General features: G+C 41.9%; 1 protein-coding gene across 4 annotated transcripts; it reads right to left on the minus strand.

Annotated features, from left to right (window-relative positions):
* Nucleotides 1-15,609: 15,609 nt before the first annotated feature.
* On the minus strand, nucleotides 15,610-107,629 carry ADD3 (adducin 3). Of its 4 annotated transcripts, XM_063163227.1 has the most exons (17): nucleotides 107,550-107,629; nucleotides 74,465-74,510; nucleotides 55,622-55,779; nucleotides 39,966-40,186; nucleotides 28,881-29,019; nucleotides 27,326-27,477; nucleotides 27,131-27,211; nucleotides 25,945-26,094; nucleotides 24,957-25,100; nucleotides 24,770-24,868; nucleotides 23,559-23,741; nucleotides 23,063-23,320; nucleotides 21,878-21,997; nucleotides 20,512-20,601; nucleotides 19,692-19,812; nucleotides 18,702-18,797; nucleotides 15,610-17,988 (listed from the first exon to the last, which is right to left on the minus strand). In XM_063163227.1, the coding sequence occupies exons 4-17, from the start codon at nucleotides 40,155-40,157 to the stop codon at nucleotides 17,696-17,698; spliced, it is 2,118 nt and encodes a 705-aa protein (XP_063019297.1). In that variant the 5' UTR covers nucleotides 40,158-40,186; nucleotides 55,622-55,779; nucleotides 74,465-74,510; nucleotides 107,550-107,629; the 3' UTR covers nucleotides 15,610-17,695. The 4 variants fall into 4 exon arrangements, with proteins under 4 accessions (XP_063019297.1, XP_063019295.1, XP_063019298.1 ...); XM_063163225.1 differs by lacking the exon at nucleotides 55,622-55,779; XM_063163228.1 differs by lacking the exons at nucleotides 18,702-18,797; nucleotides 55,622-55,779.
* Nucleotides 107,630-116,870: the final 9,241 nt, after the last annotated feature.

The raw sequence follows: 116,870 nt of genomic DNA on the forward strand, positions 1-116,870 counted from the left end.
CTCCTGGCTCCCCTTGTGTCCGTGACAGCGGCACCGAAGCACGGCGCTGCGTTTGCAGCACAAAGCCCCGCTCCTGCCCGGCCGGTCGGGTTGGTCTGGCTCCTATGAAGAGCCCTGTGGGAGCGGCTGGGGAGCAGCATCGCCCCGGAGATGTGCTGGGGCGTGGGCACCTGCTCACACCGGGCTGCCGTGGGTCTCGCCGGGCTCACCGGCCTCGCAGGGACCGGAACGGGCCGGAGAGCGGAGTAGAGAGGTCGTGGTGGCGTTTAGGAAGGCTGTGTTAGTAATGCCAATGGTACCCGGAGCCCGCAGCATCACGGGGACCTGACTCACCTGAGAGGGGACACTGCAGCCACGCAATGAAACCCCCGCGGCGCCCAATTGCTGGGGGGCAGCGGGCTATTTTTGGGAAGCGTGGCTGCAGGATTTGGTCGGTCTCATGCCTTCCCACGGCACATGCCGGGGCCGGGCCAGCTGCCCGTGCAGGGCGGCTCAGCACAGCCCCTCCCGCGGGAAGACGGCACCTCCTCCGTGCCCGCAGCACCGCACGGCTGCTGCCACATCCACAGTGCCACGGCTCGTCCCATCGCTGCGCTCGGCAGCCCAGAGCGGGATGGCGTCGGGGGGAGGGCGCACAGCATCATCTGGGTTTAGCCGTGGCCTGAAGGGGAGGGCAGAAGGCAGAGCCTGGTGTGGCGGGAGTGGGGCGGGACAGAACGCAGTGCCAGGCTCGGGTGGGCTCAGCCCCCGCAGGGACTGGCCATCCCTAAGAGCAGGATTCCAGCTGGGAAAGCAGGGGCTGAGCAGAGGTGGGAGCCAGGCTGAGCCATAGGACACATCCAGGCAGGTGAAGGACTCAGAATGTACTTGGATTTTATTAATTCCACTGACTAGCTGAGATAAGACACGGTTCCTGCTTTACAAGCCTGCGTGGGCAAACACTCCCATTAAAACATCAGTCAGAAAGTCCCTGGCTTTCTAATTCTGCAGGGGTTGAGCTGATGGGTGGATTGCTCTAGTGAACCCCAGATGCAGCCATTGGACACATTCAGCTGTCCAGCCTGGCTGGGCACTGAGGGCTCCTCTCTGCTGGCTCGCCATCGGGCAGGAGGCTCTCCATGACCTCACCTTAAAGTACAAGAGGTCATTGCTGAAAGCACACCGAAGGCATCAGAGGCAGCCAGCATCAGATTGCTTAAAATCAGATGATTTAAAAATCACAGGTGCTCTCCCAGATGATGAGGATGTGTTTGGCCATCCAGAGTCCATACTGTAGATCTTGTTTGTGCCTAGCATCCTCTGTTACCTGCTGCATTTCTTGGTCCTCCTTGTGCACCTGCACAACACTTCTCTAGTGATTTTTGAATGCTTTGTATGAATTGGTCTGGATCAGCAGGTACCAGTTTTCCCAGCGACTTCCCAGGTTTGAAGCCAGAATAATCATAATTTTCATCCTTTCCCCTTCTAGCTTAGTTCCAGGACAATTTCTCTTTAAAGGCACTTCCACAGAGAAAAGTACAAGGTAATGATCCAAGGGCATGTATTCAAAGGGAACTGGCTTAAGAGGAATGGAGGCTTTAGGGCATACGGACAGTGGAAAGCACCCAGAATCAGAGAGGCAACACAGGAGTGATAAGGGAAGAAGTTTTGCAGCACTGCCAGCTCTGCACATCCAGCAGCCATGGTCCAGCACCCTCACCCACTGCAGCCTTCTAAATACAGCCATTTAAGGGCATGCTCTCTTTATTTCCCTTCTGTTGTACTTTGTTCAACCTTTGAGCTCACCCTGAAGTCTCACTGTCTATCTTTTCTCTGCAAGGCGATGGGGAAGCTGCTTCTCAGGCAGAAGTGGAAGATCTGAGTGCAGCCCCATGGGCCCATGGCTGTGGGAGTTGGGGTGAGCTGGGGAGCCACTGGCTCAGCCCCACAGCCCATCCCATCCCACCACTGCCTCCAGGCACAGGGCCAAGGCAGCTGCCACATCAAGGGACATCCCTGCACCTGTTATCAGCAGCCTGGTGTGGCAGACTGCCCTCAGTTCAGCGTGGCACAGCAAGGGCAGGGTGCAGAGGTTGGGTGCCCACAGGGATGTTGCCAAATTCACACCTGTAAAAGTGGGAAAAGTATCCACCCCATCATTTGGGGATTGGATTAGATAAGAGGTAAGGTTGCTGGAGTGCTTTATTTTGCAGTGCTGCATAACATAGCAAGGTGTGGGTTGAGGTACAAAGCTGTCTGGTAGTGTGAGGAGCCATGAGAAACCCCTGGGGTAGAGAGAGGGCATCCCTTCCCCTTTGCCATGGGAATCACCTCGTGTGTGTGGCTGGTGCCCATGTTGGGCTGAACAGAGGAAAACAGAGCCACTGCTCTGAGCACAAATGCTCAATCCCCTTTGGTGGGTGTGTTGTGACCTTGTTCTGCTGGTGTCACACATAGCAGCTGTTTCCCCACAGCACAGGTGTTATCCATCCAGTTTGTTCCAGTGGCAGCACCAGTGTAAATCAGCCCCTGGACAGACCTGGCAGGGTTCAGAGAGGGGTTTAAAGGGTGGGAGCCAAGACAACCCTGGATTTTGGTCTGCAAAAGCTCCTGGAAGCACCTGCTCTCTTTCCTTTCAGGCTAATCCAAATGTAATCCCTTTAAAATTTCACCTGCCTTTAAAAGTCTGCTGCAGTCCTTTTGGAAGGACTAACTAATTTTCCAGGTGATAGTTGTGCTGCCTGTCTGCCATGGGCAGGCATTTCTTGCTGCACAAGAGTGATACAAAGGTACTGAAAAATTGTTTGGAGGCTATTACGTGTCTTCTTTTCCTTTTTTAATGGACACAGTTGTTGTGGTGGGGATGGGCTAGAGCTGGTCTGGAGCAGCTGTATCCTGGAGGGAGAGGAGATCTCTTATGAAACCTGGGTGACTCCTAAACCTTGATTTTGCTGTCGGACCCAGGAAGTTTTTAGTGTTTACTGGCATCACTCCTTGTGGCCCCAACCCAGTGGTGAGTGCAGGTTACCACCCCTCTCCTTGCCCAAGCATGATTTAATTGGGGTGCAGAGATCTGCCTGCACAGAGATACACAGAGGTCAGTGAAATCTCATATCTCTTCTTTCACTAGTCAATAATTAATACATGGAGCTCTCCCCAGGAGCACTGGCTCCAGGCTGTCCTGCAGGCCCTGGCTGCCACCTGCTATTGCTGCCTGCTGTCCCTTGTCCCAGGGCGTGACATGGGACTGTGATTTACAGCAGGGCCACATATCCTTCTGTGGGGCTGCTAGATGTTTGCATCCCTAAGGGCTCCATGTCCTTAGGGGTGCTGTCAGAGCCTCTCCCTTGGCCAGGCCCAGAGTGGGGGGCTGCATCCAGCCCTCTTACGAAGCCACCATTACAATGGCCTTTCACTCCCCCGCTGCTCCCTGAATGGAACAAGGATAACTCAGGGCTGCTCCAGGAGAAAGGCCCTTGTCAGGGTTTCAGGTGCCTGCTCCAGCAGCTGTCATGCAGGCTGGGTCCTCAGGCTTTTGAGCCCTCCTGATCCTCTGCTGGGGCTCAGGAAGCTCCGTGGTTTCTCTGGGTGTCTCTGCCTGCCCACGCTGCCACATCGCCTCTGCGATCTGTCCTTGGTGCTCTCTGTTGGTGTGTGCTGGAAATAACTGAGCTACAAATAGTGGTGATGGTCCTGCCTTGCCTAGCCATACTGCTTCTCTCAGGTCCATTTATGATGCTGTTATTTACAGTTTCATCCTGTCAGTACCTCTAAAGCTTCTACTTAATTTCCTTTGAAATCCCTTCTTACAATCCTGTAGGGATTGGTCCTCCTTGAAATCCTGTGTGGTGCCCCCTGATCTCAGCTTTCATCAGGCAAACCTATGATCTCTACTTTTACAATAAGCTTTTTATTTTACCCCCAGCCTTCTAATTGCCCTCCTCAGTCTCCATCTTTGTAATAAATAGTAGGTTTTCTGTCTCAGAGGCTGGGAGATGGCACGAGCTCTTCTCAGCTCCTACTAGTTCTCTGCTGTTCACACTTGGCCTTTCACTGTAGTTGCCGTGCAGTTCTGATATAAAAATAATAAAGGATTTTTCTTGCCCACCCTTAAGGGAAAGCACACATATGGTCTGAAATTGCCTTGTGCCAGCAGAAAAAAGGCACATCTCCTGGTGGGTGGATTAAATGCTGAATATTCCTGGTGGGTCTGGGTGGGTGGGCATGGATGGGACCTGCTAAGGCAGGTGGGAGGATGGATGTGGCAAAAGGTCCAAGAGTGTCTCCCCTGGTGAAAAGAGCCAAGTGGAGGGTCTAGTTCTCCATCTGCTCAGCTGAAAGCTTTACATCACTCCTAGGAGTGCACCAATTGATCCTTGAGTCTGGGCTGGCAGATCAAGAGAAGGTCATTTGACATCGCTCCAGGCAGGAGGATCTTGTAACATTCTCAGTGTGCAATTTTGCATGCTCCAGCTTTGAGTTTTTATGTTAGACTCAGTAATGTGACATCCAACACATTTCTGGGATTGTGCTTTCTGGGCTGGGGCTGAGGAGCCACTAGGACAAGCTCAGTAGAATTTGCTGTGGGAAGAGCAGAGAAAGAGGATCCCACACCTCCCAATAGAGGTTTGATCCTCTTCTCACTTTGGAATGCTTTGTGTCCCTCCACTCAGCCTTTTAACTGATGTCATAGCACACAGCCTCCTGTGTTTTGATGCATTAGCTCAGGATGGCCTTCCTGAGGTGGTGGCTGCTATGAAACCAGGCATCTCTGGGGTTGTGCACAGACTGCACCTGCTCAGTGCCTCGTTTTTCCCTTTCACCCCCTCAGGCCTCGTGTCTTGGCAAACTGGCTGCAGGAGGTAAAGTCCAGAGGAAAAGAAAGGCAGAGGCTTTGCAAGGGGAAGTGTCCTGGGAGGTTTCCAGCCATCCCCACCCCAAGGTGGAGGATGCAGAAATGATGCCCAGAGTTTTGGAGGGGCAGGGGATCAGTTTTGGCCTCCCCAGACTGTCCTTCAGCAATTCCTTATTTCTGCTTTGCCAAAGCTTTTGCAGCTTGGACTCACCAGACAGTTTCTACAAAGAGGACATCCTGATTTTCACAGTTTTCCTTGGTTTCCTGGGATTTCATTGCTAACCTGGGCTTTGTGGTACCTGGGTCTGATGTTAATGTGGGGAAATCCATCAGGGCACAGCTGCCACTTGACTCCAGCAACAGCAGCAACTAAATAATAGTGAAAAATTACATTCTTCCCTTGAAAGGAGAGGAGGAATGCTGGTCATCTCAAATAAAAGGCTGGATGAGGGTTTAACTTTAAAAATTTGTTAAACTTCAGAAAAAAATGTGGGCTAAAGAGGTCATGCTCAGACCTGGAGTTACTGCTCACCTGCAGGCAGAAAAAGGCTCAGTGCACAGGGACAGACTGCAGGAACCTGATGGGCAAAGGCTGCTGGGGTTGGTCTGGAGGCCAGGGGGCACAAGGATGCTGCTCTTGTCCCTAATGCCACTGCACAGTGGGCAGGGGAAGGCAGCCCCTGGCTGTGGAGCCACAGTGATGCCACCAGCTGGGCAAGGGGGCTTGGAGGGGACAATGCTTCCAGGAGGAGCTCGGCTTTGGGAGGAACCTTGGGAGCCTCCAGCGCCAGCAGCTCTGCTGGTTCCGTGCAATGCATTCAGAGACAGCTCGTGGCTCTGGCAGGGTAGCTGCTGTTGCCTAATGATTTCCTTCACTTCTTACAAGCATCTCCAATACAGCTCACTGCACCTCTGCAGGCCACTGGCAGGCAAGTTTTGACCCCAGAAGCTGATGCAGGAGGGTTTCCTGGTGCATACCAAGAACAGAAAAAGCACACCAGTGTTTAGATGCAATTTTTCTCATTTTTACTTGCTTGACACCTTAATATTCAAATACAAATAGACCAGCCCTGCTGCTACTCCCAGCACCTGGTGCCATAAGGGGAGGGCAAAACCAGAGGGGATAGGCTGGGTCATTTATCCAACTATTCTGAGCAGCCACGTCATATAATCCCCTTCACAAATTTCTCAGTCTCCCAGCAGCCCCCACCACTTAATACCCATTTGTTTGTGTGCCAACATTAGCTGAGATTTAAAAGATATTTCCTCTCCCCAGTATTTCCCTACAGCTTCCTCCTCATCTTCCTCTGCCCTCTGTCATTGTAACAAGGAGAAGGATTGTGCCTCCTCCCAGGCTGATCCTGCCTGGCATCCTCTGTCCCCACCCTGGCCGTGGCTGATCATTGTAGCAGCACCAGGGACAAGTCTCAGCATCCTGGCCCCTGGTTTGCTGCCCACAGCAATCCCACAGGATCCACTGGACTGAGATCCCCACATCTCATGGCAGGCATGTCACAGCAAAACCCTCTGCTGCTGGCCCTGACCCTTCTTTTGTGCAGGTTCCAGCTCTGCTGAGTGGGGGTGATGCCCCCAGCCCTTCGGCTCCCCTGCCTGGCCAGTGCATTACTCACTTTGCAATCCATTCCCTAATCCCCACCTGCTCTGATTCCACTGATGATGACTCTGACTGTGCTGTCAGACACCTGTCTGGAGAAGACATTTGATCTGTTGCACTGCCTGGCCTAGAAAAATCTCAGGTTGTAAAGACAATAACCAGCATGACCCGTTCATTGCACTTTTAACCCTGTGTCTGTTGTTACCCCCAGGACTCAGATTCTGTAGGATCCCCCAAAGAGCAAACAACTTGCAGAGTAAAACCACATAAAACGCCCCAAACCAATGTGCAGGGCAGGAAAGAGTGACTGTGGGTTCCTGATAGGGCCAACCTGGCAGATACCCTTGCTTAAATCAGCAGCTGACTGTGGGCAATGGCTTTGGCAGGAACTTGGTTGTTCTCTGTTACTGATGCGCTGCCCTGCCATGGGTATTCCCCTTCCTGGGAACCCCCTGTGCACCCTTTGTTTAGGGCTCACAAACCCTCTATAAACCTGGGACTGTTGGCTCTCAGACAGCTGGTAACAGCAAGCAGCACAGATTATCTGCTCTGCATTTCAGATGCCTGGGCTTGGTGGCAGATGACTTGGTCCACACAGCCAGCTTAAATCCTTGGCTCTCTCGAGACTCCAGTGATGATTTTCTCATTGCCTGCTCCCGGTGCCAGAGCACTTCACCATGAACATCACTTCAGTGATTCCTAAAGATGCTGTTTGCTTGTAGGTAGCCCTCTAAATCTACCCAGAAATTCCCTCAGCACCTGCAGGAAGTTGATTCCAGAGGTCCTGGTTCAAACCCACCCCTGTTTATTTGTATAACACTAAGAAAACACTCCAGGCCACAGCAAAATGGCTCCCTCCCCATGAGTGCTCACAGCATCTGGAGAGAAAAAATGATTCATTAGGGTGTCCAGGATTAGCAACAGGATTGGGGGTGTACAAAACACTTGGGGTGATTCAGCACTGGAGGCTGAGGGACAGAGATGTGAATGTGCTGTTGATCATGGCAGGAAGGGGACAGAAAATCTCACCTGGGGACAGCACAGGAGGCTGCAGGTGGGGTGGCACTGACAGAAGCTCAGTGTCAGGAGCTCGGGCACAAGGGCACTGAAGAAGATGCCATAGAAAACCAGGGTTGATTTGATGGGAAACTGAGCTGGAGCCCTAAATCCTAGAGGGATGTACAGGATGTGCCTGCAAGAACAGCCCACAGGGCTGCAAAGCAGCTGGAGGAATGCTCTGCAGGGCAAAAGCTGCAGGGCAAAAGTCCTGTGACCTCTGGTGACCTGACCCAGCGCCACACAGGATGGGCACCACCAGCCACTGGGCTGGAGTCAAACCAGAGAAAACTCACCGGATCCAGGCACAATCCCTGCCTAACCCTGCCCTGCACAGGTTTCACCCGGCCAGACACGGCAGAGGGTAGAGCAAAGGCACAAATAAAGACACAAATAGAGAGGTTGGTGTTTTCCACCCGTCTGTCCCAGCTGCCGTGCAGGTTGCAGCTGTTTCTCGCCAGTCACGCTGGCCGCAATACTCGTTGGGTTGGTATTTAATTGCCTCTCCCTAACGACGCATTAGGCAGGCTGTAATTTGCTGGCGCTGGCCAAACAATACAGATAAACCCGGTTTGCACACAAAGGCAGCGGAGTGGGGAAGCTCTGCCGGCTCCTTCTGCTCCCCTTTGGAGCTGCTGGCTCCAGACATGGGCGCGATGTGGACAGACAGACGTCTCGGCCTTGGGAGGAGGAAGGGGAATGTCAAACAGCTGGAGACACCCAGTGCAGTGCGGGCAGCCGGGGTGAAGTCATGAGCACCCACACCGTCAGCAGGGCTGGGCTGCCTGTGCCAGCACAGGGGCGGCCCACGTGCTGCTACAGCTCAGCACATCCCTTTGCCTGGCCTGTCTTTTTCTTCTTCCTGAATTTCAGGTGTCAAGATATTTTAAGACTTCTCTCTCTGCTCTTTTTTAACCTTAGCGGTTAAGACAGGGGAGATGGCAGCTTCACTTCTGCTTGGGAATGACCCTGCTGGATATTAAAACCCAACAGTTTTTTTTAACAAGGGCCATCATAACACCTCTGCTAGCCCTCAGTGTTTCTCAGCAGGTTGGTTTCAGCAGAAGTGGTCGAAAAGGAACAAAGAGGGAAAGCTTCATTCATTCCCATATCTCACCCTACAGCACCATGATGCTCAGAGCATCCCTGCTCTCTCCAGCTCTGCTTCTACCCCAGGCTCCAGTCAGTGGACTGGTTTCACTCAGATGCTGTGAATATTAGGAGAGAGTTAAAAATTAGCCTGCCCTTGCAATGCAAGTGCTGAAAAAGCAAAACACGCCCTTCCTTGTTCTGGCCCAGGCCACAGACCTGCTTTTATGACCACATGTAATAGAGCACGTATTACATGAGCAATCCCCAATATTGATACAGAGAGAAGGGCAGTTATATAGACCATGGGTGGATTTTAGTGTTCCTTAAATATTTACCCAAAAGATGCTGGTAACCAGAATTGCTGTTAAAGGGTTGCAAACTGCCAGCAAGAAGTGTGCTTTAAAATGCCTAGAAATTAGGTATCACCATTAAAATTAATTGGGGAATCACCTCAAATTAAACACTCCAGTATTTTTAGGCTAGTGGAGACGTGATGCTCTCTGGGCAGCAGTGAATCCTTTGGCTCACCCACTTCATGCTTGGATTTGAAGGAGCCTGACTGCTCTGCCTCACCCTGTAGAGGGAAGACTTGTTTGGGACTGCACCAGGCTCCCATGTCCCATCCCCAGACTGCTCAGCATCCTCCTCCCACTGCTAACATGCTGCACATGCAATAAAACCAGCTGCTTTGCCACCAAGTTGCACATTAACACCCACACCTACAAGATGGGGCAACTTATGGGAAGCTGGCAGATAACCCTGTCCCAGCACTCGGCATCCTGGCACCAGGCACAGGCACTGGTGTCTGCTCCAGCACAGGCTGGGAGGAAGCAAACCAACAACAAAAAAAGGAGCTGTTTGTTTGAAGGCCTCTGGAACAGGAGGAAATCGAGGCTGCGTCAAAATGGGAAAGCACAAAGACAGCAGGGAAACGGGGTTTATTTATAAACTCTGAGAGGATGGCTGTGAACAATAGGGTGGGTGGTTTTTATCCCACCAAGAGAGGGAAGAGGAGTCTGTGTCTGTCAGCCCCCAGCTGAGCAGGATGGGCTGGCTGGAGAGCCTGGCCAAGGGCTCAGCCTGGGGCTCAGGGGGTGCCCAGAGTGTGGCCCCACTGCCATTCCAGAGCTGCACCCTTGGCAGGCAGGGCAGGCATGGGATGTTTCCTGGCTTCCTCCAAGGCTCCACCACACCAAATTCTCTGTGTGGGCAATGGCAAAGGGCTGCACAGCACCCCAGTGCATGTTTCTCTGGGGGGTGGTTGGGAGCACCCATCAGTGGGGAGGTTGGGGGTAGGTCCTGCTCCTGTGCAGCAGTGCTCCTGAACATGTTTGGGAGCAGCTGACGTAACAGCAAACCTCACTCCTGCTCATCAGCTCTCTGGGAGCTGCTGGTGACTTACTGCACATCCTTGTTACCATCCTATTGCAAAGCTCCCATACCTTCTCAGTGACTTATCACATGCAGCTCCTCCCAGCACTGACTCCACCATCTTCACAGGACAGCCAACAAACTCCATCTCTCCCCTCACCCAGCCAACCCACTCTTTTGTAGCACTCATCCTTATTGGACACAGCTGTGGCCCATTAAGGGCAGGTCTGTTCCTAATCTTTGGTGATCAGCACAGCTGCAACTCCTCAGGTGTGAGATTACCTTCTGCACTATTTTCATACATCCTATCCCTCTACATATCCTCACTTCTGGTGACTTTTGTCTTGTCTGCCAGCACAGTAGAGGTGAGCCCTGGCTGGTGGCAAATCCCACCCTGGTGCTGTTTCCCAGGTGTTGGACTGGAGGCAGGAATGGGCAGAGGTTTGGTGCTGTTGGAGCAGCTCCTGTTCACCTGTTACCACCCAAGGGGCCTTTCACCTCTCTGCCTAAGGGACGTTTAGAGAAGCTCAGTTACACTCCCATTCTCCCTTGCCATGTTAAATGCTCTCTGGCAGCCACAGCTGAGTGAACTGGGGTGGCACAGGCACCAATGAGACTGGCAAGGTAGCTCAGAGACAGGAAATGGACACTGAACCAACAGGGGAGTAAAGGGATGAAGGGAGCCATCAGTAACTTGGCGCTGTCCCTGCTGCCCAAAGTGCAGCACAGGGCATCCAACAGCCCCTGGCTGGCAGGGAGGAGCATCCTTCCCATACTGGAGCTGGGCCATGGAAATAGCCATCCCAGCCCCTGGCCACACTAAGAGGTGCTGTCATTCCTTTATGACTGGAGGAATTGCATTGTCTAAATCCCAAAATCCTAAAATCAATTCATAACTGCATCTATCAAATTAAAGGCAGCTGCCAAAAGTGGCACTTGCACATGTGCTCTTGTTGCCCCAAGAGCCTGTCTGGCTTCATGCAGCACAAGCTATTTAATTCATGTCCTGGGCATGGGCTGACACTGGGGAATGCTTCCTGCTTGCCAGACCTCCTCTTCTTATGGGAATATGCCCATACTGGAACTGGAAAGGCAGAAACCAAGCCAAGTGGAGCAAGACATTCCAAAATATCTGTTTATAAGAAAACTACTCCAATGCCCAAATATTCTCCCATTAGATTGACAGTGGCAGAGCAAATTCTGCCCAATGTGCCTCTTCCAGGTCATTTGTGAAGTTAGCTCCATTAAATAAACCCAGGAAGAACCAGCTGCTCCAGCTGAAGGTGAATGATCACATGTAGGTGACATGCCAGCCAGGAGATCAGGACTTAAATGGATGTGGTTACTTATTAGTTGTAAACACTGTTGAATAAATCTAAATAAACTCTACTTACTTATACAGCATATTCCTAATGTTGGTTGGATGCTGCCAACTTTAAAATAAAACTGAAGTCAAGCAGGGTAAATGTTTTAATGCCTCTGTGGATATAATTAGCATGTGTAATATGTATATACAAATATACATAATATATGTAATTATAGGTATTGGTGTTTGAGAGAGCTGTCTAGCCAGATGGAAAGAGTAACTATTGAAAACACTGCACCTCTGCCTGCTAGAAAGGGGAGGATGCTTATACTCACTGGAATAAGAAATTGGTAGTTCCTGTTCGGGAAAGGGAGTTATTGTCCCACATTCCCATTCTGCTGAGTGCATTTAACAGCCAGCTTCTGTCTTGTCCATCCACTTAAAGAAGGATTGGGGCTAAAAGTGTCCAACATCCAAGGGCAAAGCACTGTGTATAAACTGCAGCTGCTGCAGTGTGTTCAGAGTTTTCTGTAGGTCCTTTTTGGCACCCAGCAAAGGTACAACTCAGGAGATGAGGTGGCTTTGGTCCCTTGGAGCACCTCTGAGGTGCTCAGCACCTGTCTGGGTACATGTCTGCCCCACATGGCCATTGTGCAGGGACCTGAAGTGTCCCTGAGCTTTAGTGCCGCTGTGCCAAACACCAGCTCAAGAGACAAGCCCAGGCAGGTCCCCACACTGCCATTAACACTCAGAGACCCTGCCCATGGCATGTTTATTAGGGATCAGTTAGCTGCTCTCAACAGCCTGGACACAGAAATTCAGCCATCTGCAGCAACCTCTCCTTTTCCACCCCAGTTAGGGCACGGAGGAGAGGGAAGGGCCTGAGCTGACAGGATTCCACTGAGAAATTCAGCCCCTGCAAGGTCCTCAAGCACAGCTCAAAATGCTCATGTTGGGGGCTGCATTTCCCCTGCAGTTCAGGGATTACTTGGCTGTCACTGCATGAAGCTGAGGGCTCAACAACTTGCTCCTCTGCAGCTCTCTCTGGCATGGCTAAGTGCTCAGCCTTTCTGTAAAAGCCAGGCCATTAAGTTAAGCAGCTCACTTGAGTGGATGTTTGAACTTTCTGTACCTTTGGGAGGAGAGGGATGAGAGCTGTGTCTGGGAGGTCAGAGAGCAGCCAGCAGCTGACATGCCAAAGGTCACAGCCAGCACCAGCTGGCAATGTCAGCCAGGGCTGGGAGCGGTCAGGACCATGCCCAGGAACACGTCACCACCCCAGAGAATTTCACTTGTTCCTTACAGAGTTCAACCACTCACCATCCTGATAACCCAGGGCACAAGTTTTGTTTTTACAAATAACATTTGCAAATTAAAAATTTGCAAAAGCTCCAGCAGAGTCCAGAGACACGCAGTTGTATCGAGTTACCACTGCAAATGTGAAAGGAAACGCACCTGGAATTCAGGATGTGGGAGCAGGTGAGACAGAAGGGTGCGGGGACCTTTGGCACCAGGGCTCTTCCACTGGGTCTCCTGTGACTTCTGCCCCACCCTCCAGAACCACTGAGAACTCTCTGGCCTGTGGGTAAGGTTGATAGAGAGAAAATGCTGAACAAATGGATATTATTCTGCTTAGTGGAGTGAGTTAACAAGTTCAAAAAAACTTCAACATTCTTAGCTGGTTGCAAAAGGATGGAGGGGAGAGGAGGAGCCTTGCCTCCCTGACAAAGCCTGCTCCATTGCTGGATTTTGAAATGAATCAATATAGAAAATGAGTCCGGCAGCCAGATGTCTGCTTTCATCTCTCTGCACTGGAACTGGAATAAAGCCACAAAATCTCCACCAAAAATACCTTCTTTGAAAGCGCTTTGTTGGCGGCTTTGCGACTGCGGGGAGGGAACAAAGGCAGCAAACGCGAGGGTCTGATGCCACCTAAAGGCCGCTTGAATTCCCACCTCCCAGAGGCTCTGCTTGACTTTGGAACTCTCAGCCACAATTTCAGAGTGTGAACTCTTGTTCAACCTCCAGTTCCCATCATCAGGCTTTGTTTAGTTTGCGTTTAAGTTGATCAAACTTGACTGAAGCTGTCCATGCTGTGTGCTGCTCCACGTGAAAACTGCATGTACTGCTGGCACATGTAAAAAGTACAGCTGTCATACCCCAACACTTCCAAAGGACAAGGCTGTACAAAAACACAAGTTTTTTTTCATATTCTAATCTGTCAATCTTTTCTCTTGGAAACTTAAATTATTTCTAGCTTTGCAATTGAGATTAGAAACTGTGGCGAAGGGCTGAGCAATGTTTATATTGAGGATGGGCTTTCTACTGTTCCCCCAGGAGTCTGTGCAAGTTTGGCCCAGCTGCAAGTCTCTGGCAGAGCAGTTCCTGCAGGCTGTGGGACAGGCAGCAAGCCAGAAGTGCCCACCCTCACTGGATGCTCCCTGGTGCTCCCAGTGTGCTGCTGTGCCCATGGCAATGCCCACGGCCAGGCTGGCCCCGCTCCAGCTGCCCACACACACACACAGAGCTAGGCAGCTCCTGGCCACGGCCTTCCAGAGCCCCGCACCTCTGGGAACACCCTGAGTCTTTGAAAGGACAAACACCAACCCACACAGCAGCCCCATGGGTGAGGGATGTGTTTCCCTGCCAGTGTGCAGAAAGGAAGGGAGAGAACATCGGTGCTCACGTCAGAGGTTTCCATCAGACCCACGTGCACAGCATGGGACACTGGGCCCTTTCTCACTGTCCTTGGATACACCACAGCACATTCTGTTTTGAGAAGTTTCCATGGGCTCAAATAGTGAAAACTCAACAGTTTTGCAAACTAGATATGCAGAAAATAGAAAATTCTCAACTACCTGCCCCAGAGATGACAGCAATTTCTGCCATGTGCTCAACAGTGTGTAATGGTCTCAACTGGCAAGGCAGGAAAATATGAGTCAAAATGGTCTATTAGAGCCCTAACCATGACATTATTCTGTCTCCTTGTGCCATCTAAAGCCTGACACAGCTCATTCTGCAGATTCTGCAAAATCTGCTTTGCTATGTAACACTTATCTCCAGAACAGCTGGAAGTCTGTAAAAGACAACAACAGGCCATCACCTGGATGTACAGCTTTATCAATCCTTTTTAATGTTCTTGCTTGGTAGCTTGCACGCAATTCCTCACAGTTAACACTGCTTCTCTCTATTGCTCTCTCTTGGGTTAAGCAGCCTAATGACAATAAATATTTCCTACCATATTAATGATCCATTTTGAAGCTTATCTGTCCAAGGGCACCTACATCCCAAAACTTAAGTTTTAATGTTTATTATGCCTGTTACAAACAGGCATCCTTTATTTCTACTTTATTTCCATGCTGTGGCTTGCAGAATCTCAGATCCTTCAAGTAACACTGTGAAGGAGTAAGATTTAAGTGAAAATGAAGGGTCTGATGTGGTTTGTAGACTCATGGGAATAAAAAGAACCTGAAGAAGTAAATTATGTATGCCCTCGGCCTTACAGTGGACACTCCTCTGGGTGGATACAGTGTTTACTTACACATTAGTGCAGCACTAAAAAGATTGTAGATGCTTCTGGAGACAAATTATAGTCAGAAAAATACTAAAATCTTGGTCAAGATTTATTTAAAATGCTAAACCAAAATTATTCTACGACATAGGGACCAAGTTCATCAAACTGTCACCAGACTCAGAGGACTGAATTTTGACTTTCTTGTAAACAGAAACAAAAGGCTGATTTGTGGAAGGACAAGGAAAATAAACATTGTGCAGTCCTTAAAGACATTTCATAGAGTTGATACAGCTACAAAAACAAAACACTGCAACTCCTGCAGCTTCACAGGCTCCGACATACACCATATGTTGGCAGGGCGTGACACAGATATCTTCAAATAACTTTGCATTAAGCTTTTTCTATAAGGAAACCTTTGTTTTACTAATAATTAAAAAGGGTAATTTCTTTGAGCTATTTCCTTGCTCTGTACTTACTCAGCACTAAAACCACCCCAGTCCCTCATGTCACCTGTGATGCCATGGTGCTGCAGAGCAGGAGGCAGCCCAGGATGGGCAAGCACTGACCCCCCTGGGCTCAGAACAACTGCCTGGCAGTGCCCTGCTTTTTACCAAGGGCCTGTCCTCTTTCCAGCACCTGTGACAGAGACAAAAGCTGTTCAACACAAGATCAGGTCATTTTCTTGCAGAGTTCTCAGGATAAGCACAAGCAAGAAATCCTCTCCAGAATAAATTTTTGAGAAGCAACGTGCAAAATCAAAGCATCTTCTCTAAAAGCAAGAGATGTAAGTGCATAAACAAAAGGCTGCTATATGAAATCCATCTATTTAAAATACTGTTTATTTGTGATTTAACATTAATTAGCATTACATCTATGAGCAATTTCAGATAACATTTATATATTTTCCACAGGACACAAGAGTTGGCTGGCTCATTCTTTATGCCAAAGCAAGTAAATAGAGGCATTAGCAAAAGGTGCAAATAGTTCACGGTTGCATTTTAAAAAATATTTATGCACATTGCATTCATTTAGATATATTTTTAAAAAAGTTATGAAAAGCGTAGTTCACAGGTTACTGTTTCTACATATGTTGTAATACAACACAAATAATGTAGAACATAAAAAAACAAAGTAAGCAACTGAAAGTTTCCACTATGATTAAAAACACTGATTCCAGTATTTAGTGACAGCTAGAAAATTGTTTCCAGGATCCATTCCAACATTGCATTATCACACTTACACGGTCAAAGCTAACCAGCCCCCAAACATGCTATAATCAACATTTTTGCATGCCAAACCACTCTCCAGCCATATTTAACAATTATATATTGTATAATATTTCAACCGGTAATTTGGGAATCACATGGATCTTAAAAGATGTACTTCCTATTGGATGACTGATTTACAGACATTTGACACAGCGAAGAAACCCCTATGTTAATCTCTATGTTTAGTTTGTATTTACAATACAGTAAAAGTACTAAAATGACAACACAAGTAAAAATGAGTAAGTGGCAGTACCACCCTTACCCATGGCACTAGGCGCTGATTTGCTCTGGGTTCATCCAAAGGACAACACAGATTCACGAGACCCTTTTACAACTTGAATGAAACTGAAGAAAAAAACCCAAAGTGTTGCACTCTGCATGAATCCATACAAATTATTTAAAACATCTAATATGGAAATGTCACTCTGCTGATTTAATAAAAATATCCCGCAATCCGTATCATATATTTAAAAAAAATAATCACCGAACTTTTACTTTCTTTGTCTCCTCCTATTTCCCTACTATTTCACTTTCCCTTTTAACATTTTTGTTTCCTTCATTTGGTTATGTTAAGAGATTATTTTTCTTCATTCATTAGCAATACCATGAGAGAGAAAAAGAACAACCCACAAATAATTTTTAAACATGAATCCAGTTCAATTTTATATGCTTTTATCCTTTGATTTTGAAGTCCCTGGATTCCTGAATTATATTTAAGTATACTCTAAACCAAGCATTCTTAAATACACTCTAACTATTAAATGCTTGGTTCACATGCTTATAATACCTTTATACTGAATGGTATACAAACATTTGAACATATAAAATCTTCTTTTTGTTTTGTCAGTTAAACTAAATTATCAATGTTAAGTGTATAAAATCCCCCTTCTTGAAAAATAAGGGTTTCCCCCGCCCCAACTGATAGAATAAAAAAGAAGTCTTCAAAAATTATATTTCACTAAAATGAAATATTTGGCAAAAAAGTTATTGAATAATGGAAATCTTTAGACATTTTGTATAATTCCAAATAAACTTTCTCTTACACAGTTTTTCCCCTGGTATTATGTGCCAGTGTATATTATTTCTATATGAGCTAATCTTAAAAAAGATGTAAAGGTGTGCTGTTAATATGTACCCACTCAAATAGGGGTACAGAAACATAAAATATATGGCCAAAAACCACAATACAAAAATGTATGATCTGGTTTCCAAATGAGACAGCAGTTTTAAAAAGTCATATGATCACTCAACAGCAACTTTAATAAAGACTTTAACTGTACTGAAAATTTTCAGGTCTGCAAAATACTCTGAGCAGAACTGGCTGCTGCATACTGTGATGGTATTTGACCTTGCTATGATGGTAATTGAGCACCTGCCAGTGTAGTTCTACATGAAACTAATCAATGTTTCCAACCCTCATAGCAATTTTGGACACAGCTAAGTGAGAGATGAATTAATTTGCAATTAACATGAAAGGTTTTCTTGTGTCTCTTTGTTTGGTTTCTTTAAAGCAAAACCTCTTCCAGTTTCTACTTGTTTAGGTTAAAAGTCCAGTTTACTGCACACCCCTAACACTACGCTGTTAATGGTCAACTTAAAGGTTTAAAATGTGCAATGTCTCCTCACCACAGAACTGCACTTATGCTTCCACCTTCTCCTTCTTTTTACTCTTTTTCAGGAAGGATGGGGTGCGGAATTTCTTCTTTTTCTTTGAAGGGGATTTGGAAGGTGACCCTTCAGGGGACAGAGCCTCTTCTATCTTTTCAGAGCCTTTAATGGTAATCTCCACACTCTCCACAGTACTCAACTGACTGACCCTCCTGGTGAGATCCTCTTCCACGTCATGTGCATCTTCCTTCCCATTCACCACCACAACTGGCATCTCCACAGATATTAGGTTGGCATTCTGGGTGTAGAAATCCTCATGATTTTCTGAAAGAGCAAATGATTTTGCAATTATTTATGTACACTTTCATGCAAAAAAACCCAGTGTTGAGACACAGCCTGAGAGTCTGGACTGTGATCCAAAGAATGAAACCCGAAGGGCTTAGATGTGGTTTTTTTCCCTTTTATCCACAATCTTAGTTGCTGTAAGCAGACAACACAGTCAAAATGACATTAAGGGAAAATGGGCTGAAAAATTTAACCTTATCTCTGCCAGGTGCATACACAGCTCAAGCTGTATAGAGTGTGTACAAATACAGTCTACACAGCATACACAGCCTAAAGCACAGTGAGAATTACATGTTACTGCAAGAGACTGATTTATGAAAACACAGCCAATCCATACAGAAGGCATTGGAGAACATGCCTTTTAAAATGCCTACTCAGACTTCTAGAAAAGTCTTAGGCAAAGTTTTTTTTACTAAAAAAATCATTTTTAGTAAAATCCAATATAATATCTGTTTGCTCCACCTGGTTAATATCTAAGTTTCAGCACGCCCTGAGTTGTCTTCTGTTTATGAGAATATTGTATTAGAAAAAATTGGGAAAAAATAGTTTTCTGGACAGAGTACCACCCAAACTTTGCAAAAGAGGGTTCCTTTTGACTCAGTTGACTTCATGCAAGTGTAAAAGTGCAGCAGAAGAGTCGAGGACTTGGGTTATTGGAGCCCTTGGCATCAAACAGAAATTGCATGGAATACCTTCTAATCTTTCTGGGACATTTTGCGGGGATTGAGTTTGTGACTGAATTTGTGACACAGATGAACCGTCATCTGAGAATAATTCCTGTTCAGCATCTGCAGGACAAGATGTGAGTTAGTAGCCAAGCAAAAGTGAAAATCAAGCAAGAGTGTCAGTGTTAATGCTACAAGATTTACAGGTCTGCTACAGCTTTGTGTTGCTCATGCTGACAACAACACAAAATTACAATAAACAGTTGAAACTCTAAAGAATTATGGATTTGTTTTATCTGATAAAAATTGGTATATATTAGTTCTTTATTAGAAAGCATTAAAAAAGGTGGCAGGACTGCATTCCAAGCCCCATGGTTTTATCTTGTCACAGTCTGCTGGTACAGTAAGCAATTACACTATGTCCTGAGTGTGACAAAGTTGTTTTATTACACAGTATTAGTGGAGAAGAATTCACAGTAAGTGCTATTGTTAAAAATTAAAATCAACTCTGAATTAGTAATTCTCTATGGAACAGTAGTATTGGAAGAAGATATGAAAAGTGAAAGTAGATGAGACTTGCACACTGAGAGAACAGAAGTAAAATTAGAGAAGCCAGGGCCAAACATCTCAGTAAACTTTTGCTCAGTTGGGCACAGACTTGGATACTTGATCTAACTTTGGTATCAGCTCTGAGGAGGAGCTGGATTAAGATGACCTTTGTGGACTCTTCCACCTTAAGTTATTCTATGATTCTGACACAAAAATTCATTATGGTTAATTGTGCTTTAGTCAACCCCATTTCTCTGCAAACCTTTAATGCTTTAATTTCAGCACCAACTAAAATAAAAGAACGAACCGCATTTAACAAAAGAATTCTACCACCTCAAGGAATGATTAGCCCTAAGCTAGTTGCCAGCAGTATATGCTAATAATTACCATGTACACATTTTTTACAGTAGATATTTTCAGGCTTATTATTAAAATGTAAACCCCAGCAACTCAAACCACACTGCTGACCTTCCAAGCCCTGCTGCTTGCGCTCAATGGTTTTCTTGTACTCTTCCAGTTCCTTTTCGGTGAGGTGGCTGAACGGGTTGGGCGGTGCTGGCGGCGCGTGCTCATCATCAAACTGCACTGGCTGGGAAGAGAAAGCCACAGAATTTAACAGTTAAAAAATATGAAGCAACAAGCAAAAGTTCAGGTATTTTTTTTTTGGCCAAAGTTTGATGACAAAGTTTTGGCAGGGAATACAGAATTAAAACACAGATGTACTAACTGTTGGGTAGCTGAAAACTCTAGAATTCCGATTCACCACAGTATTTTGGATAATCTTACTAGGAATATCTATAGTGTTTGGAATATATTCTATTCAAGAAAAGATTAATATGGCCAGGTAAGAAAGTGGAAACTCTCTCTCCCAATAAGAAGCCTGTTTCTAATGAAGGCTGCCTTTCACATTGTCACATTCCACCTTTTTAACTCAGCTACTTCTTGGACTCAATTGTTATCTTTAGCATCACTTCCACAGACTAATGAAGGCTATTTTTGGCCCCATGCATTCCAAAGTTCTTCCTCTCTCACTTAAATGAGCTTAGACAAGGATCCTACTTCATTAACATTAATGGTGGCAAACTTAACATGCACATCTTAATTTGAAAGTAACTTTTTAAACCTTTAAAATGAAACATGAATAAGATGTATCACACCTCAACAACTGGAATTAAAATAATCAGTTCTAACAAAACATTCAGAACAAAAATGGCCCAAGCTGACATTTGAAAGACAGGCAGCCAAATAACCTGAACAGCTGTAAATTAGTTAATTATGTTGTACTCACTGAACTTGGCTTTTTATCCACTACAATCCCTGCGAGCAGCTGAGACTGAGGTCCTGCTGTCTTTAGGTCATATCGGTTTTGCTCCCTTATCTATAGAGAGAAAACAAACCAGGTTAGAAGAAGATATTTCTCTTTCACAAACCCTATGCCAATCAGCTTTGCAAAGCCACTAACACAGGCAGCAGTGGATGGCTGGAGAGTCAAGCTGTGTGCTGCTGCACCTAAAAATGAAGAACTCTTCTTCCACCTCTGAATACACAGCATATGTTGTTTGGCTCTTTCAGTACTCACAAATATTTACCCCAGTCCCAGTTCTTGCACTTCATGCAAGCCAACATTTAGAAATAAGCTCCCAGGAACAGCCCCTGAGCTGTCCTCTCCCCCTCATAAAGGATGGATGTTCAGCTACTGGAGGAAACTCTGTGGTCACAAAGGTTGGTAAAGTTTTTCCTTCTGTGAATAGTTGATTGTTTTCCCTAAACTAACAGCCCTAGCTTCTAATTGTCAGAGCTTAAGAGATTGACAGATCAGATATGAATACCAATACAGATCTTATTAAGAAAATCCTACAGCAGAGAATTAGGAATAAACTCTCTGTGAGCCAGTGACATGCATGAATTTAAAAATCATTGCCTTGGACTTGTCTTATTAATCTCTGGATGATCAGAGGGTGCCTTTCCAGTTCTGAGGAAGGGAGTTGCTCCTTCTAACTCCACTTCAGTCCCCAAGGACACTGATACAGTGCTTTCCAAGAAAGAAAAAGATATGCAATCCAATGAAAAGTGTCCTGAATATCTGTTAATATAGTTATGCTGAGGGTGGAGTATTTGGTCAGTCTGATAATCAGTGTCTTTCATGCTGGAAGGGAAAGGCAGAGATATTTTTGTTTACAGAGAGATCCAACAATAATCTCTCATTTTCTTTTTTTTTTTACTGCCATTAGAAATTCCAGCTTAACAAGCACTAAGCAAATTAAAACAGAACAGAACAAGATTAGAGTCTGAGATTGAATCATGCTGCAGATGATGCACAGCAATTCTGCTGGTGTTGACACCTAATTATCTACTAAATAAAATGCTAAATAACAGGGACTACCAGTCCCAATCTATCATTTCCAGAATTAACACTCATCTTTCATCAGACTATTACACTCAAGATTTAAATATATAAATATTGCATATGTATCTACAGATTTTATGTATATCACACATTTAAATACATGTTTTTGGTGCCAAAAATCACATATCATGTAAGAACCTTCTTAATAAAATCAAAACATTTGAAAATGTTATTTTACAGCTCTGCTGAATCATTACTTGAACACATAATTTTATTTGGAAATGTTACAATTTTCAGTTCATTTTACCTTATTTCTCTTTTCCAACACTTCACTTGGGTTTGTGTTTAGAGGAACAAATTGGTTTGGATCTTCAATTTTGATTGGCGTTCCTCCACTAGTCTTAGAGGAGTCATCAGCTTTCATCCACTTAAAAAGGAAAAAAAAAAAAAAAAAGACAGAAGCTAAAATACCCAGTATGGTAGAAAGGAACAATTCTCTATGTTGTTTTTCTGTTAAAGAAGAGATATCAAGAAAGGACTTTCTGACTTTATTTTCAATTCCACATGACACCTAAAAAAATAACCCCAATTCCTTTACAGGTTTGTGTGTTTGCCCAAGAGGATTTAAGTTGCCTTGAACATGACTACTTTTTGTAAATACTAACATATATTCCTGAAAAATCCAGTGTTAGCTGTGTATTAATGATGCTGTATTTAGAAAGGATCACACTTTCTAGTAACTGACATGTAGATCCAGAGCAACCAGCAACCAGCTTCCATCTCTGCTGACCACACATTGACTACAGTTTTTTTCCCTTCTCAGGCAGGGTTCTGAGGGTTTTTTCCCCCAGCTCAAGTTTAGAAACCTGCCAGCCTGCCAGCAGGAGGAGCTGATGCTTTTACAGTTGTACTGGGAGTAGCTGAGGAGCATTAACACGCTCTGCAGTCCCACGAGGGCCACCTCTCTGCAGGCAGGAAAAGAAGTGTAAGCATCTTGCTGAGCTGCAGGAGGGGGAAAATCTTCATCATCATTGAAAGCCTGTAGCACGAACAGACCTTTCAACAGCTGTTTTCAGTAGGCTCACAAATAGAAAGAGGACAGCAAGAAATGAATTAGAGTTTGTGTATCCCTCATATGAAAGAAGAACAACCCACGGTTGACTTAAAGCCTACCTATATTTGGTGGATAACTAATAGCACAAGAAGAAGTGGTAGAAAAACTGTTTTCTACTTCAGGAATAAGAAGAGATGGTTAGAATTGTGAAAATAATTGTTAAATTTTATCATAAAGTGTTACTCTTGCAGTCAACCCCTCTCTCCATAAAGAGAGGAGACCCTTAGCACCAATGTCATTAAGGCTCTGAAAAGCCTATTTTAATATGCTCAATAAACTTATTTGCTAATCCTAGTCAAGATTTCATCATATAAACCATGCATAACTTACTTTCAAGTAGGGTAAAAACCAAAGAGACTGTCCAACACATCAACCTACCGTGATCTTAGTCCTGGGACTGGTTTCCCCATTCCAGGACTCCTCAGGCACATTCACTTTCAAGTATGTGTTTGGAGAGTTCAGCCATCTTGTCTTCTCTCTCTGTTGCCTCTGTGCAAGGAATTTCAGTGGGGAAAGTGGGACTGAATCATCTTCAAAGGAAAAGGCAGTCACAGTGGCTGGGATCTCAACATCACTCTTATGTCTGGGTTTTTCCCTGACTAATGGTTGCCTATAGGCATAGCCAGTTCTGTATCCCTGTGGAGGAGAAAAATAAGAAAAGAATGTTTAAAAAATTAAAGATTTTTATTATTAAGTAAAACACACTACATATTTGTAAGATGGTGGGACAAAACTGAAGCTCAAAGCATTATAAATCTTATTAAGACAGGATACTGCTGTCAGAAACAGTATGATTAAAAAATTATTTGCTTTACAAAAGCTAATCCTACACTCAAAACCTTACAGGACTACAGCACCAGCAACGTGCTCTCACCAGGTTGTCCAGCATCCTCATGAGTGCCTCAAATTCTTGCTCCCCAACTTTCCATTTTTGTTGTGAAGCCATATTAACTCCACCTCCTCCCATTGCTGCCACGGCGTGTGTGGAAGGCTTGAACTTCTGCAGATCCAGTAGTAGGAGATTGTCTATCCCACCTGCTCCAGCCAATGCATGAACCTGGACACATCAAGGAATGCATTTCATTTGTGAAAAAGCTTTTGTATTCTTTGCTTTTCTTGCAGCAAGAGGTTGCTTAAATACATGCTGTGGTTACCTCTCAGGCTATTTTTCTACTGTCCAAAAAATGCATTAAAATACATAGCAAGTGACTGCTACAGAAAGCGTTATATCAACTCCTATTAATTGCATTTCAAAAGGGGTAGACTGAAATACCCATGCTTTCAGAGTACACTAAAAACATCTTTCTGCATCACAAGATTAAAAATTTTTCATTTTTCTCACTGTTTCAAAATGAAAGAGTGTCTGAACTCAAAATGAATGGTAGGGCAAGGAAAGAGAGGAATGGGAGTCTGCCATTTGCACATCCAAATGCCTTTTAGGGAGGACAGGATCACTGGGGAATAAGAACAAAGTGATGAAGTTTCTGGGGACGAGCCTAAAACTTATGAAAGGTGAGAACACTTTCAGTGGTCTCTCTTCACATGTAATAGGTAATACCTGGATGCCTAACCAGGTAGCTAAAGTTAGACAGAATGGAAACACTGAATTTGTGATTCAAGTTATTTTTAAATATGCCACCCACTACCATTGCTCTAAAGACCTTCTTTTAATTTGGTTTCACAAGTCTGAGATCACAGAGAGAAGCTTCTTTTCTTGTAACAACATTCAGCCTCAGTAAAGGAGCTGGATCTTAAGTCACACTTCCCCATGCAGTGAGTACCAGCAAATCTATCATCTGACAGATTCCCTGCATGAGGCTCACTCTGCACAGCATGGAACAAAACCTTCTGTACCCTTTGGAGTGTAACACCACTGAGACTGTGTCAGTGTTCCTAGAGTGAGTATTTGTGCCATTCCCTCGGTGATTCCCTGATCACTCCAGTCTCTCTTTGACCAGGTATACAGGATTACTGGATTCCACAACTCCAAAACTGTGTGATGGAAGAGGAATTCCCATCTGGGGTACAATCTGTAACTCTGCAGCATAAGTGTTTGAAATGAAACACAGATAAATTCTCACTCACCTGCGTTTCACAGGCCAGTTGCACATTGAAAATATAGTGGAATGCTTCTTCCAGTGTCTCTCCTAGTGTTACCACACCATGGTTTCTCAAAACTAATACCTAGTAAATGAAGACACTAATGTTAAATGGTAGAAAGTGGAGCAGGACATGAAAATTGTTTAGGGAGAGCACAAATGAGGTTGAATACCTTGCAACTGGGTCCAAGAACTTTTTGAAGCTGAATTCTCTCTTCCTGTTCATCCAGAGATCCCTGGTAGTTGTAATAAGCAACATCACCCAGAATCAGAGCCTCTTGGGATATGGGAAGGATGCCACACTTCATAGAAGAAACCTGTTTCATGAAAATGAAATGCTGGTAACTAGGGAAAAATGGAACTCTTAAAACTCACATCTCAACCACCCAAGCCTTTGCAGGGTGTAATTTGTTAGAAAAGAGACAAATTCCATAGGGAGAGCTTAGAAACAATCCCTCCACCAGACTAATTTGCAATAGGATGACAGAGATGCTGTCACCCAGTCTAGGCACATATTTATTGGAGGAAATTTTTGTGAATTTTATTCATGCTTAATTCTCATCTTACTTAATGGTTTATCCTTCTTTCTCACATTTATTACTTCAAAAAGCTAGTATAAAAGAAATTATTCATTCCTTTATAATTTGTCTGTAGCCAAGGAATGTGTATATATGTATATACATATATACATTTCAAGATAAAATAGTAAGAATTTAGTTATTTCAAACCAATTCTTTCAGGCCTGCTTACATTTTTAGCATTATTATCCAGACAATTTAAAGTTTATGTTAACTATAACATTTAAATACTGAGGTAAATCCAAACTGAGTGTAACAACTAATCAAACCACTTAAAAATGGAGCTGCATAATGCAAATGAAGATGATTTATACAGCACATTATATTATCTAGGATGCTATAAATGAAGCCTGTGTAAACTATTTGCTTTACAACCTCCTCAACCTCAGTATAATAATCTCTGAGCATCAATTTATTCTGATGCCATTCCACTGTGGTGGCCTAGCCCTCTCTCATGCTTTTATGAGAGAGGGCTGGGCAGAGTTGATATTAAAACCAAAATGAAACTACTGTGAGGAGAAATATGCCCTAAGTTCATAAGGCAAAGGTGTTTTCTGTCATTCTGTGCCCAAGGAAGACTTACAGCAGCTGTGGCAGGGGTGTGGATGTGTATGACACATCTGACGTCGGGGCGGGTGGAGTAGATGGCCACGTGCGGACTGAAGCCCACACTGTCGATACTGAGAGCTGTGCTTCCCTGGTCCACGACATCTCCTAGGATGTTCACCTTGACCTGAAAAAGGCAAACAGACAAATGACACTCAGAAAGGTTGTGGCAACTTCAGTTATCTAGAAAATAGCCTTCCTTTCTTATTTAGCACCAAATTTCCCCCCACACACTGAAGGCTCAGAGCACAAAAAGTAGGAGAGCAGCCATGAATGTGTGTGTCAATAAACCACCCTGCTCTACTTGCCCTTGACAGCTGCTGGAAGCTCAGACATGGAAGAAGTAAGGATCAGACCCTGATACAACATATATTCTACTCCAGTCTAGCTGACCTTTCCTTGTTTCTGACTTTCAAAAATGCATTCCATTAACATTTCCTACATTTTAAATATGAAGATAACTCAGAGCCTGAGAAATTTCCAGTAAGAATATTCAGTGCACAAGGATTCATTGGAACATTAGAATAGTAATTCCTGGATCAACAAAAATCTACAGGGTCATGTGTCATGGTATTTTGGTTCTGTATTTGCTGTAATAGTATCAACTCATTTTGGTATATCCCTTTCACCTTGAGTCAGTCTCTTTACAGATATGCACTGACATGAAGAGCATATGGCAGGTTCTACACCAAAAGATGTGTGATTTAGCAGCTACCACTGCCTAAATACCAGCCTGTAACTTCACCCAGCTCATTTACTGGGCCTGGGGAAGATTATTTGACTTTATCAGCTCACTTCCAAAGGTAAGAGGTGATTCTGATAACACTACTCCTACAGAGTCATTTCACATGTGTTGCCACACTCCCAGGTTATAAAAGGCTACACTGAGGTGTAGCTGAGTTTCATCAGACAGGAACACAAAACTTTGCTGCTCCACATGGAAGCTGGAGACAAAGAAACAGAAAGTAAAACTAAACCCAAGAAGAAATACTGGCAACAAAGGCTGCTACTATCTATGCAGTTAATCAGCTTTTCATCTGGCGGGTAAATATTAAAAAACCCCAAACAACAGCATAATTACAGAAGTCCATTTAAGCAGCCACAGAAGTATTTTAGAAAACAGGATGAGCCTTGTTGGTTATTACAGCAGGTGAATCACATACCAAATTAGAAGCTGAAGCTTCAGAAAAAGACAGCCCTCTTGGAATAATTAGAATGTGGTCATGTTCTTTGCTTACTCTTACCTGCAAAGGAGACAGGAAATGGATTACTGATCTAATTTACATTATTCAGAGGGAAAAATAATTTGAATGAATAGGTGAGATTCTAATTAAGTTTTTTTTCTCTGAAATACTTACTGTGATATAGGTATTTGGCAAATGTGCCCACCCAAACAAGTCAGCCAATCTGTACAAACTGGCTAACTTGCAACGAGTGAGTTTTTCTCCCTTAACAAATGAGGAGGTGTCTACCCCAGGTAGGTCATTGATGGGTGTAATCATTCCATGGCCTGAAAAACAGACAAAAACAGATGATGGCCAGTTGGACAATTAAATGTATTTCCAGCTATGCCATGATCTTCCAGATGCAGTGTATTTAAATGGCTAGCAAAGCAGTACCAGCATTTATGAGACTGGATAAAGGTTTTCCTGAGCTGTCTCCTGAATCAATATCCTACACAGGACTGGTACTGGGCTCTAAGACATTTGTCACTAATGAAGTATTTTTATACTTCTTTACTACTTTAAACTTTGAGGTTTGTTTTTGTTACAGGAGCAGAGATTCCTTGTAGACTTCTAACACTAGCAAAACTAATTTGAAGAGATATTTCAGTCTTAGCACTTCAATTCAGCCCTAATGAAGAAATTAGGATTAGTGCAAGAGTTCTCAAACCCTTAGACAGAAGGTATCACCTCTTAACAGAGAAATCATCAACATCAATTTCTGTCTTTGACTTGTGACTACACAAACATACCCCTCTCCCCTTCACGAATGCACGACAGCCTTCTGAAAGCTCACAACCTTTGTTCAGAGGGAAAGTTAAGATCAAAAGAGCTAAAAGTCATTTTGGTTTTCAGGAAAAGAAGTGTGCACTTTGAGATCTGTCCCCATTGTCCCTGGCAAACACAGCAGAGACAACAGTGGGGCTCAGAGTCTCAGTAACCAACCAGAGACGTGAACACGAGGTTATTTGGGCTCTCTGTTCTCTTCCACTCGTTTTGTTAAATAAACCCTGAAGTACCATTTTGGGACCAAATCTCCAAAGATGATGAATGCTGACAGCTGCCACTGTACTTCAGGCTTGTAAGCTCCCATATGATGTCCACCCACAGAACTTAAATTGACTTGAATGTCTCAGTGCTTCATGACTTGGAAAGAACTTGGGTGTTAACTGCGAGATCCCAGTGACATCTTTACAAGTAGAGCGCAGACTAGGAGCTGTTCTTAACTGTGGGAGCTGTTTATCTGATAATTCAGTTTGCCAGGGGATTCTCCCCACCTCAGAGTTCTTGGGTTTTTTTTTAGTAACAATCTATATGCAAGAGTAGAAAAATAAAGAAACTAAATGGTAATGTATTTCACATCTCAGTTTATATTCATGTTGAACTCCATGTGAACAGAGCACAACATTTTGTTCCCTATGTCAGTTCAACTTTTATTAACAAATTAAAGAATAACTGAGTTTGAGGATTCCAACCATTTTGGATATCATTACACAAGTCAAAGAATTTGAGAGAATGAAGCCTAAAAAGGCAAGTTAAGGCCACCATCTGTACTACTTCACAGCTGAAGCAAGCTCTGACAGAATTTTTATTCAAGGAAAGAGGAGATTCCAGCACTCCTAAGCCCTGGTAACAATTAAAAAAAAAAAGAAAAAAAAAAAAAGAAGCAGTTTATGTATAATTCACTTACTGAGTGAAGATGAGGAAAAACCTGTAAAAGTGCTCCCTGTAATGTACTCAGCAATCTGCTGTAATGCAAGCAGTCCAGTGGGGTTATTGCCCTTCTTCATCTGTTCTTGAATAAGGCATTCCAGATCTTCTCTAAAAGCCTGTAGAAACATTTGAAAAACATCAAGGAAACCCAGCCTTGATAACCTTATTTCTATTATAGGTGGGGCTGCTAGTTTTGCCTCTTATTAATGTTACATGAAACTTCCCCACAGAATTTGTTTTTAGCTGTTTTAAATTTGCCAAACTTAATCATCTGACCTAAACTTTGCATGCTAGGTACTGGCAATTTGTGGGGCAGAAAGGAGGAGTTTGGTCACAGAGGATTTAATATTTCCCAGTACACAACAAGATAAAATGTATTTTTTTTTTTTAATTATTGAACTCATTTTTATCAGTAATTATTGTCCATATTTTGGAAGAGATACTTGAAATTCAATCAGGATGTGTTGCTTTCTGTGCTGAATATTTTTTTATAATATAATCCCTCTGAAAACCCATTCAAATTTGATAAAGTTATAAACAACTGGAAAACTGGAGCTTATCCACGCTCAAGTAATATCACAGACATGCAAAAACTAGAAGGAATGCTATCTCCTCTCTATTTTTCCGTCCCCAAAGGGAAAAACCCTTCCTTCTTTTTCTGAATAAAGTGATTGCAAGCCCAAGAGATAAACTCTTGCAGAATATATAATGAAAAAGTTTTCATAGTATTATTAAATTTAATATACTATGCACTGTGGACAAAGCCTGTTCTTTTGGGATGATAAACAGATTATTCCCTATCTACAACAAACCCCTGTCCTAGGACCACTGCAGTCATGACGTTCCTAGACTCAATAAATTCTGTTCCTTCAAACTTACAGGTTACATTTTCTAGCCCTCTCATTACTTCTTGGCAGCATCATGCAGCTTTTCCCCAACCTTGCAGTACCCAAAGCTGCACATAACACGAGCTGAGGTGGATTGTGAACACTCCTGGTTCCTTCCAAAAAGACATTTGGTGTCTTTACCACGCAGCTGGCTCCCATTATAACTCCAGACTATTCCCTGTAAGTAATTGCTCCTTTCAGTTTGCCTTCCTTGGCAGAGCACTCGCTCTCAATTAAAGAAAGAAAACAGTTCTGTATGACAAATGTAATTTCTTCACTGAATTTTAATTCAGTCCTTCAAAACACCCACTGTGCTGGGCAAAATCCACCAATCCCTGGGGTCTGTTCACCAACAGGTTTTGATTTGTAGGAGAGAGTGCTACTGAACCCCACAAAGACATCCTCAAGACTCTGCTTGATACAGCCTCCTCAGCTGCACAGTTGAATCTCCAGGACTCCTAATTACCAACTTTTCAGATATCCATGCTCTCCTTAGAATAATTCGTCAGGATCATGTTTGTACCTGAGACTTGCTAGATTTTCCAAAGCAAAGCCTCTAAAAATTCCCCCTGACTGGCTCTGAATGGATCTGCTGCACAGATCTCTCAGTGCAGACCAGAATATTCACGTGGCATCCCCCCAACAGCTGAAGAACCTCTCACCAGCCTGAAGATGAACAAGCAAAGTCAGATTTTTCTCTTTTGTGGCTGCTGTTGGTTTGGTCTATGCAGCAGCAGAAAGGAGAAGATGAGGAAAAGTAAAGGAAAAACTACAGAAGTGAGAGAGGAAAAAAACCCAACCGGGGGAGAGAAGTGGAGGACAGGGAGCAATGGCCATAAACTGAAATGTGCAAAACTCCAGCTCAACATGAGGAAGAACTTTAGATCAAGGGTAGCAGAGAACTGGACTAGGCTGCCCAGTTTTCTGCATTATATTAAATTATTCCTCCTTCAATCCAACAAGGACTAATAAAAAGATCTGCAAAAACATTAATAGTAAACTCTTAATAGTCATATTCAGATTTCTGGAGTTTTTTTTTTTTTAACCTGTACAATTAATGTTACTTCCATAGCAGAAAAAAAGGTAATGTAATATATTTTGGGAAATTTTTGAAAGAAAAATTTTTTAATTTATTGCATATTGTATTTTTAATTCTTCTGCTTTTTGGTCATGCTATTTTCCTTCTTCTGAGCTTAACACCTTAATGCTAGCAGTAGTATGTTACACATTTGCTGAGACTACTACAAATGAGGATTTAGTGTTGTATCAACAGCTCTGTTAAACCAAGCAAGCAGTTTCCCTTAAAAACAGTTTTAGAAATAAGAGAAGATAGGTAAGAGGCAGGAAAGTAGCAAATATGGAGATTTGGGATGAGTTGTAAAGCAGGTGAGAAAATGGATGAAGTGCACAAAATCAGGTATGCAATTTATCCACAGGCCAGGGCATAATGATGATGTTTGCTAGCAGCCTTCAGCCTGCCACATGGGTATCTATGAATATTCCACTACATTTCATCCACTGCAACAGACTTCTGAAACTTGGAACTGTATATCCTTATGTAACACATGTGCTAACACAACCTTCCTCCATTTCTGATTATCCCAGTGGGCTCCTATGAAGGGCACCACCTTCTTGTGGTCAACAATTTACCTTTAATAAGAGCCATTAAATGAGTGATATTTATTGGATATTTATTTCACTGTACAAGACTGATTTCTGTAAAACCACCAGCTTGCAGGGCTCTGATTCTGGGATCTGACCAGAGCAGCAGGAGCCTGCATCTAAAAACCTAACTAGAGCCTGGAGATCAAATTGTTTGGTTTTGCTTTAATTCATGAGATTGTAATATATTTATATATGTGTGGCATTACACTGCCCACAAGTGATCAAGCAAAAGTCATACAAGTCATACTGGAGAGCGATGTTTTCAAAAAGATGATAAACATGCTGCTCTGGCACAAAGCAGATATTTTTCAAGCAGAAAGGTAATTTCAGATGTAGTATTTGACAAGAGAAAGCTGACCAAGGAAAAACTGTACTGTCAGATGAATGAAAAATAATGTTATTCAGCTGTATGCTCAGCATTGCTCAATCAAGAGAAAGTTTCAGGGATTTAGTAGGCTCTTTGGGTACATGTGCATTGGTTTGTTTGTTTGTTTGTTTGTTTGAAACCATGACAACTTTAGACATGAGACACTAAGAGCAGTGACTTTCTGCAGTGGGGTACAAACCCCAAAGTGAGCAGCACAGCACTTCTTGGCTGCCCATGGTCCTGCCAGCACAGCTGGACTCAACACCTGCCTGTGCCTGCACACAGCAAGGGTGCAGCCAGGCTAACCCACCCCTCACAGCTGGGAATCATTTCCTGTTTGCACAAGCATCCTTCTGTCTTCAGGGACCTCACCTGCCCAGCCAAGCACCTGGGTCCCCCCTGTTTGTGCTGAAGCATCAGCCTGAAGGTGGATAGGAAATATCCCACGGTGTGAGAACTGGGCCCCTGACAGCTGCTGGGAAGGAGGAACAGTGACATTTCAGACAAGGTGCACAACCAGGAGGATGCTGAGTGGGGCTTTTACTTTAGTCACCCAAGAGAGTAGCCTGACCTTGGCAGAGTGCAGGCTGCTGCTCTGCTTCCATCTCACCCACCTTCTGAGTGCCACTCCACCAGCTTGCTCTGAAACATGAATTTCCCCACCACTCACCAGTAAAAAAGAACAGGGCAGCTCAGCCTGTTCCTATAACTGCTTCCAGAATTCCACTCTTTCCAAAACTGTAATCAGCTTTTTTACACCAGCTTAGACAGCCTTACATGGTACTACTGTACAGCCTGCAGAACACACACAGCTTTTCTTGATGGAGTCATTAGTAGGATGATTAGGTCAAGGTCTTTCTAATATCATAAAATTACTTCTCCAGAACTATTTGCAATCATCTTCCAAATACACATCATAGGTTCAGGCAGGTTAGATGGAAAAATCTCTCAACTTAGATCAGCTGAAAGTCAAGAGCGAAGTTAACAAGCTCAGTTCTGACTCATTTACTTCCATTTTCTTTCAGAAGTACAGTCTAACTGTGAGGTGACAGTGTAAATTTGGGCTTTTAAGAATCAAAGCAACATTTGCCTGTACCAGTTGACAACTAGTATTTTTCAGGAAGAACTAGAATAATTAACTTGCTAGAATAACCTATTTTACAGGGATTCACACATACATAGTGCAGAATAATGATGTTATGAAAAAACTTTGTATTAGTCTCTTCATCTTGCTAGGCAGCTCTCTAAGGATGTTAAGAAGTACAAAGGCTTGTAAGTATTTTGACTACCTATGCTGTTTCTTTTTTGTTGACCACTGATTTTGTTGACCACATGTATCCAACCAAAAGAAGTAGAAATAAAATAAACAAATAATAATGGTATACAAGTCATCTACAAATACTCCACACCACTGCAAACCTTTAAGAGGGGAAAGCACGTGCTCACATTAGGACTAATAACAGTAATGACTAATCAGTTTCACATCATTCTACAGGAAAGCAGCTAAAAAATACATGTGAGGTCTCTACCTGTAACAGCAGCACTGCTGTTAGACTTAAAACTGCCAAATGAACCAAAAACTCATTCAACTATTTTCACTTTTGCCCATTTTGATCAGAGTTTCTAATATCTTAAATCCATTTTTAAAAAGGGCATAATTCAACTTATCTAAACATACCCAAATCTCCACCACTGAAGAAAAGTTTCAAAACTTAACTGGTATTTTGTCCTCGAGAGTGAAGAGACGTTAATTTTGGTTCCTGTGCTGTAAACACGGCTGCCTGTGAGAGGAAGACCTTCAATGAAACAGCCAGCACAGCTCCTTAGAGGCTCTTTCAAGACTGAAGTTTAGATACAAACAGCCAGAGCCCTCAGTGGAAAAGGGTGGAGCTGGCCACAAAAAAACCGCCAGGGAGCGAAGGCTGGCGGGGAGAAGATAAGAGTCACAAAAAGTGTTTGTCAATGCTGTGAAAGAGAACAAGGGGGATGGGGCTTCTGGGTTAAGACAAAAAGAAGCAGCGTCAGTCATAAATATGGGGAATTAGCTGAAGTTATAGTAATCTCTTGGCTTGCACTGAAGGGTGAGGGTATCTGGGCTGGATTTAGTGACTGGGCTGACAGCAAGGCGCTCCCCACACAGAGCTCAGCCTGTGCCAGTTTTTCCAGCTCCTCTAACCTGGTGCACACTGGCTTTCCTCCATGAGCTGCAGCAGAGTGTTCACTCCTATGATAAGCAGCCTAGAGATACCCCATGATTACAGCCAAACCTGAAGCACTCAACTCCTCTGCCAAGCCCATCCCCACCAACCCAGAGGCAGCCACTCACACAACTGCTGCTCTGCATGGGGGTCTGGGTCCCTCCCTCGTGTTCTCTCGTGGAGTAAAGCCATACCATACATCCTGCCAAATGGAATGTAAATGAAATGTAATGAATGTAATTGGAATGTACAACGAAACGTAAAATGCTAGACAAAATCAAATTTCAGCTTGTTAGGGGTCTCACTCATTTCTGAGCATAATTAAGTGGGATTTTCAGTAAGTGGAGGACTTGGGAGGGTGGGAGCACACATGGTGAGGATGCACTAGGAGGGATGGCAGAGCTCTTGCAGGGTGTTCTGGATGCAGCCAAGGCGAAAAGTCACCAGTCATGGCTTTCCAAGGTTTTCCAGGTATTGTTCATCTGGTGGCATTTATATCTAATGACAAAAAAATACAGGTCAAACTAAGTGGAAAGGAGCAATATGGAAATAGAGTGGAGTGAAGGGAACCCAGTTTGATAGAAAGAAGGGAAATTCTCACAACCTGCAGTTGTGGTGGAGGACTTCGGTGTGAATTTACAGTGCTCACCACAGCTACAGAAATGAATGACAGCTGGGCATGGGGATTTCTTGGGTCCCCACAGAGATCCAGTGCATGGCCTTGATTTGAGACAATGTTACCCTGACCACAAACTCCCTCTCAGTTAAAATGTTGTCACAGTGCACAGGGGATCTTTAAGGGACATTTTGTAGAATGTCTTCAATGACATATCAACTGAGCTCTCGCCTCTGGGTGAACAAAATGCTGCACAGGTTTTATGATGAAAGCATGCAACTAAATAAGCTATTGGAATGGGAGGAGAGTCATGACTTCCCAGCAGGATATTGGGAAGATGTCAGAGAAGACAAAAGCCAGAGCAGGGAGCTGCAGGTGAGAGGACTGCCCAGTGAGGAGGTCCTCAGGTGATGCAAAAGGTTGTGTGTCCTTTGTGGCCAATGGGTGAGGCTTCTGAAGGATGTGAAAGGCTTTTGAACTTCTGAGAAAAGAGCAGCAAAAGCCAAAACATATGAGGAACTGAAAGGACTTTGATATTTTTAAGAAAATAAACTGCCCCAAAAGGGAGTGGTATTGCAAAAATACTGGATGTTCACTCGATACAAACTAAAGTAAGCTAAACAACAGCAAAAGCTGGGGGAAAAAAATAAATTAAATCATCCTTCATCTCTGTCCTGATGGTTTGAAAATAACATATCCAGGAAAAAAAATTCAAGTGTGGGTGGGATTGCTTGTTTTTGAGGAGAAAAATCTGCCTGCATGCTGCATGCTAAGGCAGACCTCTGAATAGAAGAGTTGCTAAGCTGTATAGTTATCTCCCCATGTTTTTTTTGGGCAAGACCAGCAAGTGTGGGAGGCAGGGGGGTGTGCATGTGCAAGGCAGGAAGGGAGGCACAGCACAGAAGTACATTCTTAACCTCAGTACAACCCCCCCAAATTTTTCAGTCTGGATAGTTTCACCTGAGCCTTCCTGCAATGGCAGTACCAAGCCAGAGTGGCCCTGAATTCCCTGCGGAGTCACAGTGGGTTGGTAGACACTCTCTAAATCCAGCACTAAATTAAAGTAAAGCCTGATGGGATCCTGCCAACACAGAGCTCAACTTTAGAAAAAAAAAATCCAAAGCTCCAAATAGCTGTGTTTTATATGTAAAAATAGCCAGTGCACATCCAATGGGTCTCAAGAAGCCACACAAAACTTCACTGGTAAATTAAAAACATAAACTGCACATTTAAATTTTAGTAACTGAGCATTTTTATGTTTACATAAAACAGCTGTTCCACTCATTGCTCCAGACACAACTTCTTCCATTAGTAAAAATAATGAACAAATATATATATATATATATATATATATATATATATATATATATATATATATATATATATATATATATATCAAAAACATGTATCTCATATATAAGCACAACTTTTGTACAGGAATGCATCCTCTCCTATTTCCATCCTCACCTGTAGCTTTCCTTTCAATACATCAATATAAAGGAATGGAAGGTACTCCTCAGTGCAGCCTAAGCCCTGATCCTAATTTCCCATTGGGTTACACACATTGTCCTGCTAGCTGAAGCCTGTAGAAGCTTTTCTGCTGGGTGGACAGTTGTTTCACATGGTGTCACTGTGCTGGAAGCAGTGTGACACTGCTGCCTGCCTGCAGAAACATCCAACACCTTCCCTGCTTCACCATGGCTGTGGGGATCTTCTCCCCATTTTTATGTTCACTCAGCTCCTCAGTGCTGAACTGGCTGCTCAGTTTTCATAAACATCATATTTGCACAACCACTGCCCTTTTTTTAAAAAGTGCTTTATGAGTTTCTGGTTGCTATGGTGACAGCATCAGAGAAATGCTAGAAGGAAATAAAGGCCAGAAGGACTTGTGTACCATAAGTGAAGTAAGGAGTTTGATGGTACAGCAAATATATTTTTGCTCTGTGAAAAACATAGTAACTCTGTGTAACAAGCAACATATGACTGTTTAGCATACAGACAAAACTTTAACTAAAACTCTGTTTTTAATTGCAGAGTTAAGTTGGAAAATATAAAATAAATCTCAAAACAACCATCCTATCTTTTCAGATTTTGGGTATATTATAGGGAAATTATCTTGAACCCAATAAGCAATAAAACTAGCCCACTATATAAATGCAGTACCTTTCTTTAAAAATAACAACATGCTACCTGAATCCTCTGAAACTGAAGATGTTACTAAATAAACCTAAATGGCTTTATGCTAAGATTGGCCAGCAGTACTTCTGGATGCTATCAGGCTGCTCAGGGCCAGCTGATTTTAATTTCTTTCTACCTTTCTAACAGCCACAGAAGAGCAAACATGTTCAGTTTATCAGATTCTACAGGGGCTACATGCAGCATTAGGCAAACACATCTGAGAAGTCACTGATAATGTCAGGACATTCTCCATGGGCAATGGTCAGAAAACAGCTATGATTTGTTTAAGGTTTAATATGAACAGACTCCAAGACATTAGCAAACATCAGAGGTAATGGAAATAGCTTTTCAGTAGCTTTTAAATTATTTAATTTAGGAAAGGGAAATTGCACATCAGAGAGGAATAGTCAGATGGCACACTAGTATGGGCACCAAACAGTACATCAGAGAGATGCAGCAGCTTGATGTCTGAAGGTGTCTGGTCAGGCCTGTAGCCCTCACAACAATATGCACTGAGTAATATAGACTGTGGTTCCTGAAATATACTCTCTAATTTACTGTATTTCTAAAGGATTTAGATTTTCCCACTTGAAAGAAATAAAAAAAAACCTTGTTAATAAAACTAGATTAAATTAGTACTGAAGCTTCCTACTATGCGACAGTGATTAATCCTTTAGTTTTGCACCTCTGCTCACAGAAAGTGCATCTTAAGAGCTCACCTCAATATATCACCACCACAACATGCTTGTGTACTTTTAAGACAGCTGCTGTCCTTGCTAGATACACTTCACATTTACTAATACTTGCCAGAAGAGGAGTCATTGACTATTTCTTTGATCTGAATGCATTTATCAAGGCTTGGTGAAGATATGCATTTATAGATGTAAGGCTGGGTGAAGATTCACCAGCAAAGCAAGCTCTTCCTTAAACTGCATCTCATAATTTCTTTTCTTCTCAACACCTTACAACTATATCTCATAATTTCTCCTCTTCTAAACACCTTACAATTATATTCTCTCTGTCAAGTGGAGTAATCCAGAAAAGCAACAAAGTTCCATGAAAATATCTAACACAATGTAATTCTGCAGCTATAGAACAAAAACACTATGGACAATGCTCATCAATTCACTCCTGAACCTGTGTTACACAGATTGGTAACAGGAACAATACTTTCTGGCCATTGTGTGATGGAACTTTAAATTCAAGAAAACAAGGTAAATGTTTTCAGTCCTGAGTCCCAGGGACAGTATGGCACACAGCAGCTGGAGCCTGGAGCCTGGCACACTGCACCTTCCACCCCAAATAAATGCTGAAATTCCCTTGATGGACATTTACTCACAGATACTGTATAAAAATGCTTTCATTTCCTTGCGTGAGAAATCACTGCAGAGTTCCTCTAAATTTTCTGTATCAGGAAAAGGGAGGATAAAAGGAGATACTTGAGGGGAAGTGGGAGCTCAGACAACTCCTCTTCATGCCTGATCCCACACTCAGCTCCCACGTTCCCATTTCTCTCTAAGCCAAGCAGGCAGCAGGCCCCTGGTTTATTTGGACAACTGTTCCCTTACACAACAAAAACTTGCAACTTATTGGCAGCTCTGAACAGTCACTTTCCAAAAAGTGCTGGGCTCAACTTCTCTTGCAGCAGGACACTGACAGCAGCCCAGCAGCTCTCTGTCCCACAACCTTCTGTTAAAACAGCAGCCTAAACTCAGGGGTTCACACACCTCTTCACACCCCTTCCTAAAAATCTGGATGCTGACATTGCATCTACTATAAAAAAACACTACAGAGACTGCAGCAAAGGGACTTCAATTACATCTGGCAGACTTGGCAAAAGATGCCACAAAACGTTAATGAAATAGTTACACTCATCAGATTCAATATTGTCATCAAAAGGACCAAAAACCACCATCACATACAAAACCAAATGATCTCTCCAACTTATTTTTATCTGTTAGGCTAAAGATTTAGTCTTTCTGTGAGTCCTGGCTACTCATAATGTGAGTATTTTAACAGGAATGACTCTGATCACATTTTATAGTTGAGTATTTAACATAAAATGGTCATAATTAAAACATTATGCAGTACCTCCTTAGAGTATTTTCCTTATAAAAGAGCCTGGCTGCAAACCCAAGCTTGCACAAATTGACTTGAAAAATAATAAATTCCTTAGTCAACAGGTTCACGTTATACTCAAAGCAACACACAGATCCAAGAGACGCTCCAGGACAACACTTTAGCAAACAATCCTGTTATTCATGGATGACTATAATAGGGTGATTACTAACAGCTGTTTGCAATCTCTTTACATATGGAAAAGCTTCAAAAAAAAATTACAGAAGCACCCCAATTTACAGAAGAACTTAAGACAGAAGGATCTGTAAAGCTGCTTAGCCCCTTTCCAGTCCCATTATCCTCAATACTCGCATTACACATGGATACCCCTAAAGGATCATTCCACAGGCCTTACTCACTCCCTATGGCTTCAAAATACTCAAAGCAACAGCATTGCTTTCCAATGTATTCATCAGGTTAAACTCAAAGAATACAGGTATTAAAATATAAATTAAAACTACTACAAATGTGGTTCAATAGATTGAATACTTTTATATGTAGTCTACACAAGTACTGAACTTACACAACCAGTAGATGAGCACTAACGTGGCTAAGTAGGGGTATGATCACCCTCAAGGACATAAAAAGAACATAGTCTAGCTTTTAAATAAACTTAACCCAATTATAAATGTTAATTAAAGCATTCCTGATGCAAATGATAGGTTAATATTCAAACCCAGAAAGCAGAACACCACATAATGCCCTAATTTGTTCCTATTTGACCAGTGACTCCTTCACTCTCTTCGCCGTCCCTAAGTTTTAATTAGGAACCCTGCAGCCAGCCACATCTTTCTGTAACAATGCAATGAACCAATTCTTGCAATGCAATGCAAGAATATAAAAGTATCAGGAGAAAAAAACAACACTATAAAGGCTGCTTGCCCACAGACAAAACACCACACCAACAAAATGCCAGATAATCTATTTAGCGACTTTTCTTAGAAGATGGTCCAGAGATATTCCATCTAGCTGTGACACAGATTTCTTTTTTTACAACACCCTTTCCATTTTACTCCCCATTAGTGGCACTCACAGGGCTCTGCAGTATCTGGGTGACCCTCTTCCTCTGCTCCATCATATTGAAGTCCTGTCTGAGGTCGGGGGACATGTTCCTCTCCCGGATGTACTCGGGGTCATTCTCATTGATGCGATCAAAGTACCGCTCCTTGTGAGGCATCGTGGCAGGGGGAGGAGTAGTGATCACCTGGCTGGCATCAGCACTCATGCTTCAACACTGTGCAGGGAGGGCTTCCCCTGGAACAAAAGGAAAGCAGGGAAAAATGTTAGTTCAAAGGAGGCCAGTGCATGGAACTTCCAAGTCTGGACACAACTAATGTCCCTTTGCGTCTCTGCAGATCATCTAAAATGAAAGGAGAACATGTGAGTAACTATCACAATCAGAAAATTTAGGAAAGAGTCTAGAAAAATGATTAAAAACCATTAGTAAGTTCTCTGATAGTGCACAATCATCTTTATTTGAAGTAAAATAAAAACCAAAAAGCATACAGTTAGGAGTGACATTTGAAATGACCATTGTACATTTTATGACAAACTTCCCTCTGTAATTTCACACTACACTCACCACCTCCCAAGGTTTTTATACAGCTCTCCTTCTAGAGTTGTTCAAGTAAACACCCAGAAGAGAAGGCCTGTTTAATATCTGCCCAGAGCTCATCTCCCAGCTTGAATGAAGAAATTCCTCAATTACAGCACTTTCAAAGCATCTCATAACAACAGCTTAAAGATAATGCTTCAGGACTCAAGGACCACCAGGGAATTTCCACTGAGCTCCAGCTGGTGCCTGCTCTTTCACAAAGCACTTGGAGACATTGAGGGAACTGCAGAGGTTGTATGTTGGCTTACACAGCACTGAGGCCACATCCACAGCAAACAGCTGAGCTTTAGCTTTTCTCCTTTTGTGTGCAATTGTATGCAGATTCTCACTGAAGCTCATTACATTAGGAAAAGAAAAAAAAACACCAATAAAAACACTTTCATGTCTTGGTAGAAAGCTTAAAAATCTCATTAAGAAACCTGATAAGCATTTGTAAACACAAACAAAACTGGATCAAAAGGAAAGAAGCAGACACCTGAATTTTCATACAAAGAATCAGGCTCAAAAGCACACTCAGGAACACCATTCCTCAAAAGCTACTGAAGAGGGACACTTTCTCAGGTTTGAGGAACAAAGAGAAGCAGGATTTGAAGGACGAGATAAGTTTATTATGAAAATACATTTTAACATGCAAATATCTACAGTCAATAATACATTTAATATAAAAATATTTGCATGAAAAAAATATTCGGTATGTAAATTCACATCTTCAGAGGAAAAAAGCTCAAGTCAAGCAGTGTTCAACAGTGTGGTTTGACATTCTGGTATCAGTGGATCAAAGTGTCCTTGCTCTGTGGCACAGTTCACCCACCCTCGTTTGTGGCACTGCAATTACCATTTGGGACATTCTGTGAACAGTGAGCCAACGTGAAGCATCCAGACTGCCTCCACTGTAATCTCACATATTTCCCTGTGGAACACAGGGAATCCCTGTCAAAACCAGCTTCAGCAGCCCAAGCCCTCCTCCTGCCTGCAGCAAGTCCTTTCAGTCCTTGTAACACCCTCTGCAGCTCAGCCACACCATGATGACTGAGGATGTAAACTGGTTTCCAGCCAGTTTCCCACACTGATTCCCAAATGGCTTTGCTGACAGTGCAAAGGAGAGCACAAGGATGAAATCCTGGGGCACTGCAGCCCTGCCACCAAGTATGAAACCCCAGACAGAAACCAGTGACAGAGCTGGGAAAGCATTAGCAGGTAAGGGCCAAGAAAACTATGTCTGTGACTTTCTTTTATACTACAGATTATGATAAAATTTGGGATTGAGATAAAACATAACAGTTCCTATAGGTTTAATTGGTTTTGCTCTTCCTGCCATTTTTTTTTTTCCACAGAGAGAGAGAAAAAGAAAACATCATCTGGGATGCAACATTATCCAGCTGCACACACAGAGCTCCCAGGAGGTACCTGGCATGCTGGATGAATATACCATGTTCTGGGATGTATAATTCACATCCTGGAGACAAGCTCCATGAACTCTGATGGCTTCATTCCAGAGGCTGAGGAAACATATTGGTGAGTTTTGCATGTGCTGCTCGGGTGCAGAAGGAGTTCATTCAGCATTTGCTGACTGACCTCTGGAAAGCCTGGGATGTGGGATCAGTTTGGGGATACTGGGAAGAAAACGGAGTTTGCTTCAAGGAAGTGAGAGTTTGGGAAAAATCTGCTAGAAGTATGAAAGGAGTTTAAATTTTTCTAAAGACTTAACTCTTGGGATGGTGTCTGGGGATCTGACCACCACTTAGGAAAAATACCCTTATAAATGTAACTGTGTATTATGTCTCTGCTCCACTGCCCTGTGTGTACCTTCCCTTTCCCCCGTGCCAAAAAATGGTGAGGTTTAAGAAGAAAAAGAAAAAAAGCATCAGGAGAAAACATAAGACGATGAAATCACTGGCTAAATGCCACAAGGTAAGAAAAACTCAAGACCAGACCTGTCGGCCTTCACTGCTCTCCATCTGTGTTGGGATAAGAACCCCCATTTGAGCCAGAACAGACACCTTCCATCACTTGCAGATAACTAAAACCAGTCTAGAAAGCCAGATAGCAAGAACCTTGCTTGAACTGGTGACCAGCTGCGCCTCCTGCTCTTTTCCTCCTTCCCTGGAGTTGTCTTATCTGGCCATTTATTTGCCTAAAACCTGACCTGTTAACCCCAAGTAGGAGACTTGCTCAGCTGCTCATCGACTCAGTTGGCTGGATCAACTACACGCATGTCTGAACTTCAAAACACATTTATTGTTATTATTATAGGTTTATAGGACATAATTAGTTCAAGTCCATTACTTTACAATTCATTCTTACAGTCACAGAAAAGCCCATTCATCTGTAAAAATTGCACAAATGTGACTGGCAATACCCAAAATCCACGAAAGAGATTTTTCTAATTGCCTTGGACTTTAGTTTTTCCTCTTTTCTTTCAGCCTGGTTTGTTACCTCTAGCCATTAAGATTACAACACTGAAGTCCTTGTAGTACAAAACCCCTCCATTACTGAACATAATATGGGTGTTGGGTCCAGTTGTTCTTATTAGGTCTGGTTCAATGCCCACTCTGTTGGGCCCAGGCTGACTCTCATATAACCCCTACTGTTTCCTGGAAAATTTTCAAACAAATCAACCATTCTTTTATTATTTATTTGCATCTTCTACTGATTTTTTTTTAAAGAAAGAGGATATTTGTTAAAAATGCCAGCAGCTTTAGAGGATCAAAAAATTAATATCTCCTTCTCAGCATAGAACCAGCATTAAGACAAAAGTATTTACAGGAAATCCAGACCTCAATATCTATGAATTGTGATAGAGTGTTTTTTTTTTTTTTACATTGTATGTGTGTGATACTTGTGCCTAGAGAAGAAATCAGCTTTGCTGCAAGGCTACTTTTGGCTTCCACCCCCTCCAATGCTGTTTATGAATCAAAGAAAGTGAGCTACCACCTTCCTGAACAGTACTAGCTAACATTACTTATGCATGCTCCAGACTAATTGCAGAGACACAGGTAGAAATGAGAGACCCTACAGCAACAAGACACTGTATCTAGACTGGTCAGAACAGAGAAACATACACAAAAATCAAATATAAACTCAGATGTGATTCTATCCTGGTGAGAGCCATCACGCCTGGCCTGCTGAGGCACACATTTTAGCCCACATTTTGACCTAACATGCACATGCTGACACACTAAAAAGAGATTCAAAGTTAAAGAAGAGCCCACACTTGGGCTCACAGTTTTCCCACACTTGGTTCAACTGCTCCAATTTGGCCTAACTAAGAACTGAAATTCAAAATGGATAAATTTTTGTTGCACAGAACCCTCATCTCCACTGAAAATACTTGTAAGGACCTGTAAAACAAAAGGGCTGACAAGGTCTTGCTACAACGTAACTTGTTAATCTAACACCACTTCCCCCTCCGAGCTCTGCCCTCCTGGTTCATGCTGAACTCAATTCTGATACAAAAGAAAACAGGTCGTGTCCTCCAGTGCTTTGATGCCTTATATAGCTCATGGGTTTGGCTTCCATATCCTGCTCTGTATTTCAAACCCGTAACTGGGCTACAGAGAAAGTAGAACATGCCCCCTCTGCCAGGAAGCTGTTTATCTCTCTACTTAGGAGTTAGTCTCATTTAATGAAAGCTTCAATTTTTTTTTCCAGGAACTTGGAACTGTTGATTTTAGGTTGCAACATTACATCCTGAGCATCCCCATCTGACACTTTGTAAAATCTAGTTAACCTGCTGTGTTGCTTTTGTTGCAATAACTATTTTCAATGTCAAATCACAAAAATAATAATGAGGTCAGAGAAACAAGAAGTACTAAAGTAAAAAAAAAAAAACGCAGGAGACCAAATGAAAGGAAAATTTATATTGAGAAAGAACCCCCCAGAAAGCACTGATTTGATATATTTATATCTTTCATAATGCACTGAATGTATATAAAAATAAATACCACCAGACAGAATAACAGTGAAAGGACCAAATTATTAGATCACCTAGCAACAGAACATTAACCTACCTTTTATGCTGATCTTTTCTGGCTGGTTTCAGACATCTCCATTTTCTCTATGCAGTGCAATCCATCTTACTGAGAGTTCCCAGCACTGCAAGCCAGCAGTGTGTGCACAGCATCATTAACTGCTGTGGCTGATTTGGGGTCTGGGCCGCCCCTCATCGGAGCAGCTCCTCTCAGGAGCACGTTGAGCTGCTCTGCCCCTGCGATCTCTCGCCTGCTTGTTTGTAAGGAACAGTCTGCTCTCTCTCCCCACCACCCCCCCTCCAATATCTTGTCTGCCAGGGGACTTGTTGGAAGCAAACTGGGCGTCTCTTGATCTCAGTTCCAGCCTCCCCATGAAACAGGTTCCAGTCTGAATCAAAGACTTGGCTTTAGCAAACACCGTCAGCTGCCTACGTCAGCTGGCAGCAGCACACACGCTTCAGGAATATGGGGGAACGGTTCAGAGGGATGGGGAAATATGTAGGGGAATGTGGACTGACAAGAGGGTCACCAACGTTATTTTCTGGCACTAGAAAGTTAACTGTTTGTCCTCCCTCCTACATATTTTAGTAATGACACACAAATGAATAACTGCAACTCTTTTAAGGCAAAAAACAATTTGGATAAGCACCCCAAAATTAAATTAATTCTGAAATTCACCTAATGGGGACATCAAATACCATAAATATCCAAGTTGAAAAAGTTCATTTTTCTTTTTATCTTACAATGGATTTGGGATTTTCTTACTTTACACATTGTTCAGGTGAGTAAGATGTGTGTTCAGGTGCTATTATTTCCTAAACTCAATTTGTAGAACTGGAAATAACTAGATAGGTAGCATTTGTTCAAAATTTTATTAACTGATTTTACTAATATACAGGAATTCCTTACACTAGTACTCAAGCCAAATGACACCATCAAATTGACACAAATTAATTTGCATTTAAAAATAGCCATATCTTCTCCCAGCCTGCCCAGCCATTCAATCTTTTCCCCTTTATCACATCTTCAGATTCATACCAGCAAATGCCTGTAAGGGTTTTTTTAAGTTAGCTTGTTTTTTTTTTTAAATGGATTAATTTTCAGCTCTATCAGTTACCCTGCCAGTTAGCTGCATATCTACACAAATGTTTGTCCTGAAATAAAGATAATGATGATACAGGAGTGTCAAACACCATTGCTTCCAGTAGCAATGCAGCCATAAACAATTTGTCATACTGCAGCCCAAACTGGTTACTAATCACATAGTCTAATCCAGCATTGCACATTTAAGTCCTTCTGCTTTCAAGCAGAGCAAGGTAATAAAATGATCATCTCTTTTCAGACACCACATTAAAGAGACTGTATGGCATCAAGATATATTTTTTCCTAAGAAATAAGCATTTGAGCGCATTTGAACCTTGTTTTTGTGTTGCTGTGCTAAATCTAAAGCATTATTTTTTTCCCAGTTACGTCATGCAATGTTAAAGTCAACACAAATAGTCAAGCTGTGCAACTCACACTTTACTCAGTGTAAACTGGAACAGAGCCAGAGACACTTTATTGTCAAGAAGTGAGAACTAAGTGGGTCGCTTACAGCCACACAGAACATGTGAATTTGAGACCTGCAGCTTTACCTTTAACTGCAGGGGTGATGCTTTTTCTCTGTTAAGGAAGGTTCCTTAGAATGCACTCAGCCTGTAGCAGGTGCAGCCTGCACCTCCACATTTGCAGCCTGGCCTGCCAACATTTTTCAGCACAAGTGGGGGAAAACCTTCCGGAGCCCAGAATGCTGGTTTGATGTATCCAATATGCTCTACCACATGGCCATAAATGCTATTTGCATGCGTGGAGTCTCATAAATGAACTTGCTTGCTTAACCCTGTAGACCCAAACTATTTCCTTCACTGCTGCATGAGTTTTTCATGTAAAAAAAGGGAGGGAACCCTTGATAAGCAAATTATGCTGTCATCCTTTTCTGAGAGTCAGTATGATAAAAGACAATGCCAGTCTCAGAAGCTCAACCCTGGGAGTTCAGATCCAACATCCACCCTGCCCATGTGGAACCTCTCGTGCCAAGGAGAGGCAGTACATAACCAGGATGTTGCCATCACTGCATTGCATGACACTTGAGCAATCAGCAGTGTAATGGTTTCCTTGCTCTGCTCCATGAAATGTTTTCTTGCTTTACACAAAAACTGTTAAGATTGTGCAGACATTATGAACATTTTGAGATTATCATGTTCTGTGCACAAAACATGCAAGTCAGAACAAACCCAGTCACACATGCAAACTAGTCACCGAAAAGTAGCAGAGGAGGAATACGGAGTTTGTTGGTGAAACAATTCACACAGGTGACAATGAAAAACACTATTTTTAAAGACTTACCCCTGCTTATCTACATAATCACTTGTACTTAAGTCACCTAAAAATATTTCACGAGTTAGCAGACAACAGAGAGCTAAATTAAAAGATTACGTTCTGGTAGCACTTATCCGTATTAAGCTGTGAAAGTAGGCACTCACACAGCCCACACACAGAGACAATGGCTGAACAATGTCCCTGTGTCACCTGGAAAACATGAAACATGGGCTCCTCCACAGTATAAAATAAGAACTTCTCTGTGAAAAGAAAACTTCACTGGAAAAGCTGATGGCAGTCCCAGCTTTCCATATTTCACAACACTCTTCCTCTCCCTCTCCCTCCCTTGCAAACTCTCCAGCTTCCTCTGGTGACTTTTTTATTGGGCTATCCCTGACCTGCACAGATGCAGAGGAAAACAATTCTGCTTTATATAAAAATCTACATAAGGTTATGAAATAGAAGAAAGAAGTCTGTTATGTAAATACTTATTTAGAAATCCATTGATTCACATCAACCTGGATAGAGCCATTTGGAGTAACAAGGACTACTCCCAGCAACCTGCAGGAGCCGTCCTGCATCACTGGTACAATGTGTGACATTGGAGAGCAGGGAAACCTCTTATCAATCCCAGGGCACATGAAAAGTCTTGGTGATTTATGGCAGTTTGATTATCCTGAGAAATGTCATGGCCAAAGCAGCTGCCTCCTGGGTTTCGCTGGAGGGTCAGAGGCTGTGACGGTGGGCAATCCAGATGATCGACACGAGGCAACTGCTGGATTTTACAAATATTTACACCAACAACCAATCTTGTGTATGGCAGCACACAGCTAAACCTTTTTATAGCCCAAACCCCTGGAGTTCCTCTCTCTTCACAGCAAATCCTGACCTTTAGCACCACTGACAGCTCAGTGTAGACCCTGTTTAAGACCACCACCATGCACTGACCATAGAGAATTGCAGCACAACGCCCCCCATAACTCACAAGAGAGCACTGGGAAACCTGGCCAGCAGCTAATCTCAGTAGGACAACTGTAACTGGAAACTTGAAGAAAAGATGAAATTGTGCCAGGTCTTCGATCATACACTCTTCAGGACAAATTGTATCTTTATTAATATTATGCACCACACCCTGCACAACTCTCCCCAGTTCATCTTGGGATCTCTGAATCACTTTGCCATAAATTTTATATGAAGAGCAACAACTTAATCACATTAATACACCAATATCAGCTTGACCATGTCAAAATAAACTGGCTAGCCTCTCAAAAAAGGAATTTGAACATTTTACTGACTTATATACCATTCTCACATTAAACAGAAAACAAGGGCATTTCAAAAAGCTGATTTATGATAGCTGTAGTTAAAAACTCAAAATATTTTAGATAAAACAACACAACTACGTATATTGATTTCACATATGAACAAGAGGCTTAGTGTAATGTTATGGTTGTCTTAAGGTTTTTAACTAGAATTTACAGATAATAATTTTAGGGATTGATGAAAGTGTGAGACAAATGATGCCAGCCAAGCCCAGGCCTGACTGTGCAGCAGGCACATTGCCACTGACTGGCCATGAGCAAGTGAAAAAACCTTAGGCGTTGTGAGGAAAGAACTATATCCCCTTATTTTAACAAACGCTTAAAAAAGGCAAGTTCAAATTGAGCTGTAGAGGGAAGGCTCTGTTAATAGGACTAACAGCTTATATCAGCCATGAGATGGCAGAAGGGACAAAAAACTGTAAATCACTATTCACAGATTATGCTGGGAGCGTCTTTTCTCACCCCATTCAAGGCTCCAAGACTTTCTTTTTTCTCCATTACCAAAATTAGTCTTGCTTTAGCATATGGGACATTTTTTCCCCTCCTTGGTCCATTTATAAACAAATGTTTGTGACTGTCAAAACATAACAAGGGAAAAGTGAACAAACACACAGAATTTGATGGAGGCTATAGCTGCATCCCTAATACTTAAAAAATTATCATCTTTAGAGGACTTAAGTTACACATACCTTATGCTACAATTTTTCATGTTTTCCTGGCTGCCTTGAGGCAATCCTGCCCCTCCCAGTGCACATGTTTCAGTCCCCCACCTCTGAAAATACCATTCCCTAATTGTGCTAAGCACATCTCTCCATGAAGCTTGAGTCTACAGTGGTTACACAAAGGCAAGAGGGTTAAAAAAAATCTGGGGAGGAGAGCAGGGGAAAGTGTGGAGCAGAGCAGGGCCACAAGGACCTGCCTGACCTACTCAAAAGTTCAAAAGGCAACTACTTTATTAGCTACGTTCACAGCATGTTGCTTTAATTATCCTTCCCAGGGAAATCCCTAGGATTTACAGTAGTGAGAAACCCTTCTTCTGTGTATAGTCACATGGTTAATATTGTCTTCAGCTTGCTTAAAAATAATTAAACCCCCTCACAAACTACCCAACTAGCACATGCAGAAAGTTTCGCATGCATTCAAAGTTTAACCTATACAAATATGCACATCAATCTCAATTGACTTGGCCTGAATTTGACCTCCTTCTTGTCTCTGCCACCTTTTGCTCATGGTATTAGAAAAGCAAATTGAATTTAGAGAGCCGAAGGTCTTCTACACCTTCAGGAATAGAAAACTATTCCCCTGAATTTCAAGCAAGCCCAGCTAACGGCAGAAGGTCACTTTGGACTTAACCACAGCACTGAACAGAGAAGCAGATGTGCCCAGAGCAGCAGCCAGCACATCTCTGAACAAGTGCTGAAGATTTACTAACAAAAGCTTTGGTAAGACAAACAGTGAGGGGTAGGGTGAGTCAGCATCAAGCCCAGTAGTAAGAGCAGTATTTTAAAAGTCAAAAGCAGAATACATAAATATTTCATAATTAGGTTACTATTATTTTCCAGTACAAGCAAGCAATTATGCACTGTTATCCCATAATTCTCCTCCTCCATCATCACTTGTAAGCCCTGGAAACTTGGATAAAATAAAAGACACTCCTAACAGCTAACTACTGTTAGGAGCTAACTACTCTGGTACTACAGAGCATGGATGCATCCTGGCATGCTACACAAAATCATGGGGACTTGCACACATCTGTGATTGTTCTTAGAATGGAACACCAGCTGACACTGAACACTTGTCCTAGAGACTCAAACCATCCTCTCCTTTGATCTCAGTTGCACGAAGCATGAATATTTCATGTCTAAAGAGGAGATGGTCCAATGTACTGAGAAGAGAACTTCAGCCAAGGTGGTACAAGCAACCATCCACCCCAGACTGCTTCAGTAGACACTCACTTTGTACTACAGCATTGTCATGCAAGTGAAGAATGAAGAAAAGCTTCCTACTTTCTCCTCTAACCAGGGACTTGAAGAAGCTGCAGCACCAGTAGCTCAGAATTCCAGTTGCAAAGACTCTGCTATAATTTTGCAGGCACGTGCAGTCTTTGATCAGTCACATGCAGCACTAAAGATCCCTCAAATCCTTCCCCAAACAATTCTTCCAATTTTGCCTTCTACTGGCTTTTTTTGTTGTTTGTAATTTCAAGAATATTCTGAAGCCAACAAATATATTAGATGGATCTGTCTTCTAGTTAACTAAATACTTGAGTAATTTTATTTGAATTTCCAAAGCCCATAAGTAAACCTGGCCTGAAAATGCTATTGGCTTGTTTGCAAATAAACCTGTGTATGTTTATACTGGGTGGAAGTATCTGACACCTTACCCATGGGCTGAATTCAGAGCCTGAAATGTAGAGGCAAATTCTTTCCTCAACTCTAATATTAAGAATTAAAAGCAACAAATTTAAAAGTCAATTATGATTTTTAGAAAAATGACATTATGTTCTGAGCTTTGGTGATGCTTTTTTTCCCTCAATATTTGAATAACTAATGGCAATGATCCTAGGTAAACAGCATTTCACCTTACACCATAAGAAAATTATTGATGATACTAAAAAATGTCTGAGGCTATGGAGAGTCCTTCTACTGGATGAATAAAAGTAAGTGACATCTTTTCTAGGTTTTTCAGGTTTTTTTTTCACTTTTGTTTTGGGTGCTTTGTGAGTTTTTTTAATAAACATCTGTGAAAACCTAATACTGTTCAAAGAATTAAAGATCTCCATGCAAGAACATGCCCAAAAAATGCCACAAAACTTGATTAATACAGTGCTGAATAGTAGGTGATTAGATGCTTGCCAAGGGCTCCTTCATGACAGCTCCCACAGACGTGCTGGAATGCTGTGGAGGACAGCACTGACCCAGGGCAGCCAGAGCTCTGAGCTCTGCCTTAACCACAGTGGGGATGAGGAGCAACCACACCTTTTTTTTTTGGAACTCATTTCTTAATCCAAAGAGGAAAAAGGGAATCTGCAGGACTGATCTGGTCTTGGAAGTTTGATCTCAAAGGTTTCTGGAAGAACAGGAGTAGGTGCTGCTTTTAGAGTTTGGCAGTACTTAAATTTATTTCTTTCCTATAAGATGTGTTCCTCTAACTTGCTAATTTATTGCAGCATTTTGGGCAGGGAAATAGCTGGATTTCTATTTTTATTTTAATTACTGAGTGATGCTTCCAGTGTGCATTGAAACAAGCATGTGAGATACCATTTGGGGGTTGCTGTGGGTTTATAATTTTGCTCTTTTTAATTCTCTGGCAAATTGCTAAGGAATTTTGATTTTGGCCTACCTCATCAGTACATGTTCTCTCTCTGTGATAAATTATCAAAACTAATCAAAGTTTGTACTGAAAAGCAGTCAGTATGATGTGATGAAAGCATGCAAAGTTTTGTGTTATATGAACAGACTTTTTCTTGAAACTTCTGGCTTCAAACTCAAGAAAGTGGAATTCATAATGAGAAACACTCCTACCTGGCACACAACCCCCGTCCCTCAGAGAGTGCAATTATACAATTATGCTGGATGAAACTTGAAGAAAGGTTTTCATTGCATCTATCCTGTGTTCATTTTCATGTCATATTTAACATGTGGTTTGTGTGATACTGGACTGGGAGATCAGTGGTTTCTAGAAGACTAAAATGGATGGTTTATTTTTTTGACGTTATTTTTAAATGCCACATTCACGAGGCACTGGATATGAAGCCTTTAATAATTATACATCTGATATATAAATAGCAAAACATGAGAAATAAGTAAACAAACAAAGCTATCCTTTCCTGGCCACTCCTGGCATGGTGCAGCAGGCTGTGGGCATGCCTGGCTGTCCTAAAGTAAATCAGCAGCCATCCTGAGCTAACAGTACATTCCATTTTCATTCTCTGTTAGAAACTGTCTCCCACAACAGTAAGTTCTCCAAGCTGGCTGTTTCATTCTTGTATCCACAAAAAGTAAGTGCTGCCTTGTGTAATTATGACAGCACTTTCACAAGTTCCGAAACCCAATGCTTTAATGTTACTTTTCTATTTAAGATTGCAATATTTTATACACCTGAAAGGTTTTTGCCCCTTTTGCAGGAAATACGTTTTAGTCTTTAAAACCGAGAATTTTAATTATCTCTTGATTCTGCAAACTTGTGATTGAGTTCAGTTAATTCTCTACATTTAACCTGGACTTTCTTTTAGTCAGTGCCCTATAATCAGATGGACTGAGCAACTTGTGCTTCGGTACTCAGCATCAAAATCCTACATCTCTAGTCAGATATCAGCTTCTCTAAAGCACAAGCAAATGATGTTTTTACCTTTGTACCACATTTGGCTTAAAGTAAGCAATAGGTTCAAAAGTTAAGTGGCAGGAATGAATACATGCACAGCAAGATCAGGTAAGATCTCACTTTCATAGAGCAGCACGTGAACAAGCAGTACCTGGACCTCTCTCTGACCTGCAGCATGAGCCCAGACACAGATCCAGTCATTTAAAATAACCTCCCATGATAATTAAGCTGAAGTTGTGAACAAGCATAATTTTGCAAACATGGACTATGAAAGGGGAACCTGGATATAGAAGAGTCAATAATTTTCTTTCTTCTTAAGAAGTACTGTTTGTGCCAAAGGTGGGAGTACTTCTGAAATATGAACAAAGGAATAGGTATGTCTGGAAATTTAAATCTGTAGGTTAAAATTAAAAACAGCATGTACCCTCATAGCATACTAAAGGCTAGCCAGTGTTAAAACTGCTATCTATAAATAGCTTAAGTTCATTGTTCTGAGAGGAGACCAGCATTAAAAATTTTCCAGGTGCCAGTGAGCAATGACCCAAGTTAGTTCTACCTGAGCAATAAAAGCACTTGACAAAAATGAGAAATGTACTGCTAGGGGTTGAATTTGTTTTTGTGCCCTCTCCTTCCATTTCCAATTGCATCATTACCACTAACAGAAAGATAAGTCAATTCAAATAATGACACTCAAGTGACCCCATGTTTAAAAAAAAAAAAAAAACCAAACCAAAAAACCCCCACATTTTTGTTGTTATTCTTACATCTCATCTGACCTCCTCAGTACAACCATGAAAAATACAAGGGGGGGGAAGGAGGAAAAACAAAAGACCAAACCAAAAATCTGAACGAATTGCTGCACAGGCTCAGAATATCAGTTAAGAAATATAGCTGCTCTGAAACATTTAAAGGGAATACAAAAGGGCCTCTACAATAGTATAACCTTTGCCTCTGTCTGCCAGCATCACAGTTTACACGGTTTCCATGGAAACCCTCTGCAAACATACGAATGTGCTTGTTGCATTAGATGTTGAACAGAAAATCCTTTGTGGCAACTCTGGAGGGCCATGGCCAGTGCCAACCTCCCAGAGGAATAATGCCCTTCACTATGCCTTGCCCAGCAGGCTCATGACACACTCGCTCACATGGCACAGCTGCTGCCACCGCTTGTTTTTCCCCAAGTGATAAAAAAAGAAAAAAAAAAAAAAGAAATATGTGCACATCATAGCTATTAAATATTTCCTCCTTCATGGAGAGCCCGTTTTGCCTTCACCATACTGACAGCAAAGTCTTTGGTTCTGGACTCTCAGATGCAGTGCAGGAACTGTTCTGTGAGGACTGACTGGGAAGCTTCCAGCAGGGCATTGGGAATACATTTGCATATTGAGTAGACAGCTACCCAGGAAGGGGATGCCACAATTCTTCATTATTATGTGCTTTGAGAAAAACACATTTAAAAAATATACATAAAACCTCAGCATGCAATAGGTACACCAGTCCAGAATATAAAACTAGTTTCATCACCTTGTTATTTCTCATCATGGGAAGACCTGCTGACCTACAAATAACTCACTGGAGGGGCTCATCTTTCAGCCCTGGAGGCAGGAAAATTCTACTCAGGACAGTGAAGTGTCATCAGGAGAGGTGGTTTCTTTTTTTGTTGTTGTTAGGGGCATGTGTGTAAGTGAAAGCTGAGGAACTAAAAAACGGGTTTCTGCTTTACAAAGGAGGAGTATTGCTACTGGCAAACATTTGGCTGTTGTGTGCCTTCTGGATTTTCTAAAAATTCATGTCCACTCTGTAGCTCTACATGTTTTACCAGCATTGAAATATGAGTGCTTCTAATAAAAGTGCACCTTCAAGACCAGCAGCATACATACCTGGAACATACCTTGTCTGTAGGCTAAAACATTGCCTTACATCCTTACTCTGAAAAAACAAATGTTTGGTACAACAAAATAGACATTAGAAAAAGCTTATTCAGCCAGAGGATGGTTGGGCACTGGAATAGCTCCCCAGGGAAGTGGTAAGAGCACCAAGTCTGACAGAGTTCAAGAAATGCTTGGACAATGCTCTTGGGCACATCGTGTGATTCTGGGGGATGTTTCTTTGCAGGGCTAAGAATTGAACTTGATTTTTGTGTGTCCCTTCCAACTCAGTCTGTTCTGTGATCCTGGGATCTAACTTCTGAGATATCAATGACATAATCTACCTAATTGCTCATCGATGTGCACAACTTCAGGGGGATGACCCTCAGGGAGGATGACACCTCCAAAGGCCACATCTAAGATCAAAGTCTTTGGATCCTGCATGGGATGGGACAGCCTGACTGTGCCATTCCATGTAGAACTGGGGAGGTCAGCACCCTTCTGCTTGTGACCGGACTCTTCACCTGCCATTCAGCCATTTCCAGCTACTTTTACTGCCAGCGGCAAAAACCAGCAATGTAACGCTTTTGTCTTAAAGCTGAAGAATGAAGGAAAACAGATTTTATACTAGAAAGAGAAAACAAACTGAACACTTTCAACTTTGCCAGCTCTCTGTTTTTGTGTTTACTTCTTTCCCTTTCCCAGAGAGGGCCCTGAGGGGAAGTTCTCCCTGCTCCCTCATGGCCACCCTCACCTCACACCCACCGCCAGCCCAGGCCCCAAGGCAGCAGCTGCCAAATTAACTCTGAGGGCAGCCAATCTCTGCTTTTAGCCTCGCCTGCAGAACACAGGACCGCGGGGGTCACTCAAAGCCCGTGTTGTTCCAATGCTCTAATAACCCATTGTTCCCCCGCGGCCGCCTCAGCGAGATAAAACGAAAGGCCGCGTTTTCCGAGGGTAAGCGAATTCCCGCTGCCAGCCAAGGGCTCGGCCTCACATGGGGCCAGCCCATCCTGCGGCTCGGCGGGGACCTGGTGGGTTTGTTTTTGTTAGTGGGGGTTTGCAGGAACATCTGCTCAGTGAAGGGATGGTGTGGGTCTCGCCATTGCCTTCCCCACAGGGCTGGGCAAAGCCGTGTTCGCTCTCCCTGCACCCAGTAAAGATACTGCAGTGACAGTCCCGCGGCTAAAATCTGGCTCCTAACTGCTGGATATTTATAATCCGCTTCCTACCTGAGGTTGCAGAAGGATTGACAATCTATGCGTCACTGCTGTAAGTTTCACAGGAGAGAGGAGCCACAGCATGGGCTCAGGGCAGAGAGCCCCGGCACCAGGGCTGAAGCACCCCCAGCATCACATCCACCAGACTCCAGGTACACAACGTGTAAGTACTGGGACGGGAGAAAGGACACAACAGGCAGAAGTTAATTCAACAATACAGGAAATTGTAAGATTGAAAAGTCACTCGTTTTATATTTTCACCACATCCTCTCGTCCAGTAATGAAGTTCACTGAACATCATTAACATTCCGCTAATGAGACATCCAACTGCCCAGAACTGCAATAACGAACGTGAGCTCTGTTTCCACCAAATCTACCAGAAAGATTTTAAGGGTCTGCTTTCCCACTGACACAAACACATGACTCCCATTAGCCTTAATAAAGGAACAGTGCATTCAGTGGGAGAGAAACTTCCCAAGGTTGCATAACTGAACTGCAGCATTCTCAAGACACAGTATAGACTGCTAAAAGAAGTTAGCAGTCCCAAAACTACAGGGACAGGCCAAATCCTTCCATTACTTTCCCATTAACTTTTGTCATAATTCAGACTTCCTTGCTTTAGGCAGTGAGAGTACTCAAAGCTTTTTTTATGGCAGAAAAAGGGAAACGTAGATTTTTTAATGGAAAATCAAATCAGACAGTGGGATGTTTAAATTCTATTTTTAGGCTGAAATAAATTAACTTCAGATATGGACTTAATGCATTGTCCCTACATACTATTCTTGACTCCACGGTATATAAATTCTTACTTTTCTAACAATGCAAATTTGTTGACAGGATGACAGGTTAAAGTTTATCTTTCAGGCTGCTTCCCTTGCCCCAGTCACAAAAATCTAGTTATGTCAATTTATGTCCCTTTCAGTGCTCAGTGAGGCGAGGAAATGGAGTGGAGTGCCAGAATGTGGAAACAATGCAAAAAAACTAATGCCAGAACTTAGTATCTGCCTCCTAGGCTAAGCTCTGCTCGCCCTCACAAAGCTTTGGGATTAATATTGTGTATCTCAAAACTATGCTTAAGAAAAACCTTCATTCCAGATGTTGAAAGCATGATTAATCTACTGAAAGTTAGAAGCTTTTTGTTCGTCCTTTCTCCCCAGTTTATATATTTTAAAATACTTGGGTACTTAGCTCTTGTTTTTTTTTTCTTTGACCAAGGTGCATGTATGCTTTTGGATACTAGAAAACTGAATTTAATAGACTACTTAAAACTAGTTGGTCATGCCTTTACCATAAGAATCTCTCTGATTCTGGTGTAATGAAAGAATCTGATGTAATTTAAGAAATCCAATACAATTGCGGCATACATTAATGAAGGCTTCCTCGTGCACTCTGCTATAGCTTTAAATGAGAACAGACTTCTCTATTATCTATCACACTGCAATGACTAATATGGGAGAATATCTAGTCTGCTACTACTCACACACATGATAAAAACTCATTAGCACACATACTCACAGAAGCTGAACTACTTTGATACAGTAAAGAGAGATGGGGAACTACATCTCTTTACAATTGCTGTAACTCTGTGACCAGTAATGAGCTGTTTTAGAGAGCCATGTTCAAACATATCAAGATTACCTACCTATAAAAAACCTCCAAACCAACAGCAATTAAAAAAACAACTCCAAACCAAACTCAACCACAAACCAAAATATAAGTGATTCATTTTATTTCACAGACTTAAAACCTCAAAGGTACAGGGACCCATGGTACTGCAGCACAGTGCAATCAGCTCTGTGCCCCATGTGGCTGTGCTCACTTTAGCTGCCTATAAACACTCAAAACTCTGAGGCCAGTCCTACTGAGTCTGGTGTTCTCCTTGGCTTAAGCAGAAGCAAAATCAGATCTCATTTCCTAAAAAAAAAAAACAAAACAAAAAACCAACAAACCCAACCCATCCCATAATATACAGAATGACCAATGCTAACAGACTGATTTATGGATACATGATACTAACTACAGTAGGAAACTCCATTCAAACAGAGAAACTGTAACTCACCAGTCATGTCACAACACTGAAGATAAAAATCATGCTGGTGTCAAATAGGAGACACTCAAATTACAAGACAACTATCTGCAGCATCCATCCCCATCCATTCTGTCAAACACACAACTGCAATAGCACAAAGCATCTTTATGACAGGAAGAAAAGGCTCTTTAAATGCTCCTTTTATTTTTTATTGAATGAACCCACTCTTACACAAAGTTCACTCAACGATGTCTCGAGCTTTAGCACTGCCAAATCCTGTATTTCATTAGTCAACTATGGCTTGTCAGTCACGCACAGAACCATCTGAAGTATTTATTGACTGCATACAATTTCTTCATGTAGTAGGTCAGGTGGTTGTTTAAGACACTGAACTTATTACAATATTGATAAATGTAGTTGTCAGGACAAGAATCTTTTCAGTGTTACACCACAGCTGACCAAACATTTCCCTGCTCCAAGTTACTGGCAAAACTCAAAGGGAGTTAAAAACCAAAGCCACAGACTCCTCCCAGGCAGTGTTAGTTTCAGCATTTTCTGTAGCTGACTCTTCTCATAGATCAGTAATCTCTACTAACAGTGCCTCCCTCCAAGGAAGCACACTGCACCACACCTCCCAATTGTTTCAGAAGTACATATATACAAAGACCACAGTTGAAAAAGATACCATCAGACCTGGCGAGTCCAGAGAAATCTTGTCCTAAATATTTTTCAAGTTTATTCATGAGAAAAGGGTGGAGAAAGAAACCACAGCTGAAAGATTCACAAACATGAACTCATTTACAGGTTTGCAAAGCAAATCACGCCACCAACCTGTCACGTAACCCACAGGAAAACACAGTGCAGACAGTCTGGATCGAGATACTCACTGTCAGATGAATTAAATTGCCCAGCTCCTCTGTGAGTTCCTTAAAACTGGCTGGATCTTTTTGCCACTCTTAATCTCACAGTCAGACAGGCACTAGATTAAAGTGAAGGCAGAGCAGAGAACAACCAGTCTCTAACCTTTAACAACTTCTTACATGCCGGGGTAATTAAGAACACTGTTCTCATACACTGTTTATTGCTTTGAAAGGATCACCAGTTGGTTACTGGCCACAAAAACAACTGTAGCTCTATAATTCCTTAAATATTTACTAACAACATACACCAGAGTGCAAACCCCATAACTCTATTCTTGATACTCAGACCTTTCTGTCCAAACACAAATTGACAAAAAGACCTTCTGGCAAAACCACTCCAGAATGCTTTTACTCTTTGGTTTTGAAGCAGAGATCTGCCTTTTTCCCCTCCCTACAACACCACCCACTCTTCCAAACAAATAAGTAATCCAGTGTTGCACAGGAATTTTAATTGTTTCCATAACTTCTACTACCTGCCAAAAAAGTACTTAGCATGACAGATATGGAACAGGGTGCCTACGATACATGCATATTTACAATAAGATATGAACATATATATGGATATGTACAACATACAACTTATGTAATAGTTAACTTTTGTATAGCTATAAAAACTAAAAGCCCTTCAAGGAGGCAACCTTCGTTCTTTGAAGTAACGGCCATGATTTGAGTTACTGACTCTCAGGCTCAGATTTACAATCAAATTACTACAGCTGAACTTCCTGCATACCATGTGAGCCAGACTTGGGTTGCTGTCCCCTTGCGTGCTCTTAGCCACGACAGACAAGGTCACAGCGGAAATCCCTTGCATGGAAGGCTGAAAAACTAGGATGTAAGGATGCACTCCTCTGTATTTGCTGGAAGTACAATCCCACAGCTCTCTGCAGCAGTCTCTGCAAGAGTTTGGCTGATGTGGGTGCTGAGACTGAAAGTTTGGCTCCTTTCAAGAGTTGTGCAATTTCTATTTATTTATTTATTAAAGATCTTGGTCTGTCAACCCTTCCTCACTCTGCACAGTATTTACCACAAATAATGGCCCTGGTTTCAGTGGGACCTTTGAAATACTCATCTTAAGATACGAGGAGTTACACAACCCAAGCTGATGGGGACATTTTCAGCCTATTTGTACAACTTCATTTATTTAGTTATTAAGAGCAGGGTCTTAAAACAACAAAACCTTTTTCAAGCATTTGTTTAAACAATTCATTCCAGGTATGATACTATCTATAAATATATGGTATGCAAATACTGTGTACTAGTAAAATACTTACAAGAGTTGTAATTATTTTGGCAAAAGAGCTTAGAGATCTTCCCCTGAGTAAACTGCATGGCAGCATAAGCCTACTAGCAGGGGAGGTGTAACAATTCCATAAAACAAAAGTGCATTTAAAACAGTTTAATAAACAAGGGGAAAAATATCTGTTATACTTTCATACTGGAAGCTCACAAAATATTATCTTCAACAACAGGTACCACACATTTTTCCACTGATTTTACAACTAAGCCCAGCATGCTGCAGCTTCTGACAGCATTAGGGCTTAGAACCTACTTTTGACAGCATTTTTTCATTTGTGATGGGTGGTTTGTTTTTGGATTGTTATGGGCTGGGTGAAGCCTCGAGGCAGACATGCAGCCCTGTTGATAACATATGTATTTTCCAACCCCGTGATAAATTTCCCATAATTGCTGGGCTGGAACATGGCTTTCAGCAACTTGACTCTTTCACATTTGGCTAAAGCAGCATCAGTACATTTTATAAATTAGCTCTAAGAGTATGCATGGAAGACAACAATTTTCATAAAAGATTGCTTTCAACGCTCAACTTCAGACTCCTATGCTCAGAAAGCAATGATTACTGCTTTCAGAATCCAAATCTCCTCAGCCAGATTTTTTCCTCAAGCTGGAAATCCAAAGTTAGAAATTAATTTCACAAGGTGCACCTGAAATTTGAATACTGATGTCAACAATGCTGGTTGCTACACCTTAGGAGAGATTTTACTTCTTATGCAAATCCTAATCTACACATATATTTCAGTACTCTTACATTACTCCCACTGAAAAGGTCTGCTCTGTTTTCAAAGCCTTAAAACCTTGCCTTTCACAGCTGCAAAGGAAATGACAAGAGAAGAAAAACACAGCCCAGTGCATATCAGCAATTAATTCCATCCACAACTGCCCAGCTGTTTGTGCACGGAGGAACTGGGCTGTTTCCCCTCTGAGCTTGGGCCACTGAAAGCTGATCCGGCCCTTTCGGAGATGTGGGCTGCTGGTAACGCGTCAGGAATGCACGCGGAGCTGCAGGGGAAGAAATGAAATCCAGACTGAGTATCTGTGCTATGGGGATAAAGTTATCTGGGGCAGAGGGAGGCCAGCAAAGCCAGGCTCAGCCTGCAGGGCACAACCATCACTGGCAGAGACAAGGTGGGATGAGCTCAGAAACCTGCACGTCTGTGTCAGCTCTGCCAAGGTGTTTTTATGCTGGCTGATGTCAGACAGGTACATCTGGGGGCACTTCACAAAAGCTGTTACTGTCACTTGGGATCATGCTTTCCCAGCAAAGTTGCAATAGAGACTTGGCTCCATCCATTCTAGAGTAAGACTTATTAGTAAGTAATCCCACCAATGCTTGCAGCCCTGAGGCTCCAGAACTTAAGGTAGAATTCAGTCCTTTAGAGTCTTTCCTGTGAATGAAATCTCCTCATGCCACCCTTGGGATTTCAGGAAAGGCACAGAGTATATAAAAAGGGGATGCTATTGGTACCATCAACAAACTTCACCCTGTTAGAGCCCTGGAAATTTCTGCCCACTCAAACTCACTAATTTACATGAACAGCTCTTTTTTTCCTCTAATACTTTTAATAATTTAAAAACTCAAAACAACATGTATTTTTTTCCTCCATTAATCTAAGCGAGTCCTCATATAAAAATTACAAATTGATTCCTTTTCGCTGCATAAAGCCACAGACAGCAAAACACTTCTAATATGTATTACTGGCATTTTTTCTTCAGCTTCAACACCACCAGTAAAAAATGGCTCCTTTGATTTTTGGTAGCAGCAAGTCATAGGATGGAGCAATCTATCCTCTCAAAACTCTACAGGTATTCAAAAGAATGACACTAATAGGAAAGTATTTTCACTTGACCATTTTCAAGACCAGTGCCTATGGTAAGTAACTATCACAGGGCTATTCCCTTCACAAAAAAGCAGTGAAATACCAGCTTGTGTCTTTTGCTGAATAAACTGAGTCTGCTAAAACTACACGCTTGTGCCCCAATGTGTGGAAAGAAAAACATTCAGCAGAAATAAAACTGTGAAATGTTCATACAGTGATAAAACAAATGGTAGAAAAATATCCTTCTAGCTAACAAGATTGATGAAATATTTAAACATTACCTTTTCAAGAAAGGATCTCTAAAGTTTAGAGCAATGCTTCTGGAAGCTTGGTATAATCTCCAAAACCATGATACAAGCATGCAGTGTTAAAATTTGGAAAATAGAAAAGCAGAGAACTTTCAGTAATTTACAGCTTCTCAAGGAAAGTAAATCCAAACTCTGTGGTTGACTGGAAGATATAAATTTGTACAAACAGCTTAAAATACCATCCCTTTTTTCTCTCTTGGAACCAATGACTCAATAAAGGCTAAACAGAAGCAGTACATTTTTAAATCAGAAGCATAGCACAATTTAGACTTCATGGAATCTCACTATATTGCTGCATGAACATTTCCACTGCTGCTGGAAAGCAAGAACAGCACTCATCATTCTTCCCATAATTTCATTTTTAGCTACTCAACATTGGGCAAATCCATGGGGGGATGATTTCCTATGTTGTTTATTGTCTGCCACAGCAAACCTGGCTTAGGTTTAGGAAGATGCACAGAAAGTTTCTGGAGGTGATCAGTCAATCACATCACACTAAGCAATGCCAAGACCTCCAAGGTACGTAGGCCACCTTCCCAAGACCATTAGTTCTTTTCACATGAAGTTCAGCAATGCAAATAATTTTATTTCTTAATATCCTACTTATTCTAAATATTGGACAATACAAGACAAATGTATTTTTAAACAGCAGAATATGGGGAAGTCTTTAAAAATCCCAGAAGGATTAAAGGGTTTTTTAAACTTACCTCAAAATGGAAGATATCTCAGTAAAGAAAGGAATGGTGATAGAGCTGCAGATGCCTTAAAAATTATGTAGCTTAAAAATTCCTCCTCCCCCAGCCACAGTAACTAGAATGGGTGTTAGTTATTGATTTCAAATTTATTTCTCAGGCTCAGTTTTCAGCAATATTTTGATAGAAGGCTGTGAAAATACTGATAGATGCTGAAAGTGATAACAGTAAGTTTCACTGCATCAGTAGATCTCAGCTGAGCACTACAAATAGAAATCATTCAAGTGAATCTTGCAAGTGCACATATGCCAACTGGCTAACTAAACAAAACTCTTCACTGACTAGTCTCTTCTGTTCCCTACTTCAGAGCAAAATTCTCTCTTGAGAAGCAAACCTATCCAAGATCTATGTACTCTTTAAAAGCATGAAATATCTGTCCCAGAAATAAACCACAATTCTTTGGCTTGTAAGGATTTACCATTTAAATTTAGGCATGATGCTTCAAGCTGGAGATAAATTTTAGTCACCAAGGCTAAAATTCAGATGCAGAGAGGGTTCCAAGCCCACATACCACTTATATCCCAAACCAGACTTACAGATGAGTAGTAGTGAGGTTTAGGTGTGCACACCTCTCAGAATTGATACACAGCAAAATATTTCACACCAAAAGAATGTAAAAGGGGTTTAGAAAGTCCCTAATTTTCATGTCCAGCTGTAATACATGCAAATTATTTTACTGAGGCTGAATATGAACACATATCACATTTGCTGGAATAATTATTGAAATGTGGAAGTTGTTTGATTGTGCCTAGAAATGCTTACATCACATAATAGTCAAGGATAAATAGCATCATCTGAACTTGCAAGAGAAGTTCATACTTCACAGTTAAATAATTTGTGAGTCACTTGGGATGACTTAAGTTCTCTCTCCGAGATGTGAATCAGGAACAAAGTTGCTCAATGTCTAAAAGTTCCCAGTTCGAAAGAAAAATTCCTAAGGCCTAAAGTAACAGTTTTCATTTATCATCTATATTATCTACTGAGCACTGAAATTTAACATCTTCATGTTCAGCATGTGTATTTGTGAAACCATTAGGTCCTAGAGTGCAATTCTTTCTGCCTAACTTCAGATAATTACATAGCACTTGAATTCACTGTCTAACTAAGCTCTCTCTGGCATGAAGTGAGTAATTATCTGGACTTCATTGGCTGTGCCATAGACTTAGAGCAGTTCCAACAGAGGCACACAATCCACAAGCAGGCACTGATATTGCAGAGATCTCGAGTTACGCAAGGCACGTGCTGCTCTGAAACACTGACAAGCTACAGGCAAGGCAGAATGAATGTGTGTTATCAGTAATGTAAGAGATCACCTAACTATTTTATTAGCCCAGGGGGAAAAAATCCAAGCGGCAGATATAAAACCAATTCATTAAATTCTTGCAATTCACGTGCACAACGGGTAATATGCTTTTCTATTCACCTCACGACCAGAGGTCTTTTTTTAAATTGCCCAAGTCAATACCACATATTACAGACTAATTCTCAGCAGTGAGATACAACACAGCATAAAATGAGAAACTCAGTGCCAATCACATCCCAAGATCTGGCAACAGTGTGAGTGTAGACTAAAATATGCTGTGAGAAACTGTGACCAGGCACAAACAAGGTTTCAGAATACCAAGTGCAAGAGCTGCCAATATAGCAATCATTAAGTAAAAATATATTACCAATTCCTCAAAAAATAAGAAGGAATAAAATTTCAACATGTAGGGAATAGAACAGAAGTAAAAGTGAAGGAAAGAGGAACAGAGGAAAGCTAGCAGATACATTTTATTTGGTTTGCAATCAAAACAAAATTTTTGGAAAAATAATTAAAAAAAAATTATGGATTACAAAAATGTTCACCTGTGAAGACTACTAAAAAGCAAGCAAGCTTAATAGGAAATAGTATTTAACAAGTTCCATAAATGATTTTTAAAGTAATAACAAAGCTTTATCTCTCATTCTCCGTAAGTGCTTGAAGCTAATGTGCATCTCAAAGAAAGAAAAATGAGCCAAAAAGTTAGCAATTGCACTGCACAACTCACACTTCTTGACATCAGTGTGATAATACAGTTGCTACATCTCAGTGTTAGCGTGACATGTAAATAAACAAAGCACTCCTTTGTAGTAGAAATCCTTTAATGGTTCATGCTGAAAGTGGAGCAAAGGCAACAACAAACCCCTCACATCCATCAGCCCTCTACAAGCACCTTGCTGCATTCATGGCAATAAAAAGTTTATTGCAGTGAAATGTATTGAATGCACTGCACTGAAATGTATTTTGTAAAAGCTGATTTATGCTCTCCTCCTTACATGACAGTTAGATGAGCCAGGGCTGAATCGGCATGATGCATGACAAACATGCAACACTAAGTTATGGTGAAGATGAGAGGATTTTTGAATACTTTTCTAAATCATAGAAGCTTATCAGTACCCACCTACAAACATATGCTTTCTTCCATATGACACAATGTGCAAAATAGCAATGGTGCAAACTTCATGTTTTATGCTTCAAAGAGAATAGCATAATTTTATCTACAGTGTATACTCCCAAAGCCTAAAGGAGAGATTTGGTGAAAGAAAATATTTCCATGGAAGTAACTTTATCTTTCTGGTAACCTTCGGTCATTTTGTAATTCTTTGGTACAAACCTGGTATGAAGCTGACAGATGCTGAAGAGGGCTGCTCTAGTAAATCTGTTTCACTTTAAAGCTATTTCACCATCTTTAAGTACCTTAAAGAGCTCTAGCCGTGAAAAAGCTTGAAGCTGCTTTTAGTCCAAAAAATATTTTTTTCCTAAAGTCTGGTATGATGCCAATATGACACTTTACCTTATTTATTTTTTATCTTCTTACCAAGAAATGTGTGTTATCAGTATTGTAAGAAAGAGTCAGAAACATTCAGTGTGATGTGCACCAATCACATACAAAGACAGGAGAAAATTCAGACTTGGCAGATTTCATAGGAGTCTGCCTACAGACAATGCCACACATACCACAAAGTAAGCTTCACCTACATCTTGTGGTCAGAACCTGACCAATATTAAACAAACATTCACATCTAAATTAACGTACATCAGCAGTCAAAGATTTTTATTACATATGTGTCATTAAGTGTTCTTGAGGCAATACAGTTAATTTCAGTCCACTGTTTCATATAATCCAGTTATTTATTGAGGTCCATCTAATTTATCACAAAGTTGCATTGTGGTATAGTATTCTGTTCCTGGCTGTTAAGCAAGTACATTTTTCAAAAAGTTATACAATTACAGAGCAAATGATTGGGGTTTTTTTGCATTTCACACCAACAGCAACTTCAACTCTGCAAGCTGAAGAGGAGGAAAACAAGACCTAAATAACTGCATGTCCCACCCTAAGGTTAAAGGCCATCTGTCTGAAATGCACATGAGCACTTCCCTCAAAACCTGAGATAAGTTCTTGCCCACGCATTTGCCCATGTGTTTACCAATTTTGTGGTCTTTGTTCCTAATGAAACACACCAACTTGCCTGTACAGACCTGCAGGTCTGTGGTACCCTGGCTATTCCTGGAATGCTTTTAATACATTGAAATTGTGTTTGTCTATCTTCCTGCTCTGATCTCACAGCCATTTTAAGCAACAGATCACAGTTGCCAGATCAGTGTTGTCACTGGTGGTTACTGTAAGCTCTCTTGGGTAAATGGTATCTACTCCTGGCAATTTGACACATTTTTTTTTCTATGTTCTAAAAATCTTTTAAACAAACATTTCAATTTGAGACCAATTCTCAAAATATGACCTGTAAAGTGAAGTTTCTGCCCTAAAATCTCTCAGGAAAAAATCTTGGATAAAAACCATTTAGCTTTTTTACTGTGCCCTATGTTCACCATGTATTTCTTCTATACTTCAGTCATCTATCAGCTCTCCAGTCTGTCTGGCAGGATGTTCATTCCTGATGTACTTGAAATGATTCAATTTAAAGGATTTATTGCTGGCTCTGGTATCTTTAGCAAATTGTTTCTCAGAATATCTTTTGGCCAGACTTATTATACTTTAAAATTTAATTTGTGAGAGAGTCTTTTTCCCCCTTCTATTTTCTTCAGCAAGGAACCATCTTTCAACTTTTGAAAGATGGTTCCTTGTTGCTAAGAGATTCCTAAACCCTGCTATAAACCCCTCCTTGCCTCTTAAAAATAAAAAGTAGCAACAACAAAAAGTTTGAAGTCTTCAGTAGATGGGTATATATTTTATCCAATTTCTCATTCATTCTTTTAAAAGCCACTTTACTACCTGCAGACTTTAACCTCCTTATAACAAGCATGTTCATTTTTATGACTAGCAAAGGCAGGAGGCTGGCAGGGAAATTGCACTGCTCAGACCCCTGAACTTGAATCAGACAAACACATTCCTGGGAGTCAGGGAAGAACAGCTCTGCTATCCCAGACACAAACGTACTGAGAGCAACACTGGTGCTTTCTGAAGTCATTGCCTTCAACAAGCTTCAGACTTGTACCCACAGGCTTTGGAAACACAAAATTGCTTCCTTCCATACCTTCATGGTAGCAGGTTGCTGCCCCAAACATTAAGGCGATGTTCAATGTAGTGTAACCCTATTTGTATTGTGTGTTACAATTTTTCAAAAATTTTTTTTAAGAACACATACACAAACACTGCAAACAGAACGCAGATGAATTTGTTTTATCATTGTTTAATTGCAATATTTGAGGGACTGACTGCTTCAGTTTATTAGAAGAATTAACTCAATCTAAAGTAACAGCCTATGTGAAGTGTAAATGCTCCATTTCCATGGAGAATAAACACATTTCATTCAGCAACTCACTCACCAATTTGTGTAGCTGCACTACTGTTAGTCCAAAAAACGTGATAAAATTGAATTTAGAATTAAGATAATTATAGGTTACTCCAATTAATGGTATAGATAAGCTTCAAACTGAACTTCTTGACATGAAACCCTCCTTATTTCTATGTTAAGGTGTAGACACTGGGCAATAACTGTTCCTGAATCTGAAGCATAAAAGAATCAGACTTTCATGGTTTGTTAGCGATTTTTTTTACCCCATTCTCCTTCAACCAAGACTCCCCTCAGCCTAAGACAACACACCACAAATCACAGCTCCTAGCACTCCACCCTGATAACCAGCAGAGACTTGAGTGTTGGCAAGTCTCAGTTAGCAGCCTAAGCTCTGCAGGAGCAGCAGAATTAAGGGAGCATCAGCTGCAAAGAACTTGACTGAATTTGTTTTAACCTGACACACAACAAAACCAAGCCTTAAACTTACTTCCACATTTAACAGACTCTTATCCATGAAGAGTCATTGGTCATTAGCAGACAGAGAAAAACTTCATGTTACTGCAACTGAACTGTCAAGAAGTTTTACAAATCCAGCTTCAGCAGAGGGGAAACAAAAAACCGACTTTCTAAATATCAACATTTGCTAAGGATGTTATAATCTCTGAATACAGCTCAATAAGTGAAGGGGGGAAAAATCACAAACCCACAGGCTGCTGCTGAAGTTAAATTGGTAATGAGTGGGAGAGTTTCAAGGTTTATAACTACTTCAGAAAAAAAAATCCAGTTTTAAAACACATATTCCTCATTCACTCTACACAGCTGATTAATAAAGCCAGACCTGATAAAATCCAACAATCTCCACAGTAAACACACAATGGTGAGCTAATACCCATCTAGCCATATTTGGATTTTTCAAGCTTTACAAAGATTCAGCAGTTTTAAGTCATCAGGAACAGATTTATTCTTACGCCAAGGAGCAATTAAAAAAAATTACGTACAATGTGGTAGATATAGAGAGACACAATTAAAGGCATTTCATGAATAGCTATAATGCTAGCAAAATAGAATGAGTTTATCTTTTGGAAACAATATTTAATTTTAAGGTAGATCTGTTCTCCTGCAGTTATAAGCCTGATCACTTAAAATATACCAGTCTGCAACTTTGAATATCATTTCCAGCTTTAATTCCATCATCATAGAGAAAGAGCTGAAAATCTGATCACCATGTCACAAGCAACTGAAGAGTTACATCAGCTCCTCTTTGCAGAGCTGTTCTTCATTAATTTATAATTAACAGGATGTGATAAAACAATCTGTATCACTAACTTTTAACAGCCTTCTTGTGTCAGCTGGAAATGTTTGTGTGTGGTGAACGCCAGAGCTCCAGTGCCTCTCTCCCATGCCCAGCAACTCCCTACAATTCCTTCTGGAGGTGCCCAGCAAGCTCCTCTGCCCCTTCTGAAATCAGACTTCACATGAATGCTGTCCTTCCTCCTCCTGCCTCCCATGGAACTCTTTATCACATGGACTGAGGAATTTGACTGGGAATGAGATACAGACACTTATCTGCTGCCAGCAAACTGTTTCCATGAAAGGGACCTCGGAAAGGGAAAATGGCAAAGAGCAATCCAACACTCTTCAACATGTTCCAGGCACTCAAGGGGAACAAAAAGCAAAAGACAAAAGGGGAAAAAAAAAAAAGCAGCACCAACAATTCAGGATTTTAACAAAAGTGAAATAAAGCCTTCGAAAGCTGTGCTGTCTTGGAAAGCCTGAATGTCTTTTTCCTAAATCCTCAGCAGAAGTAACAGCTACAGAAATTCTGCACAAACTCAGGGATTAGCAGCATGCCCGAGGAGGAAATGGGATCTTTGCTTCAAGCACCCAATTCGCATTTAAAAGGCTGCAGGAATTTGGATAAGCCTTCCTTACTGCTTCAGATCATCCAAGAAGCAGCAATTCTGGAAGTATCCTAGGGTGATGTCTTCCTGTTTTACTTATTAATCTTCCTCATCCTCAACTTCTAAGCTACGCCAGCTTTCCACCACAGTGAGAGAAGCAGTACAAGTGCTCAAATTTAGTCTGCTTATGCCAGAGAAACTTTAGGTTTGGCTCTTTTGAGACAAAGACAATCATCACTTGGTGCTGAGCTTACAGAAAACCAGGTTCTGTTTTGTAACAACAATCTATGCTGAAAATTATCGTGCTTTTAAAATAACGATTAAAAACACAACCAACAACCCCATAGCTCTTTCACATATGTACTAAAAGCAACAGGAGTTACACACAAAGCAAGTGTTTTTTCAGGAGAAAGGCAACAACTACAGAAATGTTGAACATGATCTCCTTTTATTTTTTTTTAATTCTCTTTGATTACTTTAACTTGCACAATATATATCCCACATTTTATTTCATTTGTTATGAGTTATCTGGGCAGAGCTCCAGTGCTTTGGTGAACTGGTCACAGTGAACAGCTCAGTTCAGCATGAGCACTACCAGCAGCAGGGACAGCTGGAGAAGTGGAGGAGATAAAACACCATTGTCACATCCATACAGGACAAGGTTGAGACAGCCAAGTAAACAGGAACTGAGTTCCAGAGAGTTTCTTCATCTCAACAGGAAAGAAAAGTCCAACCAATGCAGGACTTTAAATGCAAATCCTCTTCACAATTAATGTGGTTACCTTTCAATCTGAACAAGAAAAACACAGATTGCAGAAACAGCATGAACAAATATTACTGTCTGCAACCACAAATATTTAATGAGATAAAAGCAAAGACTCAGACTTCTATGCATTGAAACTTCTCACACTAAGAATAAAAAAAGCTTTAAATTGATTCTTTAGAGAAAAAAAGCATCAGATTACATAATTGTATGAAATGTGCATAAGCCCAAATTTGTGTTTAATTTTGTCTTTGTTATCAGACTGCAAGACAACTTCTTTTTACTGGAAACAGGCATTTAAGGCAGAAATATACTTGTGTCACATATTCTGTTTCATCATTCATGCAGACAGGATTATCTACAGTCACTGACATTTGAAGAGCCACATCTGGGCAACTTAAACAGCACCAATTAAAAAACTGACCAAAATCAGGAAGTTCACTGACAATGGGGCTCAGAGGGGCCAATAAATTTACATTTAACCAGAGGACCCCAGGCTTTTGGGATGACTAAATATGGTTCCATCAGGGCTGGTAGCTGAGACAAAAGATGGAGAACACAATCTTTCCATATCTGCATGAATACATTCAGGAGTAAACACTTATTAAACACTTTCCCTTGCTTGACCCTAGGAAGCATCATGCCTGAAGGGATTTTGAGCCAATGTTCATCCCAATTCCCCCCTGATGGGCTGGAAGGGTGAGGGCTGTTTGGAGAATGGAGAGGGAATGTTGAAAGATGCTGGGCAGGGTGGGAGGAAAGCACTCAAGAGCATGCTTAAAATAGTCCCACAGACACATCTAACGTCTCAAGGATTAGAAAGCCCAGGGGCTCAAAACCATCAACACCACAGCAGCCTAGTTAGGAACATGACCTTCAGCAGAGCTGGAACACAGGGTGTGTGCAGGTGGCAGGAATGGGACACTAAAGGCTGACACTTCAGCAGGGCACAGACAAAAGGTTTAGTCAACTCCCCGCTGGTAACATGCAAAAATACTTTGGCAACTGTCCTGCTCTGCCCTACCTTGACCTCTTCCTCAGTCCTATGTGCAAGGGGATTTTAAAACAGTCTAAATGAGTAATGCCACCTGCAGCTTGGAAATATGCTTCATATCCAAGAGAGAGAGAGAGACCTTAAAAAAGAAATATCAACTTTACCACTTGCTGAATCTTAAGAGTTCTGTGAGATGTTTTCAAAAACAGCCCCAACAAACCCTTTGAATGTTTCAATAGTTCAGGATCTGAGCTCTCCTCACACAAACCATGGAGAGAGTGCAGCTTTCCCAACAGGTAAGAGACAATGTTGAGTCTTATTTGACCAAGTGAAATGGTTATGGGTAATAGAGCTACACTGTCTGTATTTCAGGAAGGGCTTGGGGTTTTATTATTATTTTTAAAAGAAAAATCAATTCAGGTGATAGACTGGAAGACAGATTCCCTTTAGTCTTGCATCTTACTGTATTTTTGTACAGTTTACATTTAGATTGTTCCTTAGAGCAGGAAATAAAAAGGCCATTGTTTTACCACATTCTCCCATCATTATAATGAGATGCATCAGACTGGAGTTATTGAATAAGCTCAAAACTCCCCAGGTTACATTCTTCTTCATCTCCAGCCTCGCCTTTCAAACGAGCTTAACTCTTATTAAAAGGATCAGGGCTGTCCTCAGGCATACCCTGTCTTTAAACATGAAGCCCCCAACCACATTTTATGGAAAAGAACTGTCAGTCTCTACCTTTGCCAAACTCCATAGCAGCTTTAAACAATTATGCAAGACAGTAGATTTTTATTCCAGGCTCCTCTTACTCAATATCAAGTTCTAAAAATAATATTTTTCTTTCTGCTAGGGCACCTCCAAATAGTGATGATCCAAAGGCATTAAATAAAAGAAAGTTACAACTTAAAGAGCGTGACACAGATTATGAATAAAGAAACACATCCCATATGGAAAAGTTTTTAAAATTTGACATTTCTTTTCAATATGTGTTAATCAGAAAGACAGTAGTGAATTCTCACTGCTTCAGACAGAAAAGAATCAAACCTCTTGGGGCACATTACACAAAGGCAATTGCAAAGAAGGGAGAACAATCCTGTAGTTTCTTTTAAAACCATACTCTGTGTTTTTTTAAATGGCTGGGAAAGTCAGCAGTTTGGAGCCAGCCACATGTTACTTATCAATGCTTCAAATGCAGGGTGAGTTAGAAAGGCCATGCCTGGTTCCTTTTGCAATTGGGAAAAATCTCTTTTGAAGTCTTTTTGAGGGACTGATGGGGGAGAAAGTGTCAGGAAAAGGATTTGACAGGTTCTGCACAGTGTGGGGCAAAAAAATGTCAAGAGTAAAATCCCTTGTCTAAAATGAGCAAAGAGATAGAAACCTCTCCTTCAGCACTGGAGACGCCAGATAAAATGTCTAAGAGTCCCTTGTATCTTTTTTCCAGCTACACATTAATTCCTTTTTATGCCTTTTGCCAGCTTCTCATCTTACCAGGAGCCTGCAGAAGCCAGTCCAACACTGCAGGGAATGCAGCCACACTGGGGCTCCATGTCTAGCACTCTCCCAAGATCCCAGGAAAACATCTTCTATTTTAAATACCCCAAGCATCACAGAAGGCCTCAGTTTCAAGGTGGAACCAATGATCTGAATCATCTTAAAGCAAAAGTGAAAGGACCAAGACGTTATCCAGTTTCTTGAAATGAAGGGTATTATTGATGAACACATCAGTGACAACAACACTGTTGTTTTTGCTCTTGGACAGCAGACAGGTTTTGCTCTCCTGCATTTTCAATTCTGTCTAAATAACAGACATGAGTACTTTTGTAGCATGTGCAATGTAAGCATAACTACCACCAGCAGGTCAAGAACTGAACACATTTTGTTTTTACCAGGACCATAAGTTGCATTGCCCTTTTAAATTCTCACACTCTTCAAACAAAAAGAAAATGTCCATTATTTTTTCCATCAATCACAAAGACTCAATGTAACTCATCTCTGAAAGCTGTATTTATAGTAGAAATTTGAGAAATTAATTCCATATAAACTCTACTCTCATCTGTAGCAAACTGCTTTTGCATGTGTGGCACAAGCAACCAACACAGCTACAAACAACACAAACTTAGCATCCACACGACAGAAAGGACCAGAGGTCACTACATCACTACTCACAAGTAACAAGTTGGTGCACTCTTAGTGGAAGAAGCTCAGCTCTTCCACTGTTTCTCAGCTCAGCTTCTCTCAGTTTGAAGGGCACAGAAGTATAAAATCAGCTTTTATTACCAAAAGCCATTGTCTTTCCATTTTTATGAAGTGATAATATTTTGACTTCTTTCTTGCTTCTGCCTCATAGCGTTCCATTTGCAAGGTACATGTAACATCTCACAGATAATACTTCACAGCAAAGAAAGGAGAAAAACTTTTTCCAACTAAGAAAAGTCTTTCAAAAGAACCCTATCCAAGTGCTAGCAACAGGATTATTTTAATATAGTCTTTTAGTTACATAACAGACATGAAAATGCAAGTTATAACCCTGTCTTATTTTAATAAAGACCTGGGGAGCTAGATAAAAGAGCGCTAGACAAAAAAATACTTCAGATAAGAGATTAGGCACTCAAATCCCTAAAATATTCCACTGCAAGAGTGTTTGCTGCCTATTATTATAAAGACTACAACACAATATATGTTATCTATACCACAGATACACTTGTAAGATATTAACAGAAGTGTCTAAAAAATGTATAAAAGAATCCCCAGTTCAGCTTGTAGAATCCAGGCTGCTGTCGGGTTCTGCCATCTTCATACCACTCCTTTTGCATCTTTAGAGCTGTACATATTTAGCTGTACATTTTTAGGAGCAGTTAACTGCTGTTGGCTAAGTCTGCTAATTGCCCTGAAGAAAGTCAAAGCTGCAATCACCATACTCATTCATCTTTGACGATATTTATCATCAGCTGGTGCCTGTATCCCACTGTACAAAAAGGGAATATCCACCTCAGTGGGACTGGAACTTGCAGGACACCTCAATACCCTTATGACTGTGCAGTTCTATTATGTATTTACAGCAAGTATTATGCAGCTTTGTTCAGACTCTTGTACACACACCAAAGCTAAGGTAAAACTTCATCCCACAAAAGTACTTTGCACAACATTAATGAGATTATTGTGATGGGGGTTTTTGTCTGTGGTTTTTAATGAAAACATTTTAAAAGTGGCAGTTCACTGATTCAGTTCCCTCTTCCCCCTTAATATTGTTACGCTAGAACACAGCAAGAATTCAGGCAGTAAAATGTTTTAGGTACCTTGAGTTTTTCCACAGCTCTCCTCCTCTCTAGTAATACAGTTGACCTGGAAAACAGAAAAAAGACATAACTGACTTGTGGTAGGCTTCTCAACATAACTGGAATATACTGTATACTGTATATTTAGCATCTTGAACCCCTTTTCAGAATTTTTGACTGAATTAAATTTTAGTTTGTTGTCACATAATGCATTTTTCATACAACAAAATCTCAAAGGGAAGTCTCATTTAAGAGTGCCTAGCTGGAAATCTCAGGTTACAACGCACAAAATCCAGACTACCTGCTGCATTTTTAAAGCAGAGCATAACAGCCACAATCCACAACTGCTCTGGCAGCCCTGAGGAAGCTGAACCCCAGAGCAGGGCTGAGGTGGGGCAGGAGCAGAGCACAGGAACACAACACCTCCCTTTGAACACTACCAGTGCCCAGAGCTCCGACAGGAACAACCGCCCTGCTCTGACCCTTTCCCACCCCCGAGCAGGAAGGGGTTTTCCTCCTGCATTCACCTTCTAACATTAATGTAAAAGGAGTAAATAAAATAGCAATTGTTTACTTCTATCATCTTCTGTCATCACAGGCTTTGAGCACAAGTTATCTTAAGTCAAACCTGACAAATTATTTCTAACACCTTCCTTTTTCCCTCAGCCATTCCATCAAGAAAAAAAAAGTTATTTCCTGGGGACAGGGGCCAGACTCCTTCCTTTCATGCATGCATACAAAACATATGCTACATTTTCTAAGATCTGTACATTGCAAATTAGACATTTTATGCATTGTGAAAACACTGGGCTCAGCCTACCATGAGGCAAGGCTGGTACCTCTCACCAACTTGTTACCCTATTTGAATTCATCAGGTTGCAACAGACTCTTTCAACCATTCTCTCCTCAAGCACTACTGCTTAGGTTTTCTCAGCATATCACACTACAAATACTTCACCAGTTTCAACACTTCAGCAGCCTGGTTATCCCATTTCCCATCAGCACTAAAAGCTGGATTATTCAACGTGCTCTATGAATTTCAGGAGTAAAGAACTGACTTTCAAAAAAACCAATGTGCACAAAAATAATGCAAGTAGAATTATACAAAATTACTGGAAGACACTATAATTGCAAGCTACTCTAAAGCAAAAAATAAAATTCCAAGAGAAGTAAAAATAACATGTTGTTGCATCTTGGTATTGCTCAAATTGTCTATTTTCTCTGAATTATTTACTTATATAAAGTCAATGCCTTGCTCAGAAAGTTTGGATTTAGCAATGAACAATGCACTTATACAGAGTATTACAGGTGTAATACAGGTAAACAGCCACAAGACTATTTTATCTACTTTTAGACCTGACAGGAATACAGATGTAGGGGAGATTTAGGGGACAGAATTCTCTACCTAGGTGCTCTCTGTGGGGCTTGGGCATATTTGCTCATTCTTCTGCCCTGTCAACTGCTCCCTGGCAGAGCACACAAAGCAATGGCAGTGACTGGGAAAGTAGAAGAGATTCATTGGCACCAAAATGCCATGCTAGAGCGTGAGTACTCCACAGCATCAGGAATTTAAACACTCTAACGTGACTGTTTATTCTTGGCATGAGTGCAGTTTATTTTTCATCTACTTCACACTGTTAGAGATAAGGGAACTCTATTTTTACGCAAGCTCCTGATGTGTTATTTTAAGCGCAGCCGTCACAAGCAAGAAGAGACTCTCATCCAGGCTAGCAGCTACTGTTTCCAGAGGGCATTGACAGACCACTCTCAGACAGGAAAATTTCAGTCTTTCCAATTTTCCAGCTTCAGGTCTAGTAGCAGTGGTTTGCAGAACACAGAGGTGCCCCTATCTGAGGCGCTGGACACCACTTCGGTCTCCCGAGCATGTCATGGCCCTGCTCCTGCCCAGCACAGCCCCAGGACAGCAATGGGCAGCTTGCCCAGCTCTGTCCCCACCTCTGGCCACCGCACAGGCTGGAGATCCCACAGCTCTCAACAGAATGGGGTACTGTAGGACAAAGCCAGAAACTGTGACACTGCAAACGTAAAATGCTATTGAGCAAACTTCTTCCCGTCCTTTGTCACAAGCTCTTTGTAACAATCTTTTTCTTCTACTTCACATCCCTTCTCCCTATTACCACTCAATGCACTTTCACAAGCTATTCATCCCTACCCACTTCAAAATTCTCATTATTAAAACAACAACAAAAATATGTGACAATTATCAAACTACTCTGCCATTCAGTGCCATGACTTAATTCCCTCTGCTTAATCCATCAGGGTCCTTCATCCCCCATTCTACCCACTCCTGGAGTATAAGCAAGAAACTTTGACACAGGCACCGGTCAGGAAATGTCTTCACTGCACTTTCCATTGTTTAGGTCACATTCTCAGCTCTTGTTCATCAGTTAAATGCCTCCGTGCCCAAAATAAAATTATATAATCAATAACAAAGGACGCAGATCATAGCAAGAATGGGAAAAAGAAAATCTGGGAAGGAGTAACAGTCACACATTAAAGAACAAACTCAGAGTCACCTCTCAGATCAGGGAAAACAGCACTATACATTCTTGGATGAATAAATTGGGAGGAGAAATGGATTTTAACTAAGAGATGACAGCAGTGAGACAGATATTGAACATGAACAGCTTTGGAAAAATTTTCAATATATTTGAATAGCTGCATATGTCAGAAATCAGACATACTACACAAATCCTAACAGGATATTGAAAATGCAAGTGCAAATTAAAAGCTAAATGTGGGCTTCAGCCCACAAAAGGACAAAAGAATTTTTGTGTCAGAAATACCATTTATCTTGAGAATTAAAGTGCAAAAGCCACTTGGTTACTTGAGAGCTACCTCTGCGTCTCTCAGAGAATTAATGTTTTAGAGCTGCATCCAGAAACTATGAGTAATCACAATGATGGATAGTCCAGGAACTGTTGGGATACCCCAAAGAAACATGCCCTGGAATGAAATGATGATCTTCCTCAGCTACTCATATTATAATGGCTGATCGGTGTGCATTAGGAAAATACGCTTCTGGTTTGAATCCAAACCTTGAGTATAAAAGCAAAACTCTAGTAAATATTTAAGAGAATTTTGAGTTCCAAAAAGAAGAGCTAGCAACTAAGTTCTTTCTTTTTTTTTTTTCTCACAAACAAAACCATCAAAAGATTGTGCAACTCTAAGAGCCCTTAAGGAAACAATTGGGAATTTTTCATAACATGGTATTTCCTTATACTGCTGACCACAGGAATGCAAACAGTTCCACCAAACAGAGATTCTTCATTGGAAACAACTGACAATCTAACCATGTTTCCATCTTTTCCATTCTCAGCACTCAGCATACAAAACAGATGATATAATAGAATACAGAACTGTCATACCAGGGCCACAAGACATCTTTACTATAAATCAGCACCTGAGAAATTTAACAAAAACATATTTCCTAGGGGCTCCAGAGAGAATTTCTGCCTAATTATTTTGCACCTTTGATTAACAAAACTGCAATCTTCTATTATTTGTTGAATTTCCCTCAAATACTGTTAGCATCCCTGCCAACCCAAAACAGACCCCTATCCCCAACCTTAATTCAGCATATCAGTAACAAGACACATTCCCACAGCATTCCCTGACAGAAAGGCAGATGAGGCACAAAAACGTGGGCTGATACTCAACTGAGTTAGTGAAAGGAAAAGCAATGCTACTCTTTGTACCTTAGAAGACATCCCATATAAATCTAATGGATAGATTTCCTCACTACCTTCCTCATTTAGGATTATTTGAGCAACGTCAACTGACATAATGAATCCCTCCAAAGGAAGCTGGAAATGTTTGTGTACCTGTACAGAAATGGTGCTCAGAACTGACATTCTACCAGAAACTGCACAAGGAGAGCAAGTACCAGAGGGAGCAAGTGCCTCAAGGGAAAGGCAAGACAGGACTTACAAAGAGACCTAATTTTCCTGACAGATAATTAACAAGTCACTATCATGGAGAAAACAATTTACACTCTGTGCTGAACTTCATGCTGCGAAGGGAGAAATATAGGATAAATGAACATAGGCAACTGGAGATACATTATTGTCAGAATTCAGGAAGGCACTACGAATGGGAAAGGTGCTACATCAGCACCCTGACCAATATATGTCATTGCAAATTTGCAACTCAATTAAGGCAAGATTTTAATCAGAGCTACAAATGCACTTAATTCTCTCAATTCAGGCTGAGGGAAAGCAAGAGGAACAAGTCATGAAAGGAGAACAAAACTGGAATGTGCTACAAAGAGACCAAATTGTTTTCAAAAGGAAAAACCAAAACAAACAAAGCCAGTGAAAGACAAAGCTTTATGGAGTTAGTTTGCCAAACAAGTCAAGAATTTTGGATGGTAGAAAAGACCGACAAATGTCTTAACTTCAGATAGAGACATAAAAAGACTTTGCTAGTGTGGAAGTGTTTACAATCCATGGCAGAGAGATTATTATTCTTGTAGTCAAGGAAACCACCCTTACAGGATTTCAAATTTTGGAATTCCCCTTTCAAGAGGGAACACAGGAAAATCCTCCATGCTCTTCTAAAAGGAGAATGAATATGGCTCTAGTGTCCCAAACAGGGCCACGAGGCTTTGCCAACACACTGGTTCCAATGGCTCCACAGAGGAAGAGGTCACCATCATAAATGAAACATGTCAATACTGCACTTCCATAGATCATCAATGATAAAATAGCCACTACATCCCATAATATTTTCACATACAAAACCATTTACCAGGAGTTGCTAAACCAGTAGCTAAAATTTTCAAGTTAGGCTTTATTTAAATTACTGCATCTCTTGATGTTTTCTTTCAAAGGGATGCCCACTCAACTCTCAAAAGCTGACCATTCATCACAGCACACTGCTGTCTTGGAGAATTAATCTTTTCTACATGCTACAAACATGTGAAACCTCCCCTCCTGTTTGGACCATTCTGAAACTCTAAACATAAATTATACAAAGAAACAGCTTGGTTTAATTATAATAGTAGAGTAAAACTTATTTTTCCAGTTTTTAATCTTAACTAGATAACAAAACCCCACTTCAGCTGATACAACAAAGTGTGCTGAGATTTAGAAGAGAACTCAAAACCTATCTTTTATTTTTATTGCTGTCAACATCCTAAGAAAAAAATATGCACCAAAACCTTTTCAATTTAATCTCCCTGGTGTTGCTAGAGTACTACCCAGACTCTGCAGACTGTAAAGCAAGGCAGCACTTACAGCACACCACGATCACCATAATTAGAACATAGTAATACCAAGTGATGCAAGAAATTATTTGCTGGTTTTCATTAAAATGCACAGTTCATTTCTAATTTTTCCTACAGTCACTGCACCAAGATGCATGTTCAGAATGGCAAGAAACTACTAGGCAAAATTTATGTAACATTCATACTCAAGTTGAATTAGCACTACAATCACTAGAAGCTTTGGTGCTGATAAGGAAGCAGAGACTGATTTTAGAAAAATATTACAAATTAAAGCTATTGAAGAGTAACTGAAAAGCTTTAATTATGACTTCTGGCTGAAATAAATATATTTGAAAACAAAGGTGTTATTTCTAACTTACCTTATGGGTTAATTCTAACTTACTATAACTTACCTTATGGGTTACTGTTTATATTAATATTGACTATTTAATTTTACCTTTGTCATCTGATAAACCCCACTAACAAAGGTCCAGTGCTCAACAGTTTGGTGTTGTAAAGAATAGAGTTGCTGTCTGGTATCTGTCTTAATGACTGCTTCTCAGCAAGAATAAAATTAGTTTCAGGTGGGGTATTTTAAGTACTGCACTACTAAGTTTTCATGTAAATACAGCCTAAGCAATGGGAAATGACACTGTCAGAAATCATCTGAATGGCCTTATCTGACTGCTGGGTACAGTTTTGCAATAGACCTTCTAACTGGCCTCAGGGACCTAGTTTCTGCATTATGTACTTCTGCGCCCCTTGCTCCCTTCAAATGAATGAGGTCCCTGCTGAGACTGGCATGAGAGAAGGTGTGTGGTAATATACTGGAATACACTGCATCTCCTTCAGTAATGGCTGTGTCAAGCCAGACAAAACACAAGTGCTAACTGCAGCTCCAAAATGCCTGTCTAGAGGAGGCAGACAGTGCTCCTTTAGCCTGCCTTACAAAAAACGAAAATACACCAAATCCACTTAAGTAAAATAATTTTCAAGCCATGTCCAAGGTTTGGGCAATTGTGAAGAAAAAGACACCTAGCATTTTTCAGCTGCTATTTAATGCTCCTGAACCTTTTTTTCCCCCCTATTTGCTTCCTTTTTGCCTCACTCCACATATATTCTTGTATTCAGACTTCTCATATTTTAAGTCTCTCCTGAACGAAAAACTATCTTACATTCCTTTATAAAAAGAAAAGAAAATGTGAAGGCCTGGCATGACTCCTTTCTCACCTTTTGTTAACACAGGTTTCCTGCTTTCTTCTCCCTGAGACAAAATCTCTCCTTTTCTACCAATCTCTCAGTGTTAACTTCAACCCATTAGCTTTTACTGCAGTCTCACTTCTGTCCTCTGCCCCCACCTACAAATGTATAATGGTCATTTCCAAAGCTGCTTTTGCTTTCTCACCAGAAACCATCTGCTCCGATCATTCCTTCCTTGTGGTCTGCAGGATCCCACTCCTACCAATACATACCCCTTCCAGAACACCACAACTACTAATGGTTGTAAGAAATCCTACCCTGCACCCACTGCAAGTCCCTTCTGTCATGCTACCTCTGATTCTGTTTTCAGCACCACCAGCCCACTCCTCCTCTTCCCCTGCCCTGTGAACTCCTGGCATGAGAGCTGCCCAGACACATTGTGCTGGCCACCACCTCAAATGCTCAACTGGAAGCAACTTCTTGGTGCTGTACACAGACCATCTACCTCCTGCTCTGCCCAAGGGACCCAACACAGCCTCAAAGCTTCAAGAAAGGAATGGGCACTTCATGGAGCAAGACTTCTGCTCCCTTGGGTTCCATTCCCGCACAAGGAAACAAAACCAACTTCCCAACTCGCTCAGGTATGTGCAGGTACTTTGAGACTCCCTTCTCACTTAAATATTCACACTTAAAACACTGGTATAGCAGTAGCGGTCTGCCTAAGAGTACACAGCAAGGCAAGATTCATATGGACTCTTTCCATGTGTTTTCTCCCATGAAGTAAAAGCAAGACCTAGCACATTCTTACCCTATGTTTAATTTCTCAGCAATTCTTTTTGCAAGCTGCCTTTGTCATGTCAATGCTAAAAATGTCCATTAAAGATGTTTTTACTAAGAAGGGATTCTTGCTAAATTGATGCTTCAACCACCTGAGCAGACACTGATTCCTTTCTATTCTCACCTTTTCCTTTAATGCTATTTTGGTTTTATTTTGCAAGCCATCAAGCCCACAGCACCTCTTAACCTGCACTCACATAGAGTTTTGTCTTTCAGCTCTGCAGCTGGAGTGTTACTCTGACTCTACTGCAGCAACATTACTTCTGAGCATTCCCAGCAGGGTTACTGGCACCAGGCAGGTCTGTCTGAGGCTGACAAACCTCCTCTCATACTGTGCCTGAAAACGGGAAGAGAATGGTGGAAATAAAAGTGAAGACCTGCAGCTGAAGTTTGAGGGGGCTGGAGAGGATTTTCCCCACACTCCCCATGGTGATTAGTGGGGCAATTAGCCCAGTTGCATCAAGGCAGGACAAAACCACCACAAGGAATCTTGGCTTGACAACAATGATCAGAAGATGTTTCACAACATAAACTTCAAATGTATGATATTATTTTCTTCCAGCATTAACTTATGGATAAAGCCATAGGTGGATCCATGACAACAAATTATTGCTGTAAAGCTAATAATGTACATGAAGGTCTTGAAACACTTTTCCTCCTCTCTGAAAGACCAAGCCCCTTATTTATTAGAACAAGCTGTATTTGGAAGTTGAGGTTATGATTTGTTTACAAACTGACCAACTCCACTGGTGAAAGAAAAATAGTTTTTCATCAGTATTCGCCCTACTTCATAATGACATTATGAAGAGAAACATTGCCTCTTATATTGTTTTACTTAATTATGTTCATGAAACAGTCAATTCAGCCCCCAAACCTGAGAAAGGATCAAAACCAACTACAGTTTTATTTTTTTAAACTCTGTATCTCACTTGTTCACTTTTGACTTCTGCAAAGCTTAATTCAGCCAACCTCCACCCTAACCCCTGGGAGCATCTTGTACTTTCCAGCCATCTGGACTGTATTTACATTACTAAGAAGAAAGTCAAACTTGCTCATGAACGAAGAAAATCTCCTTACTATCTTTCTGTCTTGTCTCCGCAGTTATCTTTTAAGTTCTTATTTTTTTCAAAAAAAATTACTGATCTCTCTGGGGATCTCACTCAATTTCCCTCATGAGCTCTACTGATGTCATACAACTTCTTTGCTTATAATTTCCTAGTGCTGCCTTTAAAAAAAATTAAAAATAGAAATTACTATTTTTCCCCTCAGTTTTCACCCTCTCTTCACAAAAGCCCTTACAAACAGCATGAAAGTTCATGAATGATGGATTAGGATAGAAGCAATTGTACCAAAGTGTTTATTTAGACAGTAAAAGTGACAGCTTTGCAAATAAAATGAACTATTGCCAAACTAAGATCAGAGAGAAATTTTAAGAAGAACATGGACAAACATTTACTTTTGAACTTGTATCCATTTTAATGGTATTCCTCCCTCTGGCAGTGACTGCTGCATCTTGGCTCCTACAGGACAGAGGAGTACGCAACTTTTTAAAATTGCATTTTCATCAAACTATCAGTGCTGTGACCCCTCTCCCAACACTGCTGATCCAGTGTGCTGAGGAAACTTGAAGAAAAAGCACAAACTGCAGAAGACAAGAAACTGCTTCAAACTGGTTTTACTTTCAACCACATGTCCTTAAACCCCACCTATTTTTTATTTTATCTGAGCTGCAGTATAAGTCTGCCTTTTAGTATTTTATAACCCTATTTTTCAGGGCACACTATCTCTTTTGATCAAAGGTAGTCTATAACTACAGCTTATCATTAAAAGCTATTTTGCAGATTTACTCTGCTCCAGTTGACATGCACCAGAAATCTGCATCAAGTTTAAATGAAAGCCAGATTGGTGTCTTAGTTACACAGAAAATTAATGAAAGCAATGAGTGATGCTTGACATTCAGCTTTTTAACTAGGAAGCGAAGAGCTCCAATGCTTTTTGATGCCTGACCCAAACATCTGACTAATTTCAAATATTAATTCAGCTTAATGAACTAATTTAATACCTGTATAAGGGAAAAATGGCAATGTAACATAAATTAGAAAATACTTACTAGGAAGAAAAACACATTTCTAGAGGGGTGTTTGCTTAAAGAGAACTACCTACTGTTGTTTATTTTCAAGCTGAACCTCTGAATTTAGTGCAACAAAGTGACCCTTCAGTGGCATAATGACTTTTCATGATCACGTCGAGTATCTTGTCTCTTCAGCAGCTCTTCTGGAATACCAAGGAGTAGAAGTTTAATTACAGATGTATGGTAGGCTGCACACCACAGCCACAGTAAGTTCATTAGAGAAATACACAGCAGAGCAGTAACAATGCATTAAAAATGTAATGAATATGCCCACATGAAAAACTAACTACTGAAATAACTCACCCAAACATTACCACATTCTGCTTGCTTTCTTTTAAAGATGCCAGTTTCTAGAATGATTCAACATTGTCCCTTCCCAGTTTTTTCCCTCCTCAACTCCAAAACTCAAAAGACCAGCAGAGCAAATAAAGAGTTTGTGATTGAAAGTAGCTGAAGTGCTGTGAAGATGCAGCATATCTCTGCTGTAGGGAAGCACAGCCAAATTACTTATCAGAAACAAAACCCCAGGAAATCTGTTATCATTTGAGCAATACCTCTACTAAAAAGGACTTCTCCCCCTCCATTTCAAACTGTTCAAATTTTCCCCCAAATTTGCAATATTTTTTCCTTTTGAAGACATGGACAGTAAACATTCAGGCAACCCTGAACTTCTTTTTCTTGAGACACAAGCTGAACGTTTTATGCAAACTACTAAAAATAAGTTTTACTTCCAGCAGTGACAACTCCTCACAGCTTTAATCAAAGGAATAGCAATCACAGCCTAATGGGCCCTGTTCTCTAGAGCATCCAAGTTGAAAAATTATTAGTAGGAGAATATTTGCTGCAAAGAAGAGAAGAATCTGCCAAGAAGTGAGGAGTAATATATTTGCACTTAGTCTGCCTCAATTTGGTTTTACATCTTTCTAACAGAGAGAACAAAAAGTGACTTGATGCTCAGTCTGCAGCTATGGTATGAAATTAGTTTCTAAGGAAACAGGGCAGAATCCAAGGGACAAAATTTCTGTGTTTGTGCTGCTTCTGTAGCAAACACAGCATCAGCTGCAGAAGGCACATGAAGCAAAACTCCAAACTGATTAAGGGATTGGACCTTTGGCATCCTGAACCAGCAATTTAAGTGGCAGGCTCACTGGTGAGGCACTCATCCCTTTGAGGAGAGCGCAGAGGTGTAAGCAGGATGCACAGCAGCTCACAGCCACTGCCAGCCTACTCCTCCCAACTGCAGTGCAGAAAGAGACACTAAAAATAATACAGCTGGCACTGAATATAGTCTGCTCCTTCAGGCATGCACAGGCTCTGCTGTGACTTTTAGAAAATCTGACTGCCCACATCTCGTGGTTCCTCTTTCAGAGGAAAAACAAATCTTTAACTAGTGAGGCAGAAAACTTTTCTGTACAAGAACTCCAAGTGGGTCAAATAAAAGGTGCTAATTTTCAAGAGAGGTTTCCACACCACGAATGCCAAGCAGGTTTCCCTGCTGTGATGAGCACTGGGCTTTGGGGAGCATCCCTCCAACCTGATGGCACAGGGATGCTCTGGATGCTCTCCCAGCTGGGGCTGCACCCCGTGTGCAGGGATTGCACTCAGGATGCAGACAGGCAAGAAGGGCAGCTACACCAGAGAACTCCAGATGATGAGATCCTCCAGGCCAAAATAATCAGAATTCCTTGGAGAATTTAAAAGTTCTGAGGTTTGTGGTGCACTCTGAAATGAAACATTCCTCCTATCAACCAGCCACATAACTCACTGCTTAGCAACAGAGGGTGCACACGTGTACCTGTTTGCAAGAAGGAAAACAACTCTTGTTATCCATCATTCTCACAACACAATTTCTCTCTGAGTATACACAGGGTTTGTTGTTTGTTTTTTTAAATTATCTTAAACTCACATTTCAGTATAAATCCAGGTCCCCTCTACATTCAGTGAAAACTAGATGGCGAATTGAAAATAGAATGTTTCTAAAGCAGCTTCAACACAGGTGTTTGAGTGAAGCTAATTTCAACCTGAGAGGGAACTCTCCTTGGTTTGCTGGGTCAGTTTGGGCAGTGACAATTCTTTTTGCACAGCTTTCCTTTTCAGAAGGAAAACATCAATGCGCCTCAAAACCTCAGTGTCAAGAGGCTACTTCTAAAACTGTTTGCCTGATGGCCAGAGGTGACACCCAGCCCTGAAATCCCAAATACATTGCCCCAGGCTGGGGTATTATTTCCATTATGCTATTCCACTGCAGAACACACATCAATACTCATCTCTGTCCATAAATCAATGGAACCTATTTTAGGCACAAAAGCTTCAAAATAAATCCTTCTGACCAACCTCTCAAATTAATTATGCAAATGCTGTATCAAAGCACAGAGATAATTTTTACTTCAAATTTTTAAAATCTGCACAGATACTCTGAAATGAAAAGAAATGAAATGCCTAATTATACACACTGAATAATCCAGATAATGGCCTGTCACATGCATCATTCTGAATGCAAATCAGAACAATGGTTTTAGCTGTAAACACAATGTGGAAACATCAAGTAACTTTGATCTTGTCTTTGGCAAGAACACACTTTCTTAAGATTACCCTTCTGTATTCAGTGGGATTTATATATATATATATATGTATATAATGAAGTATTTTTTCCCTTTTGAATCTCAAAGCCTTTCCTTACCAAACATACTCTGTGAGTTATTCCAAGAGAGATGAATTGTATTTCTCCAAACAGAAGGACGCTGCCTCTTACTGCCCTGCTAGAAACACTAAAAGCAAAAAACCCTTGTTTGATGCTTTACTTCCATTCAAGCAAAGTGTGATTGGTTTTGTATCCAAAACATCCACAAAGTGTGGATGTAGTAAAAAGCTCCTGTGCTGAGGAGCACATACCAGCTTAGGAGAGAGGAAGAAAGGCATACCCAGAGCAAGCAGCCAACCTCCAAATCCCTGCTGTGGAAATGTCCTAGCACACACTCCAGGCATGTTTGGGAGGTAGGATTTTCTGCATTTCAGCCTACTTCTCCCTAACACAGCAAGCCAATCATGCAGGAATCAAGTGACCTACCAAAGGAAGGGCTAAAACTGAATAGATGTGAATGCCCAGGTTGGACATGCCAGGGAGGCAGTGGAAACCACTGCTGTCCTCTTTGCCTGGTACTAAAAAATTCATTGCACCACTGCCCATGCTGTTAAGACAAATTTCAGCAGGCGTAAAGCCTTATTTCATGACAATGTTAGTAAAGGGAGATTAGGCTTTTAATGCAACAGTTCCACAGCTTAAGGAATTGAGGCTGGAAATTAAAAATTAGGAATTTCAGTGGTGACTATGGCTAACAGTGACTGAAAGGTCAAGTGCAACAAGAAAGTCTGTAGGGTGCAGCAGTCTTCACTTGCCACCCAGCTTTGCTTTCCAGTACCTTTTGCCACTTACAGATAAAACACAAGATACTAAATTTCATGTTGTGGTTTTATTAGTTTTAAGGTATGAAGAAAATCTATGAAAGTAACAATACAGGAAAATAAATGCAGAACTTTAAAGTCACCTCTCAGTAGCTGCATTTCTAACAAGATCCTCAGCTTAGGCTAAAGCCTTTATTGCACACACCTGGATCCCTTCAACAAAAATTGCTTTAAAGGAGGGAAGGTAACATGTGCTGATCAACCAGAAGACTCCATTAAATGGCGATGCAAGACTGCATGAGATACACATTGAAGGCCAGCAGAATTAATCCACACCCAGGTCTAAAATAAAACAATACTACAGAATTGTAAGATTCCCTGAGTATGTGCACCTCAGCCAACTTACACAAGCCTTTACCTATCTCTGCAACTCAATTTTTTCCACTTGCTGAAACTGCCAAACTCAGGAAAAAACCAGGCACTTTGAAGGCAGTCACACTGAGAACTTGTAATCAAATTCAGTTAGGAAAGTGAACAAAACTAGGACAGACACCTTCAGCTTGAATTTGTTGAATGTTTAAACGATTCAAGTCTAATTGTGAGGTTTTAGCTAAGCTTTTCTTTTTACTCTTTTATAGCAATATCTGCCTATCCAGAACAGGTTTCAAAATGTAAACAGGGACTTGTTACCTACTTAAACAGAACTCCTATCCAGTGTAACATTTATTAAGACACTACTTAAAACACTGTCTGTATTCTCCCTTTCTGTCTTCCTGACATGAACTCATCCCTCACTTGCTGTTCCATTCAACAAACTCTTGTTACTTGGTCCATTTCTGTTGGCAAAATGCACAAGTTCGTGTGTTTGTATGAAAACAACCATAACTATTTGACAAATACCTTAGGAATTGCAAGTTGCAATTATCAAAACATCTCATGAGCTTTCTCCTAAGCTTGCATCAGCCTATAGGCTTGCTAGCAAACGACAGTCATGCATGCAAGTTTCCTGTTTTAATATTCCTCCTCCTCCTTTTTTAGGCAAGATTATTCTCATCCTTAGAAACAGGAAGTCATTAAGTTAAAAATGTTTATACTAAATGAAAACACACATATTGCCGTGACTTCTACTCTGTGACTATTGGGTGGTCTCAATCTGAATCCACTTTCTGACCAGCAAGTGCTTCCCTTGGAGAAATTATCAAAGCATGGCCTCAGAGACCAAGGATTGGAAAGGTATAAACTATCAGCTACTATAATTACAGTACAGGATTTAAATTTTTTTCAGAAGACTTTAATATACCCCAACAAAACTCCCAAACATCTGTTTTCAGTAAGTATTTAAACAAATGTTTTTCACGAGCTCTATCAGAAATTGGCTGGTGCTGTGTTTCTTGGGATGAGGTCAGCAGTGTGTGCTAGTGCAGAGCCTTTGCTGCAAGTAATCATAAAAACCATGTTTATTTGTGACAGAGTGTGGTTCAGGGGGGAAATCCACAGCCCACTGGCATGCTCCACTGTGACCTCCAGAACCAGCCTGCAACCACCTGTGATCAGTGCCTCCAACGTGCCAACTCTGGTCACACTCTTCTTATTCAGAAACTCCTCAAATTTCCTCTTGAATTTGATAAACATTTTAAAAAATCTTCATTTTACTACTGTGATAATAATACACTGATGGGTGACCCACAAAGACTTTCCATGCACAGAACATCTGACTACAACTCTCCCCACACTAAGAAAAATCTGTCACTTGCTATTTGAGTTTTTTTGTCAAACTTACTATTGTGTGCTTTTTATGGATATAAAGTACATCTCAGGAAAAACCAAACTTCAGTCCACCAGCACACATTTTCAACTGCTTTTTCAACACCACCTGTCCTTATTACAGGAAAATGGACTTCCTCCCAACCTCAGTATTTTAATTATTAAATAATTGGAAGAAGTGAAGAATGCTTCTCAGAAGGGAGCTGCACAGCAGTTCCTCAGTGATCATGAGCACTTTCGGGAAACTTGAACGCTCTTCCAGCACGCCCACTTGCTTCCTGTGAACAACCAGCGTGCAGAATTATTTGGAGAGGTCTTCCAAAGTGCTAAGAACATGATTTCTGTGCATTTTGATGCTCTATGAATCACCAAGAACAGAGTATGAAGCCAAGAAACAGTGAAACATGCACATGCACATACAACAAAAATAAGAGCTGCTAAGACTAAAAATACCGAAATATATCCTGAAAATAGCCAGGAAAAGGCCAACAGGAAGCTACACACTATGCCACTTCCACCTGAGACTCTTTACTTTTGTTTGGACCCACAGATCAATATGAATGTCAGGAATTAATAAAGCTAAGCAGGAGAGATCAGCTCTCCAGAGAGCAGCCACATCTGCTCAGCAATGCCAAGCTGCCAGCTGGACAGAGTCCCAAAAGCCTTTAAAGGGTCATCATGCACAGCAAAAGCTTGTACTCGAATAAAAACCTTTTAGCTTAGCAACTAAAAAGGTAATAGATATTCTGTTAATTACATTAAGTAATTAAGTCATGTTTAGCTCTGTTAATTAGGGTGCCTAATTTTAAAAGGTCTAATAGCCACAATATTTAAATTTCTGGTTTGTTTGGGTAATGCAAGAAAAATCCATTCAAAACCACTGTCATTTTTTTGACTGGCTCAGAAGAAGAAGTTATGCTGTTAACAGAAAAGTTAATCAGTTGCAACAAAGAGTCAAATAAATTATTACTTGTTGAGTACTGCATATTCTAAGCAGCTTTAGTGTATGAATAATCAGTTAAGAAATGCAAAATGAAAGACACTCTGGATCTCAGTCGAGATCATCAAGCACACAAGGATACTTTATCTGGGTACAAATTGTCAAAATGCTCTTTCCTTGTGCATATTTGATAGAAATCTGTTCAGGGAAGAAATAAACCCTGCAGCAGATGACATTTGCCTCCCTCCCCAGTATGTCCCTCACTGACACACAAAGTCTGGCAGGGTAGAAAAGCTCCCATCGAGCTTTTGATAAATGAAGCTATTTCTGAAATAACTGCTGGCCTACGTGGAAATTGCTCCTTCCAAATATCTCAGATTCAGGAGTACAGTACCATCCATGCTCAGTTAAACACAGCTTCTTCTACAGCTGCAGGTGGCTCAACTTTCATGTGACAAAGATGCAGGTGACACCCTTCAATACCTGGGCAGGCAGGTGCTCAGGAGATGTGCTTTGGGATTTCAGCAGCTGAAACCCACTGGGAGCTCCCCCTGCTCCCAAGGCATCACAGCCCAACACTCTTTAATACAAGATATCACACCTCTGATGTCTGCAAGGTATTTCCAGTTCTCATCTTGTGGCTTGTTTCCAAGCAGAGCCCAAGAGCTGAGTCCAGGCTGGACCACTACCAGTCCCACAGACAGCTCGTTTTGTAAGCAAAGAAACCACTTCTAAGAGCCCAGTTAAGATCAGCCTGCTGAAATTAGTCTGAGCAATTCATGCTCAGCACAGCAACTGCAGGGCTGCCCATTTTAATAAAAATCACTGCTCTCAAATTTTACTCAGAGCAGCGGCCACTACCAGAGGGTTACTACCAGTCCTAAAGGCATTGTGTCTGTGAAGGTTTGTCACTGCACAGTAATGCTCCTTCTGACCCCATGCAATGCATCAGGAGCACTTCCAGCATCACAGCCCCTCTACAGGATGTGGGACATTCCCCATGAAGGCACCTGGAATTATTAGGCCCCCATTCAATTACCAAATTCAGCCTCTAATTTTATATGCCTTTAAGCAGGGCTTAAAAACCACACAACACAGTGCCCCAAACCATCTGGAAATGCAGATGTCATCTGCTCACCTTGGTAATCTGCTGCAAGGTTTTTCAGATGAAGATGTATTTCATCTTGTGGTGCTATATAAATAAACAAAGTATTATAAACAATCATTTTATCTGGCTGGGGTTATGTCATATGGTTTGCTTTCTCTATGAAAGAAAACACGTACATAAAGTGCAACCAGATGTTGTTGGCAGAGAATCCATTTAATATGGACTCATTTCTAAAAACATGATTACAGATGTGGCCTACATCCTGAACCCAGTGTTTAAGGAAAAATTCTCTCTACGTGAATTTCACTCATTTTCTATGTTTTCTCTAGGTCTCCTAACTCAAAAAGAAAATGTTTCCTAGAACTAAAAAAGTTGTATCCCCTCCCTTTTCACAAACCCACCAAAATATAATTCAAGCACACTGATAAAAAAACCAAAAACCCTGATCATGTACTGAGGAAACTCTGCTCTGCAGCAGCTCACTGCATTACCAGCTGTGAGAAGGCAAGGATGCAGGATACAACCAAGTCTAGACTGGGTTTCCTTGCTACAAATAATACTTAGCTAGCTCTGCACCTGCCTTGTAATTTAATTTTCAAAGTGCAAAAATAGTTACTACAACTCTGCTTGCAGAACTGTGGAAACTGTAGACACTCTAAGCAATTATTTGTAGTGTTTTAAGTAAAGAAAATTAAAAGTCAACTGAAACATACCAAAGTTTTTGATTAATATCATCATCCTTGAAATCTCTTACAAATTTAGAAAACTCTCACTAAGGCAATTAAAATATAAAATAAAGATTTAATTGGTGTACTATAGGATTGCTTAGGATATAGAAGGTTTTATAAATCTGATAAAACCCCAAGGAACCAAGAAAAAGAACAGAAACAACAGAAAAGTTTTAAATTCAAAATCAGTAAAGTCTGAATAAGAACTCCACTCTTTCATGCTTGCTGGTTTATAAAATCCTATCTAGAGCCTCAAGAAAATTAGAATAAAGCTCAAACTCTTTTCAAAACAGAAAAGAAACAGTACAGAAAGACTGACTGCATCATTCCACATCTGAACTCAAGAGATTTTCACCATATTTGATAGCCAAGTATTGAATTAATTAAGAACAGTCCTCTTAACAAACACACTCCTGAATTAGATCAGACAAGTTCTTACTCATATGAACAGAGAATCCAATGCTTAAGAAAAATTGTCTCTCTTTATAATCATTACTCTCACTCCACATCCATGAGCATATGAAGTTAAAGTAGAAAATCCTCCAAAATGTTCAGTGGCTACTAAGACTGTTCCCTTAACAATGAATTTATTGAAGGACAAAAATACTTGAAAAACTGGGTTAGTTCTCAGTGACATCACTGAGAACCAACAGTTGAAAAGAGAGCAACCCCTTTTATTTTTTAAAGTTCTAATCAAAAGATAAGTAACTCCTTCAGAGAACAGCACCATGCAGGAGCACCTACATTTATTGCTAAAGCTCATATATTTGATTAATCTAGATTATCTTTTCCAAGCAAGGTATTAAAAAGGTCCTATGAAATAATGAAAAAGTCAAAAAATAAAAATCAAAACAGGGGAAAGTCCTACTTTCACCTAAGAAATTCTGTGTCAGATGATGCAAATGAAGGTGGAATTTTAAAATCCTCTCATGACCAGCCAATTTCCAATCAACAGGTACATGGCTTCTGGAGGCAGGACAACAGGAATTTTACACAACTATTTAAAATGTCCCAAGCGACCTTTAACAAGAGCTTTAAACATCTGTTTTGAGAATCATTTTCAGCAGGATTAAATATATACACATGGCTGTAGAAACACTGTTTTTAGTGGGGGAATCAGGATGATTTAAAGTGTGGTTACACCTTGCTCAGAGAGGAAGCTCTGGGGAGGGTGGATAAATAAACTCTGAGCCCAGAGGTGAGCAGAGCACTTGTTCCTGCTCCTCAAGGAGAGGTTCCTTCAGTGAGAGGCTGCTGAAGGGCCCAAGCTCTGAGCTCAGCTCTGCTCCGCCCCAAGGGTTTCCAGTGCTTTGGTCTGTGGGTGTGATGCAGGTGAGAGGCTCTGCCCACCATGCAGTCTAACTGCAGAGCATTCAAAAATTACCCCCCAACTTCAGCTGCCACAGCCTCACTTAAAAAGAGAGCCCTGATGTGTAGGTGCACTCACCTGCTATTTATAACAGGAGTCTTGCCAGCAAAGTCTTTTCTTTAAACATAAAAGAAACCCCAGTTTGAGAAGCCTACCTATGGATGGGGGTAGGAGAAACAAATGAGGATGCGTGCGTACTTGTTTATTTTCTTCAGAGACAGGACAAATAAATGGAATTGCTTGAGAGCCCAAAACCTTACAGGTGGTTTCTGGACACATTAATGAATCAATGGCAAAACCTTCATTCATCTACTAGTTGCCAGCTACTTCACATGAAGGGTTTACTGTGGCCAAGATGAACATGAACAGCTGTCACATCAGTATGGGATAAAAGATCTTAAAAGGAGAAAAATAACATACTGCAGCACTTACACAGCTTGTGTTAAGAAGTTTTAAAGAAAAAAACCTCACAGCCCAAGTCTTCTCAGAGATTGAGCCAAAATGCAGAATATTTAAATATAACAGCAATCTGAATAACGAGAATTAACAGAGTTGTTATCTGGGTGTTATTTGCACAGAGCTGAGAGGAGCCACAGATCCAGGCCCCTGGTACCAAGAATCTGTATGCAGGAATAACAACCCCAGTGTGCTATTCACTGCTCTGCTGGGGCACCTCAATTAGCCAGCCAAGCCTGACTGGAGTCTGCCTTGTTTTAAGGCTTCCAGCATCCTCAGAGTGTTCTCCAAACAGCAATTCAAAGCAGGAATGTGATTAAGGGGAAGGCCTTGGCTGGCCACAAACAGTGCTGTGAATACCTCCTGCCTTTCTGCTCCCTGAAGGACTGAGCCAAAGAAAGAGCTGAGGCTCAAGAGAACATCCTGGGTCTGAGTGTGGGTCCGAGTCCAGCGCAAATTCCTCCCCACAAGATGCTACAAGGAAGGCTCTGCATCTCACAGTGATGACAGCTCTCCTTTCTGCTTTTACAGCCACCACTCCTCAATGCTGATCTACCAAATACACCAAAGAGAGCCCTCTCATTAGAGAGCTGCACAATTGCACACTTTTGGTCATTTGTGCTAGCTCAGTTCACCACAAAGAACAAACAACTACAAGATCAGATTATCTTACAGTAAATAACATCACTCAGACCTCTCAGGAAACTTAATTTCACCCAACTGCAAGATAAATAAATAATTTGAAGATATCAGCTGCAACCTTTTATGTCTTTCACACTGAGTTACACAACCTTGCAGCCTCAAAACCCACAGGTTCCTGTAGATGAGTGGGACTTTACAAAGCATCCACACTCGTGTCACCTCTGGTCAGAAGTAGACATGGGAATAAATTTCTGGACAGACAAATCCTATTTTTACAAATGCTTCAATAACTTAGGCACTTCAGGGCAGACATTTTTCTTTCTTATGTAATGCCCATTGCTGGAATCCAGAGAAATATTTCTAAAATTTTATCCTTGGGGCAATATGTAGTTTTACTCCTTCTGTCAGCTTGCCTTCTTTCTTTCATCAAGCAGAATCCTTCTTTACCACATATTGCATAAAAAGTCTAAAAACAGTGTGTCCAATGAATTTGACCATAATGCACAGGGCTGATGCCCTGCAAGTGCTAATCTCAAATCACATACAGCTTTTTGAATTTAGTTTTCATCTTCCAAAGTGCTACACGTTAGGTCACTGCAAGGGCTTTATTTTTACCATTTTTACTTCTAAGCCACTAAAGACAGAAAAGATGCAGGAACAGAACTTAAAGTTATGCCATTGAACCATTGTTCATTATTGATGCCATTATTATTTCTCTAATAAGAGAAAGAGCATTAGGAAAACTTCTCCTAGATTTCTGTGAATAAGGAATTGGATAAGGCACATTGAAGAGCAGACGCAGAAAAAGATGGGAAGAGGAAAGAGTTTTGTGTTCTGGGTATCAACCAATGCATCCGATTTCACCAATGAGCAAAGACACAGAAATGAATAGGAAAAACACCCCAAAGCATTCTAAAATAATTTAAAAGACATTTAAACAACAGCTACAGTTTCAACTTCAGCTTAATGTAGTACCTCTTAGCTTGTAAATATCAAACGAATACTACTTTTTTCTCCTCCTCTCTCTCCTTTAGAACTATCTGCAGAAAACTGCAGTAGTGCACACTCTCTACCCCGAAAATTCAATGTTCTGGCATAGCAGAGGCAGTGAAAAACAGATTCAGCATCATTCCCCTTCTGGCAGTGCTGAACATGAGAAAGAGAGAGAGCTACCAGCATACCCTGTGCTCTTGCTTCACACTGTATTTCTGGCTGGCAGTCATTTATTTATAAAATCTCACAGAAATTTTGCTTGCATCATGAAGCGCACTCTGATTATTTTATCCCTATTCTAGCGCATTACAGTTAATAACATTTTATAAGTGTGGTAAAACACAAAATATACGACCAATAACAGCTAAGGGAGTTGCAGCAAGTGAGAGGCTACAGAAGTGAAGGTCAGGTACTCACTCTGCCAGAAAACAGCACTGCTTCTCACTGAGCACGAGCTCAATGCTTGGAATCAGTGTTTCAGAAAGCCCAGGCACAGTCAGGTCTGTTACACTGGCTTTAGTGATAGATCTTTCAGTGAATCTGGATGTCTCCTGTTGGATTTACTGCTCTAATGGCATTTGAATCAAGGCAACTTCCTGAGTAAGCCAGAATTCAAAATAAATGCACAATGATAGGATATAGCGATTAAAAAAGTATTGCCCAAATCATCTGCTATTGGTCCCTCAGTTCCTTCAGGCACTCAAACTGCCTCAATTTTAAACTCTGCTTAAAGTAAAATGAATGAACGCCAATAAAAAAGTTTGATGGAAAATCCAACATCAGCCAAATCTGGCATTGTTTGTTTCAGTTATATGGAATCATTGTGTCCGGTCCTTGAATCCTCTTTATTATACCCTCATTTCCCCTGACTGAAGAAACCTCTGTAACAGAAAACCCTCAGGAGCCATAATTTAACAAAGACAGCATCCAAACTTGATACAACTGCATGAATGAAGCCAGTAATCTGGGTATGGTTAGAGTTGAAAAAAAACATAATTTCCAATGGACAAAATGAAAAACTACATATGATAATAAATCTTCTTTTTATGAGTAGGCTTAATACTCTTCCTCTTGATACAAGAATGTAATACTGTCTTCCTTGCCAAGAAAAAAAAAGGACAGAAAACCCACACATGACAAGAACTGTAAAACACAGAATAAACATCAGATACACAAAGCATTTGCAAAAAGTTCTCATTAAAAGTTCTCCCAGAGTTTTTAAGAACATCAGTGCTTTAAATGAGTCTTCAGAAAGGCAGCAGAAGTCAGAGACACACCAGGGCTGGGGCAAAATGAGACAATTGCACAGGAATCAGTAGAAAGCCCCTCCACACACCATACTATGACAAGAAAGCAACAGGCTACATGTGTGCAAGCATGGAGTCACACACAGATCTTGGGCTGGAAAATACACACACCACCTTTTTACTACACACAGCTGAGAACCCAAAACTAACTGAGCTTAAATGAGGGTGGTGTTTGCACCCAAAACCCAGGCACTGCTATTTTCACAATGTGAACAAGAAAAATACTGCTGCAACTCCTGATTGTGCATTCAAAAAGTGCCCACTACAACAAGCTCTCTCTGAAGCCATTTGGCTGCTCACTTGTAAAATTCAGGGGCTCTGTTTTGGTTTATCTAACACTGAAATGCTACCAACAGAAACCAAGTTCACACTGGGGCAATACTGCAACAGGCAAAGTAATTTTCAGAAGCTCTTTCTGTTGAAGTCAGTATCAGGTCGTCCAACACGCTGACACAGCTAGAGCAGTTATTTTTAAACACAGCCATAGTCTATTTAACTAAAGCATCTTTACTCTGACTGAGCCAGTATTACTTTGATAAGACTCCTTAAGTCTCTACACTGGAGCCTGCATATCATATGAAACAGAGCAAATGCAAATTTTGGAAGACAATCCTTCTCTGCAGCTAGAAGAAGAGAAAAAAGGAGAAGAGAGGTGCAGGAGAAAGCTGGGAGGACCTGGCAGTGGGGACAATAAAGAGCTATCTGCAGGACAGCTGCTCACACTGAGAGCTTCTATCACCACCACCTGCACAGAGATGCCCTGGAACGATTTCAGTCAACTCCAGCAGCAAAGAGCTTTCTGCTGCTAGGGACTCAGCATTACACTCCTAAAACAATTCTTCTGCCAGGTTTTCTTACACATTCTTTAACTGATGAGAACCTGGATGCAAAGAGAAGAGAGGCAATGCCATTGTGAAAGGCACCTAAGAGGCTGCAAGCTAGAATTAGCATTTTGGGCGGCTCACTGAGATATGCTAAGCAACTTATTTGTATACATTTTCTTCCATGGAACTCTGAATTCTTTATATTTAAAGTTATCTTGTAAACGTATGCAGAAGTTCATTACTAGAACCAAGAGCAGCCCCACCCTTCCCTCTCACCAAAGAATTTGTTCTATACATATAGACAGTGTGGCCTGCTTGATGTAATAAAGTCCTCCTATGGCAGTATTTAGCCTCTACTTCTTATATATAACTTATGAAATAAAGAAAAAGTAAGAGCAGCAATGGTATGCACTACTCAGTACTGCAAACCTTTGAGTTTTACTGTAGAAAATTTATTTGTGCATCTTGTGCTATGCATGGATACTGCAGGCTCTGGAGGCAAGGGAAGGCTGCTGTGGAAAGGAACACCAAGTGCTCAAAAGCAGCACACCACAGAGGATTGTCACCCACTGGCAGCCACACAGAGCTGGGATATGCCCAGCATGCAGAGATTATTTTAATTAAAATATTTTTGAAATGATGTAGTTTTGCCAAAACATTGCATTTATCCCAGAATCTCCCTTTAAACATGACTGCTCCCCCTCAGACTCTGAGAGCCCTGCGAGGGTAATGGGGAACCTCTCAATCTGGGGCCTGCTGCATTGTATCTCAAAGCCCAGAGAAATCATTTGATCACTCTTGCTCTCCTAGCTTGCAGTGCTCACTGACACCTCCCAGTGCTGCAGAGCATCACCACACCAGGATCAAGGGGCTGCAATCTACCTGGAGCCCAGCACTCACAGTGCCCCATCTTCTCACTCCCCCTTTCCCCTGCTCCTCCCCATTGCCTTTGACACCTTGTACACACCCAGCGCTCACTCTACCCTCTCTTGAGTTAATTCAACTTATTAAAGAGAGTTGATGCAGTCAGAGGGGGGAGAGGAGCTTTTCTGCTGCAATCCACAGCAAATTGCACAAGTTCAGCAAGTAGCAGGGCTTACACAAGAGAGGATGAGGCAGGGCCACAGGGCCAGGAGGGAAGAGCAGGACATCCCCTTCAGCTTGGTTGTAATGTTCAACCCAAATATCTCAATCTGATGGAAATCTGTCCTACAGAGGAGTGACTGCACTAAAGAGGTGATTATATTTATTGGAACAGTGACATGCAGACTTCTTATTCAACAGAGCTCTTAAATAGGATTACAGGGCTTTAATTTGGCTCTTTAAATTGGTTTTGGAGAGAGAGAGAGAAACACAAAAAAAGTTTAGAGAGAGGGTGGAATAACCTTGGAGGGAGTACACTACATTATGCCATGTCAACCATAATAGCTTCTCTAGCACAAATATATGCTCGTACACATTCTCCAAGTTAACTAATAAACAAAAGACCCATAAAAAAGATAATTACTTACACTATGCATTTGCACACTGCAGCCAGTAATTTTGTAGCTTTAGTTCCATCTTTCAAGTATCACTTGTATTGACAAGGAACAGTGGCAGCAGTGTATATCACAAAATGAGTAAACAAATGACCTTTATCTGACTTTATTAAAGTAATAAAGGACAGACTTTTTTTTTTTTTTTTTTTACTTACTTCAAAGAGAGTTTTATAGCTAGCTACCAGCAGGGTGTGGACTGAAGCAAAAAACTTTGAAATGGGTCCCTGTGAAATCTGAAACCAAAATACAGCAGAGGTCACCTCTCTGTGAAGAACCGCCTTGTCTGTATGCATGCTATAAGCAAAGCTCTGTTAGCTCAGCCTCGGTAATAATGTAATTCAACTTAGCCCCTGGGAATAGCAACAACATCAGGTTTCTACTACAAAGATAAATTTACTGCCCACAATATCTGTTGCTATATATTTGCAGCATGTTTGATAGTAGCCAGACACTAGTGTTACATGCTATACCTCAAGCTATTTTCTCTTGTTAAAGGCTAGCCCAGGCTATAAATAAACTTTTATTCTTACTACACCATTAGCCAATTCTTTTTAATCAACATTGCACATACATTAGTTTTATGCAATATAGTAGCTAATATTAATAGGAAAGGAAGCGATACATGTGGGAGTTTTTTGTTTTAATTTTTAAATATTGTTCCCATAAAGGGGAGAATTCCAACCCTTTTCAACAAGGAAACTGGTAATTTTTCCAGTGGAGAGATAGAATCTCCTAAGACAAGTATTGGGACAATAAGACCAATATACTTTGGTCTGGGGTATGGGTTCCTGTGAAACAGTTCACTGACCCAAGCTCGGTGGCAAGCGCCACACAGCACTCGAGGTCCTTGGAAAGGCACCATGCACACATGGCTCTGCTGACACACATGGCCCAGGCTGTCTGTCCTGCAGCTCTAGGAAAGGAGCAGGCAGAGGAGGCTGCTGGCACGGGGAGCACTGGAGGAGCCCGGGCTCCTGCTGGCCCTGTGTGCCAAGCTGAGCGCTCCAACCTCTCATCCCCATTGAGAGCTCTCCCTCCCTCTCACCCAGAGGTCTGTCCTGTGGGTTTGCCAAACCTCTCCTCAGATGGAAATCTCCACATGCAGGCAAAGATTCCCCAAAGCACTGGGCTGAAGTGTTGACCACCCTTGCTGGATGACACCTCTCTGGTACAGAAGAAATAATAACCACACTTGACAGCCTCCATCGGCCACTTTGGGTCCATTGCTTGAGAGACAGTGCCTTGATCCAGACAATTGGGGCCTTAAGATACTCTGAAGGACACAGGCAATACATTAGTACCACTTGATTTGATTAGAAGCATTGACATGCAATAAAACACTCATGTTAGGAATGGCAAGGAAAAAAGAACACTTCCTGCTGACCAGACAGCAAGCTTCTATTTTGAATGGTGTGGTGCTTGAGAAGAACTAAGCAGTCTTTGAAATCCAGCCCTTATCCAGGAGCTGTCTTAGGACATGTTAAAACTAGGGACACAGATCTTTAAAAACATCTAAGTTTTAGCAAACACACACAAAGAGCAACAACCCTTTAAAGAGGAAGCAGTATTTCAGTTTCTCCCCAAGTTCTTGGTTCACAGGAAAACATCTGATGTAAAAAGGGAACCAACCCAATCTGCTCCCCTGCCACCTCAGGGCAAATTATCCAGGCACCTATAAAAAAAACCTCCTGATGCTTTACAGCTTGAATGTTTTATACAGTTAAACTGAGTTGTCTTGAGTTCACATACTTTATGTTATTTGATATGTTTTAACTAGGAAGCTACCTAGATTCATTTCAAGATTTTCTTTTTTTTTTAACTAACCTGTTTTTGAGCACAGACTCTCTTATGCTAGCTCTACACAGATGTATTCAATCTCTCTGCATGCTGCAGAAGTATTTAAACAAAGTTTGAAACAGAGCAAAAAAATGGACGGGGAAACCTGACTGCCAGACCACTTGGTTTGGGTTCTGCTTTTGTGTTGGCTTCATTTATTTATTTTGAAACACCATAAATTTCAATGTATTTGCAATTTCTTCTGCATTTTTTCCTGCTCCATACAGACCCATAATTTTGATCAGGTTGATAAGGAACAAAACACCTAAAGAGAGCTTTGCTGGTTACAGACATACTGGGCTCTACAAAACATTGTACTAGCCATTATTAAAACATGCATCACAAGTCCTCTTTTCTTCTTAAGATGCTCAGAATTAAATCTCTGCAATAAAAATATTTATGAAATTTTGACTGTGAGGTCCACTTCGGACAGTTTGTCTTGGAAGATGGAGTTTTTTGTTCCAAATCACGCACACACAGAGGTATCTGCCAAGCTCTCCAACTGTGTCACTCCAGTCCTTAAGCCATTTAACACAGAACATGCACGTGTCCTTTGAATGCCAAGTCAGCTACGTGTCAAAGACAAACAGCTCTGCACAGCCAACCCATTCCAATCAGCACATCAGTAAGAAATCTCATTTGTATTCAATATTATGCCCACTGGTGGGAAAGGGGGAAAAAAATTTAACACATACCGACAAGTGCTTTTACAACCTCAGTAACTTCAGGAATAAGAAAGTTACAAAGACTTTGGCCTGAAAAGACACAGTTTGCTCTAGGGGGGAAAAGCTTCTCTTTAGTGGGTGAATTAAAGACCATGAACATCTTTGCCTTCTACCCTGATGGCTGGGTCCAAAAACATTTGGGTTACCAGAAGCATTTTGCCTTTGCCTATATGTTTAGACATATTTAAGCATTTAAAGACAGTTGCAACTGAAAGCCAGAAATTGTACAGATTAACTGTGAACACTACGAGGACAATTATCCCCTAACCAGGTATTTAGTGCAAAGCTTCATCTGCAATCAAGATCTGAAACAGGATGATGAGCTTGTTGCGGGTACTGTCACAATTTAAACACAGTAACAGAAATATATATTCAACTAGTATTAATTTATTATTGCAGCAATGCTGTATCAGGAGAGCTACACAAGCTAATGTAGCATAGGCATGCCAGGTATTGTATTCATACACAAGTTCCTACACCCTAAATCTCTGCATCTTCAAAGAACTGTAGTCAATACAGCTGAAAATAATAATTTGAGAAAACTTGATCTGACCTTCCACAGGACATACCTTTAAATACTGTATAAAGTCTGTATGTTCCAAGAAAAAAAATTTAAGTTAGGTTTTGGTGGTTTAGGACACACAGCAAATATGGTCTGCTGCCTGGTGTGTAGTTCAAATAATATTAAAAGGCAGCTTGCTTAAATTGTGTTTTACCCCTGTTTTAGCATTGACCAGGAGCCTAGAGAAATTGTTATGCAATTCATTAACACTCCTAAAAATGGTTGCGTATCTGAGTCAGGAAAAAAACAGAGGTACTTGTGAGGTCAGTACTTTCAAGTTATTGTATTCAGTTCTAGACAGAGCTGGATGCACTGCCTAGTATTGTCCACTGTTTCCGTCCCAAAATTCTATTTTCAATTTCACCTAATTTTTCACGTTAGGCTGAAGGTTGCCTCTGCTAAGTGTCTGCTAGATCTGAAGCATCTGAGCCAAAACACTTCTCTCTTTCTGACATCAGGGCTCCTAAGTGTACTTTCCAATGCTGTAATTTAATTTTTAAATCGAGGATATTTTCTTTGGAGAGCACTACCCAGCTTTCAAATACTTGACTTTGTGGCCTTAGTGATGCTCTTTATAAATACAGAGGTTTTTTGTATATACATCCATAAAGACTAAAACATCATATGGGTTGTTAAGACAGTACTGGGATACTGGATTATATGAAATGACTTACATTAATACCAGCAATCTCTTTGAACCCAGCCAATTTATAATTTACATTGCTCTAGAAACTATTTATTTTAATCACACAGACAACCTCAGTACCAAACTGCTCCCACAGCATTCTGCCGAGGCTTCTAGAGCTGTCCAAAAAAAAAAAAGCTGGTCTACATTTGTAGGGGGGAATATAATATATATTTATAATTAGATTTTTCCTTCCTTGTTTTGACTGTATTGAATAGTTAAGTGAGCTTTACCCATCAATTCAGCTTTCCTATTTTGCACTGTATTTACCACAGGACACATGCAGGTATCCTTCCATTTACTGTGCATTTGCAAACAGAATATGCAGGTCCACCTGGCCTCTGACCTAGGCTGTGTTTAGTGTAATAGCAATGGATCATAAGCACAGGGATGCAAGGAAAAAAAAAAAAAACTCGAACAAAAGCAAAACCACGAAACTCCCATATCATTTAACACTTGAATATATGCATTAAAAAAAAAGTTTGAGATCAGTTATTACAGGTATAGATGAAGACAACAAGCAGAGATTTCCAAAGCAATTCAATGCATCCTCTCTGGCCAGCAGAGCAGAGTTCAGCTCCCGGCTGAAGCGCTGCAGAAACGCCAGGTAACGCTCAGGGCAGCAAGGGGAACAGCAGCGCGCTGCTGTCAGCTCCGTGCTGCTCAGGGCTGCCACGTATTTCAGCTGCAGAATAACTTCAGGAGATTCCAACTGCACAGGGGAGAAGGGATTTACCAGCTGTCAGCTGCTGTGGGTCAAGAAAACACAACGTGAAGGGCTACAAAGCAAGCCCCAGCTCTCACACCAGCCTGTGATTTACGGATTTCACCTCAGCCTGCTGACTCACATGAAGCTGCCTCCTGCTTTGATGTCACTTGGATTTTAACACGCCAGACAATACAAGGCAAGAAAAGAGTTTCTTCCTAGCCAAGACCACAACAGTTTAACAGACGAGAACAATGAATGAGGCTATTAGAATATTTCCCTAATTAGCACTTTGTAACAGCTGATTGCATCCTTGTCGAGCGGAATTGACATTACCACCACAAGACACAAACGACGTTTAATATGCTCCCAGAGTCCTAAATAAACAGATTCCTACATCACATTCACCAGACTGTAAAGATCCAGGGGGCAATAAAACACCGGGAGCCATCACCCTCCCACTGAGGTGTGATGCTCTCAAGCCTTCTCCCACCATCCAACTTCTCAATGAATCTGTAGAAAATGTCAAGAGTTTTAGTAGCCAACATTTTCCAGTTTACTCTACAGTTTTGAACTGCCATCCCTCTGCCACCGGCCCAGATTAAGAGCATGCCATAACTGAACATACTTTCTTATCTAACCAATTAAAATTTGTTTCTCTTAATTAATAATCCGGATCACAAATTATCTGCAGAAAAGCCATGTACTTGCTAGGGTGTCTTTAAATGAAATACCTCAAAATCCCATTTGTGATGATGTACAATGACATGCATTATCTTGAATACAGAAAAGAAACAAAAGTGTTTTCCCACATGTCAAGTGACTCAGATTTAGTATAGAACCAGAGTATTCTCTGTGGGCAAACAGAACTAATATTAACACACAATGAGTAAGTTACTGCTTGTTCCCCAAGGGTCAAGTAGTTTTTATTCATCATCATCTGCCAAAAAACACTGCACAAAAGACAACTAACCCCCAAGAATCCTACCAGAAGCCACACCACCATCTCTCATATGGCAAGAGGCATTTCAAAACATAGCTTGAAGAAAAGCCTGTGATGTAAGGGGAAGCAATGCCATGAAAAAATATAGATTGCATTCTTCTAAGTCAATACCAAAACAATGACCAACTCGGTTTTTGAAGCAGCAGCACTATGAAAATGCAAAATTGATTTACAAGGGAAATAATAGCCAGAGGTTACTATGGCTGCTAAAGTTACAGGACATTTTTTAAAGAAACTAGAATTCATGTCCAGTTTAAAAAGCGCTAGCAAAAAGGCAATTTTATGCACCATCTCAAAGTGAAGCAAGTTATTCCCCTAAATTAAAATTGTTTTCGTTAGGCATTATCATTCCAGCACAATCCACAGCACAGCAAGGACAGCACTGCAGTTTTAACTGGCAATGATGATTTCAACAAGGGAAAAACCAGCAGCCTTTTGCCTTCTTTCAGTTCAGTTCTTGATCCGTAAAACATTCCCTTACAAAGGTAAACAAACTAATGCCGGCCTTTCTTAAAACAAGTTTTGGTTTCTTGCCTCTTACATGTTAATTTCTCACGATTTTCACTCTTACATGTTAATTTCTCATGATCTTCACAGCAAACAGAGTCTTATGCCAGGTCATTTGGCCTCTAGCAAGTGGAGCTGAACAAAAGCAGGCGGCCCCTGCGTGCAATGTCACCTCTAACATCACATGCAACAGGGACCGTTCCAGCACAGCTCCACCGAGCCCAGCTGGGCTCAGCCAGCCCTGTCCCAGCTCATTTCATAACCAGCACAGGGGCACTGCAAGGGCTGCAGTACACCTTGCTGGCCAAGGCAGTGAAACTGCCCCGTTCCCCCAGATCGCTCCAGTCCAACCTCCCTGCAGGCACTACAAAGCCTGCGGGGTCAGAGGCATCCCCTGGACCTTCTCTTTGGGTTAGATGATTGCGAGGTACATGGCAGCTTGAATGCATCACCCTAAAATCACCTTTCCCTTAAATAATGTCAGCTGCCACAATCCTCAGGCAAGAGTCAAGGATAATGACTGATTTAACCAAGAGACCATTAAATCCCCAGATATCCTAAAGCACAGCAGCACTCCATCTATTGGTCAGGATTTAAGGACGTGCTTAATCATCATCATCATCGTGCACTAACCTCTGTCATTAAACACTCAACCCCTAAGCAGCCCACCCCTTCCTGCCTGGGACTTCACATTCTTCCAGCAAAAATTAAACTCAAGTAATAATATATTCTGGGAAATAATGCAACTAACAGTAAAAGCATTAACATGACAACATCTAAACTTAAAACTGGTATACTCTATTAGTTACACAATTACCATTTTGTTTCATTGAGAAATACACACACTTCTTACTCAAATCGGCATTGAGGAGCTTGTCTGATAACAGCCCAAGAGCTCAGGCTGTCCCCTGGGCTGACACTTTCTTTCCCTGCAAGGACTGGATGCCACCAAGGAGGTTTGTACAATTTGTTCACACAGTTTCCAGCCAGCAAGGCCACTGGAGTGACCGGGCGTGCAGCCCTGAGAACTCCCTGGTACACGGCAAACCCTGGCAGGGAGGCAAAAGGGAGTTTTTCACAGCAGAACTGCTGTCAAAGCAGACACGGGCAGAACCTGCCCCGTCTTGCACCACTCCCCCCAAAAGCCACCACCATCCCCTCCCAGCAGATCACAGCCGTGCCTCTGCCACACCTGTGCTTCGCTCCAGTCATCAGCAACTGGACCAGAAGGTAAGCGAGACAGCTGCCCCAGGCACACCGAAGCGCTCTTTGAAAGGCTGAGGTTACATTTGTCAGCTTCATTCCTCTGGTACCAAAGCTCATTTAAGCAGCAACTTCTCCCACACAATTCAGCAATTCCATACATTCATGCTTTTATAACCCTTGGCCATTCATTTTTTGGCCCAGATATTAATTGCCATTGATTTTATCTGTTTGGTTTTTTTTTAAACTAAACTCCTCCACATAGTGGAACTACACAGATGAGGCACATGCCTACACATTTTCCCTCCACTTGGTATCACATCACTACCCTCCAGACACGAGTCCAGGACATGTGAATGAAAACCAGCAGATTCAGGCTCAACCTGCCTGTAACATAATGATGCTGAGACAGAAACAGAGGCAACCCACCTCCACGACTGTGCTGCTGCTTTTGAGTCATGCTCTACCCTCCTTACAGAGCCACTCCAAGGCTTCCCTGCCAAAATCCCATCGTTCAGCCATGCACACACTGTCTGCCCTGAAGTCTGCAGTGAACACCGACTGAGAACTCCGCTCTGAATTCCTAAATAAGCTTTTCAATGCGAGATGAAAACTGACCAACACTGAGGAACAAACTCCCAAAAGGCCCATCGTAAATCCTCCTTTCTGGAGCCTAAAGTTCAAGGCAGCAATCTTGAATTTCCTGCACCCTAAGAGAGGCACAGAATGGAGATAATTCCAAGCTGGGAGCAGGGCAGGGGGCTGGGTGGCCAGGGCGAGCCCGCAGCAGCGAGCGGCGCGGGCTGATGCCGGTGCCGCCGGTGGCTCCGCGCTGCCGTGACCGGAATGCCGGAGCCCGCACCGGGCAGCGCAGCGCAGCCCCGGGCTCCCCGCACCGCGACCCGCGGCCAAGGTGGAGCTGCGCGCCAATATAAAAACCCCAAATCATGTGGATTTTAAGAAGTTTTCCGGGAGGCGTAGGGAGCGCGGAGCCTTGCGGTGGAGCGAGGACAGCCCGCGGTTACAACGCTCACTCCCAAGGTTTTATTTGATTAGCGGAGTTTAGGAGCGGAGGCGCATTATTTAAAGCCCCGTCCTCCTCCTCAGCCCAGCGCCGAGGCAGAGCGGCAGCACTGCAGCATCTCCCCGGGCGGAGAGCTGGCGCAGCCCCGCGGGCGAGCCCCCCTCGGCCCCGCCGTGCCCCCGCACCGCCCCATCCCGCCGCCGGCCGCGGCCCCGCGCTCCCCCCGCAGCCCCGGGGCGGCCGCGGCAGCGCGGGGAGCGCTCGGGGCCTCCGGCCGCCGCCGCCCCCCTTCCCCGAGCGCGGCTCCGGGCCGGCCCCGGCCCCGCGCTGGGCGGGAAGGGAGATCCGCGCCGCCCCCGCGCCGGTGCCCGCAGCCCGGGCAGCGTTACCTCAGCGGGCCCGCGCCTTTGTGCTGCAGTCCATCCCCGCGCCCGGCGGCGGGAGCGCCAGCACCACCGGCGGCGGGCGGGGAAAGGGGCGGCGCACTATGTGGCAGGAAGGGACACCTGGGCTCCTCCTCCCGCGCCCGCCCGCCCGCCCAGGATCACTATCTGGCAGCGCGCGGGGGCTCGCCCGCCGCCCTTCCCCGGCCGCCCCTCGGCCAAGTTGGAATCTCGGCCGCCGTCCCTCGCCCTTCCACGGCTTCCAGCTTGGCCGAGGGGCGGCGGCACCGCCAGCGTCCTCCGCCCCGGCTGCCCTCCATTGTTGCGGCCCGCCCCGCGCCCCGGCCGTACCTGCAGTGCGGGGCTGAGCATCGCTCCCGAGGGGCCGGAGAGCGGCTCCGGGGGCTGGGGCACGCGGGCAGGTGTGTGCGGGAAAAATGAATGAAGAGCCCACGCCCCCTGAACGAACAACAACAACTAAACCCTGGGCTGGAAGTGAAATTGTGAGAAATTCAAACAGTTGTTGGGGCTGAAAGGCGGCAGACGGCTTCTCCAGATGGCTCGTGCTGTTCAGGAGAAAGCTCTTTTGCCGAGAGCAACCCTGGCTAAAAAAAGCTGCACAAAATCTAAAGTCATATTGGCAAACGCTGTCCTTTCTTTCGCTTTTTTTTTTTTTTTTTTTTACTCCCTGTTTTTTGTTTTCTTGGCTTTCTGTAGTTGTTCCGCTTTGCGGCTGAAATCATCCCTGTTCTTGGTTCCCCACCCAAAGTTACTTGGTTTCTCGGTTTCAGGGCTGGTTTTGTTGCATTTGAGCGGCTCTGATCAGACGTTTGAAGCCACGGAAGCACTGGGTGATAGTTCTCCTTTTTATGCAAAAAACAAAACAAAAAATAAAACAAACAAAAAAATCCCTCTGTATTTTAATTATGTTTTAATTTATTTCTAAGACACAAAAGTCCTCAAGTTCAACAAGTCCCCATGATCCAGGCTAGGAGTGAGTTACAAGCACGATAAAGAAGAAACTTTGTAAAATATGCTTAAAAGTCTTGGAAGGTCTCTTTGAAATCAGCACTGCTGTTTTCAGGTGCAAAATTACACATTAACTAACTCCATGTAGGTTCGGAGGACAAAACCTTTTAATTCTGGGTACTGCTCGTTTTTAAAGAGCCCCTGGAGGACTGTGGTGATGGGGAAAGCAGCAGGGCTGGAGCAGGGCTGCATGACGACCCTGTGTGCCAGGACCTCTTCTGATGGAGCCCCAGAGAGGCTCCAGCCCTGCCGGCTGCTGCCACCACATCAGTGTAGGAGCTCCAGGACCATCACTGCAAAGTCAGCAAGGGCCCTTGGGAGCTAGAGAGGTCCTTGGAGAAAAAAATGCCTGAGGCACCAAACTGTCCAGCCATAGGGTGTCTGATTTGAATATGGAGAGGGTGCAGAACACGTTTTAACTTTGCAAATGTGTGCCCAGCACTGAGATGGCTCCACCTGACTGCTCCAGCACCACGGGAACCTGCAGGTACCAGCCACTAATAAGGGGATGAGGTAGCACAGCATCTGTTATTTAATACAGGACTTTTAATACTGGTGGCTGTTGGAAATTAAAACTTACCTTGGGCAAAGGAAGAATATGTAACTACATGTGGAGTGTGCTATGAAGGCTGGAGCAATTGGCTTTCTCCAATTTGCCTAATTCAGTTTAACACTCATGGAATTAGTAGGGCTGTTCCATCCATGTTCATCTCCTCATTTTTATTTCCTTTTGGAAAAAAATTTACAGCTGTATTGTGTTTTAATAAACCTTGAATCTGAAGAGGCCAATAAATTAGAAACTTTAGGTGTGGTTTTGAAATCAGTGGATTGGGATTTGTCTTGAATTCTGAGCTCTGGCCCAGACAACTGCTTAGCTAGAGAAGGTGCAGGCACATGAGTGATTGAATAGGAACTGGCCACACACAAATTTCAGCTGGAAACCAGAAGAGAGTTGTTAACCATTAGAGCAATCAAATACTGCCTTTTCCAAGGGGGGTATTTGGAATGGAAATCTCGCTGCTTTTAAGCTGTAGTTTATTAAAGTCATTATACAATGCATTGTCTGCAGCAGCAGGGGACAGACTTGATGTCTCAGGTGTGCTAAGGTGCTGTGTGACATTGATCAGACACCCTGATATTTGAATTTCAGAGGCAGCAGTTGCTTATCCCAGCAGGTTTATTGTAGGGTGAGTTTTCTTCTCCTGGGCATGTAGATGAGTTCTACTTTAGTCTTGGAAGGATTATGAAGCTGACATGTACTGATGATTCAGGCTATAAATGGATTACAAGCATGATCAAGGAGAAACTCTCCTGCATGGAAGGGACTTCTCCCATTAGTTCTGGAGCTTTTGCTCCCTCCTTCAAAAGAGCTGCCAGGTGCTTCTAGAGACTCAGTGGTGTGGGCCACTCTAGTTAGTCAGTGGTGTGGACTCTCTAACTCTCTAGTTGCACAGATCTCTGTGCTGCAGCTCCTGCAGGTGATGCAGCAAATGGACACATCTGCCTGTGCATCCATCCTGCTGTGGGGTGGGACAGGTCACATCCAGAGCAGGGAGGACAGACGACTGAGCAGGCAGGACTGTTCTTTTGGGGTTGGACTGTATCTTAGCATTAAATCCCTCCCTTAACAAGTGAAACCAAACACACAGCAAGCTGCAACAGCAACTTTTGGAGAGTGACCCCTCAGACATCCACCTGCCTTTGTTACCCTCTCTGGACCTCACACTGTTTCTCTCTGTTGGCCATGTCAAGGAAACCCTCTCTGTTTCTGTACATTTCTTGCTAAATACATTGAAAAAAAAATCCACACAAGAAGTAAAGTATTTCCTTTTGGGGAACCCAGTGTGGCAGAAATGCTTTGCCACTCTTTGCCACTTTACATGCTAGGGCAGCCTTTTCACCTTCCCTAAAGCCACGTGTCTCATCAGTGGACCTAGCTGAGCTACTCATTAGAAACTTGGCCAAACCACAAACATTTGTTTCCTTGCTCTATGCCAAACTCAGAAAAAGGACGAGGGAGTGGCATGGAGCTCATGTTAATGAGTCCTTCATTCCCCACAGAGAGATAATCAGAGCACTGCTCAGAGATTCATCAACTTTTTTTTATTAGCACTTTAATGACCTACATGTTTGGGTTTTTTTGAGAAGTTACTTCAGCTAAGAGCTGGATAATTCCTCATGCAGCTGTGGTTTAGGAAGCAGCTCAGGGGACACACATGCCAAATTACTTTAGCTCTAGTTAAAAAAAAAATAAATATACCACAAGGTTTCCTGGGTGCCTCCCTTTTCAATCAAGGGCATTATGTCCTCAATCCTACTCTTCTGGGTCACGTGTGGGGGTTGGTTTCTTTTTCAGCCTTTGCAGCTCCGTGAGTTGTACACAGAATGCCAAACACTGGTGGTACTGCATGTTCCCCGCAGACAAAGGGCTGTACAGCTCTCTGACCCTGCTCACAGGGGAGGGAGGCTCCCTTGGGAGCAGATAAAGCATTTCCTGGGAGCAGCACAGATCCCACAGAGCCCAGCAGGCTGCCTGAGGAACAGGGCTGCAGAATGCTGGGAGCTGGAGCCTCTTCCATGTTGCTGCAGGGTGAACCTCCAACCAAGGGATTCTGCAGTGCCTGCTGAGGAGTCTCTGGCTCTGCACTTGTGGTGGGAACTCACTGCAACCATCAACACATTACAGCGAAGGCCAATGGCAACAAACAGCTCTCATGGGCTTGGCAGAGGCTGCTCAGAAATTATCCAAAGTTTGGTATTTGCAGCTTTCCTCATGTAAGGAACTGCTTATGGTGGCAGCTGCTCAGGAGTCCCTTTGGTTTAAAAGTGAAGAGCTGCTGGCCTTTTGCTGTCACTCAGGAAGGCCATCGGATGGAAAATGTTGTAAAATCTCTTCCCATGCCTCCCCTGCTCCCCAGTGACCAGATTTCCTTCTGGTCTTCTGGAGAGAGCTGTGAGAATATATACATTAAAGACAGGGATGTAGTCAGATACTGCAGGATAACCAGGGTTATGAGAGTGTTATAAAGGGATAGGATTTACTTTTTCCTGAATCAAGCCCCAAGTGTTTCCTGTCAGACCTCGGTACAATGGGATACAAATGCACAGTCCATTACGTTCACATTTCCTCCAAACTGCTGTCTCTTTCCTTGAACACAGAGTACAGGAAAGGATGCTTTCTGCCCCCACTCATATCTCTCAACTGACTTTATCTCATTCAAAAAGGGAATGGGGACATTTAGCATGCACTGTCTTCAGTAGGTTGCCTCCCTTCTAATGTCTTTTGCCTTAGGATGAGAGAGGTTGTAAACATGGAGGAATGCCTTTGATATTAGAGAGCTTCACTGGAGTAACATCAGCATGAATGAATGCAAAATTAGGTCCATGGGGAATAAAATGCTAAGGCTGGGGAGAAAAAAAATCAAGATTCACAGCACTAGTCCAGAAGAATAGTAGCTCATACCATATAAGAACCCCATAGTTCTCATTTCCTCCTTATCCCTTCAGGACAGGAAAGAACATCCTGCTCTTCTAATATGAACAAAATAAAAGTTATTTTTGGAAGGAGAAACTCATGTTCGGAGCACATTTTTAAAAAGACATTGCTAATCTGTGATTCTGATGATGCATTTGGAGCACAGCACATTTCTTTGCATCACTAAACCCACATTTATTGGCTCAGCACCATCTACACCCAGGCAAAAGGTTTGTGTTGGTTGAACAACAAGGTGGGGATTCTTTGTCAGCTCATGAATGGTGCCTGGAACCTCAAGTGCCATCTCTGACATGGGTGTGCTGTCACCAGACACACACCAGCTGGGAGAGAGATGAGTGTGCAAGTGTGGGAGCCCAAGGTCATGGCACACTGATAGATGTGCATGTTGACTCAGTAAGTCTGAAAAAGGTTCTCTGTTACTACCCTGGAGCTCCACTTTCTTCTTCATTACCCCAAGACAAATTGAATATAGGACAAAGATAGAGTCCCCCATCCTCAGTGTTGAGGTATCTTGGCATGCTGTGCTTTTTGTGCTATCTCAGAGTCCACAAAGGAGCGTGTGGTGTAATTTCCTGGACAAATGTTTAGAAGTTTAGAGCATCAAGTCAAATTCAGAGCTGTTTGGGGCAACTGTTGCTTTTCATATTTGATGGATCACTTGAAAGGACAGCAAGGCAATGAAGTCAGCCTCAGATTTGTTAATATGCTTAAACAATATTAATCCATGAATAATGTTTTATTTTGGATTTTGATAAGTAACTGTCACTCCCAAAGCTCCTTAGGAGGCCAGTAAGATAAAAGAATGTGTATTAGTGCAGTATCTAACAACGAGGATAAACAAATTGCGGAGGAGTTAATAATTTACCCATTCAAGATTAGCAAACAGCTAATGTACTATAAAAAGAATTCCACTTTTCCTTTAAAAACCATTCATAGAGCATAAGATTTTAGCTCCTCTCAGTGTCAAGGGCCCCAAATACCTAAGCAGACTCTTGGGAATGACCTCATCTGTAGTTTCTGAGTGTATTCCCAGGGATGTGTAATGCTAGGAATGGCTGGATCGAAAGCTGGGGGCAGGAGCTCGCTGCCCCAGCACAGCAGGGCTCCCCAAATTGCAGCACAGGCCAGCAGTGCCCACAGAGAGCTCCTGGCACCAGCCTGCAGCTGCCAGAGTGAGCTCAGGGCAGTGTCCTTCTGTCACTGCAGCCGTGGAGCAGGCTGAAAAAACCATCCTGAGATATTCCTATGAAGTCAGTGGATTACTCACATTCTTAAAGCACTGATTTCCCTGGTGGGACAAGCTGTGTTCGGTGGTTTTCATAGAAAGGATGTGAGATTGCTGCTGCTGACTGTCTCCATTTGTTCTCAGACAGGAAGTGGAGAAGGGCAGTGGGACCAGCGATCAGGTCTGTGCAAACAGACACTGGAAACCCAAAACAAATCAGTCACACAAGTATGTGGACAGAGAGAAAAGACAAAAACCTTTGCTTCTCTTTGCCCAGCAAATCCTGGTAATTCTTCAAAATGTGTGCTAACCAGTTCCAAGTCTGTCTCTTACCCTGTGATGATTTACCCTAAATTGCAAAGTCTGTGGTTTTAACAGGGAATCTGAACTCTCTAGTACTCCACAGGGGAAAGATAAATTAATTTACAGAGTAGACTCCAGTGTCACAGCTGAGGGAGATAAGGAAACTGTGGAGAAGTAAAAGCACAAATTCCCTTTAAGAAGAATGTGTAATTCTACATAGCATCACTTACATACCAGAAAATAATACACAGATCCACTATCTAATTAGAGTTCTGAATGTGTGTGTTATACAGCAGATGAAGCAGCTCAAACTCCTGTGCAAGAAAACAGACCTTGGATTGTCTAAAGATAGATGGTGAAAAACTATCAAACATCCAGAGTTTCCTAGACCTCACCAGAGTGAGAGGTACATCAGTACAAATTGTCTCTGGCCTCCTGGAGCTCTGCAAATCATCAAAAAGGACATTAATGTCATTAGCAAAACCAACAAACGTGCCTGTACTTATTACTTGTTTGTAATAAGATTTGGCTAGTGTATAATTAGCAGGCTGCAGAAGTCTTTTACGACCTCTGAGAACAGTCTCTGCCATGCTGAGGCTCACCAGAAAATTCCCATTCCTTCCATGCAGTTACAACTTCCCCATTGGTTTCTACCCCATCAGATGGACTGACATAAGTATATCCAACATGTCATATGAATCCATGTGAAATATATGTATACATATGCATATACTTATATATATATATTTCACATGGATTCATATGACAAGTTGCATATATACATATATATATATATATATGTATGTATGTATGTATGTATGTATGTATATATATATACACACACATGCATCATTAGTTTGGTTTGATTATTTATTCCACAAGCATAATCTTTGACCAGGAAGAAGGCTTGTTCCCCAAGAGGCAATAACACTCTCTTGCCAAGCAGGACAGTGAGTTATCTTGTGTGTTTGTTGTAGGGAGACACAGGATTACCCATTAGTTGGATTGAACACATCTCACTGTGTGTGGTTGATCAAGCTGGTTCTCTGCCCTTCTGCTGGGATGTTTTATTCTCAGGGCATAAGCATGGCTGTACGAGTTCTTTAAACATGTGTCTAACTAGGGCAAGGGAGGCTGGAATGGGACAGTCACTGAATAGCTGCTAAATTGGGGCCCTGATTTGGATCCCAGTGCCAGATGGGTGCCAGAAAATGTCACTGAACAAGACAGCAATTCATGCCACCACTCTACAGAAAGCTGGGGGAACGTTTTTCTTTGGTTTAGGCTTGTATGGTGGTGGATTGGAAAATGGCACACAAGTGTTCATCTGACACTGAAGCAGATGAGAACAGCGGTGTTGGAGTTGGCCCTCTGTCAAGCTGAACTGCAGCTACAGATCAGGCATCCTGCCTGGCTTTCAGATAGGAAACCAGCTCCAGACCTCGCAGCTCTGCTGCGCTTTTCTACAACGGGGGGCTTTTCAAAGCTGCTGAACCTATACATGAGAACCGGCTGTTCCACTTCCTTTTCCAACACCAGAGGTGTAAAGAGGCCAGCACAGAGCCAAGAAATGGGGCCCTGAGTCAGCTGGGATTTTCTGAGCATCTGACTGATAGCTACCCTTCCTCAGATGGAGCACTCCAGCTGCTGGAGCTGGCTGCTGCTGCTAGGGGCCAACTCTCAGGCTCCTTTAATGTTCTCTGGACTGTGCTCTGAAGCTCAGCTCAATGATACAAGTGCTTTGGGAAGCTGGCATGGAGGGACCTTTTGTCATACACCTTCTGTCCCTTGCACCAGTGTTGTGCCCCCCACGCTTTAGGAAAACTGCTCTTGGATTGCAAAATGTGTAACTCAGATGTTGCCTCTCTGCCTTGCAAGTGGCTGCTTGGGACAGAAATGTGCTGGGACTGTGGGAGTGATCCCTTACAATCTCATGGATGAACAATACATTCCCTTCACTTGTGATATTGTTATCAATGATTCAAAATGAGATAGCAAAAATTCTTTCCATGCTGTGTAACGAGCTTCCTAGCAGAGAGATCCAGCTGCAGATATGATACTCATGCTCTGGTGCTTTCAAGGATTATCAGTGTAATGTTGGATGCTAATGGAAAGATACACTGAGTGTTTAAAAAAAACTCAAAACAACTGCTGTAATAAAACAAGACTATAATTCTGCTGTTGCTACAAACTTGGTGTATGAACATGGGCAGATCTTCAGGAGAAAACATCAAATTTGAATGCCCATGTCCTGATAGCTGGTCTTTCAAATCCCATTACAGCAGGTATGGCCATAATTCATAACCTTTCTTCTACCTGGGTGATCATTTTCCCAACCCTTGACTAAAGTGTCCTGAGCCACTGATTTTTCTGACTGGATCCAACACTATGCTTCTGTTTTGAAGCCTGCTAGCAACACCAGCCAACTTTACTTACAGACCCCCTCTGGTTTCTGAGGAACTTTAATTTCTCTCAAAGTCAATCTGGTGATTCAAGACTAACGAGCTGCTGTGAATACTCTGCTTTATCAGAGGAAATAGTTGGAGGCTGAAGTCTTGGTCCCTAACAAGTCTTTGCAAAGATATTAATGTGTCTTGCCAAGACCTAGCAATTCCCTCGCAGCCAATGCAGCATTCCTCAGAGGCCATAAGGCAAGGCTGGAAAGGGGGATCATGTGGCTGGGCCCAAGCTGAATTAGCTACTCCAGAGAAACGCCCTGAGCATGTGACTTCTTTGCAGACATGGATCTAAAGTAAGAAACCCACCTGATTTTGGTGAATTCATTCAAGACATCTATTCTCAAGATGTCTTATGTCAGAAAAATAAGAATAAATTTTCCAAGTGAAACTAAGAACTGTACATACAATGTTATAACCATAAGAAAAGAAGTAGACTTGATGATTGGGGTGAATAAAAGGAAGTGGGGAAGAGGACATTGCACAGCTATGCCTACATTTTATATGCTTGCTCTCCTGTGAGGAAAGTGTCAGGAGAAGAAAAACAGAAAGATGCTACATGTATACCCTGTAACTGATTATGCAAAATACTGTCCTTCTGGGAGCTGCTTACAATAAGTTAAACCTGACTTTCAGGGGATGAACAGCAGGTTTTCAATTATGGCATTTGAGACCTCTGGAGTGGGGATTATGAGAAGACAGCATAAGTCAGATGGCCCTTTTGAGACGTGCTTTTTATTCAGTGACAGATGAGCCCTCACACTGGTACTCCTGCAAGCACTCAAGGTATGTACAGTAAAGGGCAGCACAAAGATCTT

Source organism: Melospiza melodia, chromosome 9, assembly GCF_035770615.1.
Source record: "Melospiza melodia melodia isolate bMelMel2 chromosome 9, bMelMel2.pri, whole genome shotgun sequence".
NCBI lineage: Eukaryota > Metazoa > Chordata > Aves > Passeriformes > Passerellidae > Melospiza > Melospiza melodia.

Bases quoted from the DNA above. Each gene is read 5' to 3' on its own strand.
- ADD3 (XM_063163225.1), bottom strand. From the start codon at position 40,157: ATGAGTGCTGATGCCAGCCAGGTGATCACTACTCCTCCCCCTGCCACG. The intron at 27,478-28,880 runs GTAAGTGAATTA...TCTGTTTTTCAG, and splicing joins TTTTTCCTCATCTTCACTCA to GCCATGGAATGATTACACCC. The intron at 27,212-27,325 runs GTAAGTATTTCA...TCTCCTTTGCAG, and splicing joins TGCCAAATACCTATATCACA to GTAAGAGTAAGCAAAGAACA.